This window comes from Triticum urartu, chromosome 3, assembly GCF_003073215.2.
Source record: "Triticum urartu cultivar G1812 chromosome 3, Tu2.1, whole genome shotgun sequence".
Lineage (NCBI taxonomy): Eukaryota > Viridiplantae > Streptophyta > Magnoliopsida > Poales > Poaceae > Triticum > Triticum urartu.
The window spans coordinates 194,555,440-194,699,618 of NC_053024.1; positions in this window are offsets into that span (position 1 = coordinate 194,555,440).

The following is a 144,179-nucleotide window of genomic DNA, read 5'->3' on the forward strand; positions in this document are numbered from 1 at the left end:
TGCTCTCGGTCCCCTGCTTGGTCTGCTCTTGCTCTTGCTCTTGCTCGCGCTACTGCTCTCGCTCTTGCTCTTGCTTGCGATGCTGCTCCGATTTAGCTACACTTCAGTCGACTGAATCGACTTTCGGGTCAGTCGATTTTTAGGGGGTGGGGGGGCTCGCCGGAGTTAGGGAAGAACCAGCCACAGCGGGGAGGGGGGCTCACCGAAGAGGTACCCCAGTATCTATCTTAGGGTTCAGGGTGGGGCGGTGGTCGCCAACGATGGTGGGGCGGTGGCGTGGGGATCGTCGGAGAAAAAGCTCGGCACGGGGGGCCTAGAGGGATGGCTGGGGCGGTGGCGGACCGGCGGTGGGGAGTGGTTTCGGGGCAGGCGGGGCGGCACACCGCCAGCCGCGGGCGGCTGTTTGGCCAGTGGTGGCTGGCGGCTCAGGGTAGCCTCACCTGATGCTGCTACACGACCAGCTGCCCTGGCTCTCGCACACGCTGCTGCTGCTACTGCTTTTGTGCTACTAGTGTGTTTAGTTTCGATAGAAAAATTCAGTTTCGACAGTTAAGTTCAGTTTTGACAGTTAAATTCAGTTTTGACAGTTAAGTTCAGAGATGAGCAACTGATGTATTTTACATATTCCAGTTTGTGGTTATGTATTTTGTGTCATCTATTGGAGATGCTATTCGAATTCCACTCAGGTTAACGTTGTCTCTCTTGTCCTGCTTCAGCCTCGCCGTCGTATGCTACCTCTTGAGCACTGCATTGGATTTCCTTGAAGAGGAAAGGATGATGCAGCAAAGTAGCGTAAGTATTTCCCTCGGTTTTTGAGAACCAAGGTATCAATCCAGTAGGAGGCTGCGCGCGCATCCCTAGTACCTGCACAAAACAAATAACTCCTTGCAACCAACGCGATACGGGGCTGTTAATCCCTTCAGGGTCACTTACGAGAGTGAGATCTGATAGATATGATAATATAATATTTTTGGTATTTTTATGATAAAGATGCAAAGTAAAATAAAAGCAAAGTAAAAAGCAAAGGAAATAACTAAGTATTGGAAGATTAATATGATGAAGATAGACCCGGGCCATAGGTTTCACTAGTGGCTTCTCTCAAGAGCATAAGTATTTTACGGTGGGTGAACGAATTACTGTTGAGCAATTGACAGAATTGAGCATAGTTATGAGAATATCTAGGTATGATCATGTATGTAGGCATCACGTCCGAGACAACTAGACCGACTCCTGCCTGCATCTACTACTATTACTCCACTCATCGACCGCTATCCAGCATGCATCTAGAGTATTAAGTTCATGAAAATAGAGTAACGCCTTAAGCAAGATGACATGATGTAGAGGGATAAATTCATGCAATATGATAAAAAACCCATCTTGTTATCCTTGATGGCAACAATACAATACGTGCCTTGCTGCCCCTACTGTCACTGGGAAAGGACACCACAAGATTGAACCCAAAGCTAAGCACTTCTCCCATTGCAAGAAAGATCAATCTAGTAGGCCAAACCAAACTGATAATTTGAAGAGACTTGCAAAGATAACCAATCATACATAAAATAATTCAGAGAAGATTCAAATATTGTTCATAGATAATCTTGATCATAAATTCACAATTCATCGGTCTCAACAAACACACCGCAAAAAGAAGATTACAACGAATATATCTCCACAAGAGAGGGGGAGACCATTGTATTGAGATCCAAAAAGAGAGAAGAAGCCATCTAGCTAATAACTATGGACCCGAAGGTCTGAAGTAAACTACTCACACTTCATCGGAGAGGCTATAGTGTTGATGTAGAAGCCCTCCGTGATGGATGCCCCCTCCGGGGAGCTCTAGAACAGGCCCCAAGATGGGATCTCGTGGATACAGAAAGTTACGGCGGTGGAATTAGGGTTTTGGCTCCGTATCTGATAGTTTGGGGGTACGTAGGTATATATAGGAGGAAGGAGTACGTCAGTGGAGCAATAGGGGGCCCACGAGGGTGGAGGGCACGCCTCGGTGGGGGGGGGGGTAGGCGCGCCCCCTTCCTAGTGGCTTCCTCCTTTGTTTCTTGACGTAGGGTCCAAGTCTCCTGGATCATGTTCGGTGAGAAAATCAGGTTCCCGAAGGTTTCATTCCGTTTAGACACCGTTTGATATTCCTTTTCTTCGAAACCCTAAAATAGGCAAAAAAAATAGCAATTCTGGGCAGGGCCTCCGGTTAATAGGTTAGTCCCAAAAATAATATAAAAGTGGATAATAAAGCCCAATAATGTCCAAAACAGTAGATAATATAGCATGGAGTAATCAAAAATTATAGATACGTTGGAGACGTATCAAGCATCCCCAAGCTTAATTCCTGCTCGTCCTCGAGTAGGTAAATGATAAAAAGAGAATTTTTGATGTGGAATGCTACTTAGCATAATTTCAATGTAACTCTTCTTAATTGTGGTATGAATATTCAGATCTGAAAGATTCAAGATAAAAGTTTAATATTGACATAAAATAATAATACTTCAAGCATACTAACAAAGCAATCATGTCTTCTCAAAATAACATGGCCAAAGAAAGTTATCCCTACAAAATCATATAATCTGGCTATGCTCTATCTTCACCACACAAAATATTTAATTCATGTAGCATGGAGCAAGAATTAAGCTTGGGGATGCTTGATACGTCTCCAATGTATCAATAATTTTTGATTGCTCCATGCTATATTATCTACTATTTTGGACATTATTGGGCTTTATTTTCCACTTTTATATTATTTTTGGGACTAACCTATTAACCGGAGGCCGAGCCCATAATTGTTGTTTTTTGCCTGTTTTAGGGTTTTGAAGAAAAGGAATATCAAACGGAGTCCAAACGGAATGAAACCTTCGGGAACGTGATTTTCTCAACGAACAAGACCCACGAGACTTGGACCCTACGTCAAGACACAAAAGAGGAGGCCACGAGGTAGGGGGGCGCACCTACCCCACCCAGGTGCGCCCTCCACCCTCGTGGGCCCCCTGTTGCTCCACCGACGTACTCCTTCCTCCTATATATACATACGTACCCCCAAACGAGGGGGCATCGATCACGGAGGGCTTCTACATCAACACCATAGCCCCTCCGATGAAGTGTGAGTAGTTTACCTCAGAGCTACGGGTCCATAGTTATTAGCTAGATGGCTTCTTCTCTCTTTTTGGATCTCAATACAGTGTTCTCCCCCTCTCTTGTGGAGAACTATTCGATGTAATCTTCTTTTTGCGGTGTGTTTGTTGAGACCAATGAATTGTGGGTTTATGATCAAGTCTATCTATGAACAATATTTGAATCTTCTCTGAATTCTTTTATGTATGATTGGTTATCTTTGCAAGTCTCTTCGAATTATCAGTTTGGTTTGGCCTACTAGATTGATCTTTCTTGCAATGGGAGAAGTGCTTAGCTTTGGGTTCAATCTTGCGGTGTCCTTTCCCAGTGACAGTAGGGGCAGCAAGGCACATATTGTATTGTTGCCATCGAGGATAACAAGTTGGGGTTTTCATCATATTGCATGAGTTTATCCCTCTATATCATGTCATCTTTCTTAAGGCGTTACTCTATTTTTAACTTAATACTCTAGATGCATGCTGGATAGCGGTCGATGAGTGGAGTAATAGTAGTAGATGCAGGCATGAGTCGGTCTACTTGTCTCGGACGTGATGCCTATATACATGATCATACCTAGATATTCTCATAACTATGCTCAATTCTGTCAATTGCTCAACCATAATTTGTTCACCCACCATAGAATAATTATGCTCTTGAGAGAAGCCACTAGTGAAACCTATGGCCCCGGGTCTATCTTTATCATATTAATCTCCTACAACTTAGTTATTTCCTTTGCTTTTTTACTTTGCCTTTATTTTACTTTGGATCTTTATCACAAAAATACCAAAAATATTATCTTATCATATCTATCAGATCTCACTATCGTAAGTGGCCGTGTAGGGATTGACAACCCCTATTCGCGTTGGTTGCGAGGATTTATTTGTTTTGTGCAGGTACGAGGGACTCGCGCGTAGCCTCTTACTGGATTGATACCTTGGTTCTCAAAAACTGAGGGAAATACTTATGCTACTTTGCTGCATCATCCCTTCCTCTTCGGGGAAAACCAACGCAGTTATCAAGAGGTAGCAAGAAGGATTTCTGGCGCCGTTGCCAGGGAGGTCTACGCAAAAGTCAACATACCAAGTACCCATCACATACCCTTATCTCCCGCATTACATTATTTGCCATTTGCCTCTCGTTTTCCTCTCCCCCACTTCACCCTTGCAGTTTTATTCGCCCTCTCTCTCTCTCCATCCTCCCTCTCTTTCTCTATTTGCCTTCTTCCCGTATGCATCCTTGTTTGTGTTTCCATGTGCCTTCTATTTGCTTTCATCTTTGCTTGCTAAAAATTTATTGATATGGATCCACTTAAAGTGTTCTACTTAGATCATCTTCGATCGTTATGCGCTCGTGCTGAAACCCCAACTAGCCTAGTTGATGGGAAATCTTTAGATGAGCATGCTCATTTTGTGCGTCACTGTTTGTCTGAAAAAGGGAGACTCATATGGAATCAAATAAACAGATTGCTGTGTTATGCTTGGAATCTTTGTGAAATTTGTGATTTTACTTGTTGCTCTAAGAACCCTAAAAAACACCTCCCCTACCTATGTGAGTTTAATGATAATGGAATCGTATCTTCTTATGCAAAATGTGTTTATAGTTACTATGATATCGAACGAATTGAAGAATTTGTTGCTTTTAAGGGTGCTTATGAAGTTGCTTCTTTGATTGAAAAATATGATATTACTCTCTACGAATCTGAAAATTTTGACATACTTAAATATTGCTATGAAAACTATGCTCACAATGTCTATGTCAAAGAATTTATTGAAAGAATGACCATTGCTTCAGAAGAAAATAATGATATGCATGAATCTATAGATAATTATGATTTCGATGATTTGATTGAAACATCCCTTGATGAACATGATGCTTTCTATTCTTGTGGCCACGATGCCAATACTTATGAAGATGAATTTGCTATAGTTCCTTATGTTAAACATGAGATCGTTGCTATTGCACCCATACTTAATAGTTCCTTCGATGAAAAGCATGATTGCAATGATGTTATTATAAATTCCTTTAATGTCAATTGTGTTAATGATATGCAAAACCCTAATCTCGGGGATGCTAGTTTTGCTAGGACTACTATTTGTTGCAATGATCATGATTGGGGTGATTCTTCTTTTGATCTTGAAAATTTATTTAAGCCCCATGATGAATATGAGATTAATAATAGTGTTCGCAATATTATTGAAAGTGGGTTTGGAAGAGTGTCAACTTTAGATCCCACATATTTGGAGAATGTTCAATCTTGTGAAGTTTTTGATAAAAGTGGGTTTGGAGAGGTCATGACTTTAGTTAATGTTAATCCCACTATTTTGGAAGAGTGTCAACTTTGCATGCATGTAGATCATGTTGAAAATATTTTATGTGATAGCTATTTTATTGAATTTGCTTATGATCCTACATGTAATTATTATGAGAGAGGAAAATATGGTGGTAGAAATTTTCATGTTACTAAATTATCTCTCGTTATGTTGAGATTGCTATTGTTTCTTTCCGCTTCCTTGCATATGCTAGTTTTTGCTTGCCTTGATAATTTGTTTGCCTATAAGATGCCTATGCATAGAAGTATGTCAGACTTAGATGTGTTTGTCACGTGTTTTATGATGCTCTCTTTGTGCTTCAATTCTTGTCTTTCATGTGAGCATCATTGAAATATTATGCCTAGCTAGGGGCGTTAAACGATAGCGCTTGTTGCGAGGCAACCCAATTTTATTTTTTATTCCTTGCTTTTTGCTCCTGTTTAGTAATAAATAAATTATCTAGCCTTTGTTTTGGTTGTGTTTTTTGTGTTTAATTAGTGTTTGTGCCAAGTAGAACCGTTCGGAAGACTTGGGGAAAGTCTTCTTACACTTGCTGTAAAAAACAGAAACTTTAGCGCTCACGAGAACTGCTGCCATTTTTATTTGGAAAGTTCTATTTAGTTAATTATTTTTGAAGATGATTAATACATAAATTCCTCACGTCCAGAAATTTATTTTAGAATTTTTGGGGTTCCAGATCTTGCGCTAGCTACAGATTACTACAGACTTTTCTGTTTTTGACAGATTCTGTTTTTTCGTGTGTTGCTTGCTTATTTTGATGAATCCATGGCTAGTAAAATAGTTTATAAACCATAGAGAAGTTGGAATACAGTAGGTTTAACACCAATATAAATAAATAATGAGTTCATTACAGTACCTTGAAGTGGTCTTTTGTTTTCTTTCGCTAACGGAGCTCACGAGATTTTCTACTTTGAGTTTTGTGTTGTGAAGCCTTCAAGTTTTGGGTAAAGATTTGATGGATTATGGAAAAAGGAGTGGCAAGAGCCTAAGCTTGGGGATGCCCATGGCACCCCCAAGATAACCTAAGGACATATAAAAGCCAAAGCTTGGGGATGCCCCGGAAGGCATCCCCTCTTTCGTCTACTTCTATCTGTAACTTTACTTGGAGTTATATTTTTATTCGCCACATGATATGTGTTTTGCTTGGAGCGTCTTGTATGATTTGAGTCTTTACTTTTTAGTTTACCACAATCATCCTTGCTGTAGACACCTTTTGAGAGAGCCATACATGATTTGGAATTTTTTAGAATACTCTATGTGCTTCGCTTATATCAATTGAGTTGTATAGTTTTGCTCTAGTACTTCACTTATATCTTTTAGAGCACGGTGGTGGATTTGTTTTATAGAAACTATTGATCTCTCATGCTTCAATTAGATTATTTTGAGAGTCTTAAATAGCATGGTAATTTTCTTAAAATCCTAATATGCTTGGTATACAAGATTAATAACAAAACATTCTTATGAGTGTGTTGAATACTATGAGAAGTTTGATGCTTGATAATTATTTTGAGATATGTAGATAGTGATATTAAAGTTGTGCTAGTTGAGTAGTTGTGAATTTGAAGAATACTTGTGTTAAAGTTTGTGATTCCCGTAGCATGCACGTATGATGAACCGTTATGTGATGAACTCGGGGCATGATTTATTTTTTGATTGTCTTCCTTATGAGTGGCGGTCGGGGACGAGCGATGGTCTTTTCCTACCAATCTATCCCCCTAGGAGCATGCGCGTAATACTTTGCTTCGATAACTTGTAGATTTTTGCAATAAGTATATGAGTTCTTTATGACTAATATTGAGTCCATGGATTATACGCACTTTTCTCACCCTTCCACCTTTGCTAGCCTCTCTAATACCGCGCACCTTTCGCCGGTATCATACACCCACCATATACCTTCCTCAAAACAGCCACCATACCTACCTATTATGGCATTTCCATAGCCATTCCAAGATATATTGCCATGCAACTTTCCACCGTTCTGTTTATTATGACACACTCCATCATTTTCATATTGCTGAGCATGATCATGTAGTTGACATAGTATTTGTGGCAAAGCCACCATTCATAATTGTTTCATACATGTCACTCATGAGTCATTGCATATCCCGGTACACCGCCGGAGGCATTCACATAGAGTCATATTTTGTTCTAAGTATCGAGTTGTAATTGTTGAGTTGTAAGAAAATAAAAGTGTGATGATCATCATTATTAGAGCATTGTCCCAGTGAGGAAAGGATGATGGAGACTATGATTCCCCCACAAGTCGGGATGAGACTCCGGACGAGAAATAAAAAGAATAGAAAAGAAAGAAAAGAAAAAAGAGGCCATAAAAAAGAGAAAAGGCCCAAAAAAATGAGAGAAAAAGAGAGAAGGGGCAATGCTACTATACTTTTACCACACTTGTGCTTCAAAGTAGCACCATGATATTCATAGTAGAGAGTCTCTCATTTCGTCACTTTCATATCCTAGTGGGAATTTTTCATTTTAGAACTTGGCTTGTATATTCCAATGACGGGCTTCCTCAAAATGCCCTAGGTCTTCATGAGCAAGCAAGTTGGATGCACACCCACTTAGTTTCTTTTTGAGCTTTCATATACTTATAGCTCTAGTGCATCCGTTGCATGGCAATCCCTACTCACTCACATTGATATCTATTGATGGGCATCTCCATAGCCCGTTGATACACCTAGTTGATGTGAGACTATCTTCTCCCTTTTTGTCTTCTCCACAACCACCATTCTATTCCACCTATAAGTGCTATGTCCATGGCTCATGCTCATGTATTGCGTGAAGATTGAAAAAGTTAGAGAACACCAAATGTATGAAACAATTGCTTGGCTTGTCATCGGGGTTGTGCATGATTTAAATATTTTGTGTGGTGAAGATAGAGCATAGCCAGACTATATGATTTTGTAGGGATAACATTCTTTGGCCATGTTATTTTGAGAAGACATAATTGCTTTGTTAGTATGCTTGAAGTATTATTATTTTTATGTCAATATGAACTTTTTTCTTGAATCTTTCGGATCTGAATATTCATACCACAATTAAGAAGAATTACATTAAAATTATGCTAAGTAGCACTCCGCATCAAAAATTCTGTTTTTATCATTTACTTACTCAAGGTTGAGCAAGAATTAAGCTTGGGGATGCTTGATACGTCTCCAACGTATCTATAATATTTGATTGCTCCATGCTATATTATCTACTATTTTGGACATTATTGGGCTTTATTTTCCACTTTTATATTATTTTTTGGACTAACCTATTAACCGGAGGCCCAGCCCAGAATTGTTGTTTTTGCCTGTTTTAGGGTTTCGAAGAAAAGGAATATCAAACGGAGTCCAAACGGAATGAAACCTTCGGGAACGTGATTTTCTCAACGAACAAGACCCAGGAGACTTGGACCCTATGTCAAGACACAAAAGAGGAGGCCATGAGGTAGGGGGGCGCGCCTACCCCCCCCCCCCCCCAGGCGCGCCCTCCACCCTCGTGGGCCCCCTGTTGCTCCACCGACATACTCCTTCCTCCTATATATACCTACATACCCCCAAATGATCAGATACGGAGCCAAAAACCTAATTCCACCGCCGCAACTTTCTGTATCCACGAGATCCCATCTTGGGGCCTGTTCCGGAGCTCCGTCAGAGGGGGCATCGATCACGGAGGGCTTCTACATCAACACCATAGCCCCGACAATGAAGCGTGAGTAGTTTACCTCAGACCTACGGGTCCATAGCTATTAGCTAGATGGCTTCTTCTCTCTTTTTGGATCTCAATACAATGTTCTCCCCCTCTCTTGTGGAGAAACTATTCGATGTAATCTTCTTTTTGCGGTGTGTTTGTTGCGACCGATGAATTGTGGGTTTATGATCAAGTCCATCTATGAACAATATTTGAATCTTCTCTGAATTCTTTTATGTATGATTGGTTATCTTTGCAAGTCTCTTCGAATTATCAGTTTGGTTTGGCCTACTAGATTGATCTTTCTTGCAGTGGGAGAAGTGCTTAGCTTTGGGTTCAATCTTGCGGTGTCCTTTCCCAGTGACAGTAGGGGCAGCAAGGCACATATTGTATTGTTGCCGTCGAGGATAACAAGTTGGGGTTTTCATCATATTGCATGAGTTTATCCCTCTATATCATGTCATCTTTCTTAAGGCGTTACTCTATTTTTAACTTAATACTCTAGATGCATGCTGGATAGCGGTCGATGAGTGGAGTAATAGTAGTAGATGCAGGCATGAGTCGGTCTACTTGTCTCGGACGTGATGCCTATATACATGATCATACCTAGATATTCTCATAATATGCTCAATTCTGTCAATTGCTCAACAATCATTCGTTCACCCACCGTAAAATACTTATGCTCTTGAGAGAAGCCACTAGTGAAACCTATGGCCCCTGGGTCTATCTTCATCATATTAATCTTCCAATACTTAGTTATTTCCTTTGCTTTTTTACTTTTATTTTATTTTACTTTGCATCTTTATCATAAAAATACCAAAAATATTATCTTATCATATCTATCAGATCTCACTCTCGTAAGTGGCCGTGTAGGGATTGACAACCCCTATTCGCGTTGGTTGCAAGGATTTATTTGTTTTGTGCAGGTACGAGGGACTCGCGCGTAGCCTCCTACTGGATTGATACCTTGGTACCTCTTCTTGCTACCTCTTGAGCACTGCGTTGGATTTCCTTGAAGAGGAAAGGATGATGCAACAAAGTAGCGTGAGTATTTCCCTCAGTTTTTGAGAACCAAGGTATCAATCCAGTAGGAGGCTGCGCGCGCGTCCCTAGTACCTGCACGAAGCAAATAACTCCTCGCAACCAACGCGATAAGGGGTTGTCAATCCCTTCATGGTCACTTACGAGAGTGAGATTTGATAGATATGATAAGATAATATTTTTGGTATTTTTATGATAAAGATGCAAAGTAAAATAAAAGCAAAGTAAAAAAGCAAAGGAAATAACTAAGTGTTGGAAGATTAATATGATTAAGATAGACCCGGGGCCATAGGTTTCACTAGTGGCTTCTCTCAAGAGCATAAGTATTTTACGGTGGGTGAACGAATTACTGTTGAGAAATTGACAGAATTGAGCATAGTTATGAGAATATCTAGGTATGATCATGTATATAGGCATCACGTCCAAGACAAGTAGACCGACTCCTGCCTGCATCTACTACTATTACTCCACTCATCAACCGCTATCCAGCATGCATCTAGAGTATTAAGTTCATGAAAACAGAGTGACGCCTTAAGAAAGATGACATGATGTAGAGGGATAAATTCATGCAATATGATAAAAACCCCATCTTGTTATCCTCGATGGCAACAATACAATACGTGCCTTCCTGCCCCTACTGTCACTGGGAAAGGACACCGCAAGATTGAACCCAAAGCTAAGCACTTCTCCCATTGCAAGAAAGATCAATCTAGTAGGACAAACCAAAGTGATAATTCGAAGAGACTTGCAAAGATAACCAATCATACATAAAAGAATTCAGAGAAGATTCAAATATTGTTCATAGATAATCTTGATCATAAACCCACAATTCATCGGTCTCAACAAACACACCGCAAAAAGAAGATTACATCGAATAGATCTCCACAAGAGAGGGGGAGAACATTGTATTGAGATCCAAAAAGAGAGAAGAAGCCATCTAGCTAATAACTATGGACCCGAAGGTCTTAAGTAAACTACTCACACTTCATCGGAGAGGCTATGGTGTTGATGTAGAAGCCCTCTGTGATGGATGCCCCCTCAGGCGGAGCTCCGGAACAGGCCCCAAGATGGGATCTCGTGGATACAGAAAGTTACGGTGGTGGAATTGGGGTTTTGGATCCGTATCTGATCGTATGGGGGTACGTAGGTATATATAGGAGGAAGGAGTACGCCGGTGGAGCAACAGGGGGACCACGAGGGTGGAGGGCACGCCTGGGGGGGGGGCGGGGTAGGCGCGCCCCTACCTTGTGGCTTCCTCCTTTGTTTCTTGACGTAGGGTCCAAGTCTCCTGGGTCTTGTTCATTGAGAAAATCACGTTCCCGAAGGTTTCATTCCGTTTGGACTCTGTTTGATATTCCTTTTCTTTGAAACCCTAAAATAGGCAAAAAAAAGCAGAAATTCTGGGCTGGGCCTCCGGTTAATAGGTTAGTCCCAAAAATAATATAAAAGCGGATAATAAAGCCCAATAATGTCCAAAACAGTAGATAATATAGCATGGAGCAATCAAAAATTATAGATACATTGGAGACGTATCATCGTACAACTCACCGGAGCTGCTCCAACGACGAAACCCTCCATCACAGTGGAGCAGTACCCTGGGCTCCTTCTCCAGACGCCTAAGATCTTCTGCCCCTCCTCCGACAGCCAAGTCAGCCGGATCATCCTCACCGATCAACCCAATCACGCTGAGATCGACATGGCTTCGCCAAAGAGGTTGTACACTTGTTGCATCTCTTATGTTATATATATTGTCCACTGAGCACACACAATAACGTGAAATACGATTAGTTTCTCCTACTATATGGCAAGCAGTGAGGTACCAGGCAACTTAGCTATCTGTGATAGACTCTCTTGAACGCCATCATCATTAATCTCTGTGCGTTTGAGCTGTGCATTTGTTGATGGGCCTAGGAGTTGAGCTAGTAGGGCAGTGGCCTGGGTCCAAAGTAGTAGAAGTAGCACAAAAACCTTTTTTGAGTGTAGGCTTTTCCTTACTCAAGCCTGCCTACTAGAATCGACAGTGCTTGAAAGGAAAAGTGAAGGAAAAACATAGGAATTGGAAAGTTTCCTATGGTACTACTATTCATGAATTTGGTTCAAAGGAATGGAGCAAAGGAAAACTGTAGGATTTGTTCCTTTAGTGTCTCCTTGAAATAAAAACCGTAGGAATTTTAATTTCCACTTGTCCTCCTTTTCAAATTCCTATTCATGAAGCACAAGACTAAGAGATAGTAGCATAATAGCATTATAACCGTACATTTTCTTGTGGTTTGACTTAGTCTCACCTTGCTTCTTTGCATCCTGTGATCTTCCAATTCTTGTGAATCAAACACCCAGATTGGCATAAATCATGTGTTTTTAAATTCTCTGTTTTGCACGTGCATTCCTATCCTATTCCTGTCTATTTCATATCCCTGCATTGTAGAATCCTCAAATTCAAACAAGCCCTTACACAATTACTTCTGTTACAGATACGTGTCAAAGAAAACATTGTGTGGTTTGTCCTGCTCCTGCAGCGCTGTGTTCCACCCCAGCTCAGCTGCTCCAATGACGGAAGGGTTCACCACAGTAGGGATCCGCTCTCCAGACTGTCTTTCGCCGCCTCAGATCTTCGTCCCCGCCGCCAGCAGCCACGACAACTACATTACCATCATCAACTGAGCAAATGATCTTGAGGACTACACGGGTCTGCAAGAGAGGTCGCACTCTTCCGTGTCTGCTTACGTTATTATAAGTGCATCTAGTGCCACCCCTAGTTGGTTTTGGAGTATTGACGACAAACCTGGTTGAGGGACTAATGTGTTTGTGAGAATTGCAGGATAACACAGGTAGTAGTCCCTTATTGATTCGGTTTACCTACCGGTGATGACCGCTAAAATTGTATGAAGACATTGAAGACAAAGGTGGTATGTGAAGATATTCACATTGAAGACTATGACAAGAGAAGACATCGCATGAAGACTATGGAGCGCGAAGACTTAGTTGTTTCGTTGTTTCCTTTTTCTTCTTTGTTGAGTCATAGGAACCACCGCACTGTTAAGTGGGGTCCCAGTGAACAAAGTCAGAGTGACTGAAGTGATGCTTAACCAAAATCCTATGTCTTCGAGCGAAGACAATGAGAGCAAATCTTATCCAGAGATGGATGAGTCAGCTTTACTTGTAGCCCAAGTAAAGTTGTCGCGTGTGTTTGAAATCTGACCGTTGGAACACGTGTCAATTCCTTAGTGACCCAGGGTCATTTCAGACAAATCAGGTCGGGTTGCCTAGTGGCTATTAATAGCCCACCCCCTACACCATAAATCGGTGGCTGCTCGAAGTTAGTGCATGGCTTTTGTCGTTTGAGAGCGACCCACCTTGAAGCCTTTGAGAGAGAAATCCTTGCGAGGACAAAGCCCTAAACACCCAGAGCCAAAGAGTGTTAGGCATCACTGAAGTCTTCTTGTCTGTGTGATCTGAAGACTTGTTACACTTGAGGACTGTGAAGCCTCCAGCCGGTTAGGCGTTGCGTTCTGAGCATCCAAGAGTCATTGTGGATCGCCGGTGAACGAAGTCTGTGAAGGTTTGGATGTCTACCTTGAAGACTTACCAGAGTGATTGGGTGAGGACTGGGTGTCCTTAGCTCAAGGGGAATAAGGTGAAGACACGGTCTTCTGAGTTAAATCTCAGCCTCCCTAACCAGACGTACAATTGTCACAGCAACTGGAACTGGTCCAACAAATCATTATCTTCAACAAGCCACTGGTTCTATCCTTCCCATCTTTTTATTTACAGTTGATCCTTGTGAAGTCATTGCCTGTTTGCATTGTCCATTTGTCTTCACTGTGTGACTGTTTGTTCAGATTGGTTTCATACTATCTTCCATCCTGATCTGTACTGCCTAGCTGCTATTAGTCTTCATGCTCTCACTTCATTGAATACTTGACTATGGCTTGTCTAGTGTAGTCTACCTACCGCTGCATGGTTATAGGTTCATTTCTATCGTTTGTTTTTGAAACTGCCATGTTTTGAAGACTTTCACAAAAATCGCCTATTCACCCCCCTCTAGTCGATAACTAGTACTTTCAATTGGTATCAGAGCAAGGTACTCCCTTGTTCTGTGTGATTCGGTTTAACCACCTGGAGTTTTAGCTATGTTGACTGCAGGGATAATCAAAGTCTCTGCTGCGTGCCCCGTCTTCGATGGAACTGAATATCCCTACTGGAAGAATAAGATGCGCATGCATCTTGAAGCCATTGATGTCGACCTATAGTATGTCATCAAGAATGGCGTTCCCAAGGCTGGCGAAGGTGTCACCGCTGCTGATGTCAAGAAGTTCGTTCAACTGGATTCCACTGCCAAGAACATCATCTATGGTCATCTGACCAAAGGGCAGTATGGCCGTGTGAGTGCTCTGGAAACATCGAAGCTAGTCTGGGACTGGCTCTCCAAGGTCAACGAAGGCGTCTCAACCTAGAGAGATCAAAGGATCAGTGTCCTTTGCAACCTCTTCAACCGCTTCAAGAGAAACGACAATGAGAATGTTCAGCTCACGTTTGATCGCCTCACTGACATCACAAATGAGCTTCAAGCTCTCGGTGCTACTGAGATCACCAAGCATGAAATCGCCAAGACACTCCTGAAATCACTTGACAGCTCGTTTGACACCCTAGCCCTGATGATTCAAGAACGCCCTGACTTCAAGACACTCGATCCATCTGACATACTTGAAAGGCTCAACACACATGAGTTTCAGCTTTCTGAGAAAAGAGACATCTACGGTCCCAACTATGGCCGAACTCGCGCCTTGAAGGCAAAAGCTGTTTCCTCATCTGAAGAAGAATCTGATTGCAGTTCTGATGATCATGAAGACATTGGAAAGGAGCTTGCTATGCTTGTGAAGAAATTCCAGAAATTCACCAAGAAGAAAGGCTTCAGAAAGTCTTCATGATCCAGCTCAAGGAATGATGAAGCTTCTACTCATGACTACAAGAAGAGAACATGCCACAAGTGCAAGAAACCTGGTCACTACATCTCTGAGTGTCCGCAGTGGGACAATGAGAACAAGAAGAAGAAGAGCAAGGAATATGATTCTCACGACAAGAAAAAGAAGAAATACTCAAAGTCTTGCTCCAAGTCTTCCTCAAGGTCTTCATCACACAAGAAGAGCTCATCTGGCAAGGCTCGTGCGTTTGTTGGCAAGGAAATGGATTCAAAGGAGGAGTCTGCTTCTGAGGAGGCGGAGGTGGAGTCTGAGGAGGAGTCCGATTCTGGCGTTGCAAGTCTGGCTGCAGCCTACGTTGCCAAGTCCATCTTCAACACTGAAGACAATGACTTCGTCACCGACGCCGATGCTAATGACAAGGACAACTCTGCCCCCACCTATTGCTTCATGGCACGCGGTGCGAAGGTAAACTCACGCAATACTCACTATCAAACATCCAGTGAAGATGACTTTGATTGGGGTTCCAAACCCAACTACAAAACACATGCTAAAATTGCAACTAAAGAACAGAAAGCTATGGAACATATTCAAAAACTGTTAGACAAAAGAGATGACCTGTTGGACGCTGAAATGACTTGATCTCAGTCCTTAATTGAAGACATAAAAAATCTTCATATTAAGCATGAGGAACTTGAAAGTCGTCATGAAACGCTCTCAATAACTCATGAAAAGCTTTCCTATGATTATCTTCAAAGGAAGCAAGAACTTGAGAAATTGAGAGCGGCTCATGAAGATCTTCAAAAGGAAAACGAGTCACTTCACGCTCAACAGATCAGTCCCGCTCAGGAAGGATTTGAACCACCATGTCTTAAATGCCTTGAGCATGATAACGCTACTTCTATTGTTGAATGTTCTACTGCTGCTACTGTTGCTATATCTTCAAATGTTGATGTGGTAACTAACCCATCTGCTAAGGATGCCACTGCTATTGCTGATGAAAATGCTAGGTTGAAGACATTGCTTGAAACAGGGATGTACAAAAGTCTCAAAGGGCATCAGACACTATGTGATGTCCTCAAAAGGCAGATTCTGAACCGAAACCCTAGGAAAGAGGGTGTTGGGTTCGAAAGGAAAATGAATGCTGATGGCTCTTACTGGAAGCTTGAGCAGTACCCCAAAACAACATGGGTTGCTGCAAAGGAACCTTTAGTGGATCCATCCACCCTATCTGGCTTCACTTGTGCTAATCGTATTGTCATTGATGAATCCTTTGATGCAAACTATAAACTGTTTAAGAATCAGAATGGTGAAGTGTTTGCCAGGTATATTGGTACTAACTGCAGGAATGTGCCACATATGAAGAAATTCTGGGTGCCCAAAAGGTGTCTGGAGAATCTTCCTGTGAATGTCGTCATGACACCACAAGGGAAGAAGACAAACCCCAGACCACAGGCTTCATATGGTCCAAAGGCTTTATACAGACAGAGGACTCACCTGAATCGCACTAACACAAATGTTTTGCAGGGAAATCATACCCAGGCCTATGAATATGAGCGTGTTTCATCAAACCGCCATGTTCATAAGACCAAGAGCTACTCTGCTTATTCCAATGAGTATTATTCACCTCCTGCAAAGATATTTGCCAGGGCTTCAAAGCCAAAGTTCTCAGATGCTGCACTTAGACTTATTGCTTCGAAGCCACCCTTGAAGATGTGGGTGGCTAAGAAAGCTTAACTCTCTTTTGCAGGGAAAGGTCTTCAGCCAAAAATCAAATGCATCTGAAGCTATTGCTGGGGACCATAAACATCTTGTAGGGCGCAAGATCAAATGCCCAAATGGTCTTATTATGTATTTTGTTCCTGAGTCGCTTGCTAAGCTTTCATAATCCACTTGCTCGTCAAATGTTTATGCTTCACAATGCTCTTCGTGAAGCCTATCCCCCTAGTTGCACTGTAGGGTATGACACCACCTGCTTCAGAATGGATTATTGACAGTGGATGTACTAATCACATGACGGGCGAACGAAGTCTTCTCATGGACTCAACCTTACGTCCATCTGACAAAAGTCACATCACATTTGCTGATACTAGTAAAAGCAAGGTATTGGGTCTAGGTAGAGTTGCAATCTCAAAGGATCAGCACATGGATAAAGTGATGCTTGTTGAATCCCTTGGTTTCAACTTAATGTCTGTCTCAATGCTTTGCGATTTGAACATGATTGTGATATTTGGAAAATATCGTTGCCTTGTTCTAATGGAATCTGACAAGTCTCTAGTCTTTGAAGGGTATCAGAAGGATGATTTGTACATGGTAGATTTCTCAGCAGGACCACAGCTTGTCGTATGTCTTCTTGCAAAAGCTTCAGAGTGCTGGCTCTGGCATCGGACGCTAGCGCATGCTGGCATGAGGAACTTGCATACTCTTGCGAAGAAGAAGCATGTCATAGGCATCGAGGGCGTCAAGTTCAAGAAGGATCACTTATGCGGTGCCTGCGAAGCTGCAAAGATGACTAGGGCCAAGCATCCCTCGAAGACAATCATGACAATGACTCAACCCTTCGAACTGCTACACATGGACCTCTTCGGCCCTGCTCACTACTCTACCCTTACTACTACTGCTTGTCACTATGGCTTCGTCATTGTTGATGATTATTCAAGATATACATGGGTACATATAATCCTCTACAAGATTGAAGTGCAGGATGTCTTCAGACGCTTCGCCAATCGAGCCATGAACAACTATGGCGTCAAGATCAAGCACATCAGAAGTGACAATGGCACTGAATTCAAGAACACCGGCCTCGACACTTATCTTGATACATTGGGCATCACTCATGAGTTCTCAGCTCCGTACACGCCGCAACAGAATGGCATCGTGGAACGCAAGAACAGAACACTCATTGAGATGGCTCGGACGATGCTTGATGAATACAAGACTCCAAGAAAGTTCTGGCCCGAAGCTATTGATACTGCATGCCATGTCATCAACCGTGTTTATCTTCACAAGCTTCTGAAGAAAACATCCTATGAACTCCTCACTGGTAAGAAGCCAAATGTCAGTTACTTCAGAGTATTTGGTGCTAGGTGCTGGATCAAGGATCCACATCACACTTCAAAATTTGCACCGAAAGCACATGAAGGTTTTCTGCTTGATTACGGAAAGGATTCACACTCCTATAGAGTCTTCAACCTCTTTCACTATAAAGTGGTTGAAACTGTGGATGTGCGGTTCGATGAGACTAACGGCTCGCAAAGAGAGCACCTGCCAAATGTGCTATATGAAATTCCACCTAGTGAATCCATCAAGCTTATGGGAACTGGAGAAATCTTACCAACTGAAGTACAGCCTAAAGAGGAACTTATCATTTCTTCACCTAATCAACCTGAAGACAATGCTCAGCCTGAAGACAATCCTTCAAACAATGACATGATCAGCAAGAGCAAAATCTTCGTCCAGTTCATCCTCGTGTTGCAAGTGAAGTACAGATTGAGAAGATAATTGATAGCATCAATGCACCTGGTCCACTCACTCGTTCAAGGGCAACACAACTAGCAAATTTCTGTGGGCACTTTGCATTCGTCTCAATATCTGAACCCAAGAAAGTTGATGAAGCCTTCATGGAACCTGAATGGATTCAAGCTATGCAAGAAGAGCTTCAACAGTTCAAGCTGAATAATGTATGGGAACTGGTCAAGCGTCCTGATCCTCGTAAACACAATATCATAGGCACTAAATGGATATATCGCAACAAGCAAGATGAGCATGGTCAAGTTGTCAGAAACAAGGCTCGTCTCATTGCTCAAGGATACACTCAAGTTGAAGGAATTGACTTCGATGAAACATTTGCTCCTGTGGCTAGGCTTGAAGCTATACACATACTGCTAGCCTATGCAAATCATCATAACATCCTTCTGTATCAAATGGATGTGAAGAGTGCCTTTCTCAATGGCAAGATTGAAGAAGAAGTGTATGTTGCACAATTGCCTGGTTTTGAAGATCCAAAACATCCTGACATGGTTTACAAGCTCAACAAGGCACTGTATGGCCTCAAACAAGCCCCTCATGCTTGGTATGACACACTCAAAGACTTCCTGAAGAGCAAAGGCTTCAAACCTGGTTCCCTGGATACCACACTCTTCACGAAGACATATGATGGTGAACTGTTTGTGTGCCAAATATACGTGGATGACATTATCTTCGGCTGCACTAATCAGAAATACAGTGATGAGTTTGGACACATGATGCAAGAGCAATATCAGATGTCCATGATGGGTGAGCTGAAGTTCTTCCTTGGTCTTCAAATACGGCAGCAACGCAACAACATCTTCATATCTCAAGAGAAATACCTCAAAGATTGCCTGAAGAAGTTTGGAATGCAAGACTGCAAAGGTTATATGACGCCAATGCCAATCAAAAGTCATCTGGGTCCTGACGACAATGGTAAAGAGTTCGATCAAAAGGTATACCGCTCCATGATTGGTTCTTTGCTTTATTTATGTGCATCTAGGCCAGATATCATGATTAGTGTTTGCATGTGTGCCCGATTCCAAGCGGCACCAAAGGAGTCGCATCACTTAGTTGTGAAGCGAATTCTTCGATATTTGTCTTACACCCCAACGCTACGATTATGGTATCCAAAGGGCTCAGAGTTTGATATAGTTGGATTCTTGGATGTTGATTATGCTGGTGACAAGGTGGATCGCAAGTCTACATTAGGCACATGTCACTTTCTGGGATGATCACTTGTGTGTTGGTCTTCAAAGAAGCATAACTGTGTATCTCTCTCCACTGCTGAATCTGAATACATTGCTGCTGGATCTAGCAGATATTGATATCATTCACGTCAACACTGAAGAGCAACTAGCAGATATCTTCACAAAGCCCTAGGACGAGAAAAGGTTTTGCAAGTTGCGGTGTGAGCTAAATATCTTGGAATCCTCAAATGTCCTATGATCATGCACACATCCTAACACCTATGCATGTTGATGACTTTGATGTGCAACACATGAAGTAACGTATATCTTCAACTAATGAAGACTTACACTCTAAGTGTGAATACATTAACGCGGAATTTGACTTCGGAGCGCCACGATAACTGTGCGACATGTCTGGGTCTAATACTTCCTATACGGTGGGTAACGCCACCACCAAACTTTTGTTTGGAGTGTTTTCTGTTGGCGTTACATTTGCAAAGTCTTCGCATTTTGTCTGTCTTCAATATTAACATGACTTCATGTTTATCTTCACTATATTGATTTGGTCTTATTCGGATATATTCATATATTTGTGTTCTGTCCTCTACAGCATTCACTTATAGCTATGCCTTCTCGTTTGAATCTTTTGAACTAAGTGAATGTGATCGGACCCTAACCTTTCTATGCTCCTGTCTCAAATCTATCTATCCAAATCATATGCATTCTATTGAAACTGTCGAATGTCTTCGCTGCGTCATTGTCAGCAGAAGATACAGAGACAAACATTAAATCTGTTTTAAATGCTCAATCCTTTTTGCCTGAACCCCGGAGAAGCGGGAACGACCACCCGACAATCCAGTCATGCGTGGGAATGTGGAACAACCTCCAATGTATTGCATGATCACCACGTGTCCTTCAGATGTGAACCGCCAGGGGCACCTGCGTAGTAATGTTGCGCCGTCCCTATCCTTATAGCCACACCCTAGTCATTATCTCTTCTTCCACTTCTCTCTCTCTCGCACAAACCCTAGCGCCACCGCTAGCCCTCGACGACGCCGGCGACGAAGCGCTTAGCTGCCGTGACCTCACCGACGCCGTCCTCACGCCGGCCGCGGACATCGTCTTCTCCGCCGTCGCCGTAGGTGTCCTCCGTCGCCAAGTTAGGGCACGGAAGATCGAACTGCTCGACCTCATCTCCTACTCCGTCTAGAAGTTCCTCGAGTGGTAAATAAAAACTCTTTTTACAGTCCTTTTTGATCCGATAGATTCATCTTTTTCGACCACAAGTGGTTTCTGTCCTTACAAAGTTGTATCTATCCGGGTCTGCATCTCATAACATGCCTAGTATGTTCACTTATGCTTCACAAAGTAGTTAGATTCCTCACTTGTACTTATTCATGGATTCGTACAAATCTGGAACCAACTCTCTACATATGAGTGAATGTCTTCGCACTATGAGGTCAATGTCTTCTAAACTGATTTATCTTCAAAATCTTCGGAGAATGCATATGACCTCTTACCCTTCCCTCGCATCTCTAATGCTGTCACAGGTACATGTCCATGGGATAATCCCTTGGTTCTCATAGTCTGCATTCATTTGCAGAGTTCTTACAGCATCACATTAATTCTCCCAAAGCTAATTCTTGTCTGACCAGCAGAAGGAAGCCTTTGCATATTCTGAAGCATTTCAGTCTGAACTTCATGGCAACATAAAAATCAGTCAGGAAGGGCGGCAGACAGCGCCGTGAAAACACTGCTAAGGTGTAGGATCGAAAGTATGTCTAGAGGGGGGGTGATTAGACTACTTGACCAAATAAAAACTTAACCTTTTCCCAATTTAGTTCTTGGCAGATTTTAGCTATTGTAGGACAAGTCAAGCAATCATCACACAATTCAAGCAAGCATGCAAAGAGTATATTGGCAGCGGAAAGTAAAGCATGCAACTTGCAAGAATGTAAAGGGAAGGGTGTGGAGAATTCAAACACAATTGGAGACACGGATGTTTTTCCCGTGGTTCGGATAGGTGGTGCTATCCTACATCCACGTTGATGGAGACTTCAACCCACGAAGGGTAACGGTTGCGCGAGTCCATGGAGGGCTCCACCCACGAAGGGTAATGGTTGCGCGAGTCCACAGAGGGCTCCACCCACGAAGGGTCCACGAAGAAGCAACCACCCACGAAGGGTCCACGAAGAAGCAACCTTGTCTATCCCACCATGGCCATCGCCCACGAAGGACTTGCCTCACTAGCGGTAGATCTTCACGAAGTAGGCGATCTCCTTGCCCTTACAAACTCCTTGGTTCAACTCCACAATCTTGTCGGAGGCTCCCAAGTAACACCTAGCCAATCTAGGAGACACCACTCTCCAAGAAGTAACAAATGGTGTGTAGGTAATGAACTCCTTGCTCTTGTGCTTCAAATGATAGTCTCCCCAACACTCAACTTTCTCTCATAGGATTTGGATTTTGTGGAAGGAAGATTTAAGTGGAAAGCAACTTGGGGAAGGCTAGAGATCAAGATTCATATGGTAGGAATGGAATATCTTGGTCTCAACACATGAGTAGGTGGTTCTCTCTCAGAACATATGAGTTGGAATTGTGTATGTGTTCTGATGGCTCTCTCCATGAATGAAGAGGAGGTGGAGGGGTATATATAGCCTCCACACAAAATCCAACCGTTACACACAGTTTTCCAATCTCGGTGGGACCGAATCAACAAACTCGGTCGGACCGAAAAGGTAAACCTAGTGACCGTTAGAGATTTTCGGTGGGACTGACATGCAACTCGGTAGGACCGATATGGTTAGAGTTTGGGCATAACGTAATCTCGGTGAGACCGATTACACAAACTCGGTGAGACCGAGTTTGGTAATAAGCTAACCAGAGAGTTGGTCAGGCAAACTCGGTGGGACCGATTTTCTCTTTCGGTGAGACCGAAAAGTTACAAAAGGGAAACAAAGAGTTTACATTGCAATCTCGGTGGGACCGATTCGCTCTTTCGGTGAGACCGAAAAGTTACGAAAGGGAACAGAGAGTTTGCAATCCCATCTCGGTGAGACCGAGATCCCTATCGGTAGAACCGAATTGCTAGGGTTTGGAAGTGGCTTATGACAAGTGAAACTCGGTGGCGCCGGATAGAAAGAATTGGTAGGACCGAGTTTGGCTTAGGGTTTAGGTCATATTTGGATATGGGAAAGTAGTTGAGGGTTTTGGAGCATATCACTAAGCACATGAAGCAAGAGGCTCATTAAGCAACACCTCATCCCTCCTTGATAGTATTGGCTTTTCCTAAAGACTCAATGTGATCTTGGATCACTAAAATATAAAATGAAGAGTTTTGAGCTTTTGAGCTTGAGCCAATCCTTTGTCCTTAGCATTTTGAGGGTTCCACTTTCACATCCATGCCATGCCAATCATTGAGCTTTCCTGAAATAGTCATCTTGGAATAGCATTAGCTCAATGAGCTATATGTTGTTATGAATTACCAAAACCACCTAGGGATAGTTGCACTTTCAATCTCCCCCTTTTTGGTAATTGATGACAACATATAGATCAAAGCTTCAATAAATGATAATAAGCATGAAATATATCATCGCTTTGAGAAGTATGTGACAAGTAAGAGCTCCCCCTAAATTTGTGCATATTTAAAATTTGCTTTGGACTGCAAATGCACAAAGAGTTAGAGTCATGGGTTACTCTTCCATGTCACATACATCTTGGTGGAGCGCTTAAAATGATAAGAATGAAATACATGCACTCATCACCAAGAATAGTGAATGATCACATAAGATAGATAAGATGATAATATTAAGCAAACATTAAGTGTAGCTTATGATCAAACACATGATCATCAATGTCACACGAGCAATGACATAGTATCTCACACAAAAGCAAACAAAGTTCGAAAAACCACCAAATAAAACAAGAGGGAATAAAAGCAACACTCTCTCTCGAAGCCTATGATCTATACATTTTCTCCCCCTTTGGCAACAAGTTACCAAAAAGTTCCTAGAAAATGCATAGTGCTAAGTCGACACTCAGGCTTGATCTTCAGGTAGTGGTGGAGTCCGGAGCACTCCAAGGTAGTACTCTTCGTTGTCCTTGATGTATTGCCAATCAACCCATCTCATATCACAGACAATTGGCTTCTTGTCTAGCAGCACTGTCTCATAAAAGTCTTGCTGCTCCTTGGTGTGAAACCTGTAGTCAACTGCAGTCCTTCTCCTTGAAGCATACGGGTCTGCTTCTCTCCACTTTCGGAGCCCTGAATCTCTCCTGAGTTTCATATCCTCAGCCACAGGATGAGCATCGTTGTGGTCTGGGATCTTGGGCTTGAGCTTTCTAAGAACATTCTCTTCTTCTTCTTCTGCAGCTTCAGGCACTGGGGCCTTGTTCTTCTCAGTAGCTGGGATGCTTCTTGTGTTCCTCTTTGGCTTTGGCTTTGGAGCTGGCTTGGCCTTGGAAGCAGCTGCCCCTGTTCTTATGGCATCACCCATCAGCTTGGGTGCCTTAGGTGCTGGTGTAGCTACCTCTTCTTCTTCCTCCTCATCTTCCATGATGGAAGCCTTGCCAAGCACTCTGGCTACAGTTTTCTTCACCCTTTCTTTCCTCTTCTTGCCTTCAGCAGCAACTGGCTCAATGGGAGTGGGCTTCTCAGTTGAAGCTCTGGCCTTTGACATAGGCTGCCTGCCTGCTGGCCTTTTGATCTTCATCCCTGGTTTTATGCCCTGTGCTGGCTCAACTCTCTTGGAAGTTGCTTCCTCTTCTACCACATAATCCTCATCATCTGAGTCTGAGGTTCTCTTCTTTCTCTGTCTTGTGGCAGCTTTAGGCAGATTGCTAGGGGTGCTCCTACTGCCATCATCTGAGGAACTTGAGGGACTAGTGCCCTCACTCATCTGCACTTGCTGCTCTGACAAGTTCTGGCTATCACTTTGGTCTGACATGATGCAAACTCTGACTGCTGACCCTGTGAATAGGTTATAGATGAGATAGAGTGGATAAGCATCACAAAATGCAGAGATTTTTGCAAAAGAATAATTCAAAAACTTAGTTTTAGTTTCCCACTGAAAGCATCTCGGATCTACCGGTTTCTAAACTCGGTGATACCGAAGCAGTTTTGGCACCTAAACTAGTGAACTCGGTCAGACCGAGTCACAGTTCGGTGGCACCGAGACTGCTAGGGTTTCACAGAGTTCCAAAATCGGTCACACCGATAAGTAATTCTCCGTCAGACCGAGTCTCACTTGTGCAATGGCATAAGCCAAATCGGTGGGACCGAGTTTTTCAACTCGGTGGGTCCGAGATGGTTTCGGCGGAAACCTAACCCTAAAATTTTTGAATTAAACCTAATCTACGAGTTCATTGACTGGATAGAAGTTTAACAAACGTGGCAAGAATCATGATGATCACAATGTGCTAAGAATCGGATTGGGAAATAGCACAAAGATCGAGTCCATACCCTAGTTCGGCGGAGACTCGCTACGGCGGCAACAGCGGGGTTGAATTTCCGTTGACGGCGACAGAGACCAGTGACTGGAGGCGGCTGGCGGCAAGGAGACGATCCGGAGACCAAGTTGGCAGAGCAGGCTATCGCGCGGGCGAAGGGGTTCGGAGAAATTTCCAAATTTTTGCCCGTGGCTGTATATAGCCCGACCCTGTCGGTGTGACCGATTGGAACAACTCGGTGGCACCGAGATGCAAAACTGTATACAGTTGTTGCAACTTGGTGTGACCGAATGGTTCAAATCGGTTGCACCGAGTTCGAAAACCTAGATCAACTTAATGATCTCGGTAGGACCGAAAGTAGGGTATTGGTCAGACCGAGAATCATAAAGAGGTTTTGGAAGTTTAAGTCTATGATGAATCGAGGACTCCGAGCGCTCCTCACACAGAGTGGTTCGAATCTGACTTGATCAAATTTTGTGATGTAGCATGAATAGAGTTTGAGACGAGAAAAGCATAGATAGCTAGAGGAGGTTCTTAGGCATTCTTGTCCATCCACTTGGCAAAAGGAAATAAAACCAAACAATCAAAACAACAAGTGGATGTCCTCGAATGAGTAAAATATGCAACCAGGATGCTCACACAATAAGATGGCAAATGAAATATGTGACAAGGCATGCACAACCAATTCTAGCATCTATCAAGCAATTTGCGATGACAAGGTCATCTATATATGAGTATATTGACTTAGGAGTCAAGTGAGAACACTTGATCATAGGTCATACTCATCGTTTAAGCTCAAGTGGGGTTACCACTTTTACATAAAGCATTGTTGTGTTCACATCTTTAGAGTTGCTTTAGCTCAAGTCTTAGAGTAAAGCTCCCCCTAGATGTGATATCCCCCCTTAGAGGGATGAACTAACCTCGGGTTTTGTTGATGATGACTTCATGTAGATGTTGAAGATGTGGATGCTCAATGTTGATGTAGATCACTTGGAGCTATCCATTTGAGTGAATTGCACTTTCAATACCTACATGGGTTAGTCCCACAAGGAACAAACAAGGATATCCATAGACATAGAGTGATGCACACACAAGATGATGTCCATGAAAACTTTTAGGTTACCTTGTCCCTTGTCTTACCAACAAGAGGGTTTGTGACTCCTTGAACTAGTGCAAGATGTGGAAGTTGATTGCACTTGTTCTTGCCAAAATGATAAGAGTGAAGTATGTTGGCGGAGTCACCCTCAAGAACTCTCTAGTTCTTCTTCTTTTGGATCCACACCATCTTGATGGGAATCCTTGGAGTTGTAGTCGTACTTGACGAAGTGGAACTTGAAGTAGTCTTGGGAATCCACTTGACTAAGGTCTTAGGATCTTCTTCAAATGCATCAATTTCCTCTTGAAGCTTGTCCTTGCCTTTTTGCTTGTAGTCTTGTGGTGGAAGATCATCTTGAGCTTGTGTCCCCTTGAAAGAAGTATCATACTTCTCTTGTTGAGGAACAAACTTTGTCTTGGCGTATTGATCTTCTTCCCACTCAACTCCATTGGCATTGAACTTTCGTTCAAAACCAACACCTTGATTCTTCCGGTGCATTCCTTGCTTGCGCACAATTTCCTCGAATTGCTTACTCCCGGCAAGGCTTTTGTACACTCCTTTCTCTATAATTCCCTTCAATAAGCTATTTTCTTGCTCAAGTGTAGCTTGGCTAAGAGAATCATTAGTGGAATCAAGAGAACTACTAGAAGCAACAATATTGGATTTAGCATGATCATTGTTACTGCTAGAGGAAGAATCTTTCTTGTTCTTGTTACTAGACTTGACTTGAGGCATGTAAGTGGATAAGAGTAAACGCTTGGCAATGTAAGAAGAACTTTTCTTGTGGAGATCGTCATTGATTGCTTTTAAGAACTCATGCTCTTGCTCAAGATTGAGCTTTTCAAAGCGTAATTTCTCATGAGCTCTTAAAAGTTCTCGATGATCTTCGAAGATAGTTTCATGAGCTAACTTAAGAGTGTTTAGTTCTTTAGTTAGAGCCTCAATCTTCTCCTTATCATTGTCATTCGTTTTATCTTGATTAGCATGATTAATTGATGTTTCATCATAGTATTCATCACTAGAGTTGTCAACAAGAAAATCATCACCTAACAAGTCATGTTCATCACTATTGAAATCAACATACTCGGGGTGTGTTACCTTAGGACCTTTGGCCATGAAGCATCTTCCAATTCCTTCATTTGGTGAGTCACATATGTCGTAGGAGTTGGTTGACACAAGTGCTAGACCGGCAACACTTTCATCTTGAGTATCTTCGGAGTCGGAGTGATAACTTCTCTCGGAGTGGCTGTCGGAGTCGGAGCCGGATACCCATTCACCAACATGAGCTTGATGTCTTCGTTTTGTGTAGCTCCTTGATGATTTTTCCTTCCTTTCCGAATCCTTGCTTCTCCGTGAGTATCTTCGTTCATAACGATCATCTCTACTCCTTCTCTCTCTTGGTGGTGATTCTTTGCTTCTTCTTTTTGGAGAATCTTCTCTTCTCTTGTAGGGAGCCATACACTAATTGGAATAGTGTCCGGGTCTTCCACAACTGTAGCAGTTTCGCTCTCGACTAGAAGATCTTTTGTCATTGTAGGACCTTGACTTGAAGCTTCTATCTTTGCTTCTACTCTTGTAGAACTTTTTGAAGTTCTTCACCATTAAGCTCAATTCTTCATTGAAGTTTTGTTTCTCACTTGATGATGTAGGGGCTTCACATGAGGCTTTGTAGGCACCACTTGATTTGTTGTGAAGTTCCTCTTTATCCTTAAGTGACATCTCATGACCAACAATTCTTCCAATCACCTCCGTTGGCTTGAGATCTTTGTAATCGGGCATCATTTGGATCAATGTGCACACGATATCATATTTTCCATCCAAGGCTCTTAGAATCTTCTTGATGATGAATCTATCGGTCATCTCTTCACTTCCTAAGCCGGCAATCTCATTTGTGATGAGAGCAAGCCTAGAGTACATTTCAGCGACACCTTCACCATCCTTCATTTTGAACTTGTCAAGTTGACTTTGAAGCACATCAAACTTGGATTCCTTGACGGAGTCGGTACCTTCGTGCATATCAATCAAAGTGTCCCAAATTTCCTTTGCATTCTCAAGACGGCTGATTTTGTTAAATTCTTCGGGGCGTAATCCGTTGAAGAGAATATCACAAGCTTGAGCATTGTATTGCAACATCTTCAACTCATCCGCGGTAGCTTCATGGTTTGGTTCTTTCCCATCAAAGAAGTCACCTAGCAAACCAACACACACAATAGCCCAAACGGCGGGGTTATGTCCAAGAATATGCATTTTCATTTTATGCTTCCAACTAGCAAAATTAGTACCATCAAAGTAAGGACCTCTACGGTGATAATTTCCCTCGCTAGACGCCATACTCTCCTAGGTTGTGAAACCAAGGCTATGACCACCAAAAGCTATGGAGATCAAAGCAAATGGAGACCAAAGCTCTGATACCACTTGTAGGATCGAAAGTATGTCTAGAGGGGGGGTGATTAGACTACTTGACCAAATAAAAACTTAACCTTTTCCCAATTTTAGTTCTTGGCAGATTTTAGCTATTGTAGGACAAGTCAAGCAATCATCACACAATTCAAGCAAGCATGCAAAGAGTATATTGGCAGCGGAAAGTAAAGCATGCAACTTGCAAGAATGTAAAGGGAAGGGTTTGGAGAATTCAAACACAATTGGAGACACGGATGTTTTTCCCGTTGTTCGGATAGGTGGTGCTATCCTACATCCACGTTGATGGAGACTTCAACCCACGAAGGGTAACGGTTGCGTGAGTCCACGGAGGGCTCCACCCACGAAGGGTAATGGTTGCGCGAGTCCACGGAGGGCTCCACCCACGAAGGGTCCACGAAGAAGCAACCACCCACGAAGGGTCCATGAAGAAGCAACCTTGTCTATCCCACCATGGCCATCGCCCACGAAGGACTTGCCTCACTAGCGGTAGATCTTCACGAAGTAGGTGATCTCCTTGCCCTTACAAACTCCTTGGTTCAACTCCACAATCTTGTCGGAGGCTCCCAAGTGACACCTAGCCAATCTAGGAGACACCACTCTCCAAGAAGTAACAAATGGTGTGTAGGTAATGAACTCCTTGCTCTTGTGCTTCAAATGATAGTCTCCCCAACACTCAACTTTCTCTCATAGGATTTGGATTTTGTGGAAGGAAGATTTGAGTGGAAAGAAACTTGGGGAAGGCTAGAGATCAAGATTCATATGGTAGGAATGGAATATCTTGGTCTCAACACATGAGTAGGTGGTTCTCTCTCAGAACATATGAGTTGGAATTGTGTATGTGTTCTGATGGCTCTCTCCACGAATGAAGAGGAGGTGGAGGGGTATATATAGCCTCCACACAAAATCCAACCGTTACACACAGTTTTCCAATCTCGGTCGGACCGAAAAGGTAAACCTAGTGACCGTTAGAGATTTTCGGTGGGACTGACATGCAACTCGGTAGGACCGATATGGTTAGGGTTTGGGCATAACGTAATCTCGGTGAGACCGATTACACAAACTCGGTGAGACCGAGTTTGGTAATAAGCTAACCAGAGAGTTGGTCAGGCAAACTCGGTGGGACCGATTTTCTCTTTCGGTGAGACCGAAAAGTTACAAAAGGGAAACAGAGAGTTTACATTGCAATATCGGTGGGACCGATTCGCTCTTTCGGTGAGACCGAAAAGTTACGAAAGGGAAACAGAGAGTTTGCTATCCCATCTCGGTGAGACCGAGATCCCTATCGGTAGAACCGAATTGCTAGGGTTTGGCAGTGGCTTATGACAAGTGAAACTCGGTGGCGCCGGATAGAAAGAATCGGTAGGACCGAGTTTGGCTTAGGGTTTAGGTCATATGTGGATATGGGAAAGTAGTTGATGGTTTTGGAGCATATCACTAAGCACATGAAGCAAGAGGCTCATTAAGCAACACCTCATCCCTCCTTGATAGTATTGGCTTTTCCTAAAGACTCAATGTGATCTTGGATCACTAAAATATAAAATGAAGAGTCTTGAGCTTTTGAGCTTGAGCCAATCCTTTGTCCTTAGCATTTTGAGGGTTCCACTTTCACATCCATGCCATGCCAATCATTGAGCTTTCCTGAAATAGTCATCTTGGAATAGCATTAGCTCAATGAGCTATATGTTTTTATGAATTACCAAAACCACCTAGGGATAGTTGCACTTTCATAAGGACCTGCCACCGGATCTCTATGAGTTATACAAGTCAGATCCAGAAGAGAACTATGGAGAACGCAAGAACCGAATCCAATGGATTCGAAGACATTGGGCAGAGGAATGGTTCAAGTACAGATTTGTCACTGACGAATATGCTGAAAAGAATGCCATCAAGGCCCCTGGGGAGATATTATATACAAAGGTCTTCAGCCCAAGTCGAAGTCCGAAGCTATTGCTCAAGGCTTCTACCCCTGCATGATTCGTGGACCTCAGCCTACTAATGCCGACTCATCCTCTCTGTTATGGTGTCGTGAAGACAATCTCTTTAAGCGCAACTTCCAGTTTGCCAAAACTTCTACCAAAGAGAACAAGAAGTCACTAGGGTTAGACTTCAACCCTGGTCCCTCTGCTCCTCATGCCGACGGCACACGCGATGCTGAACCCAATATTGTTGGGCCCTTCTACAACCTTGAAGGTCTTATCACTCACATTCAGGTTCAAGGGGCAGCCGTGGATCACTCTGCAGATGATGCTGAATCTGACGAAGCGCCTGCACCACCGAAGCCTGTGAAGCAAAAGAAACCAAAGGCTTCAAAGCCCTCCTCTGCACCAAAGGTCTCGCGGGCGAAGCCTCTGGCCACCTCACCTCCTGAAGCCAGTGTGCAGTCTGAAGATCTCTCTCGCATCTCCAAGTCTGACAAGTTGAAGAAGCCCATACAACCAACTGGTCAAGCACCGACCCCTGCTGCCGTTCTACGGAACGAGAATGAAGCCATTGATCTGTCTAGCGATGACGACCTTGGCGATGATGCTCTTAAGCTGCTCATAAAGAGCAAGCAAGAGGCGGAAATCTTCAATGATCTTCCCCTCTTTGATGTGGAGATCCTGTACAAATTCATTGATGAGTGGTTTGACAGCCCAGACCTCAGTTTTGATGATCTTCAGCTCCCAATTGGCCTCAGCGTCTCTTTCCATGGAGCCATTGTTCTTGAGCTGGCTCTTGCACAGAAAATTGTTAAGCTGAAGAACAAGATTGATTATGAGAAGGCTCAGTTCAAGAAGCACATGGCCAAGCTCAACATGGAAGACATCCAGAACTTCAAGGTCATGATGCATGAGCTCAAGGAGGCGTTCCACAAGAAACGAGAAGAAGCAAAAGGTTCTCGTGAGCACATGAAGAATCTCGCTGCCAAGTGTGTTCAAGCCTACAATGAAGCCGAAAAGCGCAAGGCTTTGGGGCGACCAGGCATCGACCCCAGAATGGATGCCAAGAAGAAGAAGAAGAAGAAGCCCGCTGTGGCCCAACCAGAAGCATCAAGGCAGGAAGAATTTCGCATTGTCTTCCCGACCAGTATGACAGGCTCGAAGCCTAAGGTCCCCACAGTGGCTTCGGAGCTCAAGAAAACAAGGGCAACTGAAGCCGAAGCCTGCAAGCGCAAGACCAAGCACACAACTGACGAAGCTCCGCCAACCAAGAAGAGAAAGACAAAGAAGAAAGACCGGGATGCTCCCAAAGAGCCCCTTGTTGTCGAGCCAATCTCAGTGGCTCGTGCTGTGTCTGAACATCGTGAGCGCCAGTTAATAGTTCATGAGCCTGCTTCCACAGAGGCTCCAGTAGTTGAAGACATTCCAGCTGTTGACCCCATCGCAGCTGAAGACATTGGTCATCAAGACAATGTTGAAGATGATGAAGTCCTTCCTCAGATCGAACACAATGTGGTATCATTGCCTGTTCTCACAAACAGCGAACTCATCAGCATTGGTCGTCCATTGACGCCAATCGCTCAGGATGACTCATGGGCTGATCACCCACAAGACTCCCCCCGTCAAGAAGAAACCCCAAGTACTTCCCCACCTCAAGTCACCACTTTGGTGCTTGAAGATGATGACTTTGTGGCCCAGCCAACTCCCTCTCCAAAGGCGTCGCCCCCACTCCGCAGGCTTCACAAAGGACCAAGGCCAAAGGTCACTTTGTCAAGTGTTCTAGAAGGAGAAGAGCGCCAATCAGTTTCACGCCAAGCCTTTCCTGAAGCCTCTCCTACTGCAAACATCCCCGAGTCTGAAGCCAAAGCGGCTGAAGATATTCCGGCTGCATCAGCCGATGAACAAGAAGAACCAAGAGAAGAAGAACTTGTTGCTACACCCCCGTCCAACCCTGAATTTGTTCTCGAGGAGAACATGTCCAACCCTCCAGCTACTCGCGTGGAGGTTGAAAACTCTGAGGCGGCCACTAACACCATCACTGATGCCAATGACATTGTCATGGCTGAAGCTACTGTGGCGCCTGAAGCTAATGTGGTGCCAGAAGTGACTACACCCGAAGACAATCTACAGCCTAAAGCCAATGCCTCTGCTCCTGTACCACCTCCAAGGCCACACACCATCGAGCAAGCATATGATCGTGGTCAGCTTGTTACCGTCCACTGGCCAATTCCGGTTCCTCCGCCTGCTCCCGGACCTCAATTTGACTATCATGTGGAGCACATGCCTCAGGTCCAGAAGCCAAAGCCAAGGCTGCCAAGGTTTCCAGGTACTGCAACTTCACCAGGATCTTTCAATGCCAATGGCTTCATAGCACACAACACCTTCTTTGATAGTGCCAAGAACCCCTATTCCAAGCCAAGAATTTCATCTGATCGATTCTGGAGCTACCGGTAGCGCAGTTACTATTCCTATGTACTCTATGATCAAGGGCGCATCTTTCCCCATATGCGTCTTGATAGTGAAGCCATTGCTGGACTGCCCTGCTTGGAAGAGGCACTTGACTGTTTCCGTGATGCTGGTCTTCTGAACTTTGTGACTGCCAAAGAACATTGGAATGAAGAGCTTCTGCTACAATTTTATGCTACTCTCCCCATTCGCGGCTACAACAGGGATCCGAAGACTTGGATCGTCGAGTGGATGATAGGTGATGTGCACCATGAAGCTAAAGCCCAAGACATCATTGAGCTTACTGCCCTGCCCACTCCTGGTGAACACTATGAACCAGGTTATCAGCTACACCAGAATGCGTTGGAAAGCATCTTCCAGAAGCTAGAGCCAAATATGAGCCAAATGCTGAGCATGATGAAGCCACTGCCACAAGACGCTGACTATCCTAAGGAGTTCTTTGTTGAAGACCTAGAGTATCTGCCCCGCACTATCTATCATATTATCAGGCGACTCTGGCCGGTCAAAGGACATTCTCCTGCAGCGAAGCTTGAAGGAGCCATGAAGACATTGGTTTTCTATATCTTCAATGGCATCAACTTCAATGCTCAAGACTTCTTCATCAGGCAATTGGCTACATCTGGCTCCGATATCTTTTGTCTGAAGTTCTATGCTCCATGGGTAATGCGCCTCATCAAGCTTCACTTTGCTATCAACTATCAGCCGTCTGCGCACAATCACCTTATATTCTTGCCAGAGGTTGATCTGTCTGTCGAAGCCATTTACCCAGAGCCTGCAAAGGAGCCAATTTATCTTCACAATGTCGATCATCAAAGCATCACCCAGCCCATTGAAGGAGTTCATGCCGTTTCTCGTGTTTATCCCTTGGCTGGCAATACACGTGCCCCTCGCACCCAAACTGAAGCCACTGCAAGTACCATCGCCCAAAGGCCTCGGAAGCGATCTCGTGTTCTCAATGACCGAGAGCTTCTCGTCGCACTACATCAGAAACATGATAAGCATCATGACTGGCTTAAGCGTCAGATGCAAAGACTCTTGGTGGACGTCAATCGCATTCGAAATCTTGCCACCAAGAATGCCTTTGTTACACATGAAACCTGTCGGAGGTCATGGAAGAGCTTGACATTGCTCAGTGCTGAAGCTGATCTTCAAGACCATGGCTTCACAGAGAGATTCAAGTTTGACTCAACTCCTCCAAGGAATGCTCACTTGCGTCGGACTCCCTCACTCGAAGACTCTGACTATTCCTCCTCAGCTGCAACGGTGAATGCCAGAGTCATAGATGATCAAGATGATGCTACCTCACCACCTCCAACTTCAGTGCGTGTCGACACTGCACCAAGTTCTTCTGCACCACCGAACCTCAATGACGACCCTGCTGTTTCGCCTACTCCTCATGGGAACGAGTAGAAGCTCTATGTCTTCAAACCTTTTTGGTCATTACTGACAAAAGGGGGAGAACATATGAGTTGATAGTCTTCAAGTGGGTCCATATGGGTGGTTGCTATACTTTTGCTACATTTGCCAAGTGCTTACAACTCTCGCTTTTGATACACTTGGTTATTTTTGAGTTGTAACACTTAAACTTGATGGTCATCTGCTACCTTTTCGACAACTATGTGACATGTGCGATGATAAATTCCGCACGAAATCATTTTGCAGACATCCATTTTTCATTATGCATGCCATTATCTTCGTTATATCCTTTCATGCATGATGAATTGTCTTCATAAGTAGAAGAGGAGCTCCACAAGTACAACCTGCCATGGGCATTTGCATTCAAAAGCAAAATACTTATATGCACATCTTCAGGGGGAGCCTTTCTGCTACTTACGAAGACAATACCTAAATCCTTTACAATTTCACATACTCTTATCCCCTTTGGAAACTTCAACCAGTTTGTCATCAATCACCAAAAACGGGGAGATTGTAAGTGCATCTAGTGCCACCCCTAGTTGGTTTTGGAGTATTGACGACAAACCTGGTTGAGGGACTAATGTGTTTGTGAGAATTGCAGGATAACACAGGAGTAGTCCCTCATTGATTCGGTTTACCTACCGGTGATGACCCTTAAAAATGTATGAAGACATTCAAGACAATGGTGGTATGTGAAGATATTCACATTGAAGACTATGACAAGAGAAGACATCGGGTGAAGACTATGGAGCGCGAAGACTTAGTTGTTTCGTTGTTTCCTTTTCTTCTTTGTTGAGTCATAGGAACCACCGCAACGTTAAGTGGGGTCCCAGTGAACAAAGTCATAGGAACCACCGCACTGTTAAGATATTCACATTGAAGACTATGACAAGAGAAGACACCGGGTGAAGACTATGGAGCGCGAAGACTTAGTTGTTTCGTTGTTTCCTTTTCTTCTTTGTTGACTCATAGGAACCACCGCACTGTTAAGTGGGGTCCCAGTGAACAAAGTCAGAGTGACTGAAGTGATGCTTAACCAAAATCCTATGTCTTCGAGCGAAGACAATGAGAGCAAATCTTATCCAGAGCTGGATGAGTCAGCTTTACTTGTAGCCCAAGTAAAGTTTCCGCGTGTGTTTGAAATCTGACCGTTGGAACACGTGTCAGTTCCTTAGTGACCCACAGTCATTTCGGACAAATCAGGTCGGGTTGCCTAGTGGCTATAAATAGCCCACCCCCTACACCATAAATCGGTGGCTGCTCGAAGTTAGTGCACGGCTTTTGTCGTTTGAGAGCAACCCACCTCGAAGACTTTGAGAGAGAAATCCTTGCGAGGACAAAGCCCTAAACACCCAGAGCCAAAGAGTGTTAGGCATGATTGAAGTCTTCCTGTCTGTGTGATCTGAAGACTTGTTACACTTGAGGACTGTGAATCCTCCAGCCGGTTAGGCGTCGCGTTCTGAGCATCCAAGAGTCATTGTGGATCGCCGGTGAACGAAGTCTGTGAAGGTTTGGAAGTCTACCTTGAAGACTTACCATAGTGATTGGGCGAGGACTGGGTGTCCTTAGCTCAAGGGGAATAAGGTGAAGACACGGTCTTCTGCTTTAAATCTCAGCCTCCCTAACCAGACGTACAGTTGTCACAGCAACTAGAACTGGTCCAACAAATCATTGTCTTCAACAAGCCACTGGTTCTATCCTTCCCATCTTTTTATTTATAGTTGATCCTTGTGAAGTCATTGCCTGTTTGCATTGTCCATTTGTCTTCACTGTGTGACTGTTTGTTCAGATTGGTTTCATACTATCTTCCATCCTGATCCGTACTGCCTAGCTGCTATTAGTCTTCATGCTGTCACTTCATTGAATACTTGACTATGGCTTGTCTAGTGTAGTCTACCTTCCGCTGCATTGTTATAGGTTCGTTTCTATTGTTTGTCTTCGAAACTCCCATGTTTTGAAGACTTCCATAAAAATCGCCTATTCACCCCCCTCTAGTCGATAACTAGCACTTTGAGTTATGCATCGCTTAATACGATGACATGCTACTTTATCGTCGTGTTCACCTATTAGAATCCGATCCAGGTCCAAATTAATGTTGAAACTTGAGTTTTTAAATGGTTGTGGGGTACATATTGGGGCAGCAATTAATACTATCCGTCTACTATCTGGTTAATCTCGGGTGTCTACTATGAGTTTCATGTCAGGTGCAAACAAACATTACAGGAGCCATTATCTGTATTTTTAACTAAAGCTATTATCTGCCTACTATCATTGGATTTGGGTCTATCCATAGTTTGCTACCATCACTCTGGATTTGTGCATGCACTCCTTACATAATCTCACTATGTTTTATTCCTATGCATGTCAGTTATTGTACATAATGGAACTAAACATGTAGAGCAAAAGAGACGAGCCTTGCATGGCAATAAAATTTCATGCAGATGTCACTCCATGGTGGGCGCAAAGGCAGCCCCCCTCCACCCATTTCGGATCGTAATCAAGAGGAAGATAACTGTTCTGAGGGGGATTTAGAAGGAGAAGACCACTCCTATTTACCCCCTGAGGTCTTCGCTCTAACTTGGCATGCTGATGTTGGTAATATCATGCATATGGTGCCTTGCATTGCTTACTGGATACATCAAATATGTCATCTGCTTAGTTTAGACATGCTTTGTGTCAATGCCATCTGTTTAGTTTCCTTATCGTATATGTGAATCACGCAATGCCATCTTGTTTAGCCAGGCATCATATATGTGAATTTTGCAATGCCACCCTGGATAGCCAGTCATCTTTTATGTGAATTATATCATGCCATCAGTTTTTTTATTACGTGTTAAATTTGTCAACAATTTTAGTACATTTCATGCCCTGTTTTCTTCCCTACTATCCATTGCACCTGTCTATGTTACAATGTCTGTACATTCAATTACTTTTCCTGTTTATTAGCCATTTCAATTGGAGGGGGTGATGGCAGTATCTGTGGGAGTAAAAGAATGGTCTTCAGAAAAGATTGTGCTACTTGTCGATGCAGATAGAACCACGACTGTACTTGCCCAAGAACCAGCCCCACCACACATAACTCGGACTCACGCAGATTGTACCTACCCAGTTGGACAGAGAACTAGCTACACCCTTCTAACCCCAACCCCAGCAGATAGTAACCCAGTTCCAATTGACACAACACCGTCTCCACCACAGAGCACCCAAACACAAGCAGTTAGTAAGGCAACTGCAGTGCCCAAAGCACGAGGACCACCACTCTGAACCCCAAGTCAACGCTTAAAGCAGAAGAAGAATTGTTCTCAAGTCAGGTTCCGTAGCTATGGTTCATACTACTTTGCTCTTGCATCACTATATTTACTCATACCAACTAAGTTCAAATTTAAGGATGCAATTGAAACTCCAATGGCGCAACAGGTATGTTTTAAACCTGTTTCTTTAACGTGTTTGCTGTTGTAACTTGCTCTATGTTGATTTCAATTTCAATTGAATAATTATGTTCTCATGCCATGCACATTACAAGTGTTGTTATTGTTGTGTAGTTTCCCACACTTATATTCTGTCTATGCTGCTTTGTCTTAAATAGATATGATTCGTACTGTATCTATCTTGATTTGGCAACATAAACTAGAATGATATAGACCATACAGTGACCATACTACCTAGATATATGTTTGTTTCATGATGTTATCCTGTCCACCTTACTACTGAACTGGTTTACCAAAATGAGTTTCATATGCTACATTGTAAACCTGTGATGTGCTTGTTTGTTTCTCTTTTAGAACATGGATAAAATATTGGAGAAGAGTACCCCGTTATGCAATGGTAAAGGAAGTAATGCAGATAAGGTTCAAGAAAGTGAGACATCCCTGTTGGTCTCCAAGAAAGCTGATAAAAACTATATTGAAGACAATGAGACAACCCCAAAGTCCTGTCTTGATGTAGTGTTCGAGTTACTAGTTACTACTGCTGGCACCAACTGTTCGAACTCGCTGCCTGAATTAGTTCGGCTTCTTGAGTCTCAACTTCAAGTTGAAAGACATTGATCAGATGTTATGCGACAGGAAGCCGAAGGATTGAGGAAGTCCCTGCAGAATTCAGAGCATACTTTGTGGTGCAACAACAAGTGCTGGAGGATTTAAGCGTCAAACAAGAGAAAGTTAATAAGCTTGCCAAGCATCTTGTCAGCATTATGGGTACCCAGGATATTGTTTCTTGAGCTCTTCTGAAGTGGTTTCAGTTCTGGACTTGTTTTGCTGCGGCGTTTATTTGCACTGGTCGCCAACTTTGACAACCACTGTATATGATATGCTGCTTTGTTCCCTATATCTGCACTGGTGGCGAACTTTGATGCCCAGTGGATGTAATATGTGTAATAGCCATGATAGCCTAGAGTAAGTTGCTTGCTTATTTATTTCCTTGTTGTCTTGTTTATTTGTTTGCTTGTAGTCAGTGCAGTTCTTTTTCCGCGGTTTGCTAGTGGCCGCAATAACCTATTTTTTAAAACTAGGCCACAATAACCATGGGCTACATATTTACTATAGTTACTATGGGCCTCCTACGGGCCGTAGAAACAATGGGCCTTCTTAGGGCTGTAGAAAGAATGGGCCTTCTATGGGTTGTAGCATCAATGGGCCTTCTACGGGCCGTAGCATCAATGGGCCTTCTACGTGCCGTATGATCGATAGGCCAAACATGGGCCAATAACAGACTGCATTAGGGGTCGTAAACGGGCTAGATTTGGAATCGTCCATTCATGGGCCGACAGTAACAAGCCGTCGTTAATCGGCCGTATTTGATGACGTTATGAAAACGGCCCAACGGAGTAACGGGCCGATTGTAACCGCGGGCTGAATTTGGCCCACAGGCAGAAAAGGCCAATGACGGGCCGTAAGTAACCGAATGCTGGAAATGAGCCCAAGAATAAATGGGCCCCGAGAAGGCCGAAAGATAACACGGGTTGGAAATGGCCCAATGGAATAATGGGCCGTTAATGGGTATAAAGGGGTACACTGTTCATTGTGAGCTAGATTCACCACGGGCCGTTAATGGGCCAAGAGTTACAAATGGTCTCGTATGGGCCGAAAGACATCATGGGCCATACATGGGCCGGAAGTTACAACGGGCTAGAATCATATTGGAAGGCCCAGATGAAGCTACTGGGCTTAATTCGGATAGGCCGTAACAGGCCGTGAGTTAGCGGGTCGTAAATGGGCTATATACGAATAGGCCGTTAACAGGCTTTCCCTGGGCCGGCCCGTTACCTTTTCACCAAGTCAAATGGGCCGGCCTTTTCACCGGAATGGGCGTCTGTTGGGCCTTGCCACGTGTGGACGTATCATAGGAGCCTCCTGTCCAATGAATGGATGACATCTGTCCCAATGGTGAGCCAACACGTGTTTCCTCCGGCCAATGAGAATTTTACATGTGGAAAATCCTCATTGGTCTGGGCTGTTAGCGGGTTATCGGATCCAAAACCAGACCTGGTAGCTTAACGGTGTCCTGTTAAGGTAACTGCCACGTGTCGGTCACCCTTGGCGAAGCACTTCCATGATGCGTGATTTATCGTCATGGAAGTGGACACTTCCGTGATGATAATTTTGTTAATGTCATGGAACACTTCAATGACGGCACAGGTATGACTATCTTGATTCTGTCATAAATTTGTCATGGATGTACATGCATGATAGAAAACATGACCTACTGTGACAAACACGTATCATCACGAAAGTGTATTTTTTTTGTAGTGTTGATAGGGTTTCTTGCGTCTCGCTCCCTCACCCTCTCCATATCAAAACATGATGACAGTGTTCACTCTATCTCTCTCCTCACTGGTGGTCACAGATCCGGCCGAATCCCGTCCACTGCGGGAGGTGAGGAGGTGCAGCGTTGACATTGTCGCCGTCGGCGATGGAGGAAGCCGATGCGCACCGTCCTCTCGGAGCCGGCGCTGGCGTGGACGAAGGTCCTCCGTGCCCTTGTTCGCTGTCGTCGTGTGGGCAGATCCCGCCCGCCCGCCTAAGCGACATCTCGCCCACCTAAGCTATAATTTCTTGTACTGGTCCAGCTCCCCAGGTCGCTGCATGCGGTTTTTTTCTATGCGACTACTCCCCAGATCCCCATGTATAGTAGCTAGGGTTCGTCGGCCGGTCCAACATCACCTACTATAATAGAGGAAATGCCACTTGAAAAGTTGTCCTGATTTGTGCCTCGGTGGAGGTATACATGTTGTTTCGACAAATAATGCATGGTGGTTGTGCGGTCATTGTCCATATGCTCCTATTGCTGCTGCTAATCTAATACTATCACTGGTTAAATGAAGAAATGTTTTTTTATCAGGTATCTTGGTTTAGAGCATCTCCAATAGCTTGTCTAGATGGATGTCTATACTCGTTTTCCACGACGTGAGCCCAAAACAGGCGTCCAACAGCTTGTCTATATGGTCGTCCAAATATACACATCCTCTAAATGTCGTTATTAATCTTGTACCACCGCCAAAACAAAGTAACAACACTATATCCCTATTTTTAAAATTTTTTGCAAACAGCGATGCGTATCTCCATACCCGGGCATGTCTTCCTCAATTTTAGTGGAACTGCACAAAATTGGATGGCCATTGTTGTTCCGCCTCACTGTCCTCTGCCACGTGGTTGTTCCTTCCTTGAGCTTGATTAATGAGAAGAAATAGACCACAGTGAGGATTTGTCGAAATTCATAGGTGCCTCACCCAAACTTGATGCCAAATGGATGATGCATCACCACGATGACCTATCGATGCTCATGGTTGCACCTCATGGTTGCGTCAGCTAGTGAAGCTGGTCGATTTTCCATGAAAAACAAGTTTTCTTCCACTAGTGCTCTTTGCTTGTTACCCACAAAGATGATATCCTTCATCAGTTCACCTTGGTTGCGTTGGAGACACAGTCGTCTTTCACGTTGGTGCAATTTTATCACACAATTGTCTATGAACCAAATGTTTCCTCAAAGAAGGATCGACGTTGGTACTAAGAGCATAAGTTTTGTATTGATTTCTAAGCCTTCACACAACTTTGTCTTCAGCTCCCCTGTAATTTTATTTGTCCAGCTATTAACTTTGATTAAAAAATGGTGTGGACTAAAAACCTGGATGGACGTAGTAGCCCTCCATTTTTATTTACTCTGCATATTAGATTTGACTGAAGTCAAACTTTGTAAAGTTTGAACTAGTTTAGGCCGAACACAACAAACCATAATTATTGAGAGAGGGCAAATTTTACATACTCTCAAACCTTTCCGATAATTGAAACTAAAATTCTTTATTTGTACACACTCTCACACGTTTCCGATAATTTGGCGCATGTGTGGTTGTTCACTTAGACTAGTCATAGTGGGGAGTAACTTAGAGTAGTAACATGCATATGTTACTAGTCTATGTTACTACCTCCACAGTACTACATATGTGTTGTGTCATGCATCACTTCATTTATTAGGTTGAAGACTCATCTTTTCTTGATATATGTGATGTTATATTAACTAGCTATGTTACCACATGCCTCTCTTTCTTCATTAATTACATGCCACATCATCTATTTTACCTAGATAAGTGTGATATTACTCCCACTGTGGGTAGTCTTAAGGGAGGGTAGTGTACCGCACGTGAAGGACAAGAAGTGCGACCAGGACGCATGGATCGTTAGTTCATCGGAAGTACTTAGTTTTCTTCACTAGTACGTTAAATAAAGAGTTTTGTTTCGTACTTACACAATTTAAAACGATTGTTATGGAGAGAATAAGAAAATCACTCTGCTATATATTAGTAGTATACACGAGTACTATATGGACGCAGATTCATTGACTTAGTGCACCTGCCTTTGGGTGTATGACAGGTGGACCCAAAATGTGGCTGGCCCACCTGTCATACAGCCAAAGGCAGGTGCAGTTAAGGCACCGGAGCTCATTACGTAATACAGTATATATGTAGTACACTATATAAGCTGGAGCCTCAGCGCTTTTTCGCTAGGGTTTGCACTCTCCACACTCTCGCCGCACTACATATATATACACACGCTGGAGGCTCGACATTCCTTTGCTAGGGTTTGCTATATTCATAGTCTCCCGCCCTCTTCACCAGATCTAAACAAGATTTTGTCGTGGCCTCTGTCTCTATCTCCCCCCTCACAGCTAGTGAAGGAGGCGTCCGGATCCCGTCGCACCGAGAAGGGGAGGAGGTGCAGCATTCACTCTATCGCCTTCGGCGTGGGAGGCAATCCACTGTCGGCTGCGTTGTTCTATTTCACCCAGCGCCTGCGCGGGAGGGCCACCGACCCCTTCTTCCTCATAGCCGTACATAGTGTGGGCAGATCCGGCCTCCCGCCACACGCCTTGCCACATCCCGACGACCCTAAGGTATAAGTTTCTTTGAAACTGTCATTGCTCTAGCTGCATGCGGATCTTTTTCAATTCTGTAGTCGAATCTAGGTCTTGGTTCAAAGAGGAAAGAAGGGTGTGGTGGGGTGGAGCATGAATCTAGGACGTGGTTCGATGAGGAAAGGAGGGAGGGAAAGTAGTATAGACTGGCTATCCAGCCGCTTTATTGGTCGAAAAGGAAAAAAGGGGGTAACCCAGTACACACATCTGTAAGAAATCGATCTCTTTGTTGAAAAGGGAAAGAAACTAGGGGGTTGGGTAGTTTGTGCAGGACTAGATTTGCTGCCCTCACATAGGAAAAAGGTTCAAAGAGAACAAATATGGGACCAACGCAGATACGCTGCTTGGCTACTTACTATACATCACCCATTTATACGTGTGGATGCACATGGTGCTGGCATGTCCCATGTCCCATGTCCTATACAACTATTTTGTTGTTGTTAATCTAAGAATGCTGCTGGAAAATTGAAGCAATGCCAGTATTAAAAGTAAATTACATTCTTAATGAATGTTGTTTTAAGAGAATGTCTCTGTTAATATGAATCAATGCAACAATTTTAGAAATGCTACTGTCCTACTTTGTTTTCCATCAAGATAAGTTAGATGCTTCTTTTTGTTGCCATTTGTTTCATCCTCCTTTATTGGCTAGTAATTGTTTCCTTTTTTGCCTCTGTTAAAACAAGGATATCTATTCAACTTATTGCTATAGCAAACTTAAACATCACACCGGTGACTTTGCTTGATTTCAGTGCAACTGCACAAAACAAGATTGGGTTTCCTATTCGTGTTAGCAGATTCGTAGGTGATCTTGTGTGCGTCATGACAGGTTGGTACTTGCCTTCATCCACATGATTGTGCAGTGTGTTTTGAGATGTTGTGCTACTTGTATTGGTACTGTTTTAAATAAATGTTGAATTGAAGCTATCGTATTGCTCTCTTTTCCCATTAAGCAGTGAACAAAAATGGTACCAACCTAGACATGATGCTTGTTGCTTTGTTACAACAAACTCTGCATCACCCCCTTTATAAGTACTCCCTCCGTTTCTTTTTAGTCTGCATATAAGATTTGGTCAAAGTCAAACTATGTTAACTTTGACTAAGTTTATATAAAAATATATCAAGATTCACAACATGAAATCGACATTGTTAGATGCATCATGAAATTAATTTTCATACCATATATCTTTAGTATTGTATATGTTGATATTTTTTTCTACAAAGTTGGTCAAACTTTATAAAGTTTGACTTTGACAAAATCTTATATGCAGACTAAAAAGAAATGGAGGGAGTAGATGGAAGCACATGGTGTTGTTGCGCCCACTCTCCCATTGAACTGTTTATGCTTTTTCTTAATCTAATGCCGCTGGTAAAATTAAGCAATGCCACTCTCAGAATTAACTACTGAACTGTTTTAAGAGAATTTCTTTGTTAATATGAATCAATGGAACCGTTTTAGAAATGCTACTGTCCTATACTTTGTTTTCCATCAAGATAAGGTAGATGCTTCTTTTTGTGGCCGCATGTTTCATCCTCCTTTATTGTCCAGTATTTGTTTCCTTTCTTGCCTCTATTAAAACAGGGATATCTATTCAACTTGTTGCTATCGGAAACTTAAATGCCACACTGGCGACTTTTCTTGATTTCAGTGCAACTGCACAAAATGAGAGTGGATTTCCTATTCGTGTTGGCGGATTTGTATTTTATCTTTGTCGTCTCATGAAAGGTCAGTATAGGCTTTCATCCACATGATGCTGCAGTGTGCTTTGAGATGTTGTGCTACTTGTATTGGTACCGTTTTGGATAAATGTTGAATTAAAGCTATTGAACTGCTGTCTTTTACCATTAAGTGGGCAAAAATTGTTCCAACCCAGACATGATGCTTGTTGCTTTGTTACAACAAACTCTACATCACCCCCTTTATAAGTAGATGGAAGCACATGGTGTTGTTGCGCCCACTCTCCCCTTGAACTGTTTATGCCTTTTCTTAATCTAATGCCGCTGGTAAAATTAAGCAATGCCACTATCAGAATTAACTACTGAACTGTTTTAAGAGAATTTCTCTGTTAACATGAATCAATGCAACTGTTTTAGAAATGCTACTGTCTTATACTTTGTTTTCCATCAAGATAAGGTAGATGCTTCTTTTTGTGGCCGCATGTTTCATCCTCCTTTATTGGCCAGTAACTATCTCCTTTTTTTCCTCTTAAAACAGGGATATCTATTCAACTTTTTGCTATAGCAAACTTAAATGTCACACCGGCAACTTTTCTTGATTTCAGTGCAACTGCACAAAATGATATTGCATTTCCTATTCGTGTTGGTAGATTTGTATTTTATGTTGGTCGTCTCATGAAAGGTCAGTACAGGCCTTCATCCACATGATTGTGCAGTGTGCTTTGAGATGCTGTGCTACTTGTATTGGTACTGTTTTAAATAAATGATGAATTGAAGCTATTGTATTGCTGTCTTTTCCCATTAAATAGTGAACAAAAATGGGACCAACCCAGACATCATGCTTGTTGCTTTGTTACAGCAAACTCTGCATCACCCCCTTTATAAGTAGATGGAAGCACATGTTGTTGTTGCGCCCACTCTCCCCTAGAACTGATTATGCCTTTTGTTAATCTAATGCCGCTGGTAAAATTAAGCAATGCCACTCTCAGAATTAACTATTGAATCTTAGTTCAAAACTGCAACACTTGTTAGGGATTGGCGGGATTACCATTTTTGTGGCCGCATGTTTCATCCTCCTTTATTGCCCAGTAATTGATTCCTTTTTTGCCTCTGTTAAAACAAGGATATCTATTCAACTTGTTGCTATTGCGACATTTTGCTTCGCTTAATTTTGGTGGAACTGCACAAAAGGAGACCGTATTTCCATATATGTGTTGAGATCTCTTTTAGGTCTTCCTCACGAGTTGTTTCAAATCTTGGTCTTGAAAGGTCAGTACCGACTTTCCTCAGAATTAACTACTGAATCTTAGTTCAAAACTGCAACACTTTTTAGGGATCGGCGGGAGTACCATTTCTCTTACAGATCGGCTGGAGTACACGTTTAAGAAATGTATTGTTCAGATAATGTCTCTGTTATTATATATTAGTTACAGTGTTTTGCAAATGGTACTATCCTGCTTTGTAGTTCTTTCTACATGTTTAACTAAGGTATTGTTAAGATAATGTCTCTGTTAAAATGAATCAATCACATTGTTTTAGGAATGGTACTTTTCTGCTTTGTCGTTCTTTATACATATTGAAACAAGGCATTGTTAAGATAACGTCTCAGTTAATATGAATGAATCACACTGATTGAGAATTGCTACTCTCCTGCTTTGTTTCCCATTAAGATAAGGTAGATTAGTAGATGTTTTTCTTCTGGTAGTACAAGTCATCAACTGTTATTTCTCAGTAATTGTTTCCCTTATACCTATTGTTGCTTACAGGGATATCAAAATTAAAGCTGAGTTTTATTCCGACTTTGATTTTAGTTGAACTACACAAAAGGATCCAATGTGTCCAAGGCAAACTGCTGCATTAGTGGGTCCAGTTGGTCTTACCACTTTGCAGAAAGAAGCAGTCACTGTTTGTGCTACATTACACAAGGAATGATTGAGAAGCTTTACAGAGTATTAGTAGACGTTGGTGACATGACTAGTATGTAGAGAGCATAGGAAACTCTACAACACGTGGAGTGCACTGGGCAAAAAGTGCCCAAACAAGTACAAGAAGCCAGGATAGGACTCTAAATCTATCAATGTCATTCTAAGCAACAATGATGGGGCATCTGGGTATGGTAATCTGTTTACCATACTTTCAGTTTATTAGTCCACCAATGGGTTGACACTGGGGCCCATATTCATGTGTATGCTGATGTGTCTTTGTTTTCTTGCAGCATATAAATATGAAATCCACAGGGATGCTCAGCTTGATTTTAGTGGAACTGCACAAAATGTTCATATGGTTTGTGTCCTCCATAATACTTCATCATGCCCAATACATCGAATGGTTGTCTAATCATTCGTCATCACCTTGAGCCACCGGACAATATGTTTGAATGGAGATGCCAGCGTCGTCCATTAAGAAGGGTAATAAGAAAGACAGAAGGAGAGATGGCTGCTTTACTTGTGGTTCGGAGGAACACTTGGCAAACAAGTGCCCAAACAAGTACCAAGAAGCCAGGACAGGACTCCACGTCTTTCAATGCCACTCTAAGCATCAATGATGGGGCATCTGGGTATGGTAATCTGTTTACCATACTTTTAGTTTGTTAGTCCACCGATTGGTGGGTTGACACTGGGGCCAATATTCATGTGTGTGCTGATGTGTCTTTGTTTTCTGGCAGCATATAAATATGAAATCCACAGGGATGCTCAGCTTGATTTTAGTGGAACTGCACAAAATGTTCAGATGGTTCGTGTCCTCCATAATACTTCATCATGCACAATACATCGGATTGTTCTCTAATCATCCGTCGTCACCTTGAGCCACCGGACTATCAGATGACAAACTGATGACAAACCCTGCCTGTTCCACAATCCTAGGCATTACATATTTTGAATGGGAAAAGCTTGTCAAAGTTTAATCATTGATGTTAGCAAGAAGACATTATTCTAATATATTGGAATTGGAAAACCATGTCAATTTTTTCTTATTGATGTTAGCCAGAAGACATGGAGTTGATATTTTTGAGTGGGACGCCCTTTGTTGTGAGCAACGTCGATATCCTATTCCTGTCTTTAGTTCAGAAGTAAATATTTACTCTGCTGAGATGCATAGTCACATGAATGTTGACTTATGTAAGGTATTTTAAGAGTTTGTTCTGAATGTTTTCTATGTAATGCCAGACCTTGTGAGTTTGAATGCAAAGTTGGGCTTGGAATGTTGTGGCATGCGGTATCACGAGCTGTTCACCGTGCCTCCTGAGAATAATGCTTCATATTGTTTTGCATGTTGATCTAATACCCGTGATTTGCATGTTAAGAAGATCATCCTCTTCTGTTTTTTGTGTGCTTAAGAAGTTCAATGTCTTAAGTTTCATTCATAGCCTATACGACAACTCGGGTAGGTTAGAGGTGAAACCATATGATCTTCCGACCAACTCATCATCTTAGGCCTTGATTGGATCGTCATTTTCCAACCAAAACTGCTTGTAAAACTACCGCTTGTAAATAAAAGTAGATGGTCTCGGGAGAAGCGCTTGGTTGGTCGATTTCGACTAGTAAAATATACACTAGTCTCTCAAATTACACGCATAACCCGCCGGTTTTACTTACAGACCTCAGGCCCTTGGTTTCATTACGCATGTATTTTATGTGTTGTTTCCGATGACGAGTAAATTACACTTGTATCTTAATACAGGTGTGAAATAAACCAGAGCTCCCAAGCACGGCCTTACCGTTTTATGCCGTCTCAGTCTCTCGAAGGTGCTCATAGGTGTCCGATGATCCTGGCTTCTTGAATGAGCAGCGAAAGCTGTATCAGACCATCCGTAGGGCCCGCGAGGTCCTCTCCATCGTCCTTCGAGTTGTTGCGCTCGCCATGGCTCCAATCATTGTCAACATGGTCAACGAACATGAGGATTTAGGAGATGACTTTATTTTGACTTGATGACAGTAGGGACACACTAGGGCCATAGCCGTACGTATGCAAGCGCCTCCTTATTATGTACAAGTATATTGTTTTTGCTTCCTCCTGGTTTCCTGACACGACGGTCCCACATTATTGTCAACCTATGTAGTCAATAAACAAGAGAATTGCATAAGGAGCGGCCGACAGCAGGGACCAAGTAGCTCGAGCAGTATTTGTGTTTTTGAGGTGTGAGCACTGTAGAGTTTTTCTTGAGCGATGTTTTCAGTGTTGTTCAGAGGAGAGCAGGGTATTAACTAGGCGGACTATGGCCTGTCTAGCCCAAGCCAGATATCCATCCCAAATATTAGTTTTTTTCAAGCTGAAATTGGCTAGCCCAACTATACTTTTTTTGAGGAATACCCACGCAAGGTCAACTTGTTATTCTTCGCCCCGCTGGGCTGCAAATCTTTCCTTGGAGGGATGCATTAGGCATAACAGGAAAATGGGCTTTAATAAATATTAAATGGGATGTAATTATAAAAACTGGGCAGTAACTATAAAAAATGCACCAAACGCGTAATTAGTTTATGAAATATTATTTTTGGATTTTGAAAATTTTAATTTCATTAATTGTTGCACGTGCAATGTTTCGTTGGATTTTTACGTAATACAAATTTATATTGAAATTGTATTTAGTCTGACTAGAAATTTCAGAATGAAAATATTTTGGATCCCATCAAAATGTGGGAAAAAATTTCGAATTCTGTTTTGAACGGTTGGTTGAAATTATTAATCGTTGTCCTTTCTAGAAAATGGGTTGTACTTTTAACAAACTATAAATGGGCTGTAGTAAATTCCATTAGAACTAAAAAAAATGGGCTATACATTCTTACAAATCGCAAATGGGCTATAAGTTCAGTGCCACACACTTGTGGGCCTACTAAGTTGACGCGTCCCCTAAAAAAAGTAAGTTAACGCGTATGCAAGGCTTTGTTAACTTATAGTCAACACACGGTTCTAACAGCATTGGCCATTGGATGTCCATCCAACGGATGTCGTGCTTCTTCTTCAATCTCGGATATTCTAGCTTCAGCCGCCCAAAAAATGATTCCTCCCCCTGACATCTGGGGCGCACCGCTTCGGAGGCTGACCTATGGGCCTACTAAGTTGAGGCGTACCAAGGGCTTTGTCAACTTAGTCATTATAAACGATTCTAGCTGCAGTGACCGTACGATGTCCATCCAACGGCCGTCATGCTTCTTCAACCTCTGGTCTTCTTGCTCCAGCTTCCCAAAGTAGCACCGGTCGTGCCGCCTGCTCCTGCCTCCCATGGCCGGCTGTGCTACCGCAGAGGCCTCACCGCCCCTACTACTCCCATCGCTGGCCAGTCCATCCCTCTACTCACCCACACCCCTTGTTATTCTGTGGCGACGGTAGCCTCACACCACAGCGAACCAGTGAATCCTCGTACTCCTCTCCGCGTGGGCATCCACTGCCTTGTCTTCCCCGGCTCCACGTCGTCCCCTTCCTAGGCCTCGACGTCGTCCACTGCCCTGGTGCTCTCAGCGCGGCATGGTTAACGAACGACATCCATCGGACGTGGACTGTACGTGGAGAGGCTGACAGCTGGGTCCACGGCCACACACAAGGAAATGCCTCCTTATTACGTCCAAAATAATGATTCCTCCACCTGAAAACTGGGACCCACCGAAAGGGCCTCTGCATTTTGCGAAAAAAATGTTTCCCCCGCTGATAGGTCAGACCCACCAGCTATATCTTCGCACGCAAGGAAGTGCCTCCTTATTATGCACAAAAATATGAATACTCCCCCTGCTAGCTAGGACCCATTATAGTGGGAGGCTGACTTGTGGGCCTACTAAGTTGACGGGGATGTAGGGCTTTGTCAACTTAGTCAATATGAACGATTCTAGCTCCAGTGACCGTACGATGTCCATCCAACGGCCACTGTGCTTCTTCAACCTCTGGTCTTCTTGCTCCAGCCGCCCAAAGCAGCGCCAGTCGTGCCGCCTGCTCCTGCCTCCTGTGGTCAGCTATGCTGCCGCGGAGGCCTCACCGCCCCCTACTACTCCCACCGCTGGCCAGGCCCTGCAGCGACGGCAGCCTCACACCGCAGCCGAACCAATGAACCCTCATACTCCTCTCCACGTGGGCATGCACTCCCGTGTCTTTCCCGGCTCCGCGTCGTCCCCTTCCTAGGCCTTTCCATCGCCTTGGTGCTCTCGGCATGGCGTGGTCAATGTGCTCAACGACCGACTTCCATCGGAAGAGTACTGTAAGTGGAGAGGCTGACAGCTGGGTCCACAGCCGCAGCAAGGAAGTGCCTCCTTATTACGCGGAAAATAATGATTTCTCCACCTCACAGCAGGGATCCACCGGACATGCCACCATATTTCACAAAACAACGTTTCCCACCTGACTGCTTGGACCCACCAGCTACATCTTCACACGCAAGGAAGTGTGTCCATATTACGGGCAAAAAAATGATTCGTCCCCTGACTGTTGGGACCCACCAGCTACATCTTCGCATGCAAGGAAGTGCCTGACAGTCGGGATCCACCTGGTCGAAGCATACGTAGCATTGTCATTCTGGTCGCGAACGTGTACATACATACTGGTCGATGTAGAGGTGCGCACTTGTCGTAGTAGAGGCGTGCCTGTGTCGTAGTAGAGGCGCACACGTAGCATGTACACGTACGTACAGCGGCCAGGGTGCAAGAAAGAAAATACGGCCACGTACATACATACGAGCGGGGTCTTGAACGCCTACTCGTGCATATGTACGACCAGGGTTCGTGTACATGGCTGGGTCGGAATGGAGAAGCTGCGCCATCATCATGTTCATGGGGAGGCAACCGGCTGGGTCGGAACGGAATGTGTCGTCATGTTCATCGGGAGCCAACCGGCTTGGAAGGAACAGCCGATGGAAACGAGGCCTGGTGTACCGCAGAACGGAGGAAACAGCCTTGTGTTCAACCTGCCACGGTCGAAACGGGATCCTGTTCATCGGGAGGGGTATGGCGTACCGCAAAACGAAGGAAACGGACCTCCTATGGTTGAAACGGGGTCCTGTTGATGGGGAGGGGTGTGGCGTACCGCTGCTACCTCTTGAGCTTGCGTTGGTTTTCCCTTGAAGAGGAAAGAGTGATGCAGCACAGTAGCGTAAGTATTTCCCTCAGTTTTTGAGAACCAAGGTATCAATCCAGTAGGAGACTACACGTAAGTCCCTCGTACCTGTACAAACAAACAAGAACCTCACACCAACGCGATAAAGGGGTTGTCAATCCCTTCACGGTCACTTACGAAAGTGAGATCTGATAAAGATAATAAGACAAATATTTTTGGTATTTTTGTTGTATAGATTGGAAAATAAAGATTGCAAAATAAACGGCGACAGAAATAGCTTTTTGATGGGAGAATAATATAAAGGAGATAGACCCGGGGGCCATAGGTTTCACTAGTGGCTTCTCTCAAGATAGCAAATTCTACGGTGGGCGAACAAATTACTATCGAGCAATTGATAGAAAAGTGCATAATTATGAGAATATCAAGGCATGATCATGGCATCACGTCCACGACAAGTAGACCGAAACGATTCTGCATCTACTACTATTACTCCACACATCGACCGCTATCCAGCATGCATCTAGAGTATTAAGTTCATAAGAACAAAGTAACGCATTAGGCAAGATGACATGATGTAGAGGGATAAACTCAAGCAATATGATATAAACCCCATCTTTTTATCCTCGATGGCAACAATACAATACGTGCCTTGTTGCCCCTGCTGTCACTAGGAAAGGACACCGCAAGATTGAACCCAAAGCTAAGCACTTCTCCCATTGCAAGAAAGATCAATCTAGTAGGCCAAACCAAACTGATAATTTGAAGAGACTTGCAAAGATATTTAAATCATGCATACAAGATTTCAGAGAAGAATCAAATATTGTTCATAGATAATCTTGATCATAAACCCACAATTCATCGGATAGATCTCCAAGAGAACCGAGGAGAACTTTGTATTGAGATCCAAAGAGAGAGAAGAAGCCATCTAGCTAATAACTATGGACCCGAAGGTCTATGGTAAACTACTCACACATCATCGGAGAGGCTATGGTGTTGATGTAGAAGCCCTCCGTGATCGATTCCCCCTCCGGTAGAGCACTGGAAAAGGCCCCAAGATGGGATCTCACGGGTACAGAAGGTTGCGGCGGTGGAAATAGGGTTTTGTGGTGCTCCTGGATTTTTCGGGGTATATGGGTATATATAGGAGGAAGAAGTACGTCGGTGGAGCTGCGAGGGGCCCACGAGGGTGGGGGGCACGCCTACACCCTGGGCGCGCCTCCCTACCTCGTGGCCTCCTCGCTTATTTCTTGATGTCAACTCCAAGTCCCCTGGATCACATTTGTTCCAAAAATAACTCTCCCGAAGGTTTCATTCCGTTTGATATTCCTTTTCTGCGAAACACTGAAATAGGCAAAAAAAACAGCAATTTGCACTGGGCCTTTGGTTAGTAGGTTAGTCCCAAAAATAATATAAAAAGGTATATTAAAGCCCATTAAACATCCAAAACAGATAATATAATAGCATGGAACAATCAAAAATTATAGATACGTTGGAGACGTATCAAGCATCCCCAAGCTTAATTCCTGCTCGTCCTCGAGTAGGTAAATGATAAAAACAGAATTTTTGATGTGGAATGCTATCTAACATAATTCTCAATGTAATTTTCTTTATTGTGGTATGAATATTCAGATCCGAAAGATTCAAGACAAAAGTTTAATATTGACATAAAAATAATAATACTTCAAGCAAACTAGCAAAGCAATCATGTCTTCTCAAAATAACATGGCCAAAGAGAGTTATCCCTACAAAATCATATAGTCTGGCTATGCTCCATCTTCACCACACAACATATTTAAATCATGCACAACCCCAATGACAAGCCAAGCAATTGTTTCATACCTTTGATGTTCTCAAACTTTTTCAATCTTCACGCAATACATGAGCATGAGCCATGTACATAGCACTATAGGTGGAATAGAATGGAGGTTGTGGAGAAGGCACAAAGGAGAAGATAGTCTCACATCAACTAGGCGTATCAACGGGCTATGGAGATACCCATCAATATATATATCAATGCGAGTGAGTAGGGATTGCCATGCAACGGATGCACTAGAGCTATAAGTGTATGAAAGCTCAACAAAATAACTAAGTGGTTGTGCATCCAACTTGCTTTCTCACAAAGACCTAGAGCATTTTGAGGAAGCCCATCATTGGAATATACAAGACAAGTTCTATAATGTAAAATTCCCACTAGTATATGAAAGTGACAACATAGGAGACTCTCTATCATGAAGATCATGGTGCTACTTTGAAGCACAAGTGTGGTAAAAGGATAGTAGCATTGTCCCTTCTCTCTTTTTCTCTCATTTTTTGGGTCTTATCTTTTTTATGGCCTTTATCTTTTTTATATATTTTCGTCCAGAGTCTCATCCTGACTTGTGGGGGAATCATAGTATCCATCATTATTTCCTCACTTGAGACAATGCTCTAATAATGATGAACATCACACTTTTATTTACTTACAACTCGAAAAATTACAACTGATACTTAGAACAAAATATGACTCTATGTGAATGCCTCCGGCGGTGTACCGGGATGTGCAATGACTCATGAGTGACATGTATGAAAAATTATGAAGGTGGCTTTGCCACAAATATGATGTCAACTACATGATCATGCAAAGCAAAATGACAATGATGAAGCGTGTCATAACAAACGGAATGGTGGTAAGTTGCATGGCAATATATCTTGGAATGGCTATGCAAATGCCATAATAGGTAGGTATGGTGGCTTTTTTGAGGAATGTATATGGTGGGTTTATGGTACCGACGAAACTTGCACGGTACTAGAGAGGCTAGCAATGATGGAAGGGTGAGAGTGCGTATAATCCATGGACTCAACATTAGTCATAAAGAACTCACATACTTATTGCGAAAATCTATTAGTTATCGAAACAAAGTACTAGACGCATGCTCCTAGGGGGATAGATTGGTAGGAAAAGACCATCGCTCGTCCCCGACCGCCATACGTGCATGCTACGGGAATCACAAACTTTAGAAAAAGTATTTCTCAAATTCATGACTACTCAACTAGCATGACTCTAATATCACCATCTTCATATCTCAAAACAATCATCAAGTATCAAACTTCTCATAGTATTCAATGCACTTTTTATGATAGTTTTTATTATACCCATCTTGGATGCCTATTATATCAGGACTAATTTTATAGCCAAAGCAAATTACCATGTTGTTATAAAGGACTCTCAAAATGATATAAGTGAATCATTAGAGATCGATAATTTCTATAAAATAGAACCACCACCGTGCTCTTAAAGATATAAGTGAAGCACTAGAGGAAAATTATCTAGCTCAAAAGATATAAGTGAAGCACATAGAGTATTCTGATAAATTCCGATTCATGTATGTCTCTCCAAAATGTGTGTACAGCAAGGATGATTGTGGTAAACTAAACATCAAATACTCCAATCATACAAGATTCTCCAAGCAAAACACATATCATGTGGTGAATAAAAATATAGCATCAAGTAAAGTTACCGATTGACGAAGACGAAAGAGGGGATGCCTTCTGGGGCATCCCCAAGCTTAAGCTTTTGGTTGTCCTTGAGTTTTACCTTGGGTTGCCTTGGGCATCCCCAAACTTAGGCTCTTGCCACTCCTTATTCCAAAATCCATCAAATCTTTACCCAAAACTTGAAAACTTCACAACACAAAACTCAACAGAATATCTCATGAGCTCTGTTAGTATAAGAAAAGAAACCACCACTTCAAGGTACTGTAATGAACTCATTCTTTACTTATATTGGTGTTAAACCTACTGTATTCCAACTTCTCTATGGTTCATACCCCCCGATACTAGCCATAGATTCATCAAAATAAGCAAACAACACACGAAAAACAGAATCTGTCAAAAACAGAACAGTCTGTAGTAATCTGTAGGTTTCGAATACTTATGTAACCCCAAAAAATTTGAAATAAATTTGTGGACGTGAGGAATTTGTCTATTAATAATCTTCAAAAAGAATAAACCTAATCACACTTTCCAATAAAAATGGCAGCAAACCTCGTGAGCGCTAAAGTTTCTGTTTTTTACAGCAAGATCACATAAACTTCTCCCAAGTGTTCCCAAAGGTTCTACTTGGCACAAACACTAATTAAAAGCATAAAACCACATCTAAACAGAAGATAGATGGATTATTTATTACTAAACAGAACCAAAAAACAAGAAACAAAAATAAAATTGGGTTGCCTCACAACAAGCGCTATCGTTTAACACCCCTAGCTAGGCATTGATAATTTCAATGATGCTCACATGAAAGACAAGAATTGAAGCACAAAGAGAGCATCATGAAACACGTGACAAACACATCTAAGTCTAACATACTACCTATGCATAGGAATCTTATAGGCAAACAAATTATCATAGCAAGCAAAAACTAGCATATGCAAGGAAGCGGAAAGAAACAATAGCAATCTCAACATAACAAGAGGTAATTTAGTAACATGAAAATTTATACAAACATATTTTCCTCTATCATAATAATTGCATGTGGGATCATAAGCAAATTCAACAAAATATCTATCACATAAAATATTCTCAACACGATCCATATGCATGCAAAGTTGACACTCTTCCAAAATAGTGGTATTAACATTAACTAAAGTCATGACCTCTCCAAACCCACTTTTATCAAAAACTTCATAACATTGAAAATTCTCCAAATATGTGGGATCTAAAGCTGACAATCTTCCAAACCCACTTTCAATAATATTGCAAACACTATTATCAATCTCATATTCATCATGGGGCTTAAATAAATTTTCAAGATCAAAAGAAGAATCACCCCAATCATGATCATTGCAACAAATAGTAGTTATAGCAAAACTAGCATCCCCAAGCTTAGGGTTTTGCATATTATTAGCATAATTGACGTTAATAGAATTTATAATAAAATCATTGCAATTATGATTTTCATCGAAGGAACTATCAAGTATTGGTGCAATAGCAACAATCTCATGTTTTACATAAGGAACTATAGCAAATTCCTCTTCATAAATATTGGCATCATGGCCACAAGAATAGAAAGCATCATGTTCATCAAGGGATATTTCAATCAAATCATTGGAATCATAATTATCTATAGATTCATGCATATCATAATTTTTTTCCAAAGCAGCGATCATTCTGTCAATAAATTCTTTGACATAAACATTATGAGCATAGTTTTCATAGAAATATTTAAGTATGTCAAAATTTTCCGATTCGTAGAGAGTAATATCATACTTTCCAATCAAAGAAGCAACTTCATAAGCACCCTTAAAAGCAACAAATTCTTCAATTTCTTCGATATCGTAGTAACTATAAACACCCTTTGCATAAGAAGATGATATTTCATTATCATTAAAATCACATAGGTAGAGGAGGTGTTTTTTAGGGTTCTTAGAGCAACAAGTAAAATCACAAATTTCACAAAGATTCCAAGCATAACACAGCAATATGTTTATTGGATCCCACAAGAGTTTCCCTTTTCCAGACAAATGGTGACGCATAAAATGAGCATGCTCATCTAAAGATTTACCATCAACTAGGCTAGTTGGGGTTTCAGCACGAGCGCATAAGGATCAAGATGCAAGCAAATAGAAGGCACACAAACAAAAAGACATATGGGAAGAAGTCAAAGAAAAGGAAAGGGTGAAGTGGGGGAGAGGAAAACGAGAGGCAAATGGCAAATAATGTAATGCGAGGGATAAGAGTTTGTGATGGGTACTTGGTATGTCTTGACTTGTGCGTCGATCTCCCCAGCAACGACGCCAGAAATCCTTCTTGCTACATCTTGAGCTTGCGTTGGTTTTCCCTTGAAGAGGAAAGGGTGATGTAGCACAGTAGCGTAAGTATTTCCCTCAGTTTTTGGGAACGAAGGTATCAATCCAGTAGGAGACTACACGCAAGTCCCTCGTACCTGCACAAACAAACAAGAACCTCGCAACCAACACGATAAAGGGTTGTTAATCCCTTCACAGTCACTTACGAAAGTGAGATCTGATGAAGATAATAAGATAAATATTTTTGGTATTTTTGTTGTATAGATTGGAAAATAAAGATTGCAAAATAAACGACGACAGAAATAGCTTGTTGATGGGAGAATAATATAAAGGAGAATAGACCCGGGGGCCGTAGGTTTCACTAGTGGCTTCTCTCAAGACAACAAATTCTACGATGGGTGAACAAATTACTGTCGAGCAATTGATAGAAAAGCGCATACTTATGAGAATATCTAGGCATGATCATGTATATAGGCATCACATCCGCGACAAGTAGACCGAAACGATTCTGCATCTACTACTATTACTCCACACATCAACCGCTATCCAGCATGCACCTAGAGTATTAAGTTCATAAGAACAGAGTAATGCATTAGGCAAGATGACATGATGTAGAGGGATAAACTCAAGCAATATGATATAAACCCCATCTTTTTATCCTCGATGGTAACAATACAATACGTGCCTTGCTGCCCCTGCTGTCACTAGAAAAGGACACCGCAATATTGAACCCAAAGCTAAGCACTTCTCCCATTACAAGAAAGATCAATCTAGTAGGCCAAACCAAACTAATAATTCGAAGAGACTTGCAAAGATATTAAATCATGCATAAAAGATTTCAGATACGAATCAAATTGTTCATAGATAATCTTGATCATAAACCCACAATTCAGCGGATCTCGGCAAACACACCGCAAAAAAGAATTACATCAAATAGATCTCCAAGAGAATCGAGGAGAACTTTGTATTGAGATCCAAAGAGAGAGAAGAAACCATCTAGCTAATAACTATGGACACGAAGGTCTGTGGTAAACTACTCACGCATCATTGGAGAGACTATGGTGTTGATGTAGAAGCCCTCCGTGATCGATTCCCCCTCCGGTAGAGCGTCGGAAAACGCCCCAAGATGGGATCTCACGGGTACAGAAGGTTGCGGCGGTGGAAATAGGGTTTCATGGTGCTCCTGGATGTTTTCGGGGTATATGGGTATATATAGGAGGAAGAAGTACGTCGGTGGAGCTGCGAGGAGCCCACGAGGGTGGGGGCGCGCCTACCCCCCTGGGCGTGCCTCCTCTCCTCGTGACCTCCTCGCTTCTTTTTTGACGTCAACTCCAAGTCTCCTGGATCACGTTTGTTCCAAAAATAACTCTCCCGAAGGTTTCATTCCATTTGGATTCCGTTTGATATTCCTTTTCTGTGGAACACTGAAATAGACAAAAAAAACAACAATTTGCACTGGGCCTTTGGTTAGTAGGTTAGTCCCAAAAATAATATAAAAATGTATATTACAGCCCATTAAACATCCAAAACAAATAATATAATAGCATGGAACAATCAAAAATTATAGATACGTTGGAGACGTATCAACCGCAAAACGGGACTCCACGGGATACTGTTCATCCCCACCGTCAACCTTCTCCAGCCTCCACGGGCTACTGTTCATCCAGCCTCCACCGCGCTGTAACACCCTGGATGTAACTTTCCCTATTTGTACTCCAACTCTTGCCGTTTCCGGCGTTAAGTTATTTTATTTTCTCGAGTTCGGGTTTTTGTCTCCGGTGTTGTTATCGTTGTCATGCATCTCATATCATGTCATCATGTGCATTGCATTTGCATACGTGTTCGTCTCATGCATTCGAGCATTTTCCCCGTTGTCCGTTTTGCATTCCGGCGCTTCGTTCTCCTCCGGTGGTCATTTCTAGCTTTCTTTCATGTGTGGGGATTAAACATTTCCGGATTGGAACGGGACTTTCCAAGCGGCCTTGGTTTACTACCGGTAGACCGCATGTCAAGTTTCGTACCATTTGGACTTCGTTTGATACTCCAACGGTTAACCGAGGGACCAAAAAGGCCTCGTGTGTGTTGCAGCCCAACACCCCTCCAATTTGGCCCAAAACCCACCAAACTCTGCTCCATGTCCTAGAGCGTTCGATCACGATCGCGTGGCCGAAAACCGCACCTCATTTGGACTCTCCTAACTCCCTCTATGCCTATAAATAGACCCCTCCGTTTTCGGATCTCTTCCTTCTCCCCGAAACCCTAAAATCCTCCGCGCCGCACCGGACATTGTCCGTCCGGGCCGGACAAAACCGCCGCAGCCGCCCGCGCCCTATCGCGCGCCGCCACGTGGCCCTGCGCCGCCGCCCTCCGCGCCGGCCCGGGAGGCCCGCAGCCGGCCCCCGAGGCCCGCAGCCTCCACGCGCCGCCACCGCCGCCTCCACGCCGCGCTGCCGCCGCCTCCACGCGCCGCCGCCTACGCGCCGCGCCGCCTCCATGCCGCGCTGCCGCCGCCGCCTCCGCCCGCCGCCTCCGCGCCGCGCCGCCGCCACCGCGCCGGCCGAAGCCGCCCCGATCTCGCCTCCCCTCTTCCCCGGCCGACGAACCCACTCCGGCAAGCTCCGGGTCAGCTCCGGTGGGATCCCGGCGATCCTCGATTTCCGTGCCCAGATCCGGATCCGGTGAACAGTGAAACCCTAGGGGTAAATTTCGTCTAAGTCCTGAAATTCTTGATCCAAGTGCCTCTGTTCGGGGCCCCGTAACTTTGCATCTGTAGCTCCGATTTGGGCATATAGCATATCAAAATGTTCATCTCAGAGAGTACATCATTTCATTCCATTGCATCATTTTCATTTGAGCTCATCTTGATGCCGTAAATGCTGTTAGAAGAGGGCTACTTGAGTTAATTGTCAGATCTGTTACTCCGTTTAGCACTTTTATCATTTTTGCCATGATTAATGTGTGCATGATATGCCCGTGAGTTCTTCATATGTTTTGTTAAGGTTTTTGTCATCTTTCCAGCGGTGCAACCCATGTATTTTTAGGATGTGTGTGGTGACTTGTGCAAGCTTGCAAAGTGGTGCACTTGCTAATTCTGTTTTCAGGGACTTAGTAATTTCAGTAAGTCCTGGGATTGTTTATCTCATGATGCCATATGTTCATGTTGTTTCCTAGTGATCCGTGCCTCTTTTGAGGATGATCAGTAAGGGAGTTTTGTCAATATTGTAGTGCTCTATCCATCCATGTCTTTGTTTGCAATTATGGAGCACCCTAGCTTGAGTCAATCGAGCTCTACTTTTGCTTCGTTGCGAATCTGGGCAGATCGTCAACTTGTTTGCGATTTTGCCGATGTTATTGTAGTTGATCCGTGCATGCTATGCCATTGTTCTTGCCATGTATAGCTTGCATTTTGTGCCTTCTTAAGGTATGTATGCTTGTCTTGCAATGACTTGCACCGTGGTGAGTGCATCGAGCTCGTAAACATGCCTTTGTGAGTTATGTTTCAGCATGTCCCAGTTTTCACTAAGTCTGAAAACTGATTATGTTTTTGCTATGTTCACATACTTGCAATTGTATTTTCTGCTCCCTTTTGGCTCAAGATCACTAAGGGACTTTTATTAAGCTTGTTGAGTAGCTCCATTCCATGTCTTTCTTTGTTATGTTCAGGTCCTGTAGCATGTTGTTTTGTTGCTCCGAAGAGGGCTATATGATCTGAAATTCCAGACAAGTGTTAATTTCACTAAGTCTGAGATCTGTTTTACCATTTGCGTTTTTGCCATGCTTGTTTGAACCCGTTAATGGATGAATTGGCCGTAGCTCAGTGCTAGACTTTTGTTAAGCATCTTGAATTCTTCCCTGCCATGTAATTTGTTGTCATGTTTGGGTGCTGTAGCATGTTCATTTCGTTGCATTTAGATGCCTACTTGCTGTAAATCGTAGACCGGTGTCATTTTTGAATCGCTTGCCATTTCCAAACCGTAACTCCGATTCCGGCGTTCTTTATATCGTTTTCAAGCGATTTCATCTCATCTTTCCAGTGGAACACTTGGAATTCCATGTTGAGGCCAGGTTCATGCATTTCCTGTCATATCTTGCATTTTGCATCCCGCATCGCATCCCGCATAGCATATCATCTTTGCATCGTGTTGTTTGAGTTTGCACGTGGTTGATTGTATCCTTGTTGCTTGTTTGTCTTGTTTGGGTAGAGCCGGGAGACGAGTTCGCTAACGAGGAGACCGTTGAGTTTGCTTTCAAGGATCCAGTCACCTCTGACAACTGTGCAGGCAAGATGATCATACCCTCAAAATCACTACTATCTTTGCTATGCTAGTTTGCTCGCTCTTTTGCTATGCCATTGCTGCGATGCCTACCACTTTCTTGCAAGCCTCCCAAATTTTCATGTCAAACCTCTAACCCACCATTGTCCTAGCAAACCGTTGATTGGCTATGTTACCGCTTTGCTCAGCCCCTCTTATAGCGTTGCTAGTTGCAGGTGAAGATTGGAGGCCATTCCTTGTTGGAACATCTTTTATTTACTTGTTGGGATATCATTATATTGCATTGTTATCTTAATGCATCTATATACTTGGTAAAGGGTGGAAGGCTCGGCCTCTCGCCTAGTGTTTTGTTCCACTCTTGCCGTCCTAGTTTCCGTCATATCGGTGTTATATTCCCGGATTTTGCGTTCCTTACGCGGTTGGGTTATAATGGGAACCCCTTGATATTTCGCCTTGATTAAAGCTTTTCCAGCAATGCCCAACGTTGGTCTTACCATTTGCCACCTAGCCTCTTTTTCCCTTGGGTTTCCGGAGCCCGAGGGTCATCTTATTTTAAACCCCCCCCCCCGGGCCAGTGCTCCTCTGAGTGTTGGTCCAAATAGAGCCACTTGCAGCGCCACCTCGGGGCAACTTGAGGGTTGGTTTTAGTTGTACGTAGTGTTCATCTGAGTGTGCCCTGAGAAAGAGATATGTGCAGCTCCTATCAGGATTTGTCGGCACATTCGGGCGGTGTTGTTGGTCTTGTTTTAACCTGTCGAAGTGTCTTGAATTACCGATATACCAAGTCTGATCGGAACATCTTGGGAGGAGGTCTATTCCTTCGTTGACCATGAGAGCTTGTTATGGGCTAAGTTGGGACTCCCCTGCAGGGATTGAACTTTCGAAAGCCGTGCCTGCGGTTATGGGCAGATGGAAATTTGTTAATGTCCGGTTGTAGATAACTTGAACCTTAATTGTTTAAAATGAATCAACCAAGTGTGTTACCGTGATGGCCTCTTCTCGGCGGAGTCCGGAAAGTGGACACGGTGTTGGAGTAATGTTTGCGCAGGTTGTTCTCTAGTTTCTCGCTCGCGCCTTGCCTCCTCTTCTCGCCCTCTTTTGCGAATAAGTTAGCCACCATACTTGCTAGTCGCTTGCTGCAGCTCCACTCATATTTTACCTTGCCATACCCATAAACTTAAATAGTCTTGATCGCGAGGGTGCAAGATTGCTGAGTCCCTGTGGCTCACAGATTACTATTACACCAGATGCAGGGCCTGATGATTCCGCTCCAGGGGACACGTGTGAGCTCAAGTGGGAGTTCGACGAAGACTCACAACGTTACTATGTTTCCTTTCCCGATGATCAGTAGTGGTGCCCAGTTGGGGGTGATTGGGACCGTGTCGCATGTTGGGTTCTCTTTTATTTTGGCGCCGTAGTCGGGCCATGAGTGTTTGGATGATGTAATGTTATTTATGTACTTGATTGACGTGGCGAGTGTAAGCCAACTATGTTATCTCCCCTTTATTATTTACTTTACATGGGATGTTGTGAAGATTGCCTAACTTGCGACATATGCCTTCAATGCGATTATATCTCTAAGTCGTGCCTCGACACGTGGGAGCTATAGTCGCATCGAGGGTGTTACACGCGCGCTCCTCCACCGGCTACTGTTCAACCAGCCCTCTCCACGGGGTCCTGTTCAACCACCCCTCCACGGGCTACTGTTCATCCAGCCCTCCACAGGGTCCTGTTCATCCACCGGCTCGATCGATCAGGGTACTGTTCATCCAGCGTTAACGGCCTCTACTATCACGGGGTCCTGTTCATCCAACCCCCCTCCGGGAACTGTTCATCCAAACCCCCCTAACACCGCTCACTATTCATCCAGAGGCAGTATCAATCGGCTTCAGTTAGCAGCGGTAGCGAAGGAATCACTCGGGTTCAGTTAACAGCAAGGGATCGATCGATCGCTCGGGTTCAGTAACGTGTAGCCTGCAGTGCAATCGGTCGGGTTTAGTTAGAACCCAACGCCTCGCACACACGAACATACGTACGAGAGAAACGCGCATCGCTCGGCCCCCGACCATCCACCGTAACCGGGAACTCCCCGATATTTTCCTCGCCCTCACTTCTACCATGGTTTTTTCTGTCATGGATGGCCCAAAGAATGTCATGCAGCTGCATCTCCGGCCCGCCCAGGACGAAAAGCCCATTTTATGTCATGATTTTTTGTCATAGAAGTAGGATCCCACCACATCTATGATGATACCGGGTTTTGTCACAATTATCGTCATAGAAGTGTCATAAGTATGACAGAATTTTTTTTCGTTTGGCCCAAAATGTCACGGATGTGTATTTTTTTGTAGTGTATAATAGTATGTAATAATAAAAAATTATAAACAGGTTGGAGACATATCATCCCACTTCACCATTTTTCTATTCCTCTCGTTTTTCTCTCCTATCTAAAAAATATGTAAGGTTCCATGTTTCACTTAACTTGCATTTCGCTTCGCCCCCATCGACAAACACATGGGCCAAGCCCAACCCGCATCTCTCAGGCCGCACACAACGCGCGCGTGCACACACACACACACACCATCGTAGTGTGTGTGTGTGTGTGTGTGTGTGAAACCACATGCTCCCATCGCAGTGCCGAACTGGTGGCGCGCTAGGGTTGGCACCGACCCTAGCCCCAGCCCTAATTGCCTATCGGCCCCTCCCCGGACTACCGTTGGCTTTGCCGCTTTGCCGCCTTGACTCCCGCTAGCTCTCGCTTTGTCACCACATGCCTTTTATTCCTTCGTGGATACCACTCCGCCTATTTTCGTCATCACTTCGCTATTGCCATCCATAAAGAACTTGAAAGGAATGTCCCATTGAAGGTGAGCGTGGCTAGTGACGAGACCGTCTAGGTGGTTGACATCTTTGGCAGTGAAGAGCAGATGCTCCGAGAAGGCGAGCATGGTTGCACGCAACAATTACCCGTGTCGAGTTTGTTGTGATGAGGTTTCTGTCTCGGAAGTCGAGCGCGAGGCTGCAACAAGGTAACGCTCTTGTACAACGAGTATGAACAATTAGCCAACAATATTGATATTTCAACGATGGGCATAGCTACATCAATTTCTCCGTTTGGTTGAGCACATGTATATTGCTAAAAGGGGGGTATTTCAATCTGATTTGTGAATAAGTTTTTCACTCAATGCAAGGAGACTTCAAAGAAATGCAAGTATCATCTATATGAAGGTCATCGGGCGTTTGGGAAGAGAAGAATCGTGCATATACATGGTGTTTTTGGTTTTGGACCATTATCATCTCAGTTAAGGTCGTCGGAGTTATTTAAACCATTATTAATAGGTAAATGATCTCATTTTTGTGAAGTTTGGTTTTTCTTCTAATGGAGATGCTTCATATTGTACAACTGCAGAGTGTACTCGGGGACAATCGCCGAGATCTTTTCTGTACAAATTAAGAGCAACTATAGCCGATCCCCTTAAACCAGGTAGTGCAGAAAAAGTTTCTCCTATAAGCGGCACCTAATCAAAGCCCAAAAGACTTAGAGGAGTAACATTTACTCCAAGTGGCGCCTGACCCTTAAATTTACTTTTCCGAGAGGTCATAGAGTAAAAACCAACCTCTCCTCTCCGCCGTCCTCTGTCCAATCCCTGCCGCCCAACCTCACCCGCACCCACTCCGGCGCCAACCCACCACCGATATGACCAGTTCATACCGCCGCCAGCCCACAGCCAATATGAACGGATCGTATCACTGCCGCTCCCCGCCACACATCCACACTACGGATCCGCGCCGCCACGAGCGCTCCCGGGGCCGCGGAGCTTCTTCCTCCAGTGCTGCTGGCGCATCTTCTTACTCTCGCCCCGCTAACACATCTTCTTCACCTCGCCGCGCCAACACATCTTCTTCTTCCCGCGCAGCATCTTCTTCCTCCCACGGCCGCCTGCCCGGCTTCCCGGACCTCCCGCCGCCGCCATAGAGGTAGTACAACGGCATGGGGCAGAGGAATTGGGGAATGTGGGTGATCGGGATAGCCGACTTGCACACCGAGAAGAGGATCTGGTTCGGCTCTTTCCAATCCGCCGAGCAGGTGGCGCGGGAATACGACATAATGTCGGCCCGCCCGCTCAGCGCTGATGGCTGCCAGAACTTTTTTTGGGGGGAGATGACACGGTTGGAGCCCATCGACCAGCGGGTGGTCTCTTCACACAAGAGGTGGGAGAACCAGGAGGCCTTCAAGCGCATTGCAGTAGGTTAAGCGGACAAGAATTACATGGCGGAGCTCCGCCGCCGCTACCCGGAGCTAGTCGAGGCGGAGCACCGGCTATTCGACCAGTCAGCGGTCGGAGGGATGGATGTCATCGTTCTGTCCAGCAACTCCAACGATGACTGCAACAATGATGGTGGTGGCAATGACGACGGCAGTGATGACGGCGACAACGACGATGGCCCCGACCCTATGATCGATGGGCTCAGCCGATCGGAGTGGAAAAGCATTGAGGAAAAAACCGATAGTGAGTAGTAAGTTTTTGTTAGTTTAGTCCAAATTTCTATTTAGTTCATCTTATTATCTATGTAAAATATTCTGAATCGGCATCAAACTTTGTTTAAGTACGTTTCATGTACTTATTTGAACCCAATTTGTGTTTGTGTGCATCGTATTTGTGCTTGTGCCATTCAAATTTATTTTAGTTCACTAAATATTGGGGATCCATTAGAAACGATCAAATTTTAGAGGAGAATAAGTGCTCCTCTGATGGATACTTGGCCGTTTAATTACTCCTCTAAACTTTAGGCGATCGGCTAGAGTTTCTCTAACCCAAGCTTTTTCTACTCAAGTAGTTGCTTGATTCTTCTTTACAGAAAATTCTTACCCTAAACTAGACTGAGTAGTTACATGTATGGACTAGACACCCCAAAATTTTGTCCCTGAACTAGACGAAGTAGTTACATGTATGGACTACAACTCCAATTCATATATTCAATTAGACCTCATGCAAATAATTTACAGGCTTGTCCTTTAAAATGTGACGATGAGTACTCCATACCCATGTGTCAACTCGATAATTCCTATTAGTTCAATACATCTTCATTTAATTTTTTTTGTTTTGTAATATGGTGGTTTCTTACAATTATACATGCTCGAGAAGGGAGCTCTCCGACGGGTCAATATTTAGTGGTAAAACTCTTGGTGATGTTGCTTGATGTGCATTCGACATGATTAGTATCGAGTCACTAGAATATGTGTGGTCCCATTGAAGCACACGGGCACACACCTGGTCTTTGGTAAAAGTTTTTCTAGCAGTCAAACCATATTAATATTTGGTGACACAATAAATTGACAATCAATAATCAATATATACTTTGGCAATAAATATTAGGTGGCACAATAAATTCACTAGAATGAATCAAACATGGTCGGTAATTATCTGGTAGCACAATAAATTCTCCTATACATTCTATCTAAGATCTATCTCCATTGTACTTATAAATTATAATAATAAATATAAATCTCCTTAGAAAGAACGTAAGATTTTGTCATCAACCTCGTCCTTCGTCCAACCTACATTCATTCCTCCTCCTTCTCTTCCTTTTGATTTTGTCTCTTCTTTCTTTGGTTTTTCATCGCTTTTTCACGAAAACCACCTTAATCGACCCAACTTTTATTGACTTGCCCAATAAAATAATATTTTCTTTGGTAAGCTAATAAGTTCTAATCAAATAAGTGATTAACAAATAAGATCTTAAAATTTCTTTAGGTAGGTAAGTAATTGACAGAATTTGACAAACATTTATTTACACAATCACAATAATATGTGATGCAAATCACGGGCTAACATATTAGAATATTCATAACCAGTGGCAAATCAAGGGCAATTATCTAGTATTACATTATAAATCTCGGGTGGTTTTATCAAAGAGGATTCAAGAATGATGATTATCTATAATATCGTGGCGATTGTTCACAATATATTGTAATGGCAATTGTGGTGACAAAAAAAATGAAACATAGCAAAATGTGATCTTGTTTTGCAGCCCTCTTTGAGGAAAACTTAGCGTCGAAGATAGATTGCTAATCAGATTCATAGTTTCCGAAATAAATTCATACTTCACAATTAATATGATAATAACTTCTAAGATAAATTATTTTGAAAATGTGGATTTAATGATTAATACAGTGATGTTCAACATGAGTTGGCATATTCTTACATGCACGCACATTTTTTCTGGGAAATCCACTATGTGCTTAATTAGAGTTTCCCTTGATTTTTAGAATCAAATAATATTGTATAATCTCTCTGTCTCTGTCTTGTCATCTTCTTACCAAGATGATGTGGCATTAACATGGGACTAAGCGGATGCATGAGGTTAGTGCACTAAGACTAACATACTGTCTCGCATAAGCTCGCCTTTAGCTAATTTTATACATTAGGGGGGGGGGGGGGGGGGGGGGGTATAAGAGGCATCAATTGTCGCTGCATTATACATGAACTAATTTCTACATGTTCGGGGAGAGAAAATATAACCTGGTAGTTGCGGTAGTTAATCCAGTGCAAGTTGTCTCCAATGTTATGGCAACTTGTCCTTTTTTGTGTAGCAGAAAGATCATGGACTAAAGGAGCAAACAAGCATTAAGAAGGGTAAAAAGGGGCAAGAGCAAACGGGCATGAACTTGTTTAGAATTAATGCCGAGTTGTTCGCAAAAAGAAGTTGGAGAAGAAATCTAAAATCATCGAACTATAGAGCCAAGCCAAGAGGATGCACACTTTTTTTCACAAAACACAAACAAAACATATTTTTTTCATAAAAGTTACAAGTATGCTAGTAATTGTAAATCTTAAATGTAGTTTTTGAAGACATATTAGTTGGTGTAGGCTTACAAAATCGACAATTTGCCATGTTATTTAAAAAAATTGATGATTGTAGAGTAAAATAGAATTCATTGGAGACTCTTATTCGACCTAAACTTAATCTTTCTAACAAGTGTGGTGGGCATTGGTTTTGAATTATGAATTCTTGTTTGAAAAGGTTTGAGTAATGACATAAACCAATGTGAAATGTATCATGCATACTGATTCATAAGGCCTTTTATCCATGATATAGTTTGCCAACTTGTTTCCAATTACAATGATAATTGTGCAATAATCTAGGTTGTGCATATCTTCAAGGTGCAGAAACTGCCAAAATTATGTAGTCCCTTTATTGGTGTACTGAACGACATAGATGATGATGCAAAAACAAGCCAAAGCCATCTTAAATGTGGAAATAGAGGGGAATTGGTTGATACTTGTGGAGTTCAAAATTTAACAACATTCTGTCATATTATAATATAATTAATGATCCGAGTCGATCTAGAAAGTACGAACGTTCTGATACGGCACATCTTCATGAGAATACAATTTTAAGTGTTGTGTAGATACCATTTTGTTGACACCAAGGTTAGTACGAGTTAAGTGTTGTAAAATGGGCTACCGTGTCTTGGCAATCAAATGCACCTGGTCAGTTGAGTATCTCAAATTGCGTCCACTTAAAACATATATTCCATCAATTATAAGATGCAAGACACCCATATATTGTAAGAATCTAGCTAGATTAAGAATCTATACCAATATAAAAAGATCCAAATGGGCAGATCCAAACCATCTCGACCGTCAAATCATGTTATCTAGTGGTTCAAATTGCTCCAATGTTGAGCACCAAACACGTTTAACGCTCTAATTACCCATCACTGCCATTGGTTATAAACACGTTTTGACTCAACAATATCCCTTGAAATCTGTCATGTAATTAATATCTTACCATTTCCACGAAAAAGTAATTGATATCTTACCAAATACCAACATGCAACAGATATATCTTACCTAATATAATGTGCAACTAATATCCTACCTAATATAAACGTGCATTGCACATACATTATTACTAGTTAGACTAAATAACATATGGACCATGTATCATAAAATCGTGCCACTGAATATTCATATTCAAACTCCTTTTACAATAATATCACGTTTAAGTCACACAAGGCATATTTCATAGAGAAATGTATGTTTTGTGAATTCGGTTTATTCTGTTTATATGGTTCGGTTTACCCGATTTTCTATTTTGTATGGTATTGATACTTCCGTAAATACGGTATGAAATTAAAACATGGTTCAGTTTCGCTATGTACCAAATTATTTTGGTATATATATATATATACCATAAAAACAAAGTTGAAGCAAATTTGAAAATGACATAATAATATTTTACAAATTTATGACTTAAAAACACATACTTTTTATACAAACATTGTATAACTATATATAAGTATATATGCATGCATGGATTCATGCCTTGATGGTCGCCCGTGCATGAAAATGTGTGATGTAACCTTGCTTTGTTTATGGACGTGCTTAGCTTTTTTTTTGAGAGAAAAATGACTACATTAGAACAAAAATGGACGTGCTTAGTAGGGAACCTGGCTCCTGTATGACAAAATAGTACATTACAAGATCTTTTCGGCCTTAGTATGGTTGTTCGCTTAAGAAGTGTGTGTGTGCGTATAGGGAACCTAATTAAAAGCTGTCACCTTGCTCCCCCTCTCGCGACCGCGCCGCCCCGCGGGCTGCCGGCCGCGCCCCGGTCTCTCCCCCCTTCAGCCCCCCTCTTCCCCTCCTCCCCGCCGCCGTCGCTGGCGCCCGCGGCCGGCCTGGCCCTGGGGTCGCTGGTGGCGGCGGCCCCCTGCCTTTCCCCTCCCGGTGGCTCTCCGGCGCGGGGCGGAGCTGCGCCGGGGGGTGCTCCTCGGCGGTGACGGTCTTGCTGGCAGCGGGGTGCCTCATCGCAGGGCGGGCGAGCGGCTGGATGGCGGCGGCGTCGTTGGCGGCGGGGTGGCGCTGCGGCACGTCCTGGCGGCGGAGCTCGGCCCAGATCTAGGCCCTACGGGGCCCATTTGGTCTTGGCCGGGCCGGCGGCGGGGCGGGGCGGCGACGTGATTCCTAGGAGGCGAGGGAGCGGCGTTGCGCGACGGGGGCTGGCGGTGTCGACACCAGCCTGCTGCAGCACTGCTGGCGGGGCTTAGCGGGCCCGTTTCGGGCCTGGCCGGGCCAGGGGTGGCCTGGTATGCCCCGCTGCCGTGTCCGGTCGGCTGCCGCGACGGTGCCGGAGGCGCGGGCTTCTCGCATGATGGCGGTGGAGGTGGTTCCCTCCCGCTCGGCCTTGGTGCTGCTGCTCTCGTCGTGTGGCGCTTCTCTCCGGTCTTCTCGGCCTCGTGTTGGTACTCGTAGTGAGACGACGTGGGTGGCGGCACAACCGCGATGGCGCATTGGGCGGTGGTTTGGTTGGTAGGCTCCAGATGGGCGGTGGTGTTTGGCGTGCGGGAGAAATCCTTGCCGGCTCGTCCGGCTCCGATGCGGTGACACCGGCGGGTGCCACCGTTCCTTCTTGAAGGGTGTCGGTGGTAGCCATTCTCCACTTCCCTTCGCGTACCGGGGGAAACCCTAGGACTCGTCCGGGCAGCAGCGTCGTCGACGTCGCATACCTTCTTGGAGGTGCTGCTTGGTATGCGGCACTCGGAACCTCGGGCTGTGGTGTAGTGTCTCTGGAGGGCACAGCGGTGGCGGGCCTTCCGCGCTTAGTCGAGCTGCCGTTGTTGGCATTTGTTTTTTCTTCATTTCTTCTTTGGGCTTGTTGTGTTGCTCGCCCCAGCATCACGTTTGTACTGTTGGTTGGTGTTTTGGAATACAAAGCGGGGGAAAACTTTTTTCGGTAAGTGTGTGTGTGTGTGTATATATATAATATATATATATATATATATATATATATATTACTTTGGTTTACTCGTTTAACAGTTCGGTTTTTTGGTATATAGCCAAAAAACCAAAATTCAAAACAGTATGAAAATTCCATACCATACCAAAAACTAGAAACCATAAAAATGATTCTGTTCGATTTATTTTGGTATGGTTTTTTGGTTCGGTTTTAAATTGCACAAAGTGGGTTTTCCTCCATCAACTTGTCATAGCATTTGTTTCTAGCTTCTCCAATTCATCACCGAGCAAAATGACCCTTTGAACTTAAAAAACATTCACTTTGATCATTCTCTTCCTGACGCAGAGTGTTCCTTCAATGGTGGCATAATCTTTGGTCATCAACAGATCGACGATAATCCACAGCAAAAGAGCATGAGAAGGAACAAGATGAGGTGGATGTCAACTTAGACTGCCAAATGTTAGATTGGGGTCGATAAAATCATTTAGAAAACCGCCACATGAGGGATCAAAAGTGTTCGGTTTTGTAAGTCTAAGGATTAGTTTGTATAGTATTGAAGCCAAGAGACAAAAAATTAACAACACATACTTGAGTATCTATTTTATAGTTCGATGGTTAGCCAAAGTTAAACATTAAAATATCAGTACAACTCACATTCTATATAGGAGAGTCTACCATATTCTAGAGGGTGACACCGCAAAAGTATCCACATCTCGCTGCTTAGAAATTACACCCTAAAGTAGACAAATCATGTACCTCTTAGCTTATAGTCATATCTCGTTTTTTAGTTGTATTTAGTCATATCTATAAGAGGTACTAATCAGTGAAATATATATTTTTAATCAGCTTAACTTCAGATGTCAAGCTTAGCAGTGCAGCTAAACATTCTAGCCATCACCTCCATCGAGTGGCGATTCTACCGTGAAGCCTTTAACATGCTTAAGCCTACCTGCAAAGTGATTACCACACTTTAGCCAGCTAACAATTTCATTTGAAAGTTATATTGAGTTGTTTTACATATAACGACTGATGTTTTGAGCCTATTGTTCGTTGTCATGCTAGATTGGCCACTGTCACCGTCACATTCCTTAACACCGATTAATGCTACTAGTTAATTTCTCTCACCTCTAGCTCAGAAGTGAGCAGAACTAATTGTGTGAATTCTTTCAGAAAATCAGATCAGTGAATATCACTTCTCTCGGTACGGCTTCGTTGCACATGCGTGTCCGCGACGCTTGTTGCAACTTGCAAGTTGACACCGAAGAAAGTCAACCAATCCCATCACGAATTCCCCTACTAGCAAAAAGTAGGAACAACCACCGCCGACAACAGAATCTCGCAGGACTTGACGTGAGAAAGAAGAAACGCGCGTGCGGAAGAGGGCGGCAGCAGCAGCAGCGTAGTGGCATTTTCAGCGTGGTGCACGTGCACGCTTTTGCCTTTTCTGACCGAGTGCGTAACCACCGTGCCCTAGGGACAATTTCTCAGAGTGGTCAAATTTCCCAGCAGCAATCAAAGGAATCGTCAGCGGTCTGCCCTTTTTAAATTAGTGGCTGTGTCATCTGTTTCGGCGCAACCCTTTCAGATAAATTCTTTTTGAGTGCTGAAGAATTTTGGTTCAGCTCGTCTGTTCATCCAAAGAGATTTGAGTCGAACAGTCGCAGCTGTTGTTTCTGGGATTTCGTAGAAACAAATGCGTGAGATTGTCCGTCCTCTGCTCCTTGATTATTATTATTGGCAGGTGAGAAGTAGTGACGCCGTAGCACTTTTCCGTGTCGTGTTGTCCTCGAGAAAAGGAAGCACAGTAAGACGGTACCGGTACGCACAAGGCCACAGCCACGTCCGTGCCAATCGATCCACTGTTGGCATGGTCAGGTTCAATGCACCGCGAACTCCACAGCGCAAGCACGAGTGGCAGGGTCCGCACCGTGACACGGCACTAGTGCGTAGTGCGTCGTGGTAGGCGTATACATTAGTGCAACTCCAAGGCACCGATCGAAACGAACGGGTTCTTTATTCGCTTTTTGTCTGTTTAGATCGGTCAAACAAATGTTTGTGTCCATATTTTCATTTGGATCGGCAGATACGTCCAACGGGTGGTAGACCCAAATTAACGGGCAGCCGTAAAAAAAACTTCGTACACATGTGGGCGGTGAAAAATAAGCATAAGTAAACATAAATGACCCGTCAACCTGCAGGTCAAAGTCCATTTAAACATTAATAAAACTTAAAAAAAGTTTGCGCCGCCAACGCACTGCCCTAGGCATCACCCTCCTCCTCCTCCCCAGGGCCAGTGAGGTCGATGAACGCCGGTGCCGGCCCAGCCCAGGGGAAGGCAGTCTCCCACGCAGCACGCGCCGCCTCCATCTCCCGCTCGCCGTCGCGCGCTCCTTCGCCAGCTGGCGCGCCTTCCATTGTCAAAGGTAGACGGCTTCCTGTTCCGGCGTCGCCCCAAGCCAGATGGGCGGCGTGCTGACCCACTTGAGGACCATGCCGGTCCACTGGTAGACCTCCGGCCGTCGCTCCGTGGGCTGCGGCTTGGGCGTCAGCTCGGGGAGGAACTCCGACGGTGGTGGCACAGGGGGGATGATGCAGTCGCCGGCCACTCATAGCGCGAGGGCCTCCTCCATGCCGACCCAGCGCGCATCCTCCTCGCACTAGCTCTCCTCTAGGGCGTGTGCATGGCGGCCTCCAGCGCGGCCTGGTAGGTCGCCTCCGCTTCCTCCTCCTCCGGCAGGACGTCTGGTGGCGACGGGGCACGACGTGGTCGATGTTGATGCCACGGCAGTGCTCCTCCTCGTGCTCTAGCGCAAACCAACGCTCCCAGTTGTGGGAGTCTGGTGCGTAGGCACGCATCGCGGGCTGGTCCGGCGTGAGGAGCTCGCGCCACCGGCGAACCCCCTTGGCGTGCGCCCTCGCCGTGTGCGGCACCGCGAAATCGGGATCCTCTGCGGGTCCAGATGCCAGTCATGCGGCAACCTAACATCTTGGTACTGCAGGGGGCGGTACTGCCAGTGCCACCGTTCTTCGTGGACTGGCATGTACAGCTGCTCCCGCTCCCGCAGTGGCACGCGGGAAGAGCTTGCGCCGACACTACACTTGCCCTTCCCCTTCCCGCTGAAGAACCCCATGGCTAGCTGGCTAGGGTTTCTTGTCTCTGGCGAGGGAACATGCGTTTCCAGATGGGGATGAGCTATGGAAGTGGATGAGGCCGGCCCCGCCACACACTTCCATTAGAAAGGATGGGCACACGATGCTTCCACCACTGCCAGGCAGGCCCGAAGTAGGTGGGCACATTTACTATGACCGCAGGCGGTGGTTGGCCGGCCGACTTGTGGGGCCTCGGCGGACACCAAGGGGACGCGCAACGCGTCAACGCATTTCAGTCCCAAATTTCGGCGGAAATGGGTCCACGCTGACGCGAAGCAGACACATTTTGGGAATGGGTCGGAGCGTTGGGCCAGCAGTTTTGTCCGCGGCGAATCAAACGGACGTGGGCGGACGAAATGGGTTGCCGCGTTGGAGTTGCTCTTAGAGCTCTTGCATTAGAGGTAATTTTGACATGGTGTTTGGTGTCCTGCATTGGTTCAACTAATGCAACTTAACAATGTTTGGTTGCATATACACGAAATATGATAAGAGCTAACACTTACACTTAACATAGAGTTTCACTAGAGTGCCTTGCGACTGCTAGAAGGTGACCGTGGCACCGCGTCTGACACGACGAGTACGGAGTCACGTGCGAGCATTCCTGCCGGCATCATAGCGAACTAATTGCATGATTCGTCGCCGCAGAGAAAGTCCGTGCGGAGGAGCATGGGGCAGAGGACTAATGTGACGCCCCGAGACCGATGCGCCAGGTGTCTTCCAGTAATTCGCCGTCGTTGCCATGTCATTTGTTTGCGTGTTGCATCTTGCCATGTCATCATGTGCATTGCATCATCATGTTTTCAAAACTTGCATTCGTCCGGGTCTCCTAGTTCCTTCCGTTGTCCGTTCTGAGCCCAGACACACTTGCACGCGCCCGCGGCACGTCCGAAATATTATTTTATAAGTGGCCAGGAAAATGTTGTCGGAATGAGATGAGAGTTGGCGTGCGGTGTTGTTTTGTTGTCAGTAGACCGCCTGTCAAATTTCATCGCATTCGGAGATCGCTTGATGCCCCAACGGATAACTATAGCGGCAGTATAGTCAGTCCATCATCGGACGTTTCGGTCTCCGAAACAGATGCCGTGACTCTCTCTCTCTCTTCTCTCCTCTCAGCCCGAGGCCTTCTGCACAGCCCACAAGCTCAAACCTACCCCTCCTCGCGTTCGGAGCCGTCGGATCACGACCGGAGGCTCCGAAAACCCCCTAGACCCAAACCCTAGCAAAACCTGCTATATATAGACCCCCTAGTCCATTTTCGGACTAATCCTAGTCTAAAACCTACCCCTAGCCATTCTTCCCCACTGCCCTACCGCCACTTGGCGCGCAGGCACCGGCCACGCCGCCACCTGCGCCGCCAACCATGCGCCCTTGTCTCCCACCTCGCGCAGGGCCCGCTAAACCCAGATCGGGGCCCTGGAAGCCCATCTACGCCGAACCGCGTCCCCGCCCGCTCCTCCCGTCGCTCGACCCCTCCACTCGAGCGCCTCCTCCTCACCTCGTATCCCTCACGCCGGCCGACCACCGGGGACATCGCCGCCGGCCACCACGGTAGCGGACCAGGTCGCCTCGCCCCTGCCGTCTTCCTATCCCGTCCTTCATTTCTTCTTTCTCCTCCTCACGTCTTGATCTCTCTCTGTATCCATCACAGGAGCTCGCCGCCCTGGTGAATTGCTTCTTCTCGATCCGGCCGGGAACGGGACCCCAACGACCTCCTGCGACCGGATCCGGGTCCGCCTCCCTCTGCCCGTCCCTTTCCTTCTCGTATCTCCTTCCTCCCTCTCCGTCCCTCGCCGCTGCATCCCCTGATGCTGTTCCTGTCCTTCAGAAATGAGAGCCGCAGCGTCTCGTTCGTCCCGAGCGTTGACCGCGCGTGGGCCTCCTCTTGCCTCGCCCCGGCCCAGAGGTTCCTCCAGCAAGGCCGGCCCAGCACCAAGGCGCCAAGGCCCGGCTCCCAGGAGCGATGTGAGCAGACCCCTCCAGCCTTCTGTGTGCTGTTTGGGCTAGACAGATTCGGCCCGAGCCACTATTTTCTTTCCATGGACGATTTCCTAATATTCCAGTGTTTTACAGATTTGCAGAGAACCCCCTAGACTTCATGCATTTAATATCTCACAAACTATGCATCACATGTAAATAAGTTATATATGAAACATGCTTAGAAATTCATCTAGTTTCATAATATGCCACTTTCATGCATGTTAAAAATGTTTAAAATGATCTTTGCACATATTTTGCCTATTGCCATGTTAAAATGATTTATTTCATAACTAAATAACCATAGCTCCAAACTTAACAAACTTTATATGTAAATGGGGTAGAAAAATGCCTAGTTTAACATGGTGGCTTTACTTTGCATGTTAAACAACTCTAAAATATGGTTTAGGGCAGAACAGTACCAAATCCATAAATATGCACATGAGGTTTTTCCGCACTTGTTGCTTGTTGTTTCCGGCCTCATTTAAACTTGCCTAGATGTGTAGTTTACTTATGCTTCACCCCTTGCCATGATAACCAACATTTAATATTGTTGAGTACATAAACGGGAGAGAACTAAATAATTGTTGTGGTGTTTCGTCGATATGCAACTCGTCGCATATTGAGCTCCACTTAATTTGTAGGATTGCTTGTGCACTTTGCCATGCCTCTTAAACCGGACATGCATCATACTTGGTTGTGCATCATGCCATGTTGATGTGATGGTTGTTTACTATGTTGTTTGCTTCTTTCCGGTGTTGCTTCTTCGGGTTAGTTCCGATAACGTCGCGTTTGTGGGGATCCGTTCGACTACGTCCGTTTGTCTTCTTCATGGACTCGTTCTTCTTCCTTGCGGGATCTCAGGCAAGATGACCATACCCTCGAAATCACTTCTATCTTTGCTTGCTAGTTGCTCGATCTATTGCTATGCCGCGATACCTATCACTTGCTATATCATGCCTCCCATATTGCCATGTCAAGCCTCTAACCCACCTTTCCTAGCAAACCGTTGTTTCGCTATGTTACCACTTTGCTCAGCCCCTCTTATAGCGTTGCTAGTTGCAGGTGAAGATGGAGTTTGTTCCATGTTGGAACGTGGATTTGTTGGGATATCACAATATCTCTTATTTAATTAATGCATCTATTTACTTGGTAAAGGGTGGAAGGCTCGGCCTTATGCCTGCTGTTTTGTTCCACTCTTGCCGCCCTAGTTTCCATCATACCGGTGTTATGTTCCTTGATTTTGCGTTCCTTACACGGTTGGGTGTTACGGGGACCCCTTGACAGTTCGCTTTGAATAAAACTCCTCCAGCAAGGCCCAACTTTGGTTTTACCATTTGCCTCACTACCACCTACCCTTCCCTCGGGTCGACCAGCCTGAGGGTCATCTTTATTTTAGCCCCCACGGGCCAGTGTTTGTCTAAGTGTTGGTCCGAACTGAGCTGCCTGCGGGGCCACCTCGGGGAAACTTGAGGTTTGGTTTTACTCATAGCTAGTCTCATCCGGTGTTGCCCTGAGAACGAGATACGTGCGACTCCTATCGGGATTGTCGGCACATCGGGTGGCTTTGCTGGTCTTGTTTTCCCTTTGTCGAAATGTCTTGTAACCGGGATTCTGATTCTGGTCGGGTCTTCCTGGGAGAAGGAATATCCTTTGTTGACCGTGAGAGCTTGTGATGGGCTAAGTTGGGACACCCCTGCAGGGTTTGAACTTTCGAAAGCCGTGCCCGCGGTTATGGGCAGATGGGAATTTGTTAATGTCCGGTTGTAGAGAACTTGACACTTAACTTAATTAAAATGCATCAACCACGTGTGTAGCCGTGATGGTCTCTTCTCGACGGAGTCTGGGAAGTGAACATGGTTCTTGTGTTATGTTTGATGTAAGTAGTTTCAGGATCACTTCTTGATCACTTCTAGTTCACGACCGTGCTTTGCTTCTCTTCTCGCTCTCATTCGCGTAAGGTAGCCACCATATATGCTAGAGCTTGCTGCAGCTCCACCTCATTACCCTATCCTACCCATAAGCTTAAATAGCCTTGATCTCGCGGGTGTGAGATTGCTGAGTCCTCGTGACTCACAGATACTTCCAAACAGTTGCAGGTGCCGATGATACCAGTGCAGGTGACACAACCCACCTCAGATGGGAGCTCGATGAAGATCGTGTTCGTTGTGTTGTTTCGTTTCCATTTGATCAGTAGTGGAGCCCAGTTGGGGCGATCGGGGATCTAGCATTAGGGGTGGTCTTCTTTTATTTTGGTTCCGTAGTGGGACCTTGATTGTATTCTGGAGGATGTAATGCTATATTTATGTATTGTGTGAAGTGGCGATTGTAAGCCAACTCTTTATCCCTCTCTTATTCAGTACATGGGATGTGTAAAGATTACCCCTCTTGCGACATGCCTACTATGCGGTTATGCCTCTAAGTCGTGCTCTGACACGTGGGAGATATAGCCGCATCGTGGGTGTAACAAGTTGGTAATCAGAGCCTTCCCCGACTTAGGAGCCCCCTGCTTGATCGTATCGCTGGCGTTGTTGAGTCTAGAAAATGTTTTGAGTCTTATAGGGTTATATATATATATATATATATCAGAGAGTAGGATTCTTTTTACTCCTCAGTCCCTTCGTCGCTCTAGTGAGGCCTCCTGACGTATAGTTTTGACTCTTCTCTCCTAAAATTTCACGATTTTTTTTAGGATCACGCAGGTATCTTGGAATCGTTCCGATGGTTTTGTGACGAGAACATTGTTCTTGGTGCCTCCTGACATTTAGGGGTTGTGGCAGAGTCCCGGGGAGTTGAGCTCCGAGGTGTTGTCGCCACAATTTTATCGTTACAGTTCTGGAATACCTGAGTTTCGCCGACATCGAAAATCTCTTTTATGCAGTTGTTGGTGAGATAACCTCGACGCCACCCAGTACTGGGGTGGGAGTTCGGGAGTATTGCCATAACTCGTATAATGGATGCTTTTTGAAGGTTGAGGTAAATGATTTTCGAAGGTTTTTTGGTTATGTGTTAAAGGATGGATACAGCTGGATGTAGGATTTGCTAGTTTTGGGTGAGATATTATGCTTCCCCTGTAGCCCCAACACCTGATTGCATAACCAGATAGTTTCGGGAGTTTATAAGTGGGAATTCAAGTAGCTCTTAGGATATCTTTCCGACAGATGCATGATATGAGATTGGGGTTCGACGTCTAGTGGTCCGCCTATCCTTGATTGGTTTTATAGTGGTCTCGTTGTGTCTTAAAGAGTCCTTGACTATGCTGACTCGAGGACGCTTCGTATGTCATGTGCACTGCCTTGTACATGATGGTGCTGTACGATCGAGCCCGTGTGGGCCCCACCACGAAAACTTCGGACGAAATCTCTATCATATGTTTGTTTCGGCTTATTCTGCAAGCCAATCCTTTGTTTTGTTTTGAGTGTGGTATTCGAGTTGCTTCAATGTCAAGTGTTGATTCCATACCTTTCCTAAGTGGTGTTATCACACTTCTATGTGAATACCAAGCCTTCTTGACCATTGAGGTTGTCATGTCAATTCTTTCCAACCGGTGTCATTCTCTTCAAGATGATCCTATCATTTTTTTCATATCCGCAAGATCACCTCTCGGCTTTCCCAACGGTGTTTGTTTCATCCGTCCCAAGTTGTCTTTTGTTTTACCCACCCTCCACCCTTTTTCTTCAAGGACTAAGATTCCTTATTCAAGTATCCTTTTATTGATGGGAAGCCTCTCCATTCCTTTCTTTCAATGGTCTTACCCGGTGGTTCTCATGAAGATGCTCCACAAGTTTATTATTCTTCCTGCTCTTTTCTTCTCTGGTGGATTAAATTCAAGCTTTGGTTTTGAGCATAGTCCTTTCTTTTGCCCAATGTTTTTCTCATGCCGGTGCACCTCTTAATCATCCACTTCTCGCTATTCAATTATTCCAGAGTCCTGAAGATATCTCAGAAGACTCAAGTTTCCATTCTCAATTCGCTCAAGTCCTTTTGAGGATGTTATCTCATTCAAGCCATTTAAATCAATTGGTGCAATATCCTTTTCAAGTAATCGTCCAACGGTGTTTCTTTTGAGTGGGCCCTAACCCATAGGTCTTTCCAGGATCTTACCAGACTCTTCTATTTTCCCAGAGTTACTCTCAACTTCTTCTCAAAGTTTGACGTAAAGAATGAATTATCATCAGTCATATGCATTTCTCCAAGATCTTTCAAATTCTTTCATCGTTGGTTCAACCTTTCTAATTTTTTTTCATTCCAGAGTACCTAAAAAATTCATGGTGGTGTTTCTTGTCGTCATTCTCGAATCTTGAAGACCGAAGAAGAGTTCCTCTTAAATCTTTAACTGTTCTTCCAAAGACTCGTGGTTCTAGCTTCATGCCACCCTCTCATAATTATTTTCGTCTGTGAGAATTCTTTTCACCCATCCAAAGAAATTCAGGAGTATTTTTCAGTTTGATTCTCCAGAGCCCATCATCTCAGGATTATTCATTCTTAGCTTTCAATCTTTCCCAAAATCATACCGGGCATCATTCAAATATCCTCTAATCAGTTCATGATCTCTTCGTTCTCATATATTTATATTTCCCTCAAGTATCTTCATTCGTTCTCCAATCCTTCCTAGTGAATTGTGCCTGTGCTACGTTCATTTTCAATTATTACGGTGGTTCTTCCAAGATTCTTCTCCCTTCGTTTATCATATCAATTCATTCGTTCTTTCAATCCCACCGGTGTTTCGTAGAAGACCTTCTCAAGTTTGCGCTATATCTATCTTAATCCTTTCTACGAGAATAAGTAGTATGCCAAATCCGCTGCTTGTCATCAATTTAAATTGGTGAAGGATACGCATAAAGTAATTCTTATTATTGTTTCATCCAAGTGATTAATTCCTTATTCCGGAGGTTCATCAAAATTCTTGATTTCATTTGTTCGTCTTTTCCTTCCGGAGTGCCAAGTTTTTTTGGTTATATCGTCGCGAAGATCCATCTAAATCATTACAAGGCTTCACCTTGTGTTTTCAATTTCTCTTTAATTTTTTATCATTCTTTTGTTACCGGAGTTCTTCATGGAGGTTCCACATGATGGTTCAGCAAGGATTTAATTCCTTCTCGAGGTGTTCATCGAGATTCTTTTCAAAGGATCTCAAGTATTCTTCATCTTGCATTTCTAAGTGCAATTCTTTCTACCTTATCTTTTGGGATGGTGATACGCAATTCTTGACAATTTTCTTTCATGTTTCATGATTCAAAAGTTGTCAGGAATGAGATATTTAAACCCATCATTTTCTTCCTTAGAGTTATCTTGGTATAGTTTTCACCTAAATCCTTCCATTGGGAATGTTGCTCCTTATGGTGATTACCTATGATCCAAGTTTTCTTATCACCTCAATGGAAGAAGCTTTTATCTTTTCTAGCTCCCAATCAAATCTTTTCGGTGAGGGGCAGGTTGTCACCTCATAATTTTGAGATGTCTTCCATAATCCCAGATCAAGCTTACTCTTTTCGTTGTTGGTTTTTCCAACAACTCCGTCCGACCCTTCTCCTAAATATGCTTTTTCAAGCTCATTTGTGGCAGAAGTTGTCATTTTCTTCTCCGTCCCTTTATCCCAATAATCTAGCTTCTATTCTTTTGTTCCGGAAGCATTGTGATGTTGCTCTCTTCACTCTTCATCTCGAATTGTGAGGATCATGTTCTTTCCTTTTGCTTATCCATTTAACCGGAGTGTCGTGTTTTCATTTGAGCTCTCTCATCTTATCTCGTTTTACCTCCCTTCTCAACCGGAGTGCCGTATGAATCTTTCTTACCCCTTGTGCCATTCTTTCAATAGTTCCGGAGGTAGTGTGTTCTTGATTTCATCAAGTATCCTCTCATCTTGTCAAGATCATGTCCGTTTCCTTCCATTTAACCGGAGTGCTGTCCGAATTTGTTCTTCCTTGTTCCTCTTTCCTAACGAGTGCTTTCAACTTTGTTCATCTCCGTTGTATTCTTTCTTTTAATTTGTTCAACCTCGCAGGGTTCTTTGGTTTCACTCGTTTGTCAAAGAAGCAACTTAGTATTACCTTTTCTCTTCCTCTTCCGTTTTCCCTCCGGTGCCATCCTAGATCTCGGGACGAGATCCTCTCGTAGTGGTGGAGTGTTGTGACGCCCCAAGACCGATGCGCTAGGTGTCTTCCAGTTATTCGCCATCGTTGCCATGTCATTTGTTTGCGTGTTGCATCTTGCCATGTCATCATGTGCATTGCATCATCATGTTTTCAAAACTTGCATTCGTCCGGGTCTCCTAGTTCCTTCCGTTGTCCGTTCTGAGCCCAGACACACTTGCACGTGCCCACGGCACGTCTGAAATATTATTTTATAAGTGGCCGGGAAAATGTTCTCGGAATGAGATGATAGTTGGCGTGCGGTGTTGTTTTGTTGTCAGTAGACCGCCTGTCAAATTTCATCGCATTCAGAGATCGTTTGATGCCCCAACGGATAACTATAGCGGTAGTATAGCCGGTCTATCATCGGATGTTTTGGTCTCCGAAACAGACGCCAGGACTCTCTCTTCTCTCCTCTCAGCCCGAGGCCTTCTGCATAGCCCATAAGCTCAAACCTACCCCTCCTCGTGATCGGAGGCTCCGAAAACACCCTAGACCCAAACCCTAGCAAAACCTGCTATATATAGACCCCCTAGTCCATTTTCGGACTAATCCTAGTCTAAAACCTACCCCTAGCCCTTCTTCCCCACTGCCCCGCTGCCACTTGGCGCGCCGCCACCGGCCACCTGAGCCGCCAACCACGCGCCCTTGTCTCCCACCTCGCGCAGGGCCCACCCAGATCGGGGCCCTGGAAGCCCATCTACGCCGAACCGCGCCACCGCCCGCTCCTCCCGTCGCTCAACCCCTCCACCCGAGCGCCTCCCCCTCACCTCGTCTCCCTCACGCTGGCCGACCAACGGGGACATCGCCGCCGGCCAGCACGGTAGCGGACCAGGTCGCCTCGCCCCTGCTGTCTTCCTCTCCCATCCTTCATTTCTTCTTTCTCCTCCTCACATCTTGATCTCTCTATGTATCCATCACAGGAGCTCGCCGCCCTAGTGAATTGCTTCTTCTCGATCCGGCCGGGAACGGGACCCCGGCGACCTCCTGCGACCAGATCCGGGTCCGCCTCCCTCTGCCCGTCCCTCTCCTTCTCGTATCTCCTTCCTCCCTCTCTGCCACTTCTCTGAAGTTATTTCCCTGCCATGGCTTTGCAGCTGCGCCACCACCCTGTTCAGTTCGTCGCCACCTCCGCAAGATCCGGCGAGGCCCTGCGTTCCCAGCCTTCCTCCTGCCGGAGTTGCCCGAGCGCTGCCGTGCCACATCGTCCAAGTCCTGCGCCGCTCCAAGCCGCCGCTGCATCCCCTGATGCTGTTCCTATCCTTCAGAAACGAGAGCCGCAGCATCTCGTTCGTCCCGAGCGTTGACCGCGCGTGGGCCTCCTCTTGCCTCGCCCCGGCCTAGAGCTTCCTCCAGCAAGGCCGACCCAGCACCAAGGCGCCAAGGCCCGGCTCCCTGGAGCGATGTGAGCAGACCCCTCCAACCTTCTGTATGCAGTTTGGGCCAGACAGATTCGGCCCGAGCCACTATTTTTTTCCATGGATGATTTCCTAATATTCCAGTGTCTTACAGATTTGCAGAGAACCCCCTAGACTTCATGCATTTAATATCTCACAAACTATGCATCACATGTAAATAAGTTATATATATGAAACATGCTTAGAAATTCATCTAGTTTCATAATATGCCACTTTCATGCATGTTAAAAATGTTTAAAATGATCTTTGCACATATTTTGCCTATTGCCATGTTAAAATGATTTATTTCATAACTAAATAACCATTGCTGCAAACTTAACAAACTTTATATGTAAATGGGGTAGAAAAATGCCTAGTTTAACATGGTGGCTTTACTTTGCATGTTAAAAAACTCTGGTTTAGGGCAGAACAGTACCAAATCCATAAATATGCACATGAGGTTTTTCCGCACTTGTTGCTTGTTGTTTCCGGCCTCATTTAAACTTGCCTAGATGTGTAGTTTACTTATGCTTCACCCCTTGCCATGCTAACCAACATTTAATATTGTTGAGTACAAAAACGGGAGAGAACTAAATAATTGTTGTGGTGTTTCGTCGATATGCAACTCGTCGCATATTGAGCTCCACTTAATTTGTAGGATTGCTTGTGCACTTTGCCATGCCTCTTAAACCGGACATGCATCATACTTGGTTGTGCATCATGCCATGTTGATGTGATGGTTGTTTACTATGTTGTTTGCTTCTTTCCAGTGTTGCTTCTTCGGGTTAGTTCCGATAATGTCGCGTTTGTGGGGATCCGTTCGACTACGTCCGTTTGTCTTCTTCATGGACTCGTTCTTCTTCCTTGCGGGATCTCAGGCAAGATGACCATACCCTCGAAATCACTTCTATCTTTGCTTGCTAGTTGCTCGATCTATTGCTATGCCGCGATACCTATCACTTGCTATATCATGCCTCCCATATTGCCATGTCAAGCCTCTAACCCACCTTTCCTAGCAAACCGTTGTTTCGCTATGTTACCACTTTGCTCAGCCCCTCTTATAGCGTTGCTAGTTGCAGGTGAAGATGGAGTTTGTTCCATGTTGGAACGTGGATTTGTTGGGATATCACAATATCTCTTATTTAATTAATGCATCTATTTACTTGGTAAAGGGTGGAAGGCTCGGCCTTATGCCTGCTGTTTTGTTCCACTCTTGCCGCCCTAGTTTCCGTCATACCGGTGTTATGTTCCTTGATTTTGCGTTCCTTACACGGTTGGGTGTTACGGGGACCCCTTGACAGTTCGCTTTGAATAAAACTCCTCCAGCAAGGCCCAACTTTGGTTTTACCATTTGCCTCACCACCACCTACCCTTCCCTCGGGTCGGCCACCCCGAGGGTCATCTTTATTTTAGCCCCCCCCCCCCGGGCCAGTGCTTGTCTAAGTGTTGGTCCGAACCGAGCTGCCTGCGGGGCCACCTCGGGGAAACTTGAGGTTTGGTTTTACTTGTAGCTAGTCTCATCCGGTGTTGCCCTAAGAACGAGATACGTGCGACTCCTATCAGGATTGTCGGCACATCGGGTGGCTTTGCTTGTCTTGTTTTACCATTATCGAAATGTCTTGTAACCGGGATTCCGAGTCTGATCGGGTCTTCCTGGGAGAAGGAATATCCTTCGTTGACTGTGAGAGCTTGTGATGGGCTAAGTTGGGACACCCCTGCAGGGTTTGAACTTTTGAAAGCCGTGCCCGCAATTATGGGTAGATGGGAATTTTTTAATGTCCGGTTGTAGAGAACTTGACACTTAACTTAATTAAAATGCATCAACCGCGTGTGTAGCCGTGATGGTCTCTTCTCGGTGGAGTCCGGGAAGTGAACACGGTTCTTGTGTTATGTTTGACGTAAGTAGTTTCAGGATCACTTCTTGATCACTTCTAGTTCATGACCGTGCTTTGCTTCTCTTCTCGCTCTCATTCGCGTAAGGTAGCCACCATGTATGCTAGTGCTTGCTGCAGCTCCACCTCATTACCCTATCCTACCCATAAGATTAAATAGTCTTGATCTCGCGGGTGTGAGATTGCTGAGTCCTCGTGACTCACAGATACTTCCAAACAGTTGTAGATGCCGATGATACCAGTGCAGGTGACGCAACCCAGCTCAGATGGGAGCTCGATGAAGATCGTGTTCGTTGTGTTGTTTCGTTTCCAGTTGATCAGTAGTGGAGCCCAGTTGGGGCGATCGGGGATCTAGCATTAGGGGTGGTCTTCTTTTATTTTGGTTCCATAGTCGGACCTTGATTGTATTCTGGAGGATGTAATGCTATATTTATGTATTGTGTGAAGTGGCGATTGTAAGACAACTCTTTATCCCTCTCTTATTCAGTACATGGGATGTGTAAAGATTACACCTCTTGCGACATGCCTACTATGCGGTTATGCCTCTAAGTCGTGCTTTGACACGTGGGAGATATAGCCGCATCGTGGGTGTAACAACTAAGGAGGAGAAATGCAGTGCCTGTCGGACCATGGCGACTGTGGTGGACGGTTCGCACGGCGCCACCATCGGCGGTGCGGCGAACTAGTTGCTAGCATCGTCGCCGCAGAGAAAGTTCGCATGAAGGGACAAATAGTAGGGAGCTGGGACAGAGGGCAGAGGAGGAGAAATGTAGTGTGCGCGCCATGGTAGCGTGAGTGCAGTAGGACAAGGGAGAGGAGGCCAAGATGAACGACGTTGGAGATGCCTCCAGTGTAGTAGGACGCGGGCAAGGAGGTCGAGAGGAATGCCGGTGATGGTGACAGTGCAACATGGCGCGGGAAAGGAGGCCGAGAGGAACAACGCCAATGGTGGTGCCAGTGTAGTAGTACATGGGAGAAGGCAGAGAGGCAGCGGCACCGTGTCTGACACGATGAGCACGGGGTCACGGGTGAGCGATCCCATCGGCGACACGACGAACTAATTGCTAGCATTGTCGCCGCAGAAAAAATCCATGTGGAGGGACGAATAGGAGGGATCTAAGGCAGAATATAGAGGAGAATAAATAAACTGTGCATGCCATGATGGTGTCAATGCAGTAGGATGCAAGAGAGGAGACCAAGATAAACGACGGCAACAATGACGCACTGTACCAAATGGGGGAGAGGAGATCGAGAGGAACCATGCCGACGGTGGCATCAATGTAACAGGATGCCAGACAGAGGCCTGTAGGAATGATTAAGGAGTGTCTTAAATCAGACCACAGATGGGCATATGTACAACCACGAGGAAACACAAAAGTAGTGTGGAACTGCGAGATGAAGCTTCTGGTCAAAGGAAATTTCTAACGGTCAACTATGCGCGATGAATTTGACAAAATTAGTCCAAAATAGCTTCAGACATGAACATGAAATTAAAAATTTACAATGGATGAAAGTATGAACCGATCGTGTGAATGGAATCCCAACATCGATGTGCTTCTTTTTTGTGTAGACCTTATCTCAAATCAAATCACTGCTGTGTAGATTAGAAGAGACTAATAAGTGGACGAGATTAGGAGTTAAACAAACAAACTAGATGCAACCTCACCTACACCACGTATGAGACAGAACGAGGTTGCACTCCTGGACCCACCCACGTGCGCTCTCGTGCATCGTCCGAGCCTGGCTCACTGGAAATTTCCAATTTAGACGTTCCTAACGGGTCTGGCTGGGAGGTGCTTTAAGTTTCGTGCGATGTAGCCCAAGCAGTGAAGGCATGCAATCAAATAGGTCATTTTTGTCCCATGTGGGTCTGATTGGACTTTATGCGGACAACATATCACGTTTGAGGTCTCGATGTGCGTACCTATTAGCATATCCAGCTCCAAGCGTCATAGACAACCAAAGCTATATAGTAGTACTATGTAAGGGAATCTCCCAGGTCCCAGCCGACCCTCAAATCGCCCACATCCGTTCTAACAGAGCAGTTCAAACACGATTTGTCATCTAACGCAATACCCTATCGTACATGGACTGGTCTGGATGTCTTTTTTCCCATAAATCGGAGGAACACCAGGGGCTTTGCGAGCATCTGGACCGCTTCCCTACACGTGCCTCTCACCCTGGTCCCACAAAATCTTGTCCCTCCCCTGGGTCCTTTGCCGCGTGAATCAGTTTCCATGCATTTATGCCAGTCAGCACCGCTCAAGAGAGTCATCATCATATTCATGTCGGCTCAGCGCAGATGCAACCTCTCGCTTGAGCCGGCATTTGAAGCGCGCTGGCACAGAGTGCCGCATGCATCGCATCTCGGTGTACATGTAGAAGATATATATATTCCCCAGAGGCAATAATAACAATTATTATTTAGCTCCAAGTTTGTAATTAATGTCTATGTTGTTGGGGAACGTAGTAATTCAAAAAAATTCCTACGATCACACAAGATCTAACTAGGAGATTCATAGCAATGAGAGGGAAGAGTGTCCACATACCCTCGTAGACCAAAAGCGGAAGCGTTTAGTAACACGGTTGATGTAGTCGAACGTCTTCACGATCCAACCGATCCAAGTACCGAGCGCAGAGCACCTCCGTGTTCAGCACACGTTCAATACGATGACGTCCCTCGAGCTCTTGATCCAGTTGAGGACGAGGGAGAGTTCTATTAGCACAACGGCGTGGCGACGGTGATGATGAAGTTACCGGCGCAAGGCTTCACCTAAGCACTATGACGATACGACCGAGGTGTTGAACTGTGGAGGGGGGCACCACACACGGCTAAGAGATTGTCTGTTGTGCCTTTGGGGTGCCCCTACCTCCGTATATAAAGGGGGGGAGGAGGTGTCCAGCCAAGGGGGCGTGCCATGGGGGGGAGTCCTACTAGGACTCCGTTCCTAGTAGGATTCGCCCCCCTTTCCTATTCCAAGAAGGGGAAGGAGGGAAGGAGAGGGAGAGGGAAAGGAAGGGGGGCATGCCCCCTCCCCTAGTCCAATTTGGATTGCCCTTGGGGGGGCACCAGGTGGCCTTTCCTCTCCGGGGGCCCATAACTTCCCCGGGGAGGGTTCCGGTAACCCCTCGGTTCCCTGATAAATATCTGAAACGTCCCAAAACCTTTCCGGTGTCCAAATACCTTCGTCCAATATATCAATCTTTACTTCTCAACCATTTCGAGACTCCTCGTCATGTACGTGATCTCATCCTGGACTCCGAATAAACTTCAGTCATAAGATCACATAACTCATAATACAAATCATCATCGAACGTTAAGCGTGCGGACCCTATGGGTTCGAGAACTATGTAGACATGACCGAGACACATCTCCGGTCAATAACCAATAGCGGAACCTGAATGCTCATATTGTCTCCTACATATTCTACGAAGATCTTTATCGGTCAAACCGCATAACAACATACATCATTCCCTTTGTCATCGGTACGTTACTTGCCTGAGATTCGATCGTCGGTATCTTCCTACCTAGTTCAATCTCGTTACCGGCAAGTCTCTTTACTCGTTCCGTAATGCATCATCCCGCAACTAACTCATTAGTCACATTGGTTGCAAGGCTTATTATGATGTGCATTACCGAGAGGGCCCAGAGATACCTCTCCGGTACTCGGAGTGACAAATCCTAATCTCGATCTATGCCAATCTAACAAACACCTTCGAAGACACATGTAGAGCATCTTTATAATTCCCCAGTTATGTTGTGACGTATGATAGCACACAGGATGTTCCTCCGGTATTCGGGAGTTGCATAATCTCATAGTCAAAGGAATATGTATAAGTCCTGAAGAAAGCAATAGCAATGAAACTTAACGATCATTCTGCTATGCTAACGGATGGATCTTGTCCATCACATCATTCTCCTAATGATGTGATCATGTTCATCAAATGACAACACATGTCTATGGTTAGGAAACGTAACCATCTTTGATTAAGGAGCTAGTCTAGTAGAGGCTTACTAGGGACACTATGTTTTGTCTATGTATCCACACATGTATCAAGTTTCCGGTTAATACAATTCTAGCATGAATAATAAACATTTATCATGATATAAGGAAATATAAATAACAACTTTATTATTGCCTCTAAGGCATATTTGCTTCAGTCTCCCACTTGCACTAGAGTCAATAATCTAGTCCACATCGCCATGTGATTTAACACCAATAGTTCACATCACCATGTGACTGATACGTCTCCAACGTATCTATATTTTTTGATTGTTCCATGCTTTATTATATTCTGTTTTGGACATTATTGGGCTTTATTATACACTTTTATATTATTTTTGGGACTAACCTATTAACCAGAGGCCCAGCCCAGAATTGCTGTTTTTGCCTATTTCAGAGTTTCGCAGAAAAAGAATATCAAACGGAGTCCAAACGGAATGAAACCTTCGGGAATGTGAATTTTGGAACGAACGTGATCCAGAGGACTTGGACCCTACGTCAAGAAAGCAACCAGGAAGGCATGAGGTAGGGGGGGCGCCTACCCCCCCAGGCGCGCCCTCCACCCTCGTGGGGCCCACGTTGCTCCACCGACGTACTTCTTCCTCCTATATATACCTACATACCCCCAAACTATCAGATACGGAGCCAAAACCCTAATTCCACCGCCGCAACCTTCTGTACCCGTGAGATCCCATCTTGGGGCCTTTTCCGGAGCTCCCCGGAGGGGGCATCGATCACGGAGGGCTTCTACATCAACACCATAGCCTCTCTGATGATGTGTGAGTAGTTTACTTCAGACCTTCGGGTCCATAGTTATTAGCTAGATGGCTTCTTCTCTCTTTTCGGATCTCAATACAATGTTCTCCCCCTCTCTTGTGAAGATCTATTCGATGTAATCTTCTTTTGCGGTGTGTTTGTTGAGACCGATGAATTGTGGGTTTATGATCAAGTTTATCTATGAACAATATTTGAATCTTCTCTCAATTCTTTTATGTATGATTGGTTATCTTTGCAAGTCTCTTTGAATTATCAGTTTGGTTTGGCCTACTAGATTGATCTTTCTTGCAATGGGAGAAGTGCTTAGCTTTGGGTTCAATCTTGCGGTGTCCTTTCCCAGTGACAGTAGGGGCAGCAAGGCACATATTGTATTGTTGCCATCGAGGATAACAATATGGGGTTTATATCATATTGCATGAGTTTATCCCTCTACATCATGTCATCTTGCTTAAAGCGTTACTTTGTTCTTTTGAACTTAATACTCTAGATGCATGATGGATAGCAGTCGATGTGTGGAGTAATAGTAGTAGATGCAGGCAGGAGTCGGTCTACTTGTCTCGGACGTGATGCCTATATACATGATCATACCTAGATATTCTCATAACTATGCTCAATTCTGTCAATTGCTCAACAGTAATTTGTTTACCCACTGTAATACTTATGCTCTCGAGAGAAGCCACTAGTGAAACCTATGGCCCCCGGGTCTATTTTCCATGATATTAATCTTCCATCAACAAGCTATTTCTTTTGCCGTTTTTATTTTGCTTTATTTACTTTGCATCTTTATCATAAAAATACCAAAAATATTATCTTATCATATCTATCAGATCTCACTTTTGTAAGTGACCGTGAAGGAATTGACAACCCCTTTATTGCGTTGGTTGCGAGGATTTTATTTGTTTGTGTAGGTGTGAGGGACTCACGCGTGGCCTCCTACTGGATTGATGCCTTGGTTCTCAAAAACTGAGGGAAATACTTACGCTACTGTGCTGCATCACCCTTTCCTCTTCAAGGGAAAACCAACACAGTGATCAAGAGGTAGCAAGAAGGATTTCTGGCGCCGTTGCCGGGGAGTCTACGCAAAAGTGAACATACCAAGTACCCATCACAAACCCTTATCTCCTACATTACATTATTTGCCATTTGCATCTCATTTTCCTCTCCCCCACTTCACCCTTGCCGTTTTATTTGCCCTCTCTCTCCGTCCTCCTTCTCTTTCCCTATTTGCCTTTTTTGCCCATTTCTTGCTTGCTTGTGTGTTGGATTGCTTGCCTGTCACGATGGCTCAAGATAATACCAAATTGTGTGACTTTACTAATACCAACAACAATGATTTTATTAGCACTCCGATTGCTCCTCTTACCGATGCTGAATCTTGTGAAATTAATGCTGCTTTGCTGAATCTTGTCATGAAAGATCCATTTTCCGGCCTTCCTAGTGAAGATTCCGCTACCCATCTAAACAAATTTGTTGATTTGTGTGATATGCAAAATAAGAAAGATGTGGACAATGATATTATTAAATTGAAGCTATTTCCTTTTTCGCTTAGAGATCGTGCTAAAGCTTGGTTTTCATCTTAGCGTAAAAATAGTATTGATTCATGGAATAAGTTCTAAGATGCTTTTATCTCTAAGTATTTTCCTCCTGCTAAGATCATCTCTCTTAGAAACAATATTATGAATTTTAAGCAACTTGATCATGAACATGTTGCACGAGCTTGGGAGAGGATGAAATTAATTATACGTAATTGCCCTACACATGGTTTGAATTTGTGGATGATTATACAAAATTTTTATGCCGGATTGAATTTTGCTTCTAGAAATCTTTTAGATTCGGCCGCGGGAGGCACATTTATATAAATCACTTTAGGAGAAGCTACTAAACTCCTAGATAATATTATGGTTAATTATTCTCAATGGCACACTGAAAGATCTACTAATAAGAAAGTGCATGCGATAGAAGAAATTAATATTTTGAGTGGAAAGATGGATGAACTTATGAAATTATTTGCTAATAAAGGTGTTTCTTCTGATCCTAATGATATGCCTTTGTCTACTTTGATTGAGAATAATAATGAATCTATGGATTTGAATTTTGTTGGTAGGAATAATTTTGGTAACAACGCGTATAGAGGTAATTTTAATCCTAGGCCGTATCCTAGTAATTCCTCCAATAATGATGGTAATTCCTACAACAATTCTTATGGAAATTTTCATAAGATTCCCTCTGAATTTGAGACTAGTGTTAAGGAGTTTATGAATTCGCAAAAGAATTTCAATGCTTTGCTTAAAGAAAAATTGCTTAAAGTTGATGAATTGGCTAGGAACGTTGAGAGAATTTCTCTTGATGTTGATTCTTTGAAACTTAGATCTAATCCACCTAAGCATGATATCAATAAGTCTCTCAAAGCCATGAGAATTTCCATTGATGAGTACAAAGAAAGAACCACTAGGATGCGTGCTAAGAAATATTGTTTTATGAAAGCGTGTTCTTCTAGTTTTCATGAAAATAAAGATGAAGATCTAAAAGTTATTCATGTGTCCCCTATTAAATCTTTGTTTTGCAATATGAATCTTGATAATGATGGGACTAAATATGATCCACCTTTACCTAGAAGGCGTTCCAAAAAATCAGAGTCTTTAGATCTTGATGCTAAAATTGTTAAAAGTGGGATTGAAGAGGTTAAAACTTTAAATATCAATGAATCCACTATTTTGGATTTCAAGGAATTTAATTATGATAATTGCTCTTTGATAGATAATATTTCCTTGTTACAATCCGTGCTAAATTCTCCACATGCTTATAGTCAAAATAAAGCTTTTACTAAACATATCGTTGATGCTTTGATGCAATCTTATGAAGAAAAACTTGAGTTGGAAGTTTCTATCCCTAGAGAACTTTATGATGAGTGGGAACCTACTATTAAAATTAAAATTAAATATCATGAATGCTATGCTTTGTGTGATTTGGGTGCTAGTGTTTCCACGATTCCAAAGACTTTGTGTGATTTGCTAGGTTTCCGTGATTTTGATGATTGCTCTTTAAACTTGCACCTTGCGGATTCCACTATTAAGAAACCCATGGGAAGAACTAATGATGTTCTTATTGTTGCAAATAGGAATTATGTGCCCGTAGATTTTATTGTTCTTGATATAGATTGCAATCCTTCATGTCCTATTATTGTTGGTAGACCTTTCCTTAGAACGATTGGTGCAATTATTGATATGAAGGAAGGGAATATTAGATTCCAATTTCCGTTAACAAAAGGTATGGAAAACTTCCCTAGAAAGAAAATTAAATTACCATATGAATCTATTATGAGAGCCACTTATGGATTGCCTACCAAAGATGGCAATACCTAGATCTATCTTCGCTTTTATGCCTAGCTAGGGGCGTTAAGCGATAGCGCTTGTTGGGAGGCAACCCAATTTTATTCTTTTCCTTGCTTTTTGCTCCTGTTTAGTAATAAATAATTTATCTAGCCTATGTTTTTGTTGTGTTTTTGTGTTTAATTAGTGTTTGTGCCAAGTAGAACCGTTGGGAAGACTTGGGGAAAGTCTTTTTGATCTTGCTGTAAAAAACAGAAACTTTAGCGCTCACGAGAATTGCTGCCATTTTTATTTGGAAAGTTCTGTTTAGTTAATTAATTTTGAAGATGATTATTAGATAAATTCCTCACGTCCAGCAATTTATTTTAGAATTTTTGGGGTTCCAGAAGTTTGTGTTAGCTACAGATTACTACAGATTGTTCTGTTTTTGACAGATTCTGTTTTTCGTGTGTTGTTTGCTTATTTTGATGAATATATGGCTAGTAAAATAGTTTATAAACCATATAGAAGTTGTAATACAATAGGTTTAACACCAATATAAATAAAGAATGAGTTCATTACAGTACCTTGAAGTGGTGTTTTGTTTTCTTTCGCTAACGGAGCTCACGAGAATTTCTACTTTGAGTTTTGTGTTGTGAAGTTTTCAAGTTTTGGGTAAAAGATTTGATGGATTGTGGAACAAGGAGTGTCAAGAGCCTAAGCTTGGGTATGCCCATGGCACCCAAAGATAATCTAAGGACACCTAAAAGCCAAAGCTTGGGGATGCCCCGGAAGGCATCCCGTCTTTCGTCTTCGTGCATCGGTAACTTTACTTGATGGTATATTTTTATTCACCACATGATATGTGTTTTGCTTGGAGCGTCTTTTATGAGTTGAGTGTTTTCTTTCTAGTTAACCACAATCATCCTTGCTGTACACACCTTTTGGGAGACACACACATGAATCAGAATTTATTAGAATACTCTATGTGCTTCACTTATATCTTTTGAGTTATATAGTTTTTGCTCTAGTGCTTCACTTATATCTTTTAGGGCACGGTGGTGTATTTGTTTTATAGAAACTATTATTCTCTCATGCTTCACTTATATTATTTTGAGAGTCTTAAAAAGCATGGTAATTTACTTAAACTGGGAAATTAATTTTTGATTGTTCCATACTATATTATATTCTGTTTTGGACATTATTGGGCTTTATTATACACTTTTATATTATTTTTGGGACTAACCTATTGACCAGAGGCCCAGCCCAGAATTGCTGTTTTTTGCCTATTTCAGAGTTTGGCAGAAAAAGAATATCAAACGGAGTCCAAACGGAATGAAACCTTCGGGAACATGATTTTTGGAACGAACGTGATCCAGAGGACTTGGACCCTACATCAAGAAAGCAACCAAGAAGGCATGAGGTAGGGGGGCGCGCCTACCCCCCAGGTGCGCCCTCCACCCTCGTGGGGCCCACGTTGCTCCACCGACGTACTTCTTCCTCATATATATACCTACGTACCCCCAAACTACCAGATACGGAGCCAAAACCCTAATTCCACTGCCGCAACCTTCTGTACCCGTGAGATCCCATCTTGGGGCCTTTTCCGGAGCTCCGCTGGAGGGGGCATCGATCACAGAGGGCTTCTACATCAACACCATAGCCTCTCCGATGATGTGTGAGTAGTTTACTTCAGACCTTCAGGTCCATAGTTATTAGCTAGATGGCTTCTTCTCTCTTTTCGGATCTCAATACAATGTTCTCCCCCCTCTCTTGTGGAGATCTATTCGATGTAATCTTCTTTTGCGGTGTGTTTGTTGAGACCGATGAATTGTGGGTTTATGATCAAGTTTATCTATGAACAATATTTGAATCTTCTCTGAATTATTTTATGTATGATTGGTTATCTTTGCAAGTCTCTTCGAATTATCAGTTTGGTTTGGCCTACTAGATTGATCTTTCTTGCAATGGGAGAAGTGCTTAGCTTTGGGTTCAATCTTGCGATGTCCTTTCCCAATGACAGTAGGGGCATCAAGGCACGTATTGTATTGTTGCCATTGATGATAACAAGATGGGGCTTATATCATATTGCATGAGTTTATCCATCATGTCATCTTGCTTAAAGCATTACTCTGTTCTTTTGAACTTAATACTCTAGATGCATGCTAGATAGTGGTCGATGTGTGGAGTAATAGTAGTAGATGCAGGCAGGAGTCGGTCTACTTGTCTCGGACGTGATGCCTATATACATGATCATACCTAGATATTCTCATAACTATGCTCAATGCTGTCAATTTCTCAACAGTAATTTGTTTACCCACCGTAATACTTATGCTCTCGAGAGAAGCCACTAGTGAAACCTATGGCCCCCGGGTCTATTTTCCATCATATTAATCTTCCATCAACAAGCTATTTATTTTGCCGTTTTTATTTTGCTTTATTTACTTTGCATCTTTATCATAAAAATACCAAAAATATTATCTTATCATATCTATCAGATCTCACTTTCGTAAGTGACCGTGAAGGGATTGACAGCCCCTTTATTCCGTTGGTTGCGAGGATTTTATTTGTTTGCGTAGGTGTGAGGGACTCGCGCATGGCCTCCTACTGGATTGATGCCTTGGTTCTCAAAAACTGAGGGAAATACTTATGCTACTTTGTTGCATCACCCTTTCCTCTTCAAGGGAAAACCAACGCACTGCTCAAGAGGTAGTAGTGACCAATACCCAAAGGGTTTACTAGAGTCAATAATCTAGTTCATATCGCCATGTGATTAACACCAAAAGAGTACTAAGGTGTGATCATGTTTTGCTTGTGAGGGAAGTTTAGTCAACGGGTCTGCCACATTCAGATCCGTATGTATTTTGCAAATTTCTATGTCTACAATGCTCTGCATGGAGCTACTCGAGCTAATTGCTCCCACTTTTAATATGTATCCATACTGAGACTCAGAGTCATCCAGATCAGTGTTAAATCTTGCATTGACGTATCTCTTTATGATGAACTCTTTATCACCTCCATAACCGAGAAATATTTCCTTAGTCCTCTAAGGATAATTTTGACCGCTGTCTAGTGATCTACTCCTGGATCACTATTGTACCCCTTTGCCAAACTCATGGCAAGGTACACAATAGGTCTGGTATACAACATGGCATACTTTATAGAACCTATGGCTAAGGCATAGGGAATGACTTTCATTCTCTCTCTATCTTCTGCCGTGGTAGGGTTTTGAGTCTTACTCAACTTCATACCTTACAACTCAGGAAAGAACTCCTTCTTTGACTGATCCATTTTGAACTCCTTCAAAATCTTATTAAGGTATGTACTCATCGAAAGTCTTATCAAGCATCTTGATCTATCTTTATAGATCTTGATGCCCAATATGTAAGTAGCGTCACCGAGGTCTTTGAAAAACTCTTTTCAAACACTCTTTTATGCTTTCCAGAAAATTCTACATCATTTCCGATCAACAATATGTCATTCACATATACCTATCAGAAAGTCTGTAGTGCTACCACTCACTTTCTTGTAAATACACACTTCACCAGAAGTCTGTATAAAACTATATGCTTTGATCAACTCATCAAAGCGTATATTCCAACTCCGAGATGCTTGCACCGGTCCATAGATGGATCGCTGGAGCTTGCACACTTTGTTAGCAGCTTTAGGATTGAGAAAACCTTCTGGTTGCATCATATACAACTCTTCTTTAATAAATCCAATGAAGAATACAGTTTTGACATCCATTTGCCAGATTTCATAAAATGCGGCAATTGCTAGCATGATTCGGACAGACTTTAAGCATCGATACGAGTGAGAAAATCTCATCATAGTCAACACCTTGAACTTGTCGGAAACCTTTTGTGACAATTCGAGCTTTGTAGATAGTAACACTACTATCAGTATCCGTCTTCCTATTGAAGATCCATTTACTCTCAATGGCTCGCAGATCATCGGGAAAGTCAATCAAACTCCATACTTTGTTCTCATACATGTATCCCATCTCAGATTTCATGGCCTCAAGCCATTTCGCGGAATCTGGGCTCATCATCGCTTCGTCATAGTTCGTAGGTTCGTCATGGTCTAGTAACATGACTTCCAGAATAGGATTACCATACCACTCTGGTGTGGACCGTACTCTGGTTGACCTACAAGGTTCGGTGTAACTTGATCTGAAGTTTCATGATCATCATCATTAGCTTCCTTACTAATTGGTGTAGGAATCACTGGAACTGATTTCTGTGATGAACTACTTTCCAATTTGGGAGAAGGTATAATTACCTCATCAAGTTCTAGTTTCCTCCCACTCACTTTTTTCGAGAGAAACTCCTTCTCTAGAAAGGATCCATTCTTAGCAACAAATATCTTGCCTTTGGATCTATGATAGAAGGTGTACCCAACGGTTTCTTTTGGGTATCCTATGATGACGCACTTCTCCGATTTGGGTTCGAGCTTACCATTTTGAAACCTTTTCACATAAGCATCGCAACCCCAAACTTTAAGAAACGACAGCTTTGGTTTCTTGCCAAACCATAGTTCATACAGTGTTGTCTCAACGGATTTAGATGGTGCCCTATTTAACGTGAATGAAGCTGTCTCTAATGCATAACCCCCAAAACGATAGCGGTTAAGTGGTAAGAGACATCATAGATCGCACCATATCTAATAAAGTACGGTTACGACGTTTGGACACACCATTACGCTGTGGTGTTCCAGGTGGCGTGAGTTGTGAAACTATTCCACATTGTTTTAAATGAAGGCCAAAACTCGTAACACAAATATTCGCCTCCACAATCAGATCATAGAAACTTTATTTTCTTGTTACGACGATTCTCCACTTCACTCTGAAATTCTTTGAACTTTTCAAATGTTTCACACTTGTGTTTCATCAACTAGATATACCCATTGTGAAGGTCAGAAAATAACGATACCCGCCGCGTGCCTCAACACTCATTGGACTGCATACATCGGTATGTATTATTTCCAATAAGTCATTGGCTCACTCCATTGTTCCGGAGAACGAAGTTTTAGTCATCTTGCCCATGAGGCATGGTTCGCAAGTATCAAACGATTCATATTCAAGTGATTCCAAAAGCTCATCTGCATGGAGTTTCTTCATGCGCTTTATACCAATATGACCTAAACGGTAGTGCCACAAATATGTTGCACTATCATTATCAACTTTGCATATTTTGGCATCAATATTATGAATATGTGTATCACTACGATCAAGATTCAATAAACCATTTACATTTGGGTGTATCCCTATAGACGGTTTTATTCATGTAAACAGAACAACAATTATTCTCTGACTTAAATGAATAACAGTATCGCAATAAACATGATCCAATCATATTCATGCTCAACGCAAACACCAAATAACATTTATTTAGGTCCAACACTAATCCCGAAGGTAGAGGAAGTGTGTGATGGTGATTTTATCAACCTTGGAATTACTTCCAACACACATCATCACCTCGCCCTTAGCCAGTCTCTATTTATTTTGCAACTCTTGTTTTTGAATTACTAATCTTAGCAACTCAACCGGTATCAAATACCCTAGGGTTACTATGAACACAAGTAAAGTACACATCAATAACATGTATATCAAATATACTTTTGTTCACTTTGCCATACTTCTTATCCGCCAAGTATTTGGGTAGTTCCGCTTCCAGTGACCATTCCCTTTGTAGTAGAAGAACTAAGTTTCAGGCTTAGGTCTAGCTTTGGGCATCTTCACGGGAGTGGCAACTTGCTTGTCATTCTTCTTGAAGTTCCCTTTCTTTTCCTTTGCCATTTTTCTTGAAACTAGTGGTCTTGTCAACCATCAACACTTGATGCTTTTTCATGATTTGTACCTTTGCCAATTTCAGCATCGCGAAGAGCTCGGGAATCGTTTTTGTCATCCCTTGCATATTATAGTTCATCACGAAGTTCTAGTAGCTTGGTGACAGTGACTAGAGAACTCTGTCAATCACTATCTTATCTGGAAGATTAACTCCCACTTGATTCAAGCGATTGTACTACCCAGACATTCTGAGTACAAGCTCACTGGCTGAGCCATTCTCCTCCATCTTGTAGGCAAAGTACTTGTCAGAGGTCTCATACCTCTCGACATGGGCATGATTCTGAAATACCAATTTCAACTCTTGAACATCTTATATGATATGTGGTGTTCAAAACATTTTTGAAGTCTCGGTTCTAAGCCGTAAAGCATGGTGCACTAAACTATCAAGTAGTCATCATATCGAGCTTGTCAAACGTACATAACGTCTGCATCTGCTCCTGCAATAGGTCTGTCACCTAGTGGTGCATCAAGGACATAATTCTTCTGTGCAGCAATGAGGATAATCCTCAGATCATGGACCCAGTCCGCATCATTACTACTATCATCTTTCAACTTAGTTTTCTCTAGGAACATATCAAAAACACAGGGGAGCTACAACACGAGCTATTGATCTACAACATAGATATGTAAATACTATCATGACTAAGTTCATGATAAATTAAGTCCAATTAATCATATTACTTAAGAACTCCCACTTATATAGACATCCCTCTAGTCATCTAAATGATCACGTGATCCATATCAACTAAACCATGTCCGATCATCACGTGAGATGGAGTAGTTTTCAATGGTGAACATCTCTATGTTGATCATATCTACTATATGATTCATGTTCGACCTTTCGGTCTCAGTGTTCTGAGGCCATATCTGCATATGCTAGGTTCATCAAGTTTAACCTGAGTATGCTGCACGTGCAAAACTAGCTTGCACCTATTGCATGTGAACGTAGAGCTTATCACACCCAATCATCACGTGGTGTCTCGGCACGACGAACTCTAGCAACGATGCATACTCAGAGACAACACTTATACCTTGAAATTTAGTGAGGGGTCATCTTATAATGCTACCGCCGTACTAAGCAAAATAAGATGCATAAAGGATAAACATCACATGCAATCAAAATATGTGACATGATAGGCGATCATCATCTTGTGCCTTTGATCTCCATCTCCAAAGCACCGTCATGATCTCCATCGTCACTGGCTTGACACCTTGATCTCCATCATAGCATCATTGTCGTCTCGCCAACTACTGCTTCCACGACTATCGCTACCGCTTAGTGATAAAGTAAAGCAATTACATGGCGATTGCATTTCATACAATACAGCGACAACCATAAGGCTCCTGCCAGTTGCCGATAACTTTTACAAAACATGATCATCTCATACAACAATTTATATCTCATCACGTATTGACCATATCACATCACAACATGCCCTGCAAAAACAAGTTAGACGTCCTCTATTTTGTTGTTGCAAGTTTCACGTGGCTGCTATGAGCTTCTAGCAAGAACCGTTCTTACCTACGCATCAAAACCACAACGATTTTTCGTCAAGTGTGATGTTTTAACCTTCAAGAAGGACCGGACGTAGTCAAACTCGATTCAACTAAAGTTGGAGAAACAGACACCCGCTAGCCACCTCTGTGTGAAGCACGTCGGTAGAACCAGACTCATGAACGCGGTCATGTAATGTCGGTCCGGGCCGCTTCATCCAACAATACCGCTGAATCAAAGTAAGACGTTGGTGGTAAGCAATATGACTATTATCGCCCACAACTCTTTCTGTTCTACTCGTGCATATATCATCTACGCATAGACCTGGCTTGGATGCCACTGTTGGGGAATGTAGTAATTCAAAAAATTCCTACGATCACGCAAGATCTAACTAGGAGATGCATAGCAGTGAGAGGGGAGAGTGTGTTCACGTACCCTCGTAGACCGAAAACAGAAGCGTTTAGTAACGCGGTTGATGTAGTCGAATGTCTTCAAGATCCAACCTATCCAAGTACCGAACGTACAACACCTTCGTGTTCAGCACTGATGTCTACTACACAACCTTCTTATTGTAGACGTTGTTGGGCCTCCAAGTGTAGAGGTTTGTAGGACAGTAGCAAATTTCCCTCAAGCGGATGACCTAAGGTTTATCAATCCGTGGGAGGCGTAGGATGAAGATGGTCTCTCTCAAACAACCCTGCGACCAAATAGCAAAGAGTCTCTTGTGTCCCCAACACACCCAATACAATGGTAAATTGTATAGGTGCACTAGTTCGGTGAAGAGATGGTGATACAAGTGCAATATGGATGGTAGATATAGGTTTTTGTAATCTGAAAATATAAAAACAGCAAGGTAACTAATGGTAAAAGTGAGCACAAATGGTATTGCAATGCGTTGAAACAAGGCATAGGGTTCATACTTTCACTAGTGCAAGTTCTCTCAACAATAATAACATAATTGGATCATATAACAATCCCTCAACATGCAACAAAGAGTCACTCCAAAGTCACTAAGAGCGGAGAACAAACGAAGAGATTATTATAGGGTACGAAACCGCCTCAAAGTTATCCTTTCTGATCGATCTATTCAAGAGTCCGTAGTAAAATAAGACGAAGCTATTCTTTCTGTTCGATCTATCCTAGAGTTCGTACTAGAATAACACCTTAAGACGCAAATCAACCAAAACCCTAATGTCACCTAGATACTCTAATGTCACCTCAAGTATCCGTGGGTATGATTATACGATATGCATTACACAATCTCAGATTCATCTATTCAACTAACACAAAGAACTTCAAAGAGTGCCCCAAAGTTTCTACCGGAGAGTCAAGACGAAAATGTGTGCCAACCCCTATGCATAAGTTCACAAGGTCATGGAACTCGCAAGTTGATCACCAAAACATACATCAAATGGATCACGTGAATATCCCATAGTCATCACAGATAAGCACATGCAAGACATACATCAAGTGTTCTCAAATCCTTAAAGACTCAATCCGAGAAGATAACTTCAAAGGGAAAACTCAATCCATTACAAGAGATTAGAGGGGGAGAAACATCATAAGATCCAACTATAATAGCAAAGCTCGCGATACATCAAGATCGTGCCGAATCAAGAACACGAGAGAGAGAGAGAGAGATCAAGCACGTAGCTACTAGTACATACCCTCAGCCCCAAGGGTGAACTACTCCCTCCTCGTCATGGAGAGCACCGGGATGATGAAGATGGCCACTGGTGAGGGATCCCCCCTCCGGTAGGGTGCTGGAACAGGGTTCCGATTGGTTTTTGGTGGCTATAGAGGCTTGCGGCGGCGAAACTCCCGATCTAGGTTATTTTCTAGAAGTTTGGGGTTATATAAGAGGTGTTGGCGTTGGGAACAATCCAGGGGGTTCCATGAGGCGGCCACAAGGCTGGGGACGCGCCCAGGGGGTAGGGCGTGCCCCCACCCTCGTGGTGGCCTCGGGACTCTTCTGGTCCATCTCCGATGCTCCGTGGGCTTCTTCTCGTCCAAAAATGATCTCCGTAAATTTTCATGTCAATTGGACTCCATTTGATATTCCTTTTCTGCGATACTCAAAAACAAGGAAAAAACAGAAACTGGCACTGGGCTCTAGGTTAATAGGTTAGTCCAAAAAATCATATAAAATATTATATACATGCATATATATAATCCTAGATGGATAATATAATAGCATGGAACAATAAAAAATTATAGATACGTTGGAGACGTATGAAGCATCCCCAAGCTTAATTCCTGCTCCTCCTCGAGTAGGTAAATGATAAAAACAGAATTTTTGATGTGGAATGCTACCTAACATATTCATCAATGTAATCTTCTCTATTGTGGCAAGAATATTCAGATCCATAAGATTCAAGACAAAAGTTTAATATTGACATAAAAACAATAATACTTCAAGCATACTAACCAAGCAATTATGTCCTCTCAAAATAACATAGCCGAAGAAAGCTCATCACATGGGACAATGCTCTAATAATGATGATCATCACACTTCTATTTATTTACAACTCAAAAATTACAACTCGATACTAGAACAAAATATGACTCTATATGAATGCCTCCGGCGGTGTACCGGGATGTGCAATGATTCAAGAGTGACATGTATAAAAATTATGAGCGGTGGCTTTGCCACAAATATGATGTCAACTACATGATCATGCAAGGCAATATGACAATGATGAAGTGTGTCATAATAAACGAAACGGTGGAAAGTTGCATGGCAATATATCTCGGAATGGCTATGGAAATGCCATAATAGGTAGGTATGGTGGTTGTTTTGAGGAAGATATAAGGAGGCTTATGTGTGATAGAGTGTATCATATCACGGGGTTTGGATGCACTGGCGAAGTTTGCACCAACTCTCGAGGTGAGAAAGGGCAATGCATGGTACCCAAGAGGCTAGCAATGATGGAAGGGTGAGAGTGCGTATAATCCATGGACTCGACATTAGTCATAAAGAACTCACATACTTATTGCAAAAATCTACAAGTCATCAAAACCAAGCACTACGCACATGCTCCTAGGGGGATAGATTGGTAGGAAAAGACCACCGCTCGTCCCCGACCGGCACTCATAAGGAGGACCATCATAGAAACACCTCATGCTTCAAATTTGTTACACAACGGTTACCATACGTGCATGCCACGGGACTTGCAAACTTCAACACAAGTATTTCTAAAATTCACAACTACTCAACTAGCATGACTCTAGTATCACCATCTTCATATCTCAAAACAATCATAGGGGATCAAACTTCTCATAGTATTCAATGCACTTTATATGAAAGTTTTTATTATATCCTTCTTGGATGCCTATCATATTAGGACTAAATTCATAACCAAAGCAAATTACCATGTTGTTTTAAAGACTCTCAAAATAATACAAGTGAAGCATAAGAGTTCATCTATTTCTTCAAAATAAAACTACCGTCATGCTCTAAGAGATATAAGTGAAGCACTAGAGCAAACGACAAACTACTCCAAAAGATATAAGTGAAGATCAATGAGTAGTCGAATGATTATGCAACTATGTGAAGACTCTCTAACATTTAAGAATTTCAGATCTTGGTATTTTATTCAAACAGCAAGCAAAACAAAATAAAATAAAATGAGATTGCAAGGATAGCACATATCATGTAAAGAAGCAAAAACTTAGGCTCAACCAAAACTGACCTGTAGAGACCCGACCTCAGACGGTCAAGCCTCTGTGTATCTGTGCCATCCCTGGATCGGTATGCTGGCACAAACAATACATCAATGTATATATCAAAGTGCAATCACATGTATAAATAACGTAAAACTGATATATACCTCATAAGTCTCAGCGGAAACAAACAATCGGGTGTGGAGTCCCATCAACGCCATCGGCAGGTTGAGTGTAGACCGTAACCCAATCAACGAAACTCACTCGTTGTATATAAAATCCTGCAACATGATACGTTGCAGCCGTGTAGGTCAGTACATTGAATGTACCGGCAAGATCACCATAAGAGAAAACAGATGATAAACTATACTATATGCAGTATGGCTTTGTGGCTCTGTATCTGAGTTTTTTTTTGCGTAAAAGCTGGTTTTATTTTCCCTACATCAAAGGAATTATCCAAAGTCTGTACTACGGAGTTTTCTATCATGACATGGTTCCGCCAACCGATGTCTCACAACCCAAATCATCATAAGTTGCCCACAATTAAGTTATGAGTCTGGTGTTGAGAGTTCCGAGATAGATACAAGTCCAGAGGCTCAAATTGTCCGTAACCGGGCACACGGCTAATCGATTAGGTTTTTAACCCTCTGCAGAGGTTTGTACACTTTACCCGCAAGATTCGATCCCTCTTTTTATGTTCCCGCACTTCAGGGTGTTTGAGAACAAGATGACCGAAACATGGTCTTCCGAAGAGTTCCTCTGACCACTGTCCGGTGCTCATCCAATCCAACCGTAGTTCTACATCTGCTAGCACCGTCCCAGCCAGAGTCACAACTAAGGTCAACCAAGCCAGAGCCCATAGTGACTTGCGGTTGCACAGGTAAGCTTCCGGGCATGAAGTATTCTTCCATCTCTTTGAGTCTGGGTGAAGCTTTCCGCAAGATGTCATGGCGCTTCTCCATGCATCCCGGCCAACCACTGGTTTCTCCAGGGTGCCCGTCAATCGTCCTTCACCCAGTAGTGTGTATTGAATTCTTGTCTCGAGTCTCGAAATCTTGAATAGTCCTGAAGATGCAGTCCTTGCCGGTGCCATCATGAAGTTGTCGCCATTGACGTAGAGTCCTCCTTCTTCACACCACTCTCATGCACTCACACCAAACCCCATCTACTATAGCGTAGCATTAAAACTATATAACGTCCCGGGCTTGATAACAGGGAGATGGGTTCCTACCTCATGCATTCTACTCAACTACAAGAAGTCAATATCACTACTGGAGGGATTATTGAAAGTGTGCTACTACATGCAAATATAACATAGGTATGAAAAACATGGTCAAAGTGAACTTGCCTGGTATTACTTGATGAAGATAATAACGCTCTTAGAATCTTTGATAAACTATTCGTCACTCCGAGAAAATCTATATAATCAAACATAGTATTCACATAAGCAATCAATTCTAGCAATCAATACTATCAATCAAAATAACACTCAACTAAAAAAATAAAATAAAGAAAACAATAATGAAATCAAAGAAGACCAAAATAAATATCCAAAGAAAACTTTAAAGAAAACTAGGGAAAACCAACACACTATCAACCAATAACTTTCATAACCACACTAAATTAATCTAAACAATTTTCTTAACAGAAAATAAAACCTCTTTCCATTAAAACAACAGAAATAAATTATCTAAAATAATTTCTAGCAACAATAACTACAATACTAGCTATTACATACACTATATACTAGCTATGCTAAAACTGAAATCCTAAACAGTAGCAAAACTAATAAAAATAATTTCTAAAATCATGTGCTGAAGTCTAACATATATATATTTCAATCAACAAAACATTGCGAAAAGAATTAATTAAATCTAAACAAAACGTACTAAGTTACAAGCAAAACAAAACTACATAGAAAACAATACAGTTTTTTCACTAAAAACCTAATTTAAATAAATAAATAAAAACACTATAATCTACTGGATAGGCAAAAGTCCTAGTGACCGGGAGCAAAAAGAATCAACTTAAAATATACTTTCAAACTCAAGTTATGGCCAAAATAGTGTTTGAGGCAAATTCATGCAAATTCAAACTACAACTACTCAAATTGAAATCCAAGTACACAAATAGAAACTTCAACAAATTTGTGACAAAGTGCAAAAAGAATCAATCAATTTGGATCTAAAACATAAAAGTTATAAGCAATATAAAATCAGAACTATTCTGTTTTTAAAACAGAAACGAAAATAAAAAACTAACGGGCGCTACGGGGGTGTGCGAGCTGAAACTAAACAGCGCTCGGGCGGAAACTAACCGAAACGCGTACGGCCTAAAAGAGAAAGACCGATCGGCTAAACCGACTATACCTGAACCGATCTAAACCGAATAAAAACCGGAACTAAACCGATCTATAAACAGAAAACCAAACCGTTCGTTAGATCTAATATGGCGCGTCAATAACAGATCGGACGGTGAAGGGGAAGTGGAGAGCTCACCGCGAGGAAGGTCGACGGTGAGCGGCTCGTACGTCGTCGGCAGCGGCGCTCCGATCGTCGGCGGGCTCCGGCGAGGGTACGGGCGGACGCAGCGTTCGACGGCGAGTCCACCGGTGGTCGAGATGGTGCCGTAGGTGGATGGAGGAGGTCGGCGGCGAGGTCGAGGCGACGCTTGCGTTCGGGGGTCGTTGGTGGCGGCGCTCCGGTGGGTTTTGGGCTCGCGTGAGCGCATGGGGAGGTGCGGAAGAGCGAGGGGGTTATGGTGGTGGTCTCAAGTGGCGGCTAGGTGGTCGGGGTGGTGAGGTAAGGCAACAATGGTGCGGCGGAGGCGCTCGGATCCGGCGAGAAATCGGGGAGGCAGCTGAGGTTCTTGGTGCGGGGAAAGCAGGGGAACTGGTCGAGCGAGAGGGGTATTTCTATGGGGAGGCCGACTTGGGAGAGGGGGCGAATCAGGGAGAGGATCCCGCGATCTCCGGGATGCGGCGGCGGCCGCTGCGCGATCTTGCTGCGGCGGTTGCGTGCGGAGGAGGAAGAAGGCCGCGGGTGCGCCGAGCTGGGCCAGTGGGCCGTATGTGAGGGGAGAGGGAGGGGACCTGTTGGGCTTCGGCCGTTATATATATATATAAGCACACACAAGAAAATAAAGGAAAAACAATAAGAATTTTATATAGACATATTATATACCAAATTTTTTTGAATAAAATTTCCTAAAACATGAACATATTTTCAGAGGCAAATAAAATCTACAAAAAATACAAATAAAGCAAATAGTGGTACTGTTGCATTAAAACCCAACAAAAATCATTTTTAAAATACCAAAATGACTTCCAAATTATTTTCTCCTAATTTTCCATTGAAGGGAATCATTTTACCCTTATTTCCATTTATTTAATTTTAGGAGAAAAATAATTTGATTAAAAGTCAAATAACTCCTAAATGGTTTTGAATTTGAATTTCAAACCACTTCCAACTCTATTTCTTATAATTTGAAGAAGTCATTTTATCTCCTCTCATGAAAATCATTGAGTTGCATAAAGCTTCTGAATTTGAAATATGTCCAAATGGAATTCAAATCTTTTCAAAACCCTTTTTCATTTCAAATGGAAGAAGTCATGTCTTCTTCACTCTAGGGTTTTGTGTTTGAATTCTTGGAGATAAAGATGCAAGGGGAAAGTTTGGGAAAGTCATTTCATTCCCTCTCATTCAACTTTCAAAAAGTTTGAAATTCCACTCAATTTCACACAATCAATCACACAACAATCAAACAAACAATCATAAATATCTATTTAATATAACATTCCAAAATTTAGAATTTTGGGATGTTACAAACCTACCACACTTAAAATGAATCTCGTCCTCGAGATTCGAAGAGGCTAGCAAGAAAAGGTTAGGGTTTGGGGGTCTTCTAGCAATGCCATTGATTGGAATGGTCTAGTGTGCTACCACACTTAAAAGCAGGGTTATGGTCCCGTCCAAAACTCATGTGCTCATTCCTTTGGGTTGACGGTGTCGGTCTTCTCATATTCCCTGGAATAACTCTTTCACTGGTGCTCTCCTAGTAGGGGCATGACATTTTTCTCAAAATCTTGTGTCCTCTCAATCCCGGCGAGGTTCTTCCGAAGAGTGGGTCTTCGTATATGACATGTCTGTCGTCAATACTAAGAAACTATCGGAGCCTCCTGGTGGTCAAAAATTTATGGCTTCTCCTGTAGGAAAAATGGTCGGGGTTGAATCTCACCGTATATCCTACGATTGGCAACGGTTTCCTGGTACATGGATCAATCATCCTACCATTCTATGGTTTTGGATTATCATGTCGACACTCTTCTAAGGTTTTCAAGGCTCTCTGATTTTCCCATCAACATATGATAGTTCATGATAGAAGTCTCCGGTATGGGGGCCAATCCATCTCTTACTTGAACCATTACTACATATGCACACATCGAATAACGTATTCTAACACTTGGGCATACTCACAAGCATTGCAGAATTTCTCTTGTCAACGAATTGAGTTCGAATAAATCCATTGTTTGTGCAAGATGAACGAGACATCTAACGTTTCTTCACAACCCTCGGGTTTTCGTATCCTCCTAAAAATGTTGGCTGATTAACTCAGAGTTTTCTTCCAAAATATCTTCCTTCAGCAAGAGTGTGCTTTCTTCTTATTAACTCCTGGGCCTGTGGGTTATGGCCCACTTCAACTCTTGTACAATTTTAACTCATCTATTCGAGGATTATCATTCGATATTCCAACATTACATCTCCTTTAAATCCAATAGTACTTCTTCCCTCATACCCTTGTGGTGACGATCATACAAAACTCCAACTTATTTGGTCCAGCTCCCTTCTATGGACCGTCACGAATAACACATTTCTTTCTTCATTGATCCTGTGTCTTTATGGAGTACTACCGCAAAAAATGCACTAGTTTATCCATAAATCATATTATTTTCATATCAAATCTTTTATTACATCCTTAACCATTTTTCGTAAATCCAAATTCCAAAAAGTACTTTATTACAAATGCTGCCACCCACATGGTTTGGTATGGTCAGGCATTACGTGCAACTTTATTAATCTTTTCTCCTTGGGGATTCTTTAGTCCCACTGGAATTGTGCGACATGCGCCTTGAAATCTTCAATCTTCTGTTTCATCATGGTGGCCTTGAGCTTCATCTCCATCATCTCTGCATGCACTTCTCTTAGGTATTCCTGAGTTTAACGGAGTCTTGCTTCAAGTATTTCTCCGATCTGGCGTATGGCTTCCATGGCTGCTTCACGAACAGCGTCTAAGAAAGTTGCTTGTGGTACACGTGAGATGAAAAAGTACTGCCCCATCGTCGTTGGGCAAACTCCTTTAATACGGTGGAGGTGTACCTCCACATACAAAAGTTCCACTCCCTTTTGCATGAAGGGGTAGCCTTTGTAGACTGCATCTCCTTCAAGGTGAATATGCTTCATCATGTCCTTCGGGATCTTCGGGTAATCATAATCACTTGTCGGGGTCATGATCATTTCCGGTCCCTTAAGGAAAGACTCATAAAGGGTCGTCATCTGCAGTTGTAAAACAAAAAATGGTGCTCAAAATAAGGTACATATCTCCTTGGGTACACATTCATATCATCCAAACAAAACTTCAAACTCAATTTCCACCATCCAGTTTATGCATCACAACTCATTTTCTTCCATGTTCACCTAGAATATTAATTTCCAAGATAAAGCATAACAACTCCTTAAAGCCTTTCAGCATATGACATATCAACTTTATTGAGTCATGAATTATTACAATCTCTGAGTAATCTATTACATAACTCAACCCCGCGTTCTCATGAAAAAATGTTTTCGATACTACCCTTATTACTGATATCAACATCTCCACTACTCAGCTCCAGCTTTCTCATGATTTGTACAATCCCTAGCAAAATGTCCTGCTTCCTTGCAGTGAAAATAAATAACTTCCGGCATGTCTCGAGGCTTCTTGGTGATGGTGCCTGCTCCTTGAGTTCCTTGCTTCCTTTCGAGACAATCATTGGCATAATGCCCGATGTCCTTACATTCAAAACAGGTAATATGACTCTTGTCCCTCTTTGCAGAAATTGGGTTGTTCTGAGGGTGTCTTTGTTTTCTCTTCCTGGTTTTCTTTGTTCTGATCAAACGTTCTATTCCCTGTGGATCAAACTCCACTGCTTCTGTAGGGAAATATCCATATACTCTTTTCTTTCCTTGGTGCAATACTGTGACAAATGTCCTTCTTCTCCACATGAATAACAGGCATTGGAGTAAAATCTGTTAAGGCTTTCTCCATAAGGGTCTTCAACACTTTTCTTAATCACAGGTTCTTTCATAACTTCTCGGAGGGCTTCTTTCATTCCTTCTTCCTGCTTCTGAATAGTTTGTTGCACCGTGGGGTAAATGTGACACTGAGCTGGGTAGTGGGCGGTTCCTTCACACAAGAAACAAGTCACCTGACTAGTTGGGCATTCCTCACCTGGGTGTTTCTCCTTACAATGAGGGCATCCATCCTTGTGTTCCTCCTAGGTGTGTCCTATTTCTCCGCAAATTTTGCAGGCACAAGGTTTATTTCTTCGGGTATCATGGTGCTTCCGGATAAGACGAGATCTTGTCAGGGTCTTCTTGAATTCTTCCCAAGTCCTTGCTCCATTCCATCCCTGTATAGCTTGATGCAGCTACCACCATGTTGCAGCACATCCTTCAAAGTACTGAAGAGCGTACGATACTTCATTCTTCCTTGAAATCAAATTGCTCCTGAAGTGATTCTCCATATTCTGAATCCATAGCTCTGCCTCCGGTTGGGTCTTTGGTCCAGAGAATACTAGCCCAACTTCATTCATCATCTACTCGGTCCAAGGGTTTTAGGGTGAGATAAGAGAGAGGTGGGGAGATACACACAATACAAGCAATAGTTTTGAAGAAATGGTTTTTCGTTTGTGGCTGTCGGAAAAACATCAAACAAATGACAGCTCACAAATCACCGCATCTAACGTAAGTATATAACATGGGTTTGGTCTTCTAAAGGTCAAATAATTCTTCAGATTCTTCAAGTCTTCGGAGTCTTCAACTGTTGTAGCTTCAACTCTTCTAATGCATGGTGAAATCCTCTTTACTCTGAAATGGTCATCGGTTGTCCGATATCTTGTCCTTCTTGGAGCGGCTTTAGTTGATCCTCCGTGTGGTCAAAAGGGAAAGGGGTATATTCTAACTATTTGAGGTAAGAGAGGATATTTGATAAAATCAGAAAAGATGAGAAGTAATAGATTCTTTTGAAAATAAAGTTTTAGAGATTTCCTGTCCTAGGGGCTTTCCAATTTCTAGGGTCACGTCCTACAGTCAACATGTGCTCTGATACCATATCTGTAGCGACCCGACGTCAGACGGTCAAGCCTCTGTGTATCTGTGCTATCCCTGGATCGGTATGCTGGCACACACAGTACATCAATGTATATATCAAAGTGCAATCACATGTATAAGTAACGTAAAACTGATATATACCTCATAAGTCTCAGCGGAAACACACAATCGGGTGTGGAGTCCCATCAACGCCATCGACAGGTTGAGTGTAGACCGTAACCCAATCAACGAAACTCACTCGTTGTATATAAAATCCTGCAACATGATACGTTGCAGCCGTGCAGGTCAGTACATTGAATGTACCGGCAAGATCACCGTAAGAGAAAACAGATGATATACTATACTATATGCAGTATGGCTTTGTGGCTCTGTATCTGAGTTTTTTTTGCGTAAAAGCTGGTTTTATTTTCCCTACATCAAAGGAATTATCCAGAGTCTGTATTACGGAGTTTTCTATCATGACATGGTTCCGCCAACCGATGTCTCACAGCCCAAATCATCATAAGTTGCCCACAATTAAGTTATCAGTCCGGTGTTGAGAGTTCTGAGATAGATCCAAGTCCAGAGGCTCAAATTGTTCGTAACCAGGGACACGGCTAATCGATTAGGTTTTTAACCCTATGCAGAGGTCTGTACACTTTACCCGCAAGATTCGATCCCTCTTTTTATGTTCCCGCACTTCAGGGTGTTTGAGAACAAGATGACCGAAACATGGTCTTCCGAAGAGTTCCTCTGACCACTGTCCGGTGCTCATCCAATCCTAACGTAGTTCTACATCTGCTAGCACCGTCCCAGCCAGAGTCACAACTAAGGTCAACCAAGCCAGAGCCCATAGTGACTTGCGGTTGCACAGGTAAGCTTCCGGGCATGAAGTATTCTTCCGTCTCTTTGAGTCTGGGTGAAGCTTTCTGCAAGATGTCATGGCGCTTCTCCATGCATCCCGGCCAACCACTGGTTTCTCCAGGGTGCCCGTCAACCATCCTTCACCCAGTAGTGTGTATTGAATTCTTGTCCCCAGTCTCGACATCTTGAAGAGTCCTGAAGATGCAGTCCTTGCCGGTGCCATCATGAAGTTGTCACCATTGACGTAGAGTCCTCCTTCTTCACACCACTCTCATGCACTCACACCAAACCCCGTCTACTATAGCGTAGCATTAAAACTATATAACGTCCTAGGCTTGATAACAGGGAGATGGTTCCTACCTCATGCATTCTACTCAACTACAAGAAATGAATATCACTACTGGAGGGATTATTGAAGGGTGCTACTACATGCAAATAAAACATAGGTATGAAAAACATGGTCAAAGTGAACTTGCCTGGTATTACTTGATGAAGATAATAGCGCTCTCGGAATCTTTGATGAACTATTCGTCACTCCGAGAAAATCTATATAATCAAACGTAGTATTCACAGAAGCAATCAATTCTAGCAATCAATACTATCAATCAGAATAACACTCAACTAAATATAATAAATAAAGAAAACAATAATGAAATCAAAGAAGACCAAAATAAATATCCAAAGAAAAATTTAAAGAAAACTAGGGAAAACCAACACACTATCAACCAATAACTTTCATAACCACACTAAATTAATCTAAACAATTTCTTAACAGAAAATAAAACCTCTTTCCATTAAATCAACAGAAATAAGTTATCTAAAATAATTTCTAGCAACAATAACTACAATACTAGCTATTACATACACTATATACTAGCTATGCTAAAACTGAAATCCTAAACAGTAGCAAAACTAATAAAAATAATTTCTAAAATCATGTACTGTAGTCTAACATATGTATATTTCAATCAACAAAACTTTGCGAAAAGAATTAATTAAATCTAAACAAAACTTACTAAGTTACAAGCAAATCAAAACTACATAGAAAATAGTACAGTTTTTTCGCTAAAACCCTAATTTAAATAAATAAATAAATAACACTATAATCTACTGGATAGGTTAAAGTCCTAGTGACCAGGAGCAAAAAGAATCAACTTAAAATATACTTCCAAACTCAAGTTATGGCCAAAATAGTGTTTGAGGCAAATTCATGCAAATTCAAACTACAACTACTCAAAATTGAAATCCAAGTACACAAACAGAAACTTCATCAAATTTGTGACACAGTGCAAAAAGAATCAATCAATTTGGATCTAAAACATAAAAGTTATAAGCAATATAAAATCAGAACTATTCTGTTTTTAAAACAGAAACGAAAATAACAAAAAAAACTAACGGGCGCTACGGGGGTGTGCGAGGTGAAACTAAACAGCGCTCGAGCGGAAAATAACCGAAATGCGTACGGGCTAAAAGAGAAAGACCGATCAGCTAAACCGACTATACCTGAACCGATGTAAACCGAATAAAACCGGAACTAAACGGATCTATAAACAGAAAACCAAACCGTTCGTTAGATCTAATCTGGCGCATCAATAATAGATCGGACGATGAAGGGGAAGTGGAGAGCTCACCGCGGGGAAGGTCGACGGCGAGCGGCTCGGACGTCGTCGGCGGCGGCGCTCCGATCGTCGGCAAGCTCCGGCGAGGGTACGGGCGGACGCGGCGTTCGACGGCGAGTCCATGGTGGTAGAGATGGTGCCATAGGTGGACGGAGGAGGTCGGCGGCGAGGTCGAGGCGGCGTTTGCGTTCGGGCGTCGTCGGTGGCGGCGCTCCGGTGGGTTTCGGGCTCGCGCGAGCGCACGGGGAGGTGCAAAAGAGCGAGGGGGTTACGGTGGTGGTCTCAAGTGGCGGCTAGGTGGTCGGGGTGGTGAGGTAAGGCAACAATGGTGCGGCGGCGGCGCTCGGATCCGGCGAGAAATCGGGGAGGCGGCGGAGGTTCTTGGTGCGGGGAAAGAAGGGGAACTGGTCGAGCGAGAGGGGTATTTATAGTGGGAGGCCGACTTGGGAGAGGGGGCGAATCAGGGAGAGGATCCCGCGATCTCCGGGATGCGGCGGCGGCGGCGCGATCTTGCTGCGGCGGTTGCGAGCGGAGGAGGAAGAAGGCCGCGGGTGCACCGAGTTGGGCCAGTGGGCCGTATGTGAGGGGAGAGGGAGGGGACCTGTTGGGCTTCGGCCGTTTATACACACACACACACACACACACACACACATATATATATATATATAGGAAAATGGTTGTGTACTCCTGGGAGTACGTACTCCCGCTCCTCATATACCACATAGATAAATCTTTTATACCTTTTTATTATTTTTAATATACTTCATTAGTAATTATTAGATACCCCAAAATGAGTTTCATGAAAAAATTCATATGAGTCTATGTATTTTTAAATGTTTAAGTATATACTGATGTGTTTGTATGTGAAGATGTATATTACAAAAAGTACGTCGCAGATAATATTTTTTCAACTAAACTCATAGTGGGGTATCTTAGAATATTTAATGAAGTATATTAAGAATAATAAAGAGGTATAATTAATGCGTATATGAGGTATATTGAGGATGGAATATATATATATACGGTAGCGCTAAAGTCAGCGTGAGCGTAAAACACTAATCCTGCGCTCCGGCCGGGTTATGCGGGCTGCTCGGTCGAACCAGCGTTTGTTGTTCCACCTCCTTGTAAGATTGTTTGGTAAATATCATAATAGACTTAATTTGATTACCACATGCAAGCGCAGCCTCCCCGCTCCGCAAAATCAAGCCACACCTTACTCCATGTGCTAGTAAACGTTTTGGTAAATATAGTAACGTAATTAATTTGCTTACCGGGTGATGGGACAGCACCCGCTTTGCTAAATCAAACATTTTTCTCCACATGCTAGTAAAACTCTTGCTAGATATAGTAATATAATCAAGATGGTTACCATATGCTCAGATGCAAGCAAAGGCCCGCCGATTCCCCAGATCAGGCCATCTCTTTGCTTTATTGTATGCATGCTAGTACAAAAATTAGGCAGTAATCAATCAACAAGAAAGTACCACTTCTAGTAAATGTCCTGGTCACTTACTTGTTAGGTAAATTTAATTGTAAAAAATAGTTTCATTCATCATACAGTAAGTAGTAGTAGTAATGTGATGTTGATTGATTAGTAAAATTTATTCAAATTTTACCATCTTTTCTAATCAAATAGTAAAGTACAAATTATAATTATGCATGGTAATGGGATTACCCTTGTTCTGTTGGTGGATGCATGGGCGACGTGGGGTTTGTTACATTGGGATGGCAGTAATACTAGTAATGCGTTGCTCATTGATTAGTAAAATATATCCAACTTTTACCATCTTTCCTGATCAAATAGTAAAGACACGCCATAATTATGGTAATGGGATTACCCTCGTTCTATTGCGTGGATGGATGGGCGACGTTGGTATTGTTACATTGGGATGCGGGGCCGCGCACGTCCAAGCGGTCCGATTGTGTTGTAGTGTGGCCGGAGCGCATAATTAGGTAATCTACGCGTAGCCACACTTTAGCAGTCCTATATATATACGTCCACAAGAAATAAAGGAAAAAAATAAGAATTTTATATAGACATATTATATACCAATATTTTCAGAATAAAATTTCCTAAAACATGAACATATTTTCAGAGGCAAATAAAATCTACAAAAAATTCAAATAAAGCAAATGGTGGTACTGTTGCATTAAAACCCAACAAAAATCATTTTTAAAATACCAAAATGACTTCCAAATTATTTTCTCCTAATTTTCCATTGAAGGGAATCATTTTAACCTTATTTCCATTTATTTAATTTTAGGAGAAAAATAATTTGATTAAAAGTCAAATAACTCCTAAATGGTTTTGAATTTGAATTTCAAACCACTTCCAACTCTATTTCTTATCATTTGAAGAAGTCATTTTATCTTCTCATGAAAATCATTGAGTTGCATAAAGCTTCTGAATTTGAAATATGTCCAAATGGAATTCAAATCTTTTCAAAACCCTTTTTCATTTCAAATGGAAGAAGTCATGTCTTATTCACTCTAGGGTTTTGTGTTTGAATTCTTGGAGATAAAGATGCAAGGTGAAAGTTGGGGAAAGTCATTTCATTCCCTCTCATTCAACTTTCAAAAAGTTTCAACTTCCACACAATTTCACACAATCAATCACACAACAATCAAACAAACAATCATAAATATCTATTTAATATAACATTCTAAAATTTAGAATTTTGGGATGTTACATGACCGATAGTTGTTGAAGAAGAAAAGTGGGATGCCAACCGGGGCATCCCCAAGCTTAGATGCTTGAGACTTCTTGAAATATTAATTAGCGATGTCTTGGGCATCCCCAAGCTTGAGCTTTTGTGTCTCCTTAATTCCTTTCATATCACGGTTTTCCTAAATCTTAAAAACTTCATCCACACAAAACTCAACAAGAACTCGTGAGATAAGTTAGTATAAACCCATGCTAAACCTTATCATTCTCTACTGTAGCAAATCACTAAAATTATTATTTAACATTGCCTACTAATTTCCTCTACATATTTAACACTCCTATCCTCAAATAGAATCATTAAATAAGCAAACATATGCAAGCAATGCAAACATAACAGCAATCTGTCTAAACAGGATAGTATGTAAAAGAATGCAAGAGGAATCATACTTCTTTAACTCCAAAAATTCTGAAAAATTACCACAGTGTAGATAATTTTTTGTTACTCATTTTTTAAATTTTTTAAGATTTTATCATGTTCTGACTATTCACTAATATTCAAAACAAGATAGCAAACTTTCTGTTTTTAAAATAGCAACATATGGACTTGCAAAATAAGTATGGTAAAGGCTACACTCGACTTTTTATTGAACTAAAAGATTAAAAACATTACTCTAAATAAAAGCAAGAAAATCCTAATAATAGAAAATGACGCTCCAAGCAAAACACATATCATGTGATGAATAAACATATAGCTCCAAGTAAGGTTACCGATGAACGAAGACGAAAGAGGGGATGCCTTCCGAGGCATCCCCAAGCTTAGGCTCTTGGTTGTCCTTGAATATTACCTTGGGGTGCCTTGGGCATACCCAAGCCTATGCTCTTTCCACTCCTTATTCCGTAGTCCATCAAATCTTTACCCAAAAATTGAAAACTTCACAACACAAAACTCAACAGAAAACTCGTAAGCTCCGTTAGTATAAGAAAATAAATCACCACTTAGGTACTGTCAAGAAAATATTCATAATTTTCTCACATGATGCCTACTGTACCATATCATTTCTACAATTTATATTAAGCAATATAAGCCATAGAAACTAGAAAACAAGCAAACTATGCATCGAAAACAGAATCTGTCAAAAATAGAACAGTTTGTAGTAATCTGTAACTCTCGAATAATTATTTAACTCCAAAAATCCTGAGAAATTAGGAAGTCCTAGGAATTTTTTATTAATCCTCTTCAGAAAGAATCAGTATTTTATCGCGCTTCTGTTAAAAATAAAAACTAATCTCCTGGGCGCAAAAGTTTCTGTTTTTCGGCAAGATCAAATCAACTATCACCATAGATCATCCCAAAGGTCTTACTTGGCAATTTATTGAACCAAAAGCTATAAAACATGATTAATACAGTAGCATAATCATGTGAACATGCAAAAACAGTAGGTATAAATATTGGGTTGTCTGCCAACAAGCGCTTCTCTTTAATGCCTTCAAGCTAGGCATGATGATTTCAATGATGCTCGCATAAAAGATAAGGATTGGAACATAACGGGAGCACCATGAAGCATATGAATATCACATTTAAGTCTAACCCACTTCCTATGCATAGGGATTTTGTGAGCAAACAATTTATGGGAGAAAGAATGAACTTGCATAGGAAGGTAAAGCAAGCAAAACTTCAAGATTTTCAACATGTAGAGAGGAAACTTGATATTATTGAGATATGTAGAAGCATATGTTCCTCTCTCATAATAATTTTCAGTAGCATCATGAATGGATTCATAAATATAACCATCACATAAAGCATTATTTTCATGATGCACAAGCATAGGAATTTTACTACTCACCACATAAGCAAAATTCTTCTCATTCGGAATAGTGGGAGTAAACTCAACAAAATAACTATCATGTGATTGAAAATTGAAATCAAGATGACAAGTTTCATAAATATAATCATCACTACTTTTTATAGCATAAGTGTCATCACAATAATCATCATAAGTAGGAGGCATGCTTTCATCATAATAAATTTGCACATCAAAACTTGGGGGACTAAAAATATCATCTTCATCAAACATAGCATCCCCAAGCTTGTGGCTTTGCATATCATTAGCATCATGGATATTCAAGGAATTCATACTAACAACATTGCAATCATGCTCATCATTCAAATATTTAGTGCCAAACATTTTAATGCATTCTTCTTCTAACACTTTGGCACAATTATCGGAATCCTTATTTTCACAAAAGACATTAAAAAGATGATGCATATGAGGCAACCTCAATTCCATTTTTAGTTTTCTTTTATAAACTAAACTAGTGATAACAAGAAACTAAAAGATTCGATTGCAAGATCTAAAGATATACCTTCAAGCACTCACCTCCTCGGCAACGGCGCCAAAAAAGAGCTTGATGTCTACTACACAACCTTCTTCTTATAGACATTGTTGGGCCTCCAAGTGCAAAGGTTTGTAGGACAGTAGAAAATTTCCCTCAAGTGGATGACCTAAGGTTTATCAATCCGTAGGAGGCGTAGGATGAAGATGGTCTCTCTCAAACAGCCCTGCAACCAAATAGCAAAGAGTCTCTTGTGTCCCCAACACACCCAATACAATGGTAAATTGTATAGGTGCACTAGTTCAGCGAAGAGATGGTGATACAAGTGCAATATGGATGGTAGATATAGGTTTTTGTAATCTGAAAATATAAAAACAGCAAGGTAACTAATGATAAAAGTGAGCACAAACGGTATTGCAATGCGTTGAAACAAGGCATAGGGTTCATACTTTCACTAGTGCAAGTTCTCTCAACAATAATAACATAATTGGATCATATAACAATCCCTGAACATGCAACAAAGAGTCGCTCCAAAGTCACTAATAGCGGAGAACAAGCGAAGAGATTATTGTAGGGTACGAAACCACCTCAAATTTATCCTCTTGCATAAAGGATATGGCCATAACATGCTACCGCCGTACTAAACAAAATAAGATGAATAAAGGATAAACATCACATGCAATCAAAATATGTGACATGATATCGCCATCATCGTCTTGTGCCTTTGATCGCCATCTCCAAAGCACAGTCATGATCTCCATCGTCACCAGCTTGACACCTTGATCTCCATCGTAGCATCATTTTCATCTCGCCAACTATTGGTTCCACGACTATCTCTACCGCTTAGTGATAAAGTAAAGCAATTACATGGCGATTGCATTTCATACAATAAAGCGACAACCATAAGGCTCCTGCTAGTTGCCAATAACTTTTACAAAACATGATCATCTCATACAACAATTTATATCTCATCACGTATTGACCATATCACATCACAACATGCCTTGCAAAAACAAGTTAGACGTCCTCTACTTTGTTGTTGCAAGTTTCACATGGCTGCTACGGGCTTCTAGCAAGAACCATTCTTACCTACGCATCAAAACCACAACGATTTTTCGTCAAGTGTGCTATTTTAACCTTCAACAAGGAGCGGCCTTAGTCAAACTCGATTCAACTAAAGTTGGAGAAACAGACACCTGCTAGCCACCTCTGTGTGAAGCACGTTGGTAGAACCAGTCTCATGAACGCGATCATGTAATGTCGGTCCCGGCCGCTTCATCCAACAATACCGCTGAATCAAAGTAAGACGTTGGTGGTAAGCAATATGACTATTATCGCCCACAACTTTGTGTTCTACTCGTGCATATATCATCTACGCATAGACCTGGCTTGGATGCCACTGTCGGGGAATGTAGTAATTCAAAAAATTCCTACGATCACGCAAGATCTAACTAGGAGATGCATAGCAGTGAGAGGGGAGAGTGTGTTCACGTACCCTCGTAGACTGAAAACGGAAGCGTTTAGTAACGCGGTTGATGTAGTCGAATGTCTTCAAGATCCAACCTATCCAAGTACCGAACGTACAACACCTTCGTGTTCAGCACTGATGTCTACTACACAACCTTCTTATTGTAGACGTTGTTGGGCCTCCAAGTGTAGAGGTTTGTAGGACGATAGCAAATTTCCCTCAAGTGGATGACCTAAGGTTTATCAATCCGTGGGAGGCATAGGATGAAGATGGTCTCTCTCAAACAACCCTGCAACCAAATAGCAAAGAGTCTCTTGTGTCCCCAACACACCCAATACAATGGTAAATTGTATAGGTGCACTAGTTCCGCGAAGAGATGGTGATACAAGTGCAATATGGATGGTAGATATAGGTTTTTGTAATCTGAAAATATAAAAACAGCAAGGCAACTAATGATAAAAGTGAGCACAAACGGTATTGCAATGCGTTGAAACAAGGCATAGGGTTCATACTTTCACTAGTGCAAGTTCTCTCAACAATAATAACATAATTGGATCATATAATAATCCCTCAACATGCAACAAAGAGTTACTCCAAAGTCACTAATTGCGGAGAACAAACGAAGAGATTATTGTAGGGTACGAAACCACCTCAAAGTTATCCTTTCTGATCGATCTATTCAAGTGTCCGTAGTAAAATAACACGAAGCTATTCTTTCCATTCGATCTATCCTAGAGTTCGTACTAGAATAACACCTTAGGACGCAAATCAACCAAAACCCTAATGTCACCTAGATACTCCATGTCACCTCAAGTATCCGTGGGTATGATTATACGATATGCATCACACAATCTCAGATTCATCTATTCAACCAACACAAAGAACTTCAAAGAGTGCCCCAAAGTTTCTATCAGAGAGTCAAGACGAAAACGTGTGCCAACCCCTATGCATAAGTTCACAAGGTCACGAAACTCGCAGGTTGATCACCAAAACATACATCAAGTGGATCACGTGAATATCCCATTGTCACCACAAATAAGCACATGCAAGACATACATCAAGTGTTTTCAAATACTTAAAGAGTCAATCCGAGAAGATAACTCCAAAGGGAAAACTCAAATCATTACAAGAGAGTAGAGGGGGAGAAACATCATAAGATCCAACTATAATAGCAAAGCTCGCGATACATAAAGATCGTGCCGAATCGAGAACACGAGAGAGAGAGAGAGAGAGAGATCAAACACATAGCTACTGGTACATACCCTCAGCCCCGAGGGTGAATTACTCCCTCCTCGTCATGGAGAGCGCCGGGATGATGAAGATGGCCACCGGTGAGGGATCCCCCCTCCGGCAGGGTGCCGGAACAGGGTCCCGATTGGTTTTTGGTGGCTGCAGAGGCTTGCGGCGGCAGAACTCCCGATCTAGGTTATTTTCTGGATGTTTGGGGATATATAAGAGGCGTTAGCGTCGGCAACAAGTCAGGGGGTCCACGAGGCGGCCACGAGGCAAGGGGCGCACCCCCACCCTCGTGATGTCCTCGGGACTCTTCTGGTCCATCTCTTATGCGCCGTGGGCTTCTTCTGGTCCAAAAATGATCTCCGTAAATTTTCATGTCAATTGGACTCCGTGTGATATTCATTTTCTGCAATACTCAAAAACAAGGAAAAAACAGAAACTGGCACTGGGCTCTAGGTTAATAGGTTAGTCCCCAAAATCATATAAAATAGCATATAAATGCATATAAAACATCCTACATGGATAATATAATAGCATGGAACAATAAAAAATTATAGATACATTGGATACATATCAAGCACACGTTCAACACGATGACATCCCTCGAGCTCTTAATCCAGTTGAGGACGAGGGAGAGTTCCGTCAGCACGACAGCGTGGCAACGGTTATGATGAAGTTACCGGCGCAAGGCGTCACCTAAGCACTATGACGATATGACCGAGGTGTTGAACTGTGGAGGGGGGCACCGCACATGCTAAGAGATTGTCTGTTGTGCCTTTGGGGTGCCCCCCGCCTCCATATATAAAGGGGGGAGGAGGAGGTGGCCGGACAAGGGGGGCGTGCCATGGGGAGGGTAGGCCTACTAGGACTCCGTTCCTAGTAGGATTCGCCCCCCTTTCCTATTCCAAGAAGGGGAAGGAGGGAAGGAGAGGGAGAGGGAAAGGAAGGGGGACCGCGCCACCTCACCCTTGTCCAATTCGGACTACCCTTGGGGGGGCCTTGTGGCCTTTCCTCTCCTACTCCCTTATGGCCCATTAGGGCCCATAACTTCCCCGAGGGGTTCCGGTAACCCCTTGGTTCCCCGATAAATATCTGAAACGTCCCGAAACCTTTCTAGTGTCCGAATACCTTCGTCCAATATATCAATCTTTACCTCTCGACCATTTCGAGACTCCTCATCATGTCTGTGATCTCATCCGGGACTCCGAATAAACTTCGGTCATCAAATCACATAACTCATAATACAAATCGTCATCGAACATTAAGCGTGCGGACCCTACGGGTTCGAGAACTATGTAGACATGACCGAGACACATCTCCGGTCAATAACCAATAGCGGAACCTAGATGCTCATATTGGCTCCTACATATTCTACGAAGATCTTTACCGGTCAAACCGCATAACAACATACGTCATTCCCTTTGTCATTGGTATGTTACTTGCCCGAGATTCGATCGTCGGTATCTTCATACCTAGTTCAATCTCATTACCAGCAAGTCTCTTTAATCGTTCCGTAATGCATCATCCCACAACTAACTCATTATTTACATTGCTTGCAAGGCTTATTATGATGTGCATTACCGAGAGGGCCCAGAGATACCTCTCCGATACTCGGAGTGACAAATCCTAATCTCGATCTATGCCAACCCAACAAACACCTTCGGAGACACCTGCAGAGCATCTTTATAATCACCCAGTTACGTTGTGATGTTTGATAGCACACAAGGTGTTCGTCCGGTATTCGGGAGTTGCATAATCTCATAGTCAAAGGAATATGTATAAGTCATGATGAAAGCAATAACAATAAAACTTAACGATCATTATGCTAAGCTAACGGATTGGTCTTGTCCATCACATCATTCTCCTAATGATGTGATCCTGTTCATCAAATGACAAACATGTCTATGGTTAGGAAACTTAACAATCTTTGATTAACGAGCTGGTCTAGTAGAGGCTTACTAGGGACACTATGTTTTGTCTATGTATTCACACATGTATCAAGTTTCTAGTTAATACAATTCTAGCATGAATAATAAACATTTATCATGATACAAGGAAATATAAATAACAACTATATTATTGCCTCTAGGGCATATTTCCTTCATATGTTCTATGCTATAGCTGCAATGGTCCTTGAGCTCGCATGTCCACAAAAGACCAGAGAAAAACCCATGGACATGTGTGTAATAATAAACGGTAAAATGTATTCCTAGACATGCCTCTAAGACTAGCTCAAGTGTTGCATGATGGTCACATTTTCATAGTTATGTGCATTGATACGTCCATTTTGCATCATGATTTCTTACTGTTAATTGTAATGTTTTTATCCATAATAATGCTTTTTGGAGTAATTCTAATGCCTTTTCTCTCATAATTTGCAAGGTATACACAAATAGGGAGAATTTCGGCAGATGGGAAATCTGGACCTAGAAAAGCTACGTGATACGTCTCCAACGTATCTATAATTTTTTATTGTTCCATGCTATTATACTATCTGTTTTGGATGTTTAATGGGCTTTATTATACACTTTTATATTATTTTTGTGACTAACCTACTAACCAAAGGCCCAGTGCAAATTGCTGTTTTTTTGCCTATTTCAGTGTTTCGCAGAAAAGGAATATCAAACGGAATCCAAACGGAATGAAACCTTCGGGAGAGTGATTTTTGGAACAAACGCAATCCAGGAGACTTAGAGTGGACGTCAAGGAAGCATCGAGGAGGCTACGAGGCAGGGTGGCGCGCCCCCACCCTCGTGGGCCCCCCCATGGCTCCCCTGACCGACTTCTTTCGCCTATATATACTCATATACCCCAAAAACATCCGAGAGCACCACGAAACCCTATTTCCATCACGGCAAGCTTCTGTACCCAAGAGATCCCATCTTGGGGCCTTTTCTGGAGCTCCGCCGGAGGGGGAATCAATCACGGAGGGCTTCTACATCAACACCATAGCTTCTCCGATGATGTGTGAGTAGTTTACCACAGACCTTCGGGTCCATAGTTATTAGCTAGATGGCTTCTTCTCTCTCTCTTTGGATCTCAATACAAAGTTCTCCGCGATCTTCTTGGAGATCTATTCGATGTAATTCTTTTTGCGGTGTGTTTGTCGGGATCTGATGAATTGTGGGTTTATGATCAAGATTATCTATGAAAAATATTTGGTTCTTGTTTGAATTCTTTTATGTATGATTTGTTATCTTTGCAAGTCTCTTCGAATTATCAGTTTGGTTTGGCCTACTAGATTGATCTTTCTTGCAATGGGAGAAGTGCTTAGCTTTGGGTTCAATCTTGCGGTGTCCTTTCCCAGTGACAGCAGGGGTAGCAAGGCACATATTGTATTGTTGCCATCGAGGATAAAAAGATGGGGTTTATATCATATTGTTTGAGTTTATCCCTCTACATCATGTCATCTTGCCTAATGCGTTACTCTGTTCTTATGAACTTAATACTCTAGATGCATGCTGGATAGTGATCGATGTGTGGAGTAATAGTAGTAGATGAAGAATCGTTTCGGTCTACTTGTCACAGACGTGATGCCTATATACATGATCATGCCTAGAGATTCTCATAATTATGCACTTTTCTATCAATTGCTCGACAGTAATTTGTTTACCCACTGTAATACTTAGGCTATTTTGAGAGAAGCCACTAGTGAAACCTATGGCCCCCGAGTCTATTTTCTATCATATAAGTTTCCAATCTATTTTACTTTGCAATCTTTACTTTCAATCTATATCATAAAAATACCAAAAATATTTATCTTATTATCTCTATTAGATCTCACTTTTTCAAGTGGTCGTGAAGGGATTGACAACCCCTTTATCGTGTTGGTTGCAAGGTTCTTATTTGTTTGTGTAGGTGCGAGGCGAATTGCGTGGTCTCCTACTGGATTGATACCTTGGTTCTCAAAAACTAAGGGAAATACTTACGCTACCTTGCTGCATCACCCTTTCCTCTCAAGGGAAAACCAACGTAGTGCTCAAGAGGTAGCAAGAAGGATTTCTGGCGCTGTTGCCGGGGAGATCTACGCCAAGTCAAGTCAAGTCAAGACATACCAAGTACCCATCACAAACTCTTATCCCTTGCATTACATTATTTGCCATTTGCCTCTCGTTTTCCTCTCCCCCACTTCACCCTTGTCGTTTTATTCGCCCTCTTTTTCCATTCGCCTCTTTTTCGCTCGCTTCTTGTGTGCTTGTGTGTTGGATTGTTTGTCACAATGGTTCAAGACAATACTAAATTGTGTGATTTTTCCAATACCAACAATAATGATTTTATTAGCACTCCGATTGCTCCCCTTACCGATGCTGAATCTTGTGAAATTAATACTGCCTTGCTGAATCTTGTCATGAAAGATCAATTTGCTGTCCTCCCTAGTGAAGATGCCGCTACCCATCTAAAAAACTTTGTTGATTTGTGTGGCATGCAAAAGAAAAAGGACGTGAAATACAATCTATTAAATAACAATTATCATAATTAAATTCCTTGAAATCCAAAATAGTGGGTTCATTGCTATGTAAAGTTTTGACCTTTTCAATCCCACTTTTACCAATTTTTGCAGCAAGATCTAAAAACTCCGAATCATTGGGATGCCTTTTAACTAAAGTTGACTCGTCTCCAGTCCCATCATTATCAAGATTCATATTGCAAAACAAAAATTTAACAGGAGACACATCAATCACTTTTAGATCTTCATCATTATTATCATGAAAACTAGAAGAACATGCTTTCATAAAGCAATCTTTTTTTGCATGCATCCTAGCGGTTCTTTCTTTGCACTCATCAATGGAAATTCTCATGGCTTTGAGAGACTCGATGATATCATGCTTAGGTGGAATATATCTAAGTTTCAAAGAATCAACATCAAGAGAAATTCTATCCATGTTCCTGACCAACTCATCAATCTTAGACAATTTTTCTTCAATCAAAGCATTGAAACTCTTTTGCGAACTAATAAATTCTTTAATACTAGATTCAAAATCAGAGGGCATCTTATTATAATTTCCATAAGAATTGTTGTAGGAATTACCATAATTATTAGAGGAATTACTAGGATACGGCCTAGGATTAAAGTTTCCTCTATACGCGTTGTTACCAAAATTGTTCCTACCAACAAAATTCACATCCATAGATTCATTATTATTCTCAATCAAAGTAGACAAAGGCACGTATGGTAACCATTGTGTAACAAATTTGAAACATGAGGTGTTCCTTGATTGTCATCCTTATGAGTGGCGGTCAGGGACGAGTGATGGTCTTTTCCTACCAATCTACCCCCCTAGGAGCATGCGTGTAATGCTTGGTTTTTGATGACCTGTAAATTTTTGCAATAAGTATGTGAGTTCTTTATGACTAATGTTGAGTCCATGGATTATACGCACTTTCACATTTCCATCATTGCTAGCCTCTTCGGTACTGTGCATTGCCCTTTCTCACCTTGAGAGTTGGTGCGAACTTCGCCGGTACATCCAAACCCTGTGATATGATACGCTCTCACACATAAACCTCGTTATATCTTCCTCAAAACAGCCACCATACCTACCTATTATGGCATTTCCATAGCCATTCTGAAATATATTGCCATGCAACTTTCCACCATTTCATTTATTATGACACGCTTGATCATGTTCATGTTGCCTTGCATGATCATGTAGTTGACATCGTATTTGTGGCAAAGCCACCATGCATAATTTATCATACATGTCACTCTTGATTCATTGCCCATCCCGGTACACCGCCGGAGGCATTCATATAGAGTCATATTTTGTTCTAGTATCAAGTTGTAATCATTGAGTTGTAAATAAATAGAAGTGTGATGATCATCATTAATAGAGCATTGTTCCAAATAAAAAAAGAGAAGGAAGAAAGGCCAAAAAAAGGAAAGGCCCAAAAAAAGAGAAAAGAAATAAAAAGGGACAACGCTACTATCCTTTTTTCCACACTTGTGCTTCAAAGTAGCACCATGATCTTTATGATAGAGAGTCTCTTGTTTTGTCACTTCCATATACTAGTGGGAATTTTTCATTATAGAACTTGGCTTGTATATTCCAACAATGGGCTTCCTCAAATGCCCTAGGTCTTCGTGAGCAAGCAAGTTGGATGCATACCCACTTAGTTTCTTTTGTTGAGCTTTCATACATTTATAGCTCTAGTGCATCCGTTGCATGGCAATCCCTACTCCTTGCATTGACATCAATTGATGGGCATCTCCCTAGCTCGTTGATTAGCCGCATCAATGTGAGACTTTCTCCTTTTTTGTCTTCTCCACATAACCCCCATCATTATACTCTATTCCACCCATAGTTCTATATCCATGGATCACGCTCATGTATTGCGTGAAAGTTGAAAAAAGTGTGAGATTACTAAAGTATGAAACAATTGCTTGGCTTGTAATCGGGGTTGTGCATGATGAGAGCATTCTTGTGTGACGAAAATGGAGTATGACCAAACTAAATGATTTTGTAGGGATGAACTTTCTTTGGGCATGTTATTTTGAGAAGACATAATTGCTTAGTTAGTATGATTGAAGTATCATTATTTTTATGTCAATATTAAACTTTTGTCTTGAATCTTTCGGATCTGAACATTCATGCCACAATAAAGAAAATTACATAGAAAATTATGCTAGGTCGCATTCCACATCAAAAATTCTGTTTTTATCATTTACCTACTCGAGGACGAGCACGAATTAAGCTTGGGGATGCTTGATACGTCTCCAACGTATCTATAATTTTTTATTTTTCCATGCTATTATATTATATGTTTTGGATGTTTAATGGGCTTTATTATACACTTTTATATTATTTTTGGGACTAACATACTAACCAAAGGCCTAGTGCAAATTGCTATTTTTTTGCCTATTTCAGTGTTCCACAGAAAAGGAATATCAAACAGAATCCAAACGGAATGAAACCTTCAGGAGAGTGATTTTTCGAACAAACACAACCCAGGAGACTTCGAGTGGATGTCAAGGAAGCATCAAGGAGGCCACGAGGCAGGGAGGCGTGCCCCCACCCTCGTGGGCCCCTCGTGGCTCCCCTAACCGACTTATTTCGCATATATATACTCATATACCCCGAAAACATCCGAGAGCACCACGAAACCCTATTTCCACCGCCGCAACCTTCTGTACCAAAGAGATCCCATCCTGGGCCCTTTTCCGGAGCTTCGTCGGAGGGGGAATCGATCACGAAGGGCTTCTACATCAACACCATAGCCTCTCCGATGATGTGTGAGTAGTTTACCACAGACCTTCGGGTCGATAGTTATTAGCTAGATGGCTTCTTATCTCTCTTTGGATCTCAATACAAAGTTCTACTCGATCTTCTTGGAGATCTATTCGATGTAATTCTTTTTGTGGTGTGTTTGTCGGGATCCGATGAATTGTGGGTTTATGATCAAGATTATCTATGAACAATATTTGGTTCTTCTCTGAATTCTTTTATGTATGATTTTTTTATCTTTGCAAGTCTCTTCGAATTATCAGTTTGGTTTGGCCTACTAGATTGATCTTTCTTGCAATGGGAGAAGTGCTTAGCTTTGGGTTCAATCTTGCGGTGTCCTTTCCTAGTGACAGCAGGGGTAGCAAGACACGTATTGTATTGTTGCCATCGAGGATAAAAAGATGTGGTTTATATCATATTGCTTGAGTTTATCCCTCTATATCATGTCATCTTGCCTAATGCGTTACTCTGTTCTTATGAACTTAATACTCTAGATGCATGCTGGATAGTGATCAATGTGTGGAGTAATAGTAGTAGATGTAGAATCGTTTCGGTCTACTTGTCGCAGACGTGATGCCTATATACATGATCATGCCCAGAGATTCTCATAATTATGCACTTTTCTATCAATTGCTCGACAGTAATTTGTTTCCCATTGTAATACTTATGCTATTTTGAGAGAAGCCACTAGTGAAACCTATGGCCCCCGGGTCTATTTTCTATCATATAAGTTTCCAATCTATTTTACTTTGCAATCTTTTCTTTCAATATATATCATAAAAGTACCAAAAATATTTATCTTATTATCTCTATCAGATCTCACTTTTGCAAGTGGCCGTGAAGGGATTAACAACCCCTTTATCACGTTGGTTGCAAGGTTCTTATTTGTTTGTGTAGGTGCGAGGCGACTTGCGTGTAGTCTCCTACTGGATTGATACCTTGGTTCTCAAAAACTAAGGGAAATACTTACGCTACCTTGCTGCATCACCCTTTCCTCTCAAGGGAAAACCAACGTAGTGCTCAAGAGGTAGCAAGAAGGATTTCTGGCGCTGTTGCCGGGGAGATCTACGCCAAGTCAAGTCAAGTCAAGACATGCCAAGTACCCATCACAAACTCTTATCCCTTGCATTACATTATTTGCCATTTGCCTCTCGTTTTCCTCTCCCCCACTTCACCCTTGCCGTTTTATTCGCCCTCTTTTCCATTTGCCCTCTTTTTCTGTTCGCCTCTTTTTCGCTCGCTTCTTGTGTGCTTATGTGTTGGATTGTTTGTCACAATGGCTCAAGACAATACTAAACTGTGTGATTTTTCCAATACCAACAATAATGATTTTATTAGCACTCCGATTGCTCCCCTTACCGATGCTGAATCTTGTGAAATTAATACTGCCTTGCTGAATCTTGTCATGAAAGATCAATTTGTTGGCCTTCCTAGTGAAGATGCTGCTACCCATCTAAACAAATTTGTTGATTTGTGTGACATGCAAAAGAAAAAGGATGTGGATAATGATATTGTTAAATTGAAGCTATTTCCGTTTTTGCTTAGAGATCGTGCTAAAATTTGGTTTTCTTATTTGCCTAAAACTAGTATTGATTCTTGGAATAAGTGCAAAGATGCTTTTATCTCTAAGTATTTTCCTCCCGCTAAGATCATCTCTCTTAGAAACGATATTATGAATTTTAAGCAAGTAGATCATGAGCATGTTGCACAATCTTGGGAGAGGATGAAATTAATGATTCGTAATTGCCCTACTCATGGTTTGAATAAATGATTCGTAATTGCCCTACTCACGAAGGGGGCCCACCAGGTGGGCATAACCCACCTGGGCGCGCCCGGGAGCCCAGGCGTACCCTGATGTGTTGTGCTCACCCAGGGCCACCTTCGGTGCCCATCTTCTGGTATATAAGTCATTTTGACCTAGAAAAAAAATCAAGAGTGGACTTTTGGGATGGAGCGCCGCCGTCTCGAGGTGGAACTTGGGCAGGAGCACTTTTGCCCTCCGGCGGAGCGATTCCGCCGGGGGAACATCTCTCCCGGAGGGGGAAATCATCGTCATCATCATCACCAACAACTCTCCCAGCTTGGGGAGGGCAATCTCCATCAACATGTTCAACAGCACCATCTCCTCTCAAACCCTATGTAACATCCCAAATTTTCAATTTGGAATGTTATACATAGATCATTCTTGCATATCATATTTTATTGCATTTCGTCTCGCGATCCTCAAAATCCTAAGCAACTTAAGGACCCTCGGAGAGAGTTGGGGATTTCCCCGGTTTTCGAATTTGATTTTATCAAATTTTGAAACGAGGATTTTTGGTTTTAATTATTTTTCTCTCCGAAGTATTTCATGATAAAAATATATGAGAGGAGATAATATGAGTTCTCCAAAATAAATGAAATGTTGGAGGAAAAATATTAAAATGAATATTTGTTTTATTTGGATTTTATTTGCAATTTTGTTTGCATTAGAAAAATTGCACGTTTTCAAAATTGCATTTTAGGGCCAAGAAAATGTTCCTCTCGTTCTAAATATTTTATTTAGACGGAGAAAATTTATTTTGGCATCTTTAGAATTTTATTTTATTTTCTAGGATTTTTTTTGTTTCGGCGGAATTATTAAAAAAATGCAAGGGCTATCTGGGCCGAAGCCCAACCGGCCCGTTCCGCCGCCGTCTGCCTCGCGCGCGTCGTCGTGTGCAGCACGGACGCCGAGGGGAGTCCGAGCCGGACTCCTCCCCGGGCGCCCCCTCGACCAAGCCACGCCGCCCCCTCACCCCTTTAAATAGCGCCGCCCCAACCCCGCCTCGCCACCACCACCGCCCGCCAGCCCCGCCGCGGCAGCCCGCGCCACCGAGCCCCGTCGCCCGCGCCACCTCTTGTCGTCGCCCGCGCCGCCGCCTGTCGCCGCCCGCGCCGCTGCTGCCGCGTGCCGCCGCCTAAGCCCCGCCGTCCGCCAGCGCCGCCGGGGCCACACCCCGTCGGATCCGACGATGTAACGCGCCATCGCCGTCGGTTTTTTAGAAAACCGATTTGTTTATTTTCAAAAAGGGGAGGATGATGAGGACATGACTACCTTGGATACGACCAAAAATATTGCATACATGCATATTTGTCAGGTGATTTCTAATGCAAACTATTCAATAATCTATTTATGTTATCCAGAACAAAAATACTTCACACACTTTTGTGTTTTGTCTAATTGCAGGTGTATGGGACATTTGTACAATCCACATATGAAGACAAGGGAAAAGGAGAAGTTTAGGTTGTGTTCAAAAAGTCCTCTCACGTCACTTTGGGGCCAAGAGAAGATAGAGTCCAAGTCTCTCACGTTTTGGATTCAGATTCGGACTCCACAGACATACCTGACTCAAAACGCCAACAACTTTTTCATACGGACTCCGAATTGGGTGATTCTTTTTTTTGTTGGAAACTAGATTTCGTGCTCTTTCCAACCCAATTGGATTCACCTTCAAATTCATCCGGAGCGTTGAGTTACGGACGAAACAATCTGACGTTGCAGCAGAATCCGAGTCAAACTACAAGCCCAAAGGTGTTGCATCACCTCCACTTGGGCCCATGAGCCTTGTACGACCTAGGGTTAGTTTTAGGCTGCCTTGGGACGTCCTCCCACCTCCTTGGCCGCCACCCCTTGCTATATAAGTAGATCCATCTAGTAGCTTTTTCCTTGGGATTTGTTTAGTTAAAAGTTAGCCATTGCAACTTCGTGTACTTCGTTTGTGTCCAACGACCAGACCAAGACCGCTTCCGGATCCCCACCATTATCAATACTTCATATATATTTGCAATATTCAGATTGCTTTATCATATTCTTGCTCGTTCTTCGATTGCTTGCAGGAATAGACCTTCGTGGTCAGGCTGACCGTGCTTCCAGCATCGTCAGTAACCTCAGGAGATTGGTTTAGCGATTGCTAAGGCGCAACGTCGTGCACGTTTGTAGTCGGATCGTCAAAGTCGTCTCCACCAAATCGATAGTTATCATCTCATCGAAAGATCGGGACCCTCGCCTCTATCAAGTGGTATCAGTTTTCAGGTTGCTCGGTGAGAATTTCCAGTTTTCCTAGATTAGATTTATTTTCTTACCTTTGTCCAAGAAAAAGCCACAAAAAAGAGTTAGATATATTCATCCTTGGTCCAAGCCAGTCTGAGCCTTTGCAATTTTCTTTTCATTGCTTGCATAGTTGAATTATCGGTTGCATCGTCGTGTCGAGTTGCTGGTCTTAGTGTCTAGTTCGTTTAGAGTTTCGAGTTCTGTTCACATTAGTCACGCCACCGCTGCATCATTATCTCTTTCGCTGTTCACCACCCATCCATCAATTTCCATCACGTGCTACCCACCATTCATTGTCATAATAATAGTTGAGATCGTTCACATCTTCACTTGATCCAATCTGCATCTTATCTAGTTTGTTTTGGAAAGAGGGAGAAAAAAAGAGAGAAAAAAAACGAGAGAAAAAAAAGAGAAAAAAAAGTCAGAGAAAAAATGAGAGAAATAAAAAAAAGTGTGAGGAAAAAAAATAGAAAAAAAAACAAAATTCGGATCTTTTTAGACTCAATCTCGTAGTTGAATTCGGATTGGAATCTGTTTTGTGCACTGTTCAGTAAAACAGCTTGGCTGTTGTTTCACATCATTATCTTTACTGCCGTTGTGATCTTCACTTATATCTTGCTGTCCAGAGCTACTTAGTATCCTTCATTGATGCTGGTTGTGCTACGACGTGACCTCATTAGTGTTCTAGGCTCGCGTCTCTAGTTCGGTCTAGCCTAGGACCAGCACAGTACCGTCGTTGAGCGTTTATTCAACATTGCATCTCTGAATTGATTATTGCTAATCTTTTGCTACCATATATAGCCAACCCAGCTCCACATATTTCTACACCGTGTATACGCACGTTCCCCTGGTAATCGCTTTACACAATCTTTGGAGTTATTTGACACCGCTGGTTGCTTGTCACCACCTGCCGCATGGTAAGAACTTGTAAGATATTGATATTTGCTTTACTGTGAGCACTTTACAACCACATCCTAGTAGTTCATAGGAACATTATTCTCGAATTTTGGTTCTTGTTTCTACTAATCATGACAGGTTCCAGAGATAGAAGTTCTTGGACGACGGACACATCTTCACCATCACGAGAGTTGGGACAACACACACAAGCATATGGTCAGGTTATCTCTTTACAATCATTTGAGGGTAGATTTAATCCTGCTATTTATCTAGCTTGGGAGCTTGAAGTAGAACAAGTTTTTAGTCACCATGATTTTTCTGAACTTGAGAGAGTACGAGCTACCATTAGAGCATTTACTGGTTTTGCTTCTGTTTGGTGGAGTGTACATTGTAAGAAAAACATTGATAACCAACCCACAACTTGGAAAGTTTTGAAAGCTGTAATGAGACAACAATTTTTTCCTCCTTACTATCGTCGTGAATTGCGTTGCAAATTGGAGCAATTAAAACAAGGCAGTAACAATGTTCATGCTTACTACCAAGAGTTCAAATCTTATATGCATCATTGTGACATAGAAGAATCTGAGGATGATACAATGAATATGGTTTGAACCATGATATTCAGGCAAGATTTCGGTATATTCCTCGTTGCATTACTGGTATGTATGTCCGTGCTTGTACCTTTGAGAGACAGATACAGGAGGATGCATTGGGTGACTACAACAACTACTATTCCAGTTCATGCTCACCATCGCCGGTTGGTTACTCCACTATTGCACCTACTAGAGCAGCCCCACCTCGGATTGTGAGCGCAATATCATCTCAAGAGTATGGTACATTGTCAACGTCCGTACCTACATCAGCTACATCTTTGCGAGGTAACAGTAAAGGTATTGATGATATAACTTCACATGAGAATGAAGCATGCCTAGTTAACTTGAATGCATCATGTGTTGAGTTACCTGTTGATTTGAGCACACCACCTATTTTAGAGACTCTTGTTACTGTCATGAATGCGTCATGTGATCAAACAACTGAAATATCAACAATTTTGAGTGCACCCATTGAATTAACTGTTGATGCAAAAGAACCAATGTTTAATCATTTTGATATGACCTCTAATCTTGATGATGATTCTGTGTCCAATGACTTATTGCATGTTTGCTTATTTAAGCATGTTGTAGCATGTAAATTTGATGCAAGTAAGGTTTATTCATCGAAGTTAGGATGGTTTAATGATGAACATTGCCAATCTTTTGAAGAGAATAAGAGCTTCACTTATATGTGCAAATTGAGTTCCAATATTTTCATGCCTTCTACTTCCTGTGATAATTTTTTGGCTTTAGATTTTATGAACAATGAAAGTTACTCATGTATACATGTGACATATGTGCAAAAATCAAGGGAAGTTAAAATGGATGACATATACAGTATACAACATGTACACCTTGTCTCTTTTGTTAGCCACATTTCAGATTAAGCAATGCCGAGGACGGCTTTATTTTCAAAAAGGGGAGGATGATGAGGACATGACTACCTTGGATACGACCAAAAATATTGCATACATGCATATTTGTCAGGTGATTTCTAATGCAAACTATTCAATAATCTATTTATGTTATCCAGAACAAAAATACTTCACACACTTTTGTGTTTTGTCTAATTGCAGGTGTATGGGACATTTGTACAATCCACATATGAAGACAAGGGAAAAGGAGAAGTTTAGGTTGTGTTCAAAAAGTCCTCTCACGTCACTTTTGGGCCAAGAGAAGATAGAGTCCAAGTCTCTCACGTTCTGGATTCAGATTCGGACTGCACAGACATACCTGACTCAAAACGCCAACAACTTTTTCATACGGACTCCGAATTGGGTGATTCTTTTTTTGTTGGAAACTAGATTTCGTGCTCTTTCCAACCCAATTGGATTCACCTTCAAATTCATCCGGAAGCGTTGAGTTACGGACGAAACAATCTGACGTTGCAGCAGAATCCGAGTCAAACTACAAGCCCAAAGGTGTTGCATCACCTCCACTTGGGCCCATGAGCCTTGTACGACCTAGGGTTAGTTTTAGGCTGCCTTGGGACGTCCTCCCACCTCCTTGGCCGCCACCCCTTGCTCCTATATAAGTAGATCCATCTAGTAGCTTTTTCCTTGGGATTTGTTTAGTTAAAAGTTAGCCATTGCAACTTCGTGTACTTCGTTTGTGTCCAACGACCAGACCAAGACCGCTTCCGAATCCCCACCATTATCAATACTTCATATATATTTGCAATATTCAGATTGCTTTATCATATTCTTGCTCGTTCTTCGATTGCTTGCAGGAATAGACCTTCGTGGTCAGGCTGACCGTGCTTCCAGCATCGTCAGTAACCTCAGGAGATTGGTTTAGCGATTGCTAAGGCGCAACGTCGTGCACATTTGTAGTCGGATCGTCAAAGTCGTCTCCACCAAATCGATAGTTATCATCTCATCGAAAGATCGGGACCCTCGCCTCTATCACCCTAACTCGTTTTTTTAGGTTCACCGGTTTTTCCTGGTTTTTCTTTTTAGTGGACGTTCCTCCGAACGTTCGTTTTAACGAACGGTTTCCGCCCGTTAGTAACAGATAACGAACACTCGTTCGTTAGCCTGTTCGTCAGTTTTCTTTTATTGGATTATTCCGTGATTATTTCTGATCGCGATTTCTGATCCGATTTTACTTCTAGTTTATCTTTTCGCTCGTTAGTCAGAATCAGGCGATTAAAGCGCCTAGATCTTCATCTCGAGACCCTCTTTCCACTTAACCAACTTGCACAAGTTTTTGCTACTGTAAAATTTGACCTAAGTCCAGATTAGTAAACAGATCTTGTTTCTTTTGCCGTTTGAGTTTCGTTGCTCCGTTCGATTTGATTCTTTTTGCAAACCGGAGTTCTTAAGTTGAACTTTCTGGTTAGATCTTCTTATTTGAGTTTTACCCTTTCTTCTTTGCTTCATTGCTTATGTATGCTATTGTTTGTTTGTGATAGAATTCCCGGAGTGTGAAGCGTGTTATTTGGAGTCTCTAGGTTACGTGGATCGTCAGCAAGGCAAGTAACACTTTGATCATACCCCTTTATCACCCTATTTTTATGCGTTAGGATGTCATTAACATGTGGGTTGGGAAGTAGTTGATGAGATAGAACCTATTACCCTGTTACATACAAACCCTTGGGAGTTACTTCTACGTGTTGCTTATATTGCTATGCTATTCTCATAGACGAGGTTTGGGTGAGTGAAATCCATGACAGATGTGAGATTGATAATTAATGGTTCAACTTAAGGTGGCAACTTAAAAACACATCTGGGTGGATTGAGGCACCTGGAGTACCGAGTGTTTCCTGTATTTTTGGAAATCCCGAAGTACCCGTGTGATCTTCCTATGGACCGCCACCCAGGGTCAAAGGGAACCGATACTATTCATGCTAGAAACTTCCGTGTGCAGCCACAAGCTATTATGGGCTCTAGCATAGTTGAGTAATTTATGTGAAGCTCTTGAAGAGGTGGATCAGCAGGTAGTGGGTTGTAGGTTTGGTATGGTCTGCCCGGAGTAGAGAGTTAATGTTTCTGAAAGACTGTGTCTCGGTCATCCATTTCACAAACACCATGTAGTGCGAGAAATCCAACAGAGGCGATCGAGTCTTGTGGGGAAAGCAAACCTCTGCAGAGTGTACAAACTAATCATGGTTAGCCGTGTCCCCGGTTATGGACAAATCTTGAATATCTAGTACTTGGAGTATTTTAAGTATCTCATCACTCTAAATTAATATTATTGGGTTGATAATTACCTTAATTGGGATTGAGTTGGAGGAACCTTATCAATGATGTTTCAACTACCATGATAGTTAAATTAAAATCTATTCCTTTGTTGTAGGGAAAAATTGGCTTTTCGCAAAAACTATAACCATAGAGCTTTCCACCAGCCAAATATGCATGTAGTGATAGCATTATTCTGTTCTTGCTCTACTGTGTTATTTTGCCAGCATATTCCATGTGCTGACCCGTTTTAGGGCTGCAACGTATTATGTTGCAGACTTTTCAGATGAGGAGTAAGGTTCGTTAGGTTGTTGATGTGCAGCTCAGCTATGCCGTTGGAGTTGATGGACTCACTTTATCTTCCAAGCCTTTTGCTGTTATCGTATTAGATGGCCTTAAGCCATATTTATTGTAATTAGTTCTCTTTTGACACATTCGATGTAATAAGTGTGTGATTGCTACTCTGTTATAAATCCTCGAGTACTGTGTGTGTCAGCATTACCGATCCAGGGATGACACTGAAGCACAGAGACTTGACCGTTTGAGGTTGGGTCGCTACAAGATGGTATCAGAGCACACGCTGAGTGTAGGACACGACCACTAAGCTAAAAACCATATATCACTATTCTCTTCTCATTTCTGACTCCTCTCCATTTTCCACTCTTTAGGATGGCGAATGCAAGGAACAAGTTTGCACAACCGGATGAAGAAGCACCTTTTGGACGACACTTGAAGGAAGTCACTAGGTACCTGAACATAGGAATACCAAGCTTCACCGGGACCTACAACGCCACTTTACCAGAAGAGGAGCGATGGATGATTCAAGTTCAAGTTCCAGGGAGAACCTTCACGCCAGTCACTAAACCCATAGAGTTTTCCTTCGATGCACCAACCTGGAGTTTAGGAAAGAGTATGGCAGCTCACATCACCATGGGACACATTGGAGAAGTTTAACAAAAGGAGCTTAAGGATACTATCTACCAGATCTGTGGGCGCCGAGATGAGCAATGGGAGATGATCAGCACCAGGAAGGATAGATCAATTGCATCTTTCATCCAGGAACTAAACCAGCACATTCGACGCCAGGAGAATCAGATGTGCGCAGGCACGATAGATCTGAAGAAGGCAATGACTAGGATCGCAGAACTGGAGGAGGAACTCAAGGCTACAAGTGAAGATTATGAGGAGGAAGTCGTCGTACTAGTGGAGAATAATGACGACCTGATTAAGAAGATCGGAATATTCATGGGAGACCCCACACCAGTAGAAGAAGACGAAGAACCCAAGGAGATTAGCCCAGAGGACTACATCATCATCGACGACACCGATTCCGACCTTAGCGATGATGACTTTGAAGACGAAGCTCGAGAAGATATCATGGAGTCTGCAACCGAGGAATATTTTTAGTAGACCGCCACATCAGTAGTAGTAGTCCACCATGTAAATAGTATAGTCCGAGCACTTTTACGATAGTTAGACCGATTGTATGCCTTGCTTGATTGATTGAGTGAAATGATTGTGTTTGTCTCATGTGCATACGGGTAGTGCTTCCTCAATATACCTCATTCTATTCTAATCTCTCCCCTCTAAACCCATCAGATGCCTCCGAGACGTGACCCCGGATTTGCTTTCCCACCGGAGCTCACTCAGTTGATCCAGCAGCAGAATACCCTGACGCAGTTGTTAGTTCAGAACCAAGGCAAAAACAACAACAACAACAATCCACCACCACCACCAGTTGACAACTTAGCACGTTTTCTGAGGTTGCAGCCGCCGGTGTTTTCCAGTAGCACCGAGCCTATAGTAGCAGATGATTGGCTCCGCGGGATTGGAAGGGAGTTAACCACTGCAGGATGTACTGATGCTGAGAAGGTGCGTTTTGCCGCACATTAGTTGGATGGACCAGCAGCATCATGGTGGGAAAATTACACCGTCACCTACCCTATAGCCACGGTGACATGGGACCAATTTCAGCAAGCCTTCCATACAGCCCATGTCTCAATTGTAGCCATGAATTTGAAGAAGCGTGATTTTCGCAACTTACGCCAGGGGAACCGTACTATGGCTCAGTACGCGGATGAGTTTAGCAAGTTATCTCGCTATGCCCCTGATGATATGGCCACAGATGCCGCAAAGCAGGAGAAGTTTATGGAAGGGTTGAATGATGAGATGAGTATGCAGTTGATGGTGGCAACATTCACCAACTACCAGGAGTTGGTAGATAAGGCTCTTATGATTGAAGGGAAGCAACAGCAGATTGAGAGCCGTAAGAGGAACTATGGACAAGGGAGGTATAACTCAGGAGCTCAGCAGAAGCCTCGCCTAACCCCGAACTCGGGAGGACTTGTTCATAAGCATGGAGGCCACACCCATAATGGAGGAAGTAACCATAATCACACTGGACTAAGGAATGGGAATGGGAATGGAGCAAGCAACAATCAGAACTGCCCCAATCCAGCCACATCCACCAAGAGAGACCTAAGCCACGTTACTTGTTTCAAGTGCGGGAAGACTGGACACTATGCCACGGAGTGCCCTGAAGGGAAGAATGGAAACGGAAATGGGAGCGCTGGGAAGAAGCCCAATCCATTCAACAAAGGACAAGTGAACCACGTTAACGTGGAGGAGGTTGAAGAGCAGCCAGACTTGGTTATAGGTAAGTTTTTGGTTAAGTCATTTACCGCTCTTGTTCTTTTTGATACTGGTGCATCGCATTCATACATATCAAGGGAATTCATGGATAAGTTTAAACTACCGACCCAAACCCTTAGGACCCCTCTGTTAGTAAGCTCACCTGGAGCAGAGTATATGGCTAGTCGATGGTGTTACCAGATACCCTTAACCATTGGCAACCATGTTTTTCTGTCCGGCCTAATTATCTTGGAGTCACAAGGATTGGATGTGATATTAGGAATGGACTAGATGTCAAAGTACGGAGGAAGCATTGACTGTGTTAGTAAGTCAATTTGTCTCACCACCCCGGAGGGAAAAAGGATCAAGTATATATCTAGGCATGTGCCAAAAAGTAGCCAAGTAAATACCCTCACGGGAGTTGTTCAGGAAGAAGTGCCTGTAGTAAAGGATTACCTGGATGTTTTCCCAAAGGAGTTACCAGGCATGCCACCGGACCGAGATATTGAGTTTTTGATAGAGCTATTGCCAGGCACAGGGCCAATATCCAAGAGACCCTATAGGATGCCCGCGAATGATCTGGAAGAGATTAAGAAATAGATCAACGAGTTATTGGAGAAAGGTTACATTCGATGGAGTTCATCACCATGGGGAGCCCCAGTGCTTTTGGTTGAGAAGAAGGATAAGTCCCTAAGAATGGTTGTTGATTATCGAGCCTTGAATGAAGTGACGATTAAGAACAAGTACCCATTGCCGATGACCAATGATCTGTTTGACCAGCTGCAAGGAGCTAAGGTGTTTTTGAAGATCGATCTGCGATCAGGATATCATCAATTGAAGATACGAGAGAAGGATATACCAAAGACAGCCTTCACCACACGGTATGGGTTATATGAGTATACGGTCATGTCATTTGGACTGACTAATGCCCCTGCCTATTTCATGAGCATGATGAACAAAGTATTCATGGAATATTTGGATAAGTTTGTTGTGGTGTTCATTGATGATATAATGGTATATTCAAAGAATGAAGAGGAACACAAGGATCATTTGCGTTTAGTTCTCGAGAAACTCAGGGAACATCGGTTGTATGCCAAGTTCAGCAAATGCGAGTTTTGGTTGAAGGAAGTCGGATTCCTTGGACATGTTATATCAGGAGAAGGTATAGCAGTAGACCCCACCAAGGTTCAGTCAGTCACTGAATGGTTAGCAGCCACTTCAGTTAGCGAGATCCGCAGTTTTCTTGGACTCGCAGGATACTACCGGAGATTCATTGAGAATTTTTCCAAGATCGCGAAGCCCATGACAGAATTATTGAACAAGGATACCAAGTTTAAATGGACGGAAGATTGTGAGACAAGTTTCCAGGAGCTGAAGAAACGTTTGACGACAACCCCAGTGCTGACACTGCCAGATATACGTAAGGATTTCCAAGTGTATTGCGATGCCTCTAGCTTAGGACTTGGAAGTGTGCTTATGCAGGATGGAAGAGTTGTTTTGTATGCCTCGCGACAACTGAAACCGCACGAGTTGAATTATGCCACGCATGATTTGGAGCTAGCAGTCGTAGTTCACGCGTTGAAGACTTGGAGGCACTACTTTATTGGAAATCATTATGATGTGTACACAGATCATAAGAGTTTGAAGTACATTTTCACCCAGAAGGAACTGAACCTTAGGCAGAGAAGATGGTTGGAGCTTATAAAGGATTATGACATGAAGCTTCACTATCATCTAGGAAAGGCCAACGTTGTAGCGGACGCTTTGAGCCGGAAGAGTTATGCTAATACCCTAGTGAGCACGGGAATGCCGAAGGAGTTAGCAGAGGATCTCCGGGAACTCCGATTGGAGATTGTTCCTAGAGGTTTTGTTGCAACAATGGAGTTACAATCTACATTGTTGGGAAAAATTCGAGAAGCTCAGATTGATGACAAAGAGATTGCCGAGATAAAGGAGAAAATGAGTGAAGGAAAGGCCAAAGGTTTTCGTGAGGATGAAAACTACACCTTATGGTTTTAGGACCGTGTTTATGTGCCCAATAACACAGAGATCAGGAAGTTAATACTTCAGGAGGCTCATGACTCACCATACTCGATACACCGCGGAAACACCAAGATGTATTTGGATTTGAAGGAACATTTCTAGTGGACATGGATGAAGAAGGATATCGCCGAGTATGTGGTCGTATGTGATGTATGTCAGAGAGTGAAGGCAGATCATCAAAAGCCAGCATGATTGTTACAGCCTATGCTGATACCCGAATGGAAGTGGGATAAACTTGGCATGGATTTTATCACCGGATTGCCCATGACCAAATCAGGATATGATTCTATATGGGTAGTAGTTGAACGTTTGACCAAAGTGGCACACTTTATCCCAGTGAAAACAACTTATACCGGTGCAAAGTTGGCCAAGATATATATGACCAAGATCGTATGTCTGCATGGAGTCCCTAGAACCATCGTATCGGATAGAGGAACCCAGTTTACTTCAAAGTTTTGGCATCAGCTGCACCAGACTTTGGGAACAAGGTTGGAGTTCAGTACAGCATTCCACCCGCAGACAAATGGACAGAACGAGAGAGTTAACCAGATTCTGGAGGACATGTTGAGAGCCTGTGCGCTAGATTATGGGTCTAGTTGGGATGACAATCTACCTTACGCAGAGTTCTCATACAACAATAGTTACCAAGCCAGTTTGAAGATGGCACCGTTCGAAGCCCTTTACGGCCGAAGGTGCAGAACACCATTGATGTGGGATGAAGTTGGAGACTGATAGTTGTTTCGACCAGACTTGATCAAAGAGTCTGAGGAGAAAGTTAAACTGATTCGAGATAGTCAGTCCAGACAGAAGAGTTATGTAGATTAGAAACGCAAGGAGGTAACCTATGAAATTGGAGACAGAGCATATCTGCGAGTATCACCTTTGCGATGAGTGAAACAT